Source organism: Gouania willdenowi, chromosome 7, assembly GCF_900634775.1.
Source record: "Gouania willdenowi chromosome 7, fGouWil2.1, whole genome shotgun sequence".
Classification (NCBI taxonomy): Eukaryota; Metazoa; Chordata; class Actinopteri; order Blenniiformes; family Gobiesocidae; genus Gouania; species Gouania willdenowi.
This window is the reverse complement of record NC_041050.1, coordinates 19,785,974-19,928,144: the sequence shown is the minus strand read 5'-3', so window position 1 is coordinate 19,928,144 and position 142,171 is coordinate 19,785,974. Positions and strand designations below refer to the sequence as shown.

General features: G+C 39.0%; 8 protein-coding genes across 16 annotated transcripts in view; 5 read left to right on the top strand and 3 right to left on the bottom strand.

Moving 5' to 3' along the window:
• Positions 1–1,275: 1,275 nt before the first annotated feature.
• LOC114466783 (tubulin alpha chain-like) lies at positions 1,276–9,168 on the bottom strand. Its single transcript, XM_028452510.1, has 4 exons — positions 9,127–9,168; positions 3,710–3,932; positions 2,333–2,481; positions 1,276–2,253 (listed from the first exon to the last, which is right to left on the bottom strand). The coding sequence occupies exons 1-4, from the start codon at positions 9,127–9,129 to the stop codon at positions 1,276–1,278; spliced, it is 1,353 nt and encodes a 450-aa protein (XP_028308311.1). The 5' UTR covers positions 9,130–9,168.
• Positions 9,169–14,347: 5,179 nt separating this feature from the next.
• On the top strand, positions 14,348–31,123 carry tpk2 (thiamin pyrophosphokinase 2). 2 transcript variants are annotated; one of them, XM_028453937.1, is made up of 9 exons: positions 14,348–14,482; positions 14,570–14,811; positions 16,679–16,742; positions 16,822–16,952; positions 17,042–17,160; positions 19,728–19,860; positions 19,930–20,026; positions 20,094–20,179; positions 29,611–31,123. In XM_028453937.1, exons 1-8 carry the CDS (start codon positions 14,413–14,415, stop codon positions 20,138–20,140), a joined length of 903 nt encoding a protein of 300 aa, XP_028309738.1. In that variant the 5' UTR covers positions 14,348–14,412; the 3' UTR covers positions 20,141–20,179; positions 29,611–31,123. The 2 variants fall into 2 exon arrangements, with proteins under 2 accessions (XP_028309738.1, XP_028309737.1); XM_028453936.1 differs by lacking the exon at positions 29,611–31,123 and having other exon boundaries at positions 20,094–22,456.
• Positions 31,124–32,975: 1,852 nt separating this feature from the next.
• On the top strand, positions 32,976–33,949 carry hsf5 (heat shock transcription factor family member 5). Its single transcript, XM_028453869.1, has one exon. The coding sequence runs from the start codon at positions 33,052–33,054 to the stop codon at positions 33,847–33,849; it is 798 nt and encodes a 265-aa protein (XP_028309670.1). The 5' UTR covers positions 32,976–33,051; the 3' UTR covers positions 33,850–33,949.
• Positions 33,950–41,278: 7,329 nt separating this feature from the next.
• On the top strand, positions 41,279–59,164 carry tpx2 (TPX2 microtubule nucleation factor). 4 transcript variants are annotated; one of them, XM_028453254.1, is made up of 16 exons: positions 41,279–41,407; positions 41,885–42,016; positions 45,463–45,582; positions 45,647–45,788; positions 45,883–45,945; positions 48,785–48,894; positions 49,143–49,288; positions 49,572–49,743; positions 49,809–49,947; positions 54,034–54,256; positions 54,335–54,430; positions 54,544–54,717; positions 54,790–54,936; positions 55,006–55,117; positions 55,418–55,584; positions 58,822–59,163. In XM_028453254.1, exons 2-16 carry the CDS (start codon positions 41,917–41,919, stop codon positions 58,930–58,932), a joined length of 2,022 nt encoding a protein of 673 aa, XP_028309055.1. In that variant the 5' UTR covers positions 41,279–41,407; positions 41,885–41,916; the 3' UTR covers positions 58,933–59,163. The 4 variants fall into 4 exon arrangements, with proteins under 4 accessions (XP_028309055.1, XP_028309054.1, XP_028309053.1 ...); XM_028453253.1 differs by having other exon boundaries at positions 45,665–45,788; positions 55,400–55,584; positions 58,822–59,161; XM_028453252.1 differs by having other exon boundaries at positions 55,400–55,584; positions 58,822–59,161.
• Positions 59,165–60,592: 1,428 nt separating this feature from the next.
• plod1a (procollagen-lysine, 2-oxoglutarate 5-dioxygenase 1a) lies at positions 60,593–105,219 on the bottom strand. Of its 3 annotated transcripts, XM_028453049.1 has the most exons (20): positions 104,954–105,219; positions 97,642–97,733; positions 97,031–97,164; positions 84,569–84,732; positions 83,247–83,359; positions 82,722–82,785; positions 78,099–78,196; positions 76,579–76,680; positions 76,294–76,425; positions 74,594–74,715; positions 72,310–72,414; positions 71,841–71,966; positions 71,235–71,376; positions 71,030–71,143; positions 69,659–69,724; positions 68,040–68,144; positions 67,557–67,703; positions 62,740–62,865; positions 62,413–62,538; positions 60,593–61,160 (listed from the first exon to the last, which is right to left on the bottom strand). In XM_028453049.1, exons 1-20 carry the CDS (start codon positions 105,033–105,035, stop codon positions 61,005–61,007), a joined length of 2,316 nt encoding a protein of 771 aa, XP_028308850.1. In that variant the 5' UTR covers positions 105,036–105,219; the 3' UTR covers positions 60,593–61,004. The 3 variants fall into 3 exon arrangements, with proteins under 3 accessions (XP_028308850.1, XP_028308852.1, XP_028308851.1); XM_028453051.1 differs by lacking the exon at positions 62,413–62,538; XM_028453050.1 differs by lacking the exon at positions 62,740–62,865 and having other exon boundaries at positions 104,954–105,217.
• A 5,508-nt stretch (positions 105,220–110,727) lies between these two features.
• Positions 110,728–117,976, top strand: kiaa2013 (KIAA2013 ortholog). Of its 2 annotated transcripts, none has more exons than XM_028453803.1 (3): positions 110,728–111,991; positions 114,599–115,452; positions 117,685–117,976. In XM_028453803.1, exons 1-3 carry the CDS (start codon positions 111,034–111,036, stop codon positions 117,733–117,735), a joined length of 1,863 nt encoding a protein of 620 aa, XP_028309604.1. In that variant the 5' UTR covers positions 110,728–111,033; the 3' UTR covers positions 117,736–117,976. The 2 variants fall into 2 exon arrangements, with proteins under 2 accessions (XP_028309604.1, XP_028309603.1); XM_028453802.1 differs by having other exon boundaries at positions 117,682–117,976.
• A 2,523-nt stretch (positions 117,977–120,499) lies between these two features.
• Positions 120,500–134,950, bottom strand: LOC114467654 (polyhomeotic-like protein 2). 2 transcript variants are annotated; one of them, XM_028454113.1, is made up of 8 exons: positions 134,856–134,950; positions 134,586–134,639; positions 131,868–132,030; positions 130,857–130,935; positions 129,491–129,602; positions 127,429–127,555; positions 126,956–127,199; positions 120,500–122,239 (listed from the first exon to the last, which is right to left on the bottom strand). In XM_028454113.1, exons 3-8 carry the CDS (start codon positions 132,003–132,005, stop codon positions 122,085–122,087), a joined length of 855 nt encoding a protein of 284 aa, XP_028309914.1. In that variant the 5' UTR covers positions 132,006–132,030; positions 134,586–134,639; positions 134,856–134,950; the 3' UTR covers positions 120,500–122,084. The 2 variants fall into 2 exon arrangements, with proteins under 2 accessions (XP_028309914.1, XP_028309913.1); XM_028454112.1 differs by having other exon boundaries at positions 134,746–134,932.
• Positions 134,951–142,017: 7,067 nt separating this feature from the next.
• LOC114466684 (atrial natriuretic peptide receptor 1) overlaps positions 142,018–142,171 on the top strand; it is an 11,354-nt gene continuing 11,200 nt past the window's right edge. The window contains exon 1 of the mRNA XM_028452321.1: positions 142,018–142,171. This exon is cut by the window's right edge and continues 11 nt beyond it. Within this exon, the coding sequence (XP_028308122.1) occupies positions 142,018–142,171 (154 nt within the window).

Genomic DNA, 142,171 nt, shown 5'->3' with positions numbered 1-142,171 from the left:
AATCAAGTGCTGCATAGGGCAGGATTTGTGAAAAAAGATTGATTTTAAGTCTTTTAATGCTAATGCAGATGAAGAGTTGCCTTGAACAGGCTGTGTGATGCATTATGTACTGCAATTGGGGGTCTGAATTTCACACTCAGTCCTCTGAAAGTGACAGTTGCAGTAAACAGTCAAATGAACGGCAAGTAAATAAATAACAGCGTCACAACATCAGCTACACTGCAATGAAGCGTTCATGTGGCTTGGCTGATGGCTGCAGTTAGCCTAGCAGCCACTGTTACCATGGAGTCTCTTTTCTTGATCCTGCCCAATGCTCCTTGAAATCAGCGGGCGCGCACTGTAGCTGTTCCCACTCAACATTCTTGAAGCCAAAATACGGCGCTTATGGGCTTCCATCTAGCAAATTTGATGTCATTTGGAGCCAGAGTCTGCACAGTAGGGTCCGGCGGGTGGAGCCCTGGTGACACCCCGCGCCCAATAGCGTACTGCCCTGATGACTTACGCAGCCCAGCTACGCCAAGAACGTAAGTATCTTCCCGGCTGGAAATGCTACCAACGGCTTGTTCAGATCATAGAGGTTAGTACAAAACCACGGTATATTTCAACTCAAATATCAAGTTAAACGGCGTCTCAGCTATTCACAAAGAGAACTACGCAAGATCTGCGACTGTCAATCATTGTCATATATAACTCATTTAAAACCACCTTCACAAAAAATTAGCGCTTGAACACAATGTAGGGTGATAAAAAATAATGATCACAGCAGAGTTTAGGTTTGGAGAAAAATTAAGTGATGAGTATTTTAACTTTACAGTTTGACCCGCATCCCATCTGTTATCATTGAGGAGGCGAGGTTTATGACCTATACTGCAGCCAGTCAGCAGGAGGCGCTCTAAAAATAAAAGCGTCACTTCACCGGGCAGCTTTTTTTTACTGTCTACACTTGAAATACATAATTGTAGAAGTAACAACTATCCTGTTAGAACTTTTCCTGAAGTATTCCATTAAATTTTTGTGTAAGCCTATTCATTACTGGGCTATTTATTTTTTAAACTCATTAAACATTTTTCATCCAGAATTGACTCAATTAAGGATCAAATGTAAATATTTACAACAAGCAATTACTTGAGTAACCACCAGAGGATGCTGTAAATGATTACAAGCTGATCTGAAATTCCAGGACTTTATTATTTTTATTACATCGCTGCAGAGCAAACTGTTACTGGAAATGCTGTAAAGATGATGAACTTGGAATGTGCAGTTACATTAGGATGCTTAGTATTCTTCTCCTTCCTCATCATCATCGCCTGCACTGTCGGTGCCAACTTCTTCATAATCTTTCTCCAAGGCAGCCATGTCCTCTCTGGCCTCCGAAAACTCTCCCTCCTCCATTCCCTCTCCCACGTACCAGTGGACAAAGGCTCTCTTGGCGTACATGAGGTCAAACTTGTGGTCCAGTCTGGCCCAGGCCTCTGCGATGGCGGTGGTGTTGCTCAGCATGCACACAGCCCTCTGCACTTTGGCCAGGTCTCCTCCAGGAACCACAGTGGGAGGCTGGTAGTTGATGCCCACCTTGAAGCCTGTGGGGCACCAGTCTACAAACTGGATGGTGCGTTTGGTCTTGATGGCTGCGATGGCAGTGTTGACGTCTTTTGGTACCACATCACCTCGATACAGCAGACAGCAAGCCATGTATTTACCATGGCGAGGATCACACTTCACCATCTGATTGGCTGGCTCAAAGCAGGCATTGGTGATGTCAGCCACAGACAGCTGCTCATGGTAGGCTTTCTCAGCAGAGATGACCGGAGCATAGGTGGCCAGAGGGAAGTGGATACGAGGGTAAGGCACCAAGTTGGTCTGAAACTCTGTCAGATCAACATTCAGAGCGCCATCAAAGCGAAGAGAGGCTGTGATGGAGGACACGATCTGACCAATGAGCCTGTTCAGGTTAGTGTAGGTCGGTCTCTCGATGTCCAGGTTCCTGCGGCAGATGTCATAGATGGCCTCGTTGTCCACCATGAAGGCACAGTCAGAGTGCTCCAGGGTGGTGTGGGTGGTCAGGATGGAGTTGTAAGGCTCAACTACAGCAGTGGAAACCTGTGGTGCTGGGTAAATAGCAAACTCAAGCTTGGACTTTTTACCATAGTCAACAGAGAGTCTCTCCATCAGCAAGGAGGTGAAACCAGAGCCAGTGCCTCCACCAAAGGAGTGGAAGATTAGAAATCCCTGCAGGCCAGTGCACTGATCCGCCTGTAAAGATTAAAACCAGAGTTTTAAAGGTAGAATTGAAAACCATACACAAAGCTGGCCAAATAAAACCAGCTCACACCAGTTTCCGAGTCCTGTCCATGACCATATCAATGAGCTCCTTCCCAACGGTGTAGTGCCCACGGGCATAGTTGTTGGCAGCATCTTCCTTTCCTGTAATCAGCTGCTCAGGATGAAACAGCTGACGGTACGTTCCTGAACGAACCTCATCTGGAAAAGGTGAAAATGATCTACTATTGAACAAAAATTGTAAAATCATGAATAGTTAAATATATAACATGCAATATCTAAAGATAAGCAAATCACAAAGCATTTTAGAATACATATAATAAAACTAGAAGCGTGCTAATACATCGATTAATAGATTAATCGCGATTCAACACGTGACGATTTGATAATGATTCATAAAAGTTTAAAATCGATTGTTTTTCAAAATAACTAAATGATAGGAACACAACCGCTGTTCAAGTCACGCATGCCGCCCGGACATCTGAAGGAATGGACCAGGTGCAGGAGGAGATAGCAGCAGCGAAATCTTTAGCTACAATTACTGAGCAGGAGATTTCTTTATCCGGATTAAAAACCAGCATTTTAAAGAATCTAGTGCTGTATCCTAGATTTCCATTCATGGCCCCAGTGTCTTCTTATGGGCGCATTTCCTCCACGGCGATGCGCCACGACCAACTCTGGGTTGGCCTGGAAAGGTGGCTCATGGGACACAGACACAGCAGAGCACACCTAATTTGGAATACGTTGACCAGCTCCTTTTCTTACACAGTTTAAAATCCTGAGCATGATGATAGCAATGGTGATAGCGACTGGGTAATGATGTCGAGTCCCTGGCAGGATTTGATAAATAATCATTGGGTTATTTTATCAATCCACCTTTTATTTAAAAACCCCAATTCCACAAGAGAGCTGATATTGTAGTTTTATGTTTATAAAGCTGTTTTGATTGTGCAGAGCAAAATATTCAGTTTCTTGTGGGACTTATACAGCTCTTGAAGTATTTATTTTTACTGAATAAGGTTGCTTTAGTGTCAGCTGTATAAGATAATATTTGAGTTATTTTCATATTGTTATATACAGTATATACTGTATACATATTTTTTTGTGATTTGACAAATAAAGATAATGGTGATACATCTGTTTGGTTACTTTAATAAATGATAGACTTATATACCTTGTTTAAAAGTATAATATTGAAAAATAAACCCTGAATGAGGGGGGATGAGTCGAAAATTGTGACAATCGTTAATATAATAATAATAATCGTGTGTTAATCAAATCGTAGCACCCTGAATCATAATCGAATTGAGAGGTTCCTTAGATTGCACACCCCTAATAGAAACCTTAACGCCGTCAGAAATACAGTATATAGTGAAAAAAGTGCATTTGGATCAATCTTTCAAGTTAGATGAACATTGAAATAACTGACCGATGACAGTAGGCTCCAGGTCAACAAAAATGGCTCTGGGCACATGTTTTCCTGATCCAGTCTCACTGAAAAACGTGTTGAAGGAGTCGTCTCCACCCCCGACAGTTTTGTCAGAGGGCATTTGTCCATCGGGCTGGATCCCATGTTCCAGGCAATACAATTCCCAGCAGGCATTGCCCATTTGGACTCCGGCCTGGCCAACATGCATAGAAATACACTCACGCTAAAGAAAAAAAGAAAAGAGAAAACTTAGTGACATTTCTTAGTCATAAAGGCATTTGGTTCTTTTTAAGTAAAAGCTGTTAACATTAATCAATATGTACATCACACACCTCATGTAAGCACAAGGGAATTAGAACAAGTACAATACATGTGTTCAAGTGTCTCACTATATAAATGTTTACTTTAAAGTTTAAAAGTTCTCATCACGTCTCCAATTACAGCCCATTTTATAGTTTTAGAGTAGACGTACTATGTGGTTACAAGTCTCCTCCCTTTCCTAATCCCCACCTTCTTTCTGCCCCTGCATTCAGAGATGTCTCTTTCTCCCTCACTTTTCTTCCCACTTCTTACCACATCTCTCAAAGCAAAAACTCCCAACGACTAGTCCCAAAACATATATTACATACATACATTTAAAGATCTTAAATAACATTTATCAATCTGGTGAACTGCAGAGCGTGAGATTTAACTTTGAACAGTGGTGTCCCGATCCAGTATTGATATCGGATATCGGTCCGATATCAGCCAGAAAACAAATATCGAATTTAATCGGACTGCATCGAAAATCTCTGATTTATATTATATCATATTTATTAAATTCTAGAATACTGTAGATATTATGTTAAAGGTTAAATTTTATGTAACCAATTGGTTAATAATAAATAGATCAGTTTTTCTCATACCTACTGTTGTTGACTATTGTTCACTGAGTAATATCACTTGAAATATTTCCTACAACACCACACATGCATGTGATTTGTTCCTCCAGACTACGTTGCGTATGGTTCAGGAAGCAGGCTTGTAATCAGAGGGTCACCGGTTCAAATCCAATCTGGACTATTACTGTTGGATGTTGAGCAAGTCCCTTAACCTTAACTGCTTGAGTTGTACATTGCTTTGGTTGAAAAGAGTCTGCTAAAAGAAAATGTCATCTTACAAACTCAATATCTGTCCTCTGACCTAGACTGCCCCAGAACAGAGTTGTGTTCTTTGATAGCTCATTGCTCTTAGCATGGAAAGTAGTTTTTCAGTGTTTAAGCTTTAAATATCCATGGTTGAGGCCTTAAAGTCGAAGGGGTCTTGTTTACTAATGTTACGACCGACACTAAAGCTCCGAAGCCTGTGTCAAACAAAGGCGGCGTGTCCAGATGAAGCCTGCCTCGAGGCCTGTACCGGTGGTCAGAGTATCAGGTGACAAACAAAAGAAGTCCTGTTTTCTGAAATCACATGACTGCCATCAGTGACGTGCCGTGACCACTAGGGTTGGGTAGGCACGTTGCAAATCGAGACCACCAATGACAATTTCATATGTTTCTGCTGGCAAATGTTAATTCAATTCAAATCAACTTTATTTGTATAAAGCAATTTACAACAAAGTCATCTCAATGTGCAATTCATAATAAGAAAGAAAAAACCCAACAAGATCCACATGAACAAGCATTTAGCTATCTAACAAAATCAACATTGTAAAACACCATTAAAGAAACATAAACAATTATTTAATATAGCCTCCATACTCTCCCAGCAAGATATATCTCATGACACGGCAGCGCATCCGTTGTTTGTGTTGGAAACACAGAAACATGGAGAAAAAGACAACAACTACTCAGAACAGCCTCAGTGAGGAGCATCCACAAAGCCAATCCTTCCTTTTGGAAAGTACCAACGATGTTCTGACCTTACCTTTGCTGAAGCTCTGGTAACTCAGGTGTTGGTCTCCCATCTTTTAAAAGCTGTGGTTTTCCCTCAAAAAAAAGTTTCTCTATCATCTCTAGCGCTGTCATCCTGACTGTAGTGTTATCCCGCCCACTAGCTAGAGAACGTAGCAGCAGCGGTCACATGATATCAATTCACTAATGTACTGTGAACTTACGTATAGCATTTAGCATAGCGCGGCTACGTCCAAAGGCAGCGTAGAGAACTGCTTTTAAATGGTTGTCATCTTGGGGACCTGACTGCGCATGCACAAACAAGTAAAAACATGCAATGGGAACAGAGGCAGAGCAACAACGTGCCTTTGGGAGGGGGCGTGGCCTCCCTTTGCCTTACAGCGGAGTGAGACTGCAGCCATTCCAGGAAATAGAGCTGTTTAGTAATTTGGGCTATGAAACGCACAAAATGCAGACACTTTCAAACTTATAGGTACTATAGGCTATTGGAAATGGAAAAATCAAAAAATTATAATTATATTATAATTAAAACAAATAATCAAAATATAAAATCATCCTTGGGTAGGCACTGCCTACTTTGCCTGCCATGCTATGTGATCCGATTCTATAATGTCAATCTGCTGAGTCATAAGAATCCATATAACCAGCCACAATATAAAACATTTTAAAGCAGAACTAAGTAACTTGCGCTTAGCGCTCCCCCTAAAGGTTCCTTTTGGTTATGTCAATGTCGTAAAAACTCTGCACACCCCCCGACGCCTGCCCCACCAAGATGGTAGCAACCGATCACTGAAGAATCCTAATACAACAGTGACACTAAGGGTGCTTTCACACATAAAGTCTGATGTAACCATGTGAACAGTATGAGGAAGAGAGACAAGTAAAATAAATGAATGAATGTGGGGTTAATACGGAAGGGAGTGTGGAAGTGTGTGTGATGTGTGTGTTTGTGTGCTGACAATGGATGGATAGATAGATGGATGGATATTTGTGTGTGTGCGTGCCTGTTGCGCAATCACACACACTATGATGACAGTGTGAATGATTGCTGTGTGTTGCTGCTGAGCTGTCACTGCATGGAGTTGCTCCAAGACAAAGTTCTTCCCTGTCTTTTTTTTTGCTGGCTCCGCCATGATATAAGTTTGAGAAAAGTGAATTTGTAGACAACCGTGTGCAGCCATGGTGCTGGTCATAATCTAGCATTAGTTTGTATTGGGCTGCCGCAAAGCTGTACGTCTTGCCACTGGGTTAGAGGCAGGAAAGTTGCAAGTGTTTTCTGGCCAGAGACAGCAGGGGAGGCTGAAAGACCCCCCAATCACCCCATAAACACTTGTATTACCCTCACAGGGACTACGAGAAGGATTTACTAAGGTGAAAAAGTTACTTCGTTCTGCTTTAATATATCACAACTGACCAACATATACCATCAATATTACTTTATCAATATACCAGAATCAGGATAGATTAAGGTTTTCATCTGGGGCTTCATCACACCATCACTGGCCTTGTTATTAGTGATGTTATGAAATGTGCCGAGGCTACAAAGCGTGTGTCGAGTAATGGAGGTTTCCACAAAGCGTGCATCGAGGCTTGCTTCATTTGGGGGAGGAGCCAAAATAATGACAAACAAAGCTTTGCTGGCGGCTGTACCACGTGACTGCTTCTGGAAGTGGTTCAGAGTTTGTCGGTTGTTTGACAGCAACACAGACGCCTCAGCAGATAAATATAAATATGGGCAGAAAATTAGCAGGTATGGTTACAGATTTTCAATATTAATATTCAATTAAGAGAAAACATGTACAGTGATTGTAAAGGGTGTGTTTCACGTTTATTATACCCTTTTAAATTATTATTTTAAAAAATGAAAAATTGGGGGGTGCCCCTCCAATGGCCCCCCATGGTTTCACACATGCACAGAGCTGGTTAGGAACGGCCCTGGTTGCCAGTGTGAGTACACCCTTATACTATAGTGGCGGTTAGTTCAGAGTTTTGTTAGTTATGGAGGTAAGCATTAAACGAGAGATGACTTTACTGTATGTCTGCAGTGTTATTTCCTTTTTTTTTTATCAACACTGTTATTTCTGAATAAAATCTCCCATCTTCTATACATTGTTGTCCAAGTTACACATGCCTATTCAGCGACTTCTTCCTAGTTCCTTCCTTAAGGTGAGGAAAATAACATTACTCAACATGTTATCATTTAAAAGACTTGAGGCCTAGCGTTTAGAGAACAGAAATGGAGGGGCTGGTTTCAAATTCCATTCAAACCAAATTTACACACAGAATACATTGAAAAATATTTTTATTACATGCATGTGATTATTTATATAAAAGACGTCTTCTCAACGTTGCTTCAACGTTGACTTGCTCAGTGGGAGCTCAGCATTTACATTAGGTCTTAAAAAGATTGCAGAGCATAGCAAATGTTAATGAAGTACACCTGGATATATACTTAGTGATTGTGAATAATACTGAATAATGATTTGTAATAAAACAGAAGCACATATGTGACTGTGTGTGGGTTTGCAATGCTGTTTAAATTTCATATGAGAAGTGAAACCTATTTTGAATGTCATATAGACGTGGTCCAGACCAACCGACGTGATATGGACATGATCTGGAGGTCCGTGGACGTTGAATGTTTAGTGCATCATCTGATCTAGACCCCATCACTTCCACTGACAGAATAAAGCTCAGAGTCAATATGGGACGCACTTATTCATTGAAGTGTATATTAAATGACTATTTAATTATTTTGTTCTGTAAGCCTTGAGTTTTTTTCTCCATAGTTATAATTTCTAGGAGGAGATGTTTTTCATTGTCTCAATTATTATATAATATGTTTCAGGCACAGATTGTTATAATGCATAATAAAGGTGATTGACATGAGTCACCACTAATTTTAGATTGTTTTTAAGTCTTGGTCTTAAGTCTTAAGACGAGTCATATTTGATACAAATCCACAACTATTAGATATAAATTCAGATTGATACACCTTTCAGTCATTAATAAAGGTCATATATCTAGGTTATTGTCTCATCCTCCTTTTTTTCTGTCCACAGCATAGTGTTATATTTAGTTTCTAAAAATGTGTTTATGGCTGATTTAACTTCCTAAAGTGCACTTATTTTTGCCTTATTTCAAAGTCATTAAAATGTAGGCTATGTTTTACTGATGACAGAAAATAAAAACAATGATATAGCCATTTAACTCTGCTAAAAAGCTTGTATTTGGCGTGATTTGTAAAGTATTTAACATGTATAAGAAAAAAAAAATGCTGGTTTAACTATTCAAGATAAGATAAGGGGATGCAGAAATGGTGATGAAAATAGACAGGAATGTTAATTTATGCACAAATTCGCTTCTCACAGTTTACACACGAGGCCTATTTTCGCAATAGTTTGTCATTTTAAAAAAAAAAAATTTTTTTTTTTGGAAACCACTGATCTAATCTATCTACTCATTAAAAAAATGAAAAGGCTGAGAGGGAAAACAGGGAATTTCATCAGTTAAGCGGATACTCACCATTTTATCTGCTTGTCCTTTGACTGACGTTGAAGACCCAGACACAGGACAAGTGTTGGGGGAGAGGGAGCGCCAGGGTTTATATAGGCGCGCATGTGCAGGGGGCGGAGTCAGTGGACAACAGTAGCTCAGTGATGGAGGGAGGGGCAGTTCAAAATGAGACGGTAGTTTTTTTTTTTTTTTTTTCATTTTAAATTTAGAAATTAAATATAGAAATAAAATGTAAAATTGATACCATCATTTATCTATTAATAAACAAATTTATCATGAACATTTATTTTGTGTAACAGGTTTTTACTGTATTTGTCCTGACTTCTCCCGGACCCCCTGGGTTTCGATTGAACCCTGGTTATGGGCTTGGAACTGCAAAAAACTGTATGAACTCAAAGATTAAAGGTTTAAATTGATGCTATAAGTATGACTTTTGGCTCAAAGTGAAGTAATGTAATTTACCTATGTAGTTATAATCATGCCAAAACCTCACAAATACACAAAATATATTTTACTCATGCCCAACCATTCACAAATTGAGAACATCATTCATAAACTAATGCATTGTTTTGCAAAATAGAAATACATCAATAAAACAAATATGTCATATCTCAGAAACAAATACAGAATGTTTTACACATGCCAAGAAACATTTCTTAGATTTTAAAAAGACTTGTTTGTACAAAACTAAAACATATTGTGTTTGTTTGATAAGTACGTTTCTTATTAGAAAAACAAAATGCATTAGTTTGTGAATATGTTTTGTATTTGCAAATCACACTTCGTTTGTGAGGTTTTGGCATGATATTAACGCCAACTTTACCAACATATTCCTCATGAGCAACTGTTTGAGCGCAGGCCCTGCAGCAAGGTAGAAGCAAGACGACAAGATTGAAGTTTAAATTCAATCTTTTTTTTTAAAAGACTTTAAAGAGAAATTTCAACCTCCAAGACAGCAACTAACACATCTTTTGACGTTATTGCAGCTAATCTTTTGACATGTTTCTCTACCTGTTTTCAAGCTCTGTCCATATAATAATCCAAGTATTTGTTTCGTTTTTTACAGTTTCGTTAAATTTATGCTTTTTTTTAATTTATTGAAAATGCTGTGTGTTGCAGCAAGTTTGTTTTTGATGTTCTAAGCCCATTTTCTGTCCAAGATATTGATTTCTCCTTTTATATGTATATAGCACAGTTGGTTAGAACATGGTCACAATAATCACAGTTAAAACCGAATATCTCATGTCTGCAATGTATTCAGAAGAAGCAATAGTGCTGTTGATTTCAAATAACATTTTTGGCTGCATGTAAATCCATGGCTGTTTTTTAATATGCATGTGCTGCTGGAGGATCTTTGCATAGAAGGATAGTCATACTGAGTGTCACATGCATGTGCACCCACAGGCTTTCCAACACAGCATGTCTTGTGTCTTCACTAGATTTATAAATGAACAAAATGAAAAACAAACGCTTTTTCTCACGGAGTCACAGTTGAATGGCGTAGAAGAACGGATATAGGAGCCCTTGTATGAAAATCACATGCTTTGTGTGCGGATATCATAACGGATTTGTTGTTTACTTTCAGGATTAGTTATCATCAACCTTTCCATTGATCAGTAGATAATACATTTGTATGTATGCAATGTATCTATGATGGGAGGTCAATATTCCCCTCCTATAGCCTCATCGATGCTGTCGGTGCCAACTTATTAATCATTTTTCTCCAAGGCAGCCATGTCCACTCTGGCCTCTCAGAATTTTCCCTCCTCCATTCCAGGCCTTGGCGATAAAGTTCTCATTGACAATTTGTTCTTGAAACTTTCATGTCCTCCATGTTATAAAATACAAACTTGAACGGTTCCAGAGTTACACAAACCGCAGGTAACTCCATCCTTGAGGCCAAGCGGTGTTTGTTTTCCTCAACTCATCATGCAGCTTTACTTCAGGCCCCCACAACCCTTTGGAAAAAAGAACAAGTATTTAATATGACACATTTTTGACACACTTTATTATTTGTCTCAGCCACAGACAGACATCCTAGACCAAGCGACGCCATCTTTTGTTGGTGTTAGCAGCAGAGGCAGGAGAGCTTGTAAGCGGTTTGGGTTTGGTCCAGAATCCATCAGTGAGATGTTAGTCAGGTATGAACCCAGCACATCTCTCAGATCTATGGACACAGGTCAGATAGTGGAGCCCAGAGTTCCCAGCAAACATAATGACATGCTTCTAGTTGTAGTTGTTATGCTGCAAAGAAGTGGAACAAACTGCCAGCAGAGCTGAAGTCAGGGTTGGGGTCAATTATGATTATAATTGTATAATTAATTACAATTATGGCGTAATTATATTTGAACTTGAACAAATATGTTGCTGTTGTAATCGTGACTGAAATGTAATTGAGTTTACATACATGCTGATTGATCCTAGTCCAACTTTTAACATTTTAGTAAAATTGTTTTAATTTTGCGGACCGGTATTTTGTTGGAAAATGTCAGAGTGAACGCCCTCGAAGGGTTGAACACCGGCTATTGAATTAGCTGAGACATACTATTTGGCGTCATTTGGGCCATTATGCATCACCAACTGTCACTGTTGGTCCCGCCCCTCCTATAAAAGATGGCAGGAAGGTTTTCTCCAATCCCAGCCCTCAGTGAGCATTGAATGACAGTTCCATGCTGTGCTGCAGTAATGTTTGTGAGTCTCTGTTTCTATAAAGAGCATATTTTGGTCTAATCAAAGGCTTCATCAAGCTATGTGTGTATTCCCTTCTGTCTCTGCGTGTGCGCTTTTCGGCAACGCCGAAAAGCTAGTCCATGCTTTTGTTACCTCTCGACTGGATTATTGTAATTCTCTTTTAGCAGGCTGCCCGAGCAAGTCGCTTAAGACACTTCAGCTGGTTCAAAATGCTGCAGCACGTGTACTGACTAAAACTAGGAGAAGAGATCACATTACTCCTGTATTAGCCTCTCTGCATTGGCTTCCCATAAAATATAGAATAGAATTCAAGATTCTTCTTCTCACTTATAAAGCCCTAAATGGACAGGCACCAGTCTATCTCAAGGAGCTTGTAGTGCCATACAATCCCCCCAGAACACTACGCTCTCAAAATGCTGGACTACTCGTTGTTCCATTTGTCTCTAAAAGTAGTATAGGAGGAAGAGCTTTCAGTTATCAGGCCCCACTTCTCTGGAGCCATCTACCAACCACGGTTCGGGGGGCAGACACCCTCTCTACCTTTAAGGTTCGGCTCAAAACATTCCTCTTTGGTAAAGCTTTTAGTTAGGAACCAGCTCATAGCTCATAGTTAAGATGCAATAGGCATAGACTGCCGGGGGAGTCTGGCATGCTCGGTTGGAGAGAGGTTGGAGAGGGCGTTAAGAGAGAGGTCATTTAGGTTAGAGAGGGACCGGAGAGGGTCCCATTCCTCTCTCTAACACTCCCTCTATGTCTGCTTCTTCCCTTGTGTGTTTGCTCCTGTACTCCTTCTGGCTTTTGTCTTGCAGGTCCGTGGGATCCTCAGTGTGGAGTTACAGAGTCTCAACAACTCTGTCTCCACCCTTTCCTCTGCACACACCCAACACAGCATAACGTGGATGGCTGTTCATCATAGGAATGGGATCCACACAAGGTTCCTGCTGCTTAACAGAAGGTTTTCCTTGCCGCCATGATGAATTCATGTTGGGTGTGGGATACATATGTATGTGTATATACGTATATATGCATATGTGTGTATCCATAAAATGAAGAGTCCGTCCTTAAGACTGCTCTACTGTAAAGTGTCTTGAGATACCATTGGTTATGATTTGGCGCTATACAAATAAAGATTGATTGATTGATTGAACGTGTGGGTACTTTTTGTCACTGTGTGTGTGTGCGACTGTTCACCTTCCTGGTTTATGTGTTTGTGAGGTGGTGTTCCGGGGCTCATGGGTGGAGGGCAGGGGTTGTTTGTCCACGAGTGCTATAGTGTCTGTAGGGCTGTGTGTGCATGGGTGAGCTTCACATCAGGATTGTGTGTGCCTGTGATTGTAGTGGTTGAGCACAGCTGTCACTGCAGCGCTGTGTGCCTCCTGACTGGGCGTGTCTTAGCTGCTCCTAACACCCATAATCATTATTGAATTTATTGAATTGTTCTATGTCTGAATTATCCCAAACGATCTGGAAAATCAAACTGAATCGTGAATTAAATCACATCTGGCCCTTGTGAAACAAATCAAATTGATTTTAAAAATCTGAATCGATACCTATCTCTAGCTGTGTAGCCTACCCCAACACGTTTAGGAAATTTAATAGAAGACCAACAGAGAAATTAAGAACAATGTATTTAATCTTTCTTGTACTCACTAAAATGAAAGAAACACTTCATGAACAAAAATCATCCAAATTACTCAGAATATATGTTTTAAGATCAACATCATCTGCTGCTTCTGTGTGACTGACCTGAGACAACAGTCCTTATAATCTTCTCATACAGTAAAAGAAAACCATTTGATTTGGATTTTCAGAAAAGTATTAAAGACAATATCTCTTCATTAGCTGGTCATAGCTTAAAAAATATGATAACTTTTGGACTCTTGTTGCAGAATAAAAATGATGAATTGGCAGTATTGTAATTCTATGCTTGGGCACTATTTTTATTCATAGGAATTTAGATTTTTTTAGTCAATCCCCAACTTTCAATATACTGTATATATTTTTCAAACATTGAAATTGTATTGCAACTCACTAAAAATGATGAAAATGACTCAAGCACAGAACTCTACACAATCTTTGAAACATTCCAAAGTAGTTAGTCCCATTTAAACACGCTTTTTAGTGAACCAAGTTTAGTGTAACTTCTGTTTTTTTCCTCCCAATGTTATATGAAACTTAAGTTGCACATTGAAATATTTTGTAGATAGTCAAAATGCTTTTATTCCTTCTTTGCTAGCTTTGTTTGTTTGTTTATAATTTAAATGCAATAAAGTCCCTCATGCTTGTATTTTTTTATTAATTAGAAATGCATTTAAAATGGGAACATGTGCCATGGTTGCCGTTTTTCAATTTCAATCAAGTATAAAAAATGTTAATGGACAACATCATGAGATTAAACTCTTTACTCAGGCAATCATTACTAGGCAAATGTACATTCATATCCAGTCCACTCGGCTTATCCGTATTATATTGTCTATGGGTAGGGGGCGCTAATGCACCAGAGCAGGCTGCCAAATATAGGTCAGTAGAAGAAGAAAACCTGAGCGGAAGTGACTCTCACTTTTAAATTCACTTTTGCTACAGTTTCATACACCTGTGTTTAAAATGTCCAGCTGTTCGTGGTCAGAAAAGGTCCTGCAGCTCCTCCGCAGAATGAATAACTTTCATTCACCGGGTCAGACTCGCTATTTTCGGGCTTAATGAGCGGTGGGGTGGGAGAATGTATGAAGCTGCTTTGTCAGTAACACTGTGTCCACCACAGGCTCCAGCCGCACTCGCTGTCTCAGGTTCGAGATCGACGGAGCGCAGGTTGGATGGATTCCTCCCCACGTAGCGTCTCTGTTGAACCGCTATTCTACAGTGTTCAGTGAACCGCGCAATGGCGCCGTGTCGCTGCTTCCCAGGCTGGACTCGTACAGCACGCGCTCCGAGGCTGTGGACGCAGTTCTGCAGAACCTCCGCCAGGAGGAGCCTCTGGGCTGCCTCAGGGGATGGAGGGACGAGGTGAGGCTCATTCTCTTACTTTAATCCAGGGGTTCTCAACTAGTCTTACCCTGGGACCCACATTTTTCCACTGCCATTAAATCGTGACCCACGTTTTTAAAAAATAGCTGTTGAAAACACATTCTCTTTTTTTAAAACATAAATTTATATATTTTCCTGTGCAACATGCACTTCACAGCATGCCTGTCAAAAGAAAACATTTTTTTCAAAATAAAAGTCAAGGCCAACATGAGAGACTTTAAGTATTTATTTGTTTTTGACCAGCTGTTCGCGACCCACTTTTGGGTCCCGGCCCACCAGTTGAGAATCACTGCTTTAATCAATCCCATCCTAAAGCAACTGTTGATACCCTTAATTTAACCTGAGTGTGAGCAAATCATAAACAGGAAGCAGGCTGAAGAACAGGTGTCCATTTATCTATAGTTGTTTGTTGTACTAGATACACTGATGGTTAGACCAGTGATCACCAACATGGTGCCAGCGGGCCCCAAGTAGCCCGAATGGACCACGGAAGGGGCCCTCAGGAGCTTTAGTCACCAGTGACTCATGAACTGTATCTAAAGTCTGATTTACTTTCCAGGATTCGAACTCACAAAGATACAGTTAATATAAATGACATATGTGGTTAGTGCATAGTAAAGTTAAGGCCGTGGCCATTCATACGGAAACGTATGAATGGACTGCCAGTCTATTCATACGCAGCGCCACTCATTGACCAGATTAGATGACGTGATTTGTGCACCTCGTGACTTAAAATTCCATCAGTTTTATTTGAGCTCATATTTATTTTTAGCTACCCCGCTAACTCTTTTATTTTAGCCCTAACCATTTTATTTTTGAGAAAACACTGCATGTGTTTCTCTTCTATAACTAACTCTGTCGCTGCGCTGTAGCAGAGATCTGCTGCTGCTATAGCTAACGGGACTGTTTCCACACTCTTAAAGAGACAGTGTACTGAATGTGATTTACTTTAAAAACTACTTTCAGCAAATCAGAGCTGCCCTGAAAAAAGCAACACTACATAATTTAATCATATTTCAGCCTTAATGAAGGAAACAGTCAAAAGTGATACAAAATGTTGATATTGTGCTGCTAGTTATTAATAAAAGGATATTCATGGCATTTTTCTCCACTCATTTTGACCCTTTATTGTTTTTTTGTAAAACTATTGAAAAAATAAATAAATAAATGGAGTTCATATCACCTATTGCCATTTTGAGGAAAAATATAGAGATATGAATATTGGTCCATATCACCCAGGCCTAATGTAACCAAAGCAGTAATGTTTTATCTTGTAAAGAATATGATTGTTTAATCTGTGTGAAATGAGGCGTTCAAACACTGCTTGAAGTAGGATTTTATTAACATGAGTGTGTTACCTCAATAACAAATAGAAATCACTCGACTGATATGCTGCCTTTTGTAGCAAGTGTTGCTAATGCTAATGCTACACCACTTTAGTTAAACAAAGTAAAAAGACTGTGACTAAAATTATTTGTCAGCCTGTTTGTTTGATGTTAATTGTACTAAGAACCGGTTTGATGAATTGCTGATGTACGAATAAAAAAAAAAAAAAAAGATAATTACCTTGTCCTAAATTATCTTTTATTCCTTTTTTCCATTTAGGGCAATGATTTTAAGTAGGTGATTTGGTTTGTTTTATTGGTAAATAACTTTAAAATAGTCTAAATGTTTTGAATGGAAAAAAAATCGTGATTTCACAAAGAAAAAATCGTGATATGATATTTTTCCCATATTGCCCACCCCTAGTAGTCCTGAATCCATTTGAACTGGCCTAAACCTAAATAAAGATAATCTAACATTTGGAGCCAAAGAACATGCTATTTGATGTGTACTTTTCTTCCAGAGGTACAGTGTGATGCCAAAGTATTCTGACCCTCCACTGATGTCGATGGAAAGAGCAGCAACAAGTAAGTACCCAGCAGCAGTTCACTACTGTCACACCATGCTCTACTGTACAGTGTGAGCCACTTTGTTACTAAACTACAGGTCTGTTTGGTGTGAGGCGATACGGTGTCCACATCAATGGCTACACTGTCAGTGATAGTGGGGAAATGAGCATGTGGCTGGCACGACGCTCCAACACAAAGCAGACATACCCAGGACTGTTGGACAATGTGGTGAGTGCAGAGAAAATGCATCAATGCATCAGATTAATGACTTATTGGAGATTTCCACGAATGAGGGAGGACGTTGAATGTTTGCACAGGCAGCAGGGGGTCTGGCTGCAGGTGTTGGTATTAAACACACACTGGTCAAAGAGTGTGAGGAGGAGGCATGTATCCCAGCAGCCATTGCTGAGAAAGCCTGTCCCGTAGCAACAGTAAGGTAAGCTTTATTCAATTGTTTCTCGAAGTAAGAAAGAGTAATATCCTTTAATTTATCCATTTCATTCACCCACATGATCAAAGATAAGGAGAGGCAGGGTAAACCCTAACTACTGCATCTAAAATAAGCTCTGACCTAAAGGGCAGTGTGAAGCAAAGATGCTAGCAGGACTTTGTAAAGGTATTTTTGTGAAAATGTGGGTTAAGTTAAAACCACAAGGTGGGTGCAGGGCATCACATCCAATCAGCTGTTCCTACCCACTAAACAAGTCAGATTTACCTGTTATCCATTAAGTTAGTGTTCCACAAATCCACACTGGACTGGGCTACTCTGAGTGTGAGTGTCGGGTAATAGTGCACCAATTTAAAATACATGCTGGTAGGGCTGAATGATTTTACAAAATAATCTAATTAAGATTTTTTTTTTTTTCCTCAAAATTGCAATTGCGATTTAATATGTGATTATTATTAAGGGCTTCTTATCATGCATTTTTCAATGAACACAAGCAATGAATCAATCTGTTTCATAATAAACAATTTCAGATGTATCCAAACTTTAAATAAATATGAAATGTACATTTTAAAGCACAGATTTCAACAATAAAGCAAACAAATCTGTGGCTTTACCTCTTCAACATATTTAACTAACTTCACATTTCATGAAACATGTGGACTGCACTTATTAAACACTCTGAACTTAACAGGACAGTACAAGACAGGATAAGAAAAAATAAATAAAAATTGCAGCCTTTGCGATTAGAAAATCGCGTTTTATGATATCGCGATATTATCACAAATGCAATTAATCGTTCAGCCCTACATGCTGGTAAGCTAATGTATTCTTGGGTGAAACCGACAACCCAAAATAAAAAAAAAACTAAGTCCAAAAACCGAAACACAGAAATAAATGATCATGCCAATTATTAGTACAGTAGCATTGCATTTATGGCTGTGAATGTGTACAACCTCACTAAAATCAAGGCATTGCATTTGCCTTGCAATTTCAAATATATACATAGATATTTAGCATTCCAACAATGCACATCATAAAATAAAATACTGAATAAAATGTTTAACTTGACCCCATTTGGTACATTAAATATGATTGTGCAGGCCTATAACTGACTGGGCTGTGGAAGGAGAGCCAAATACAATATGTTTTCATAAAAGCACAAAATGCATTTAAGTCCTTGTTTAAGAGCAGCTTCTCACCTCTATCCCACTGTCAGCACCCGTTCTCTTTTCCTGCTCTGCATGGTTCTCCTGTGCCGTGCGCATCACTAAACAGGTTCTCTGCATCCTTCATGGCGTTGATCATTTCATGAGCGCCCTGCTTTGTTCCCACATAAATTTAATGATTTTTATAACGCGAAACAAGTACAGTCGCAATGAAGTGCAGAGGATTCGAATAGATCTCGGTAAAATGTGTCGACATTGTTGACGTGACGCAGAAACATAAATGGCCGTGAGAGTGAACTTTTCATTGTTTTAACTCCACGGACACGTTGGCCACTATACAGACAAACGCTTGCTGTCTGCAGTGTTTACTGCTTCATCACAAAATCCTCTTTCGGCCAGTTGGTTTTGGTTTCACTTTTTGGCTATTTCTGGCTAAAAACTTTTGGTGGTCGAATTTCCGGTGCATCACTAATAAAAAGGTCATGTTCTTGTTGTTTGTGAAATATATAAGCACAGTAAAGGACAAGCTATACCTGTCTGTCATTGTTCGATCTCGTCTGATCTTGAAAGCTAGGCGGGCCTGGTCAGTACTTTAATGGGAGACCGCTGAGAATTCCAGGTGCCACAGTGGGGTCGCTCTACTGGCATCTGTTCTTAGGCAAGACACTCTGAATGTGGTGTCTGTGTGAGTGTTTGTGGTAGTCGGAGAGGCCAATGGCACAGCATGGTTGCCTCGCTTCAGTCAGTGTGGCCCATGGCAGCTGTGGCTACAATATTAGCTTACCACCACTATGTGTGGAATTACAAAATAATGCAACATAATGGGCTTTGAATGGCACTATATAAATTCAATACATTATTATTATTAGATACAGTAATTAAAGCTAAGGTCTTATTGTTGGCAATAGTTCAAATGACCAGTGTGTTGAAGATAGGTCGACTAATTTTTATTCTAGCCTTTACCGACTGTTTTTCTCCTTGTGAAAATATTAAACTTACAAGGTTTCAAAGTCATCTTCGTGTCTGAATGACATGGGGCTTGTGAGAAGTTCATTTGAGAAGTAAAACTAATGGAGTCAATTGGCTTGTTTTGAATATTTTAAATTGTATTGAATTACATTGGAAATATGTCTATTTTAATGTTTTAATTTCTTTTCTTTTTTTTTTGTGAAAAATGAACATCTCTTTAATCGACATGTTTTAGTTGACTCAATTTAAACTATAAAATCACAAAAAAAAATCTATTCAAATAATTTTTTCATGGGATTTAATAAACAATGATGAAGTGTGAGAAGGTCATTCTGTTCTGCAGGGCAATTAATTTATTACCCTACAATAAAAAGGTTATTGAATTATTCTCCAGTTTTTAATATTATTTTAATTTTACAGTTACACTTATGAGGATCAAGATGGGGTGTTTCCAGAGTGCCAGTTTGTGTTTGATTTAGAACTTCCTTTAGAGTTTCGGCCAAGAGTAGGTGATGGAGAGGTGCAGGATTTTTACCTGCTGCCCATAGAAAAGGTCAGTGTTGCTCGTATTTTGAGAGGTGACTTTAGACCACTGTTGTGATCACTTGTTTTGTAATTTCAGGTCACAGAGCTTTTGGCCACTGATGACTTTAAGCCCAACTGTGCCATGGTGGTCCTAGACTTCCTCATCAGACACTCACTCATTGATCCTGACACAGGTTTGACATTTTGACATCATTCATTTCAGTAAGAGGCCAGGTACTGACAAACTGCTTTCCCTTTCAGAGCCCTTTTATCAGGACTTCATAACGGGGCTCCATCAGACGCTGTAGAGGGAGGCTGAGGACTGAAACTGCTCAGGAATTGAGTTGGTGTTCTTTAAGTGCCTTACAGCAACCGCTGAGCACTGCACGCCCTGCAACATGAGCCTCTGAAAAAGACTGAAGCCAAACTTATGGTTGAGGATGAAAGACCTCAACCACTGCCTGACATAAAAATGTATTATTGGGCTGCCCAAATAAGAGCAATAGTGACCCGGATCATTCGTGATCCAGAAACAATGTGGGTCTCTCTGGAGGAGGAGTCAGTACCAGGAATATCACTATCCAGTCTCCCATTTATTGGTTTAGAGCATAAGTGTCAAACTCTGGCTTGCAGTGTAATTATATTTGGCCCGCAAGGCATTCCCAAATGACTACTAGAGCTGGCCCGCCAGTATTATAGACAAATCCAGCAAAACCAGGAAGTGTACAGCGCATTCACCGCTAATACTACAAATACCATAATGCTCTGCTGTTGTTTTGGCGCATAAATCAGGACAGGACCCAGAAAAGAAGTAGGACGTCCAAACGCTCAACTACAAATGGACAGTAGTCATAGCGATTTCACGCTACAACTTTCACCGTGAAATAAAGCTACTGTGGGATAAACTTGTGGGAATAACAATAGATGGTGCGCCAGCAATGTGCGGTAAAAAGAGTGGACTGGTGGGCAGGGTTTGGGAGAAGATGCGGAAAGAAAATTGTGCAGGTGAGCTAACTGTCATACATCAGGAATCACTGTGTGGCAATGCCCTAAAGATGGAACATGTTATGACCACAGTAACACAAGTAGTTAACTTTATAAGAGCCAAAGGTCTGAATCACTGCCAGTTTAAGTCTTTTCTGGAGGAATGTCGTTCGGAATATGCAGACGTGAGATGGTTAAGCCGAGGAAAAGTACTGAACAGATGTTTCGAGCTGCACGAGGAAATATGTCAGTTTCTGGAAAGCTAAGGGAAGGACACAGCAGTGCTCCGGGGGCAAAAGTTTCTGTGTGAGCTGGCCTTTCTGTGTGACATCTCGAGCCATCTCGATGCGCTGAACCTGCAGCTTCAGGGGCGGGGGCGCATCATCACAGACATGTACGCTGCAGTGAGGGCTTTTAAAACTGAACTGTGCCTGTGGGAGAATCAGATGCTGCAAGAAATCCTTGGCCATTTTCCCTGCTGCCAAGCCAGAAAAACACAGATCTCTACCGCTGTGTTCCCATGCGCACAGTTTACTGAAAAACTCATTGTACTTGGCGCTGAATTTAGCCGGCGATTTGCCGACTTTGATGTCCAGAAATGTAGGTTTGAATTGCTCAGTAATCCCTTTGCAGTTAATGTGGAAAACGCACACCAACCAACCTACAAATGGAGCTGATTGAACTCCAGTGTAATGACACACTGAAGTCAAAGTATGATGCTGTGGGCACCGCACAGTTTCCACAGTTCATCCCTGACACAATGCCTCAGCTCCGCACCCAAGCTGCTTAGATGCTCTCCATGTTTGGCAGCACTTATCTATGTGAGCAACTTTCTCCTCGATGAAGATGACCAAAACATCTCACTGGAGACGTCTGACTGATGAACACTTTCACTCGATACTGAGGATTTCCTCAGCTCAGAGCCTGAGCCCAGACATTGATGAACTAGCATCCAAGAAGAGATACCAGGTATCTGGCAAGGACACATCAGATTAGATCAGTGTGTAGCAAACTGAGCAATAATTAACTTTTGCTTTATGCACTTTTTCTTGCTACTCCAAGGCATGGGCTTGAATGGTTGATTGATTTATTATTGTTGTTTTATTTTTGAAATTGTTAGCCTGTGGAAAAAGTTTATTTTGATATTTAAATCTGAAGGCTGCAAATAGGAAAGAGGCATGCAATTTTTATTTAAATTTAATTTAATAAATCAATGCCATTGATGTGTTTTTTTTTATTTATTTGAAATTCGATTTTGCATGGCTGCATTATTGTATTGATTATATTGTAAAGTAATAAGTGTTGCCCATTCCATATTCAATGTTAAAACAAAACATGTTTGGGACCATATTAAAAGGTTCCTTTGTTCAATGTTGGCCCGTGACTTTGTTCAAGTTTTAAATTTTGGCCCACTGTGTATTTGAGTTTGACACCCCTGGTTTAGAGAGACAGAAAAAAAATGAAGATTGAGAATGTATGGGTTAAACACACTCTAGAAGTCTGGAACCAGGTACTAAAACAATCAAGAGGAATGGTTGCCCTCTCGCTTGCCATGTCCATAAGTAGGAATATTGTGTTTCTTCATCTCGAGCAGACGGGGGCTTTGATAGGTGGGCTGAGAATAAACTTATCACTGTGAACCAGCTGTTTGAGGGAAATGTAGTGAAAACATTTGTTCAACTAAGATTCAACTTCAACCTACACTCAGACCACTATAGATATTTACAAATAAGGACTCATTTAACAAAATATAAGGACTGAGATCAGCTCGGAAGAAAACCAACAAACATAGAAAAACATTTTATTGATCTAATTGAAAACAATGGTGTAATGAAAAAACAAGTGTCTTTAGTTTATCACAAACTGTTGATGGATGTATCTGATAATACACAACATATAAAATGGGAAATGGAACTCAATGTGGTATTGGATGATGATACTTTGGGAAATGTTTGCTCTGGTTGTCATAAGATCAATTTTAGGCCCTGTTTTATTTAATCAATATATGCTCCCTCTTGGCGATGTCATCAGGAGGCACAGACTGAACTTCCACAGTTATGCTGACGATACACAGCTGTACATCTGTGTCTCTTGATGACACCAGTCCAATGGATGCTCTTTTTAACTGTGTTTTAGAAATAAAATTCTGGATGGCAGAAAACTTTCTCTGGCTCAGTCAAGACAAAACTTTAGTTTTAGTTCTTGTCTTGAAGCCCAGAGAGAGAAACTTAAACTTCAATTAGCATCTTTGATTCTCTCCACACAAGTTAAAAACCTGGGCGTTATTTTATACTCTGAGCTCACTTTTATTCCTCACTATAAAAATATAACAAAATTTGGTTTTTATCATTTGTAGAACATAGCCAGAGTCCGCCCCATTTTCACTTCAGGTAAAAGGGGGTTAAAAAGTTTCCATCTTTTAAGATTTTCTGGGGGAATAATGATTAAAATTAAAACAAAGAGCCACATGTTGAGTATCACTGACTTAAAGTCATGACTCCACCTGTCCCCCAATGACCCCCATTTCTCTCTACGGACCCCTGATTGGGTGGTGACTGCGTAGATACACTGATGTCAGCCAGATTTGGGCATAGCAGCTTTGTGTACATTTAGAACTGCATGGAAAAACATAAATTGGTCGCCGTGGAAACCATTTGTTGACAGTTCCACAAAGGCTGCTTCTTTTTCATTGTTCTGCTTCCGCTTTTATCTAGTCATTCTACAGAACAGACAAACTCTAAAAACAACACAACCTTTTGAAGCCAACATTTCTACCGAATTTTATACAGAAACAGTGTAAGGAAAATGGAATCATCTGCTCCTCAATGGTCTTTTCAAGACTTTATCGAGACAAACACATTCCCAGCCAAATTGTGGAATATGGTGAATGACCCGGCCAACAATACTATTTTCTGGGACAGCAGGGGTGAGGTAGTCATCATTAACCAGTCCCTCTTAGAGAAGGCGGTCCTCTCCCAAGAATGTGAGATCTCAGACGCATACTTCAAATCCTTCCACCGAAGACTCAACCTGTATGGCTTCAAGAAGATTCGGTTAAAGGCCATTAAGGGGGATTGTAAATACTTCCACAACCCCAATTTCAAAAGGGAACACCCAGAACTTCTTCACAAGATGACAAAGAAACCAGTCAAAAACAGGGTCATTGCTGTGACCAACCAGAAGAAGACTCAACAGCTTCCAGACCAAAATCAACATGGTGGTGAAGGCAGTAATACTACCTGTTCATCAGATCAACCTGCTGTTCACTATCAGCTTGGGCAGTATTTACCTGATGTTCACCAACAGCACCTTGAGTATTCCACTGAGTTGTTTTCTCACACTGGTTGTTATCAGTCAACACAGTGTTTGATCCCGTCTGGATTGGAGGAATCCACCCAGGTTCTGACCCCAGAAGAAACCTCGGAGTTGAAGCTTGATGATTCAGACATGGAATTATTGTTAAAAATTGCAAATGAGATGATGCAAGATTACTCTGCCATCAACTGCCCAGTCCAGGTTACTGATGAGGTTGGAAAACCTGAACTGTCAGAGGACAATGTTTCACCCCGGGAGGTGAGGTCATTGTGCCCAGCACATGATTGAGCCCTTAGGTTCATTTAACATGTTTTTTTGTTACATATATATATATATATATATATATATATATATATATATATATATATTATGAGAGGAGGTAATTGAATAAAGTGGACATATACTATCATAAAGTGGACATATACTATCATTACTGGTATTTTTTTATTTATTTATTTTTTTAAATATGTGAAAAAAAGTGGTATAATTTTTTCATGTATGACATTACTGTAGAAAAAAACAAACAAAAACTTGAATAGTTCAAAAATGGACGCCATTTTTCTCAGGACTTGTGCCCTTCTAAAAAATCAGAATGATCAAATACATCACATTAAAAAGTTGTTTGAAAATGTATCAATATCTAAAACTTGCAAAGTGTGATTAAATTATTAATTATAAAATTTGAATGATTTTATAGTTATGCTTAATTTAATGTGACAGTGTGCTCCTCCGGATCCTACAACATTTTTCCAATTGATCAGTGTGAACTACTGCAGTGTCGTCTGTGGCATAGACAAATGTCAGTGAGTCATGAGTAACTATGCAGGCTGATGCTTGGATTCACAAAGCCCTTTTTTCCCTCACTTTCACGGTTCAAACAACATTTTAAAAAGGCTTCACTTTTATGAGGTTTTTTGATGTTCTATCGGGTTCTTCTTGTTATACTCAATTATTAGAGTTTTAAATACAGTTTTGTATCTTTATGTGAACAAACTGGGAGGGATGATTGTCTCAAAGATGTTGTTTTATATTGGACGTAATGGCGCCTTTGGCAGCAACTTTTCTCCAACATGTTTTGCATATTGGATACCTGTCCGCTCATACTGCATCCTGGTCTTTTTTAGGATATCCAAAATAGTCCCACATTAATTTTCTTCTCTTTTACAATTTCACCTTTTTTGATGCAACATTTTTTCCCTAATGGCCATTGATTTTAACAAAATAGATGCAGATTGTGATAGAATACTCAGTGAAACGAAGTGGTTCCGATTGATACTTCTTTCGCTGTTTCTGTCTTTAAAGCTGATATCCGGAGTTTCTGAGAAATCTTTGTTTATGTATGATTCTTTTGAAATGTGAAAAATACCTAACTAATCTTTTACTATGTTCTACTGCCGGTGGTCATTCATATACATTATTGTATAGAAGTCCCTTCTTCGTCATATGGACCCCTATACAAATGGAAATGATCGCCAGGTGCTCCCAGCCAATAGGCTTTGACTTCCTGTTTTTGAGACTGTCAATCAAAGTGAATGCGTAACTGTGCGCGGAAACAAGGCCACGCGTCACAACAGCAAACATTTTGGCTCTTACCTGACCCATAGACCTATATCAATGCGACCCGATACAATCTTGAGAGGCAGGGGAAGGAAGTGAAACTGTTTAGGGCGGACATCGACGTTTTTCAGAAATTCCGGATAGCAGCTTTAAGATAAGTGAAGAGCCTATTTTTTTGTCACAAGCATGATATTGGATTTTTAACTCATTTGGCAGATAACTGATGTCTATACCGATATTTTCTTCCCTCTCATCTAATTGCAGAGATCATCTGGCTTCTGTAGTGGAATTAACAAACAGTCTTTATCATGTTGGCCCGCTGGTAAATGCCAAGGCTAAGCTGACAATAATGTAACATCAGACATCATTACGTGTGCAAAATATGAAAAATACTTATACTTATTTTTTCTTGACAATTGTTTTTAAATGTCTGTGACATTAACTATTGGTGCTTTATACCAAACATGTTATTGTCCAGATGTGGTTGTTATGAATATAAAGCACAAATATTATGATATTTTCATCACATCATTCGTCACTTTCGACTGATGTCTAAATGTAATTTATCATAATGAAAAATAAAATTGGACTTATTACACTCCCTTTTAAGCATTTGGTGTCTACTTTCACATTATCAGAAAAACTTGTATTTATCCTTATGAAAATCTTTGTACCATACTGTAAATAATATATCTTACCTGTTATCCACATTTTTGTTATTTTAATGAATTTTCCCTCTTTCCGTAGCATGTCATAACCTTTCTCTGTATCGAAGAAAACTGCCGCACCTGTTTCTTTATTGGCTTGTGCCTTTCTAATATCAGCTTTTATAGCATAGTATCCAGCATGCTCCTTCCTGTTCTGAAACCAGAAAAGGTGTTTTCAACAATAACTCTTTTGACTCCAAGTAAAAACGTATTATTTCAACTATCATTTTCTCCATGACTTTGCATAATTGTAATGTTAACGCTATTGGACTGTGATTTGTAGCTATTGTTGGATGTTCTTGTGGCTTTTTGACAGGGACATTGAATGCAAGTTTCCAACTATTTGGGCATTTACCTTGTGACTATTATATAACGCTAATGCGTTGCCATACCAGCCTGTCATTGCCCGATCTCTGAAGCTAAGCAGGTCTGGGCCTGGTTATATTTAAATCATACCACAAGACACGCATGTTCTCTTTGGCGTTTAACCAGTGTTGAAGGTGACTTTTACTGTTCCAATTATACTCTGTGACGATGTTTTTAATAGTGCTTTATAAATAAATTGGATTGGGTTAGTAGTTGGATGGGAGACCACTGAGAATTCCAGGTGCCACAGTGGGGGACAGTCGCTCCAGTGGTATCTGCCATTGTGTCCTTGGGCAAGGCACTTCACCCACATTGCCTATTATGAATATAGTGTCTGAGTGAGTGCTGGTGGTGGTCAGTGGGGCCAATGGCGCACTATGGCAGCCTCGCTTCCATCAGTCTGCCCCAGGGCAGCTGTGGCTACAATTGTAGCTTACCACCACTAAGTGTGGAGAGTGAAAGAATAATGCCTTAGTTCTCTAAAGAACTTTGAGTGTTTATGATAAAATGCTATATAAAATCCAATGCATTATTATTATTATCAATAATATTATTATTCTCAATGTATTGGCATTAAAATGTTTCACTATAGCATAACTGATTTTATTTCTCCCAGGAGAAGTGATTTTTGCCTATCTTATTGCTCTTTTAATTTCACTAATTGTGCACCAAACATTTAGAAAGTTGCCTGGTTTCTGCTGTTTTCTGTATGTTTCCAGTATTCTCTTTGTTTTATTCTTATCTGTCAGGTTTCCATTGGTATTAACTTTTGCTAATACTTTCACCATCATGTTGGCCTTGTCTTTATCGCTTATAGCTAATGTATCATCATTAAGAACTGTATAATCCCGATTGATTGAGTTATTGATCATTGTCCTAGGGAGGAGGGGGTGGAGGTTAGAGGTGATTTTGCTAACTCAAATATTGCTTGTTTTCCAAAAATGTGGACTACACCTATAATATATAAACGCCATTGAACTCAAGTAAGCAAACGGTAACTGGCTTTTCTTCGCCTAATTCCTGTCGGACTTGAGCTAGGTGGCAACTAATGCTCTTTCAAACAAACCATGGACATTTGTGACTTATTAACCATATCTACCAAAAGTCAAATGCCATCGATTTGCATCGTGTCCCATGCACTTTTCACCTGCCATAGAAATAAACTATGGTAGCTGCTTGAGGTTTCTTTTCTTCATCTCCTTCTGTGCTCACCACTGGTGCTGCTAGATATGAAGAAGCATTTAGGGGCCCACCAATCCTAATCCCCATCCTGATGTCACATGCTACTGAAACTGAATTTTATTAATTTCTCTCAGAAGTGTTGCAGCTTCCAACCACCATGAAGATACATAGGAAATGTAATTGTTACAGCACCAACAATTGTTTATTTTATGTCATAAATATCCTTTGTAGAAAATAATTACTGTACATTTGGACTAAAAACTTACACAGAATGGGGGCAAATCAAACCAAACATAATTAATGTGGAAACTTAAGCATTTTAAGCGATCCAAATTGTTTTTTAGCACTAGCACATTGGGTTGGTATTTCTACCTTACACCAAGAGATCCCAAGAGGACCTTAAACTTTTTTTGTGTACAGTTGCATGTTCTCCCCTTGCTTGCATGAGTTTTTGATCTGTGAAGTTGACGCATGTAATATGGGGTAAACATCAGGAGCTGCACTCTGACTGAATAGTCAATGCAAAGTTAGTTTTAATGAGAACAGATGCTCCTATAGATAATCCTCAAGCTGATTAGTTGTAGGTGGGATGACCAGGCTCAGAAGCAAACTAGAAAGATTTTGAGTCCAAAACAGGTAATGTTATGGCTCTGTTTATCATCATTATGCTATACTAAGAATTGAGGCTTGTGTTGAGAAAGTTGCTAGATGTTACATGCTCTTTTCTAGTATTTGATGTAAAATAGTCAGTCTCTCAGACAATACCCAAGGTTTGCAGGTTTAAACATAGCTCTTAGAATGATACCAAACGATTGGTAAAAAAAACATAATTGGGCACTTCTTCTCACAGTGAATAACTGTCTGGGTTTTAACAGTGTAGTCACTCTCCTAAGACTAGTTCGAAATCTTTACTCAGTAGCTTCCATGTTGTCATAGGTCTTGAAACGAGAGGCGAATGAATCAAGAAGTCAAGTGTTTCTTATTCTGTCCTTTGTGATTTGGTTTCAGTGTCATTATTTTATATTCATACATCAGATGTTTTTTGTCCATTTCTTTAATAAAGGGTTGGGATTTTGTCCTCTGGAATTCAAACCCTCAGTTTACTGGTATATAAAGTTCCATTGTGACCACCTGATGGTAATTTATATGAAAAGTTAGATGAATGTGATATGTCACTGCAAATTTGCAGTTGCCCTCATTTGGAGACATGATTTGTGCTCTGGTTGAATGATGAAGTCCAGTCAAAGCATGATGTAGGAAGGAAAAGTGGCCAGCAACTAACTGGGAAAGTTCCACAGCTTAAACTTTATACAGATAGAGAAAAGTTCCACCCTGATGAGAGGAAAGGAGGGGGTCAGATGCCCCCCAACAGTGGAGACGTTGACGAATGATGAAGAGGTGGATGTATTGAGGAAGGCTGGCGCCACTGATATCTGTCTTCGATAGTGTGTGTGCGTCAGTTGGTGTGTGTATGTGTAAGTGTTGATGTAAATGTGAGTGTATGTGTGTGTGTCTGCATGTGAGCCCGTCTTTGGCCTTGAAGGTCAGGCTGGTGTCTTATCTGTGTGCTAACATGACTCAGCTGTTCAAAAGTACAAAGAGTAATGGGGCTCCATCAGACGCTGTAGAGGGAGGCTGAGGACTGAAACTGCTCAGGAATTGAGTTGGTGTTCTTTAAGTGCCTTACAGCAACCGCTGAGCACTGCACGCCCTGCAACATGAGCCTCTGAAAAAGACTGAAGCCAAACTTATGGTTGAGGATGAAAGACCTCAACCACTGCCTGACATAAAAATGTATTATTGGGCTGCCCAAATAAGAGCAATAGTGACCCGGATCATTCGTGATCCAGAAACAATGTGGGTCTCTCTGGAGGAGGAGTCAGTACCAGGAATATCACTATCCAGTCTCCCATTTATTGGTTTAGAGCATAAGTGTCAAACTCTGGCTTGCAGTGTAATTATATTTGGCCCGCAAGGCATTCCCAAATGACTACTAGAGCTGGCCCGCCAGTATTATAGACAAATCCAGCAAAACCAGGAAGTGTACAGCGCATTCACCGCTAATACTACAAATACCATAATGCTCTGCTGTTGTTTTGGCGCATAAATCAGGACAGGACCCAGAAAAGAAGTAGGACGTCCAAACGCTCAACTACAAATGGACAGTAGTCATAGCGATTTCACGCTACAACTTTCACCGTGAAATAAAGCTACTGTGGGATAAACTTGTGGGAATAACAATAGATGGTGCGCCAGCAATGTGCGGTAAAAAGAGTGGACTGGTGGGCAGGGTTTGGGAGAAGATGCGGAAAGAAAATTGTGCAGGTGAGCTAACTGTCATACATCAGGAATCACTGTGTGGCAATGCCCTAAAGATGGAACATGTTATGACCACAGTAACACAAGTAGTTAACTTTATAAGAGCCAAAGGTCTGAATCACTGCCAGTTTAAGTCTTTTCTGGAGGAATGTCGTTCGGAATATGCAGACGTGAGATGGTTAAGCCGAGGAAAAGTACTGAACAGATGTTTCGAGCTGCACGAGGAAATATGTCAGTTTCTGGAAAGCTAAGGGAAGGACACAGCAGTGCTCCGGGGGCAAAAGTTTCTGTGTGAGCTGGCCTTTCTGTGTGACATCTCGAGCCATCTCGATGCGCTGAACCTGCAGCTTCAGGGGCGGGGGCGCATCATCACAGACATGTACGCTGCAGTGAGGGCTTTTAAAACTGAACTGTGCCTGTGGGAGAATCAGATGCTGCAAGAAATCCTTGGCCATTTTCCCTGCTGCCAAGCCAGAAAAACACAGATCTCTACCGCTGTGTTCCCATGCGCACAGTTTACTGAAAAACTCATTGTACTTGGCGCTGAATTTAGCCGGCGATTTGCCGACTTTGATGTCCAGAAATGTAGGTTTGAATTGCTCAGTAATCCCTTTGCAGTTAATGTGGAAAACGCACACCAACCAACCTACAAATGGAGCTGATTGAACTCCAGTGTAATGACACACTGAAGTCAAAGTATGATGCTGTGGGCACCGCACAGTTTCCACAGTTCATCCCTGACACAATGCCTCAGCTCCGCACCCAAGCTGCTTAGATGCTCTCCATGTTTGGCAGCACTTATCTATGTGAGCAACTTTCTCCTCGATGAAGATGACCAAAACATCTCACTGGAGACGTCTGACTGATGAACACTTTCACTCGATACTGAGGATTTCCTCAGCTCATAGCCTGAGCCCAGACATTGATGAACTAGCATCCAAGAAGAGATACCAGGTATCTGGCAAGGACACATCAGATTAGATCAGTGTGTAGCAAACTGAGCAATAATTAACTTTTGCTTTATGCACTTTTTCTTGCTACTCCAAGGCATGGGCTTGAATGGTTGATTGATTTATTATTGTTGTTTTATTTTTGCAATTGTTAGCCTGTGGAAAAAGTTTATTTTGATATTTAAATCTGAAGGCTGCAAATAGGAAAGAGGCATGCAATTTTTATTTAAATTTAATTTAATAAATCAATGCCATTGATGTGTTTTTTTTATTTATTTGAAATTCGATTTTGCATGGCTGCATTATTGTATTGATTATATTGTAAAGTAATAAGTGTTGCCCATTCCATATTCAATGTTAAAACAAAACATGTTTGGGACCATATTAAAAGGTTCATTTGTTCAATGTTGGCCCGCGACTTTGTTCAAGTTTTAAATTTTGGCCCACTGTGTATTTGAGTTTGACACCCCTGGTTTAGAGAGACAGAAAAAAAATGAAGATTGAGAATGTATGGGTTAAACACACTCTAGAAGTCTGGAACCAGGTACTAAAACAATCAAGAGGAATGGTTGCCCTCTCGCTTGCCATGTCCATAAGTAGGAATATTGTGTTTCTTCATCTCGAGCAGACGGGGGCTTTGATAGGTGGGCTGAGAATAAACTTATCACTGTGAACCAGCTGTTTGAGGGAAATGTAGTGAAAACATTTGTTCAGCTAAGATTCAACTTCAACCTACACTCAGACCACTATAGATATTTACAAATAAGGACTCATTTAACAAAATATAAGGACTGAGATCAGCTCGGAAGAAAACCAACAAACATAGAAAAACATTTTATTGATCTAATTGAAAACAATGGTGTAATGAAAAAACAAGTGTCTTTAGTTTATCACAAACTGTTGATGGATGTATCTGATAATACACAACATATAAAATGGGAAATGGAACTCAATGTGGTATTGGATGATGATACTTTGGGAAATGTTTGCTCTGGTTGTCATAAGATCAATTTTAGGCCCTGTTTTATTTAATCAATATATGCTCCCTCTTGGCGATGTCATCAGGAGGCACAGACTGAACTTCCACAGTTATGCTGACGATACACAGCTGTACATCTGTGTCTCTTGATGACACCAGTCCAATGGATGCTCTTTTTAACTGTGTTTTAGAAATAAAATTCTGGATGGCAGAAAACTTTCTCTGGCTCAGTCAAGACAAAACTTTAGTTTTAGTTCTTGTCTTGAAGCCCAGAGAGAGAAACTTAAACTTCAATTAGCATCTTTGATTCTCTCCACACAAGTTAAAAACCTGGGCGTTATTTTATACTCTGAGCTCACTTTTATTCCTCACTATAAAAATATAACAAAATTTGGTTTTTATCATTTGTAGAACATAGCCAGAGTCCGCCCCATTTTCACTTCAGGTAAAAGGGGGTTAAAAAGTTTCCATCTTTTAAGATTTTCTGGGGGAATAATGATTAAAATTAAAACAAAGAGCCACATGTTGAGTATCACTGACTTAAAGTCATGACTCCACCTGTCCCCCAATGACCCCCATTTCTCTCTACGGACCCCTGATTGGGTGGTGACTGCGTAGATACACTGATGTCAGCCAGATTTGGGCATAGCAGCTTTGTGTACATTTAGAACTGCATGGAAAAACATAAATTGGTCGCCGTGGAAACCATTTGTTGACAGTTCCACAAAGGCTGCTTCTTTTTCATTGTTCTACTTCCGCTTTTATCTAGTCATTCTACAGAACAGACAAACTCTAAAAACAACACAACCTTTTGAAGCCAACATTTCTACCGAATTTTATACAGAAACAGTGTAAGGAAAATGGAATCATCTGCTCCTCAATGGTCTTTTCAAGACTTTATCGAGACAAACACATTCCCAGCCAAATTGTGGAATATGGTGAATGACCCGGCCAACAATACTATTTTCTGGGACAGCAGGGGTGAGGTAGTCATCATTAACCAGTCCCTCTTAGAGAAGGCGGTCCTCTCCCAAGAATGTGAGATCTCAGACGCATACTTCAAATCCTTCCACCGAAGACTCAACCTGTATGGCTTCAAGAAGATTCGGTTAAAGGCCATTAAGGGGGATTGTAAATACTTCCACAACCCCAATTTCAAAAGGGAACACCCAGAACTTCTTCACAAGATGACAAAGAAACCAGTCAAAAACAGGGTCATTGCTGTGACCAACCAGAAGAAGACTCAACAGCTTCCAGACCAAAATCAACATGGTGGTGAAGGCAGTAATACTACCTGTTCATCAGATCAACCTGCTGTTCACTATCAGCTTGGGCAGTATTTACCTGATGTTCACCAACAGCACCTTGAGTATTCCACTGAGTTGTTTTCTCACACTGGTTGTTATCAGTCAACACAGTGTTTGATCCCGTCTGGATTGGAGGAATCCACCCAGGTTCTGACCCCAGAAGAAACCTCGGAGTTGAAGCTTGATGATTCAGACATGGAATTATTGTTAAAAATTGCAAATGAGATGATGCAAGATTACTCTGCCATCAACTGCCCAGTCCAGGTTACTGATGAGGTTGGAAAACCTGAACTGTCAGAGGACAATGTTTCACCCCGGGAGGTGAGGTCATTGTGCCCAGCACATGATTGAGCCCTTAGGTTCATTTAACATGTTTTTTTGTTACATATATATATATATATATATATATATATATATATATATATATTATGAGAGGAGGTAATTGAATAAAGTGGACATATACTATCATTACTGGTATTTTTTTATTTATTTTTTTTTTTAAATATGTGAAAAAAAGTGGTATAATTTTTTCATGTATGACATTACTGTAGAAAAAAACAAACAAAAACTTGAATAGTTCAAAAATGGACGCCATTTTTCTCAGGACTTGTGCCCTTCTAAAAAATCAGAATGATCAAATACATCACATTAAAAAGTTGTTTGAAAATGTATCAATATCTAAAACTTGCAAAGTGCGATTAAATTATTAATTATAAAATTTGAATGATTTTATAGTTATGCTTAATTTAATGTGACAGTGTGCTCCTCCGGATCCTACAACATTTTTCCAATTGATCAGTGTGAACTACTGCAGTGTCGTCTGTGGCATAGACAAATGTCAGTGAGTCATGAGTAACTATGCAGGCTGATGCTTGGATTCACAAAGCCCTTTTTTCCCTCACTTTCACGGTTCAAACAACATTTTAAAAAGGCTTCACTTTTATGAGGTTTTTTGATGTTCTATCGGGTTCTTCTTGTTATACTCAATTATTAGAGTTTTAAATACAGTTTTGTATCTTTATGTGAACAAACTGGGAGGGATGATTGTCTCAAAGATGTTGTTTTATATTGGACGTAATGGCGCCTTTGGCAGCAACTTTTCTCCAACATGTTTTGCATATTGGATACCTGTCCGCTCATACTGCATCCTGGTCTTTTTTAGGATATCCAAAATAGTCCCACATTAATTTTCTTCTCTTTTACAATTTCACCTTTTTTGATGCAACATTTTTTCCCTAATGGCCATTGATTTTAACAAAATAGATGCAGATTGTGATAGAATACTCAGTGAAACGAAGTGGTTCCGATTGATACTTCTTTCGCTGTTTCTGTCTTTAAAGCTGATATCCGGAGTTTCTGAGAAATCTTTGTTTATGTATGATTCTTTTGAAATGTGAAAAATACCTAACTAATCTTTTACTATGTTCTACTGCCGGTGGTCATTCATATACATTATTGTATAGAAGTCCCTTCTTCGTCATATGGACCCCTATACAAATGGAAATGATCGCCAGGTGCTCCCAGCCAATAGGCTTTGACTTCCTGTTTTTGAGACTGTCAATCAAAGTGAATGCGTAACTGTGCGCGGAAACAAGGCCACGCGTCACAACAGCAAACATTTTGGCTCTTACCTGACCCATAGACCTATATCAATGCGACCCGATACAATCTTGAGAGGCAGGGGAAGGAAGTGAAACTGTTTAGGGCGGACATCGACGTTTTTCAGAAATTCCGGATAGCAGCTTTAAGATAAGTGAAGAGCCTATTTTTTTGTCACAAGCATGATATTGGATTTTTAACTCATTTGGCAGATAACTGATGTCTATACCGATATTTTCTTCCCTCTCATCTAATTGCAGAGATCATCTGGCTTCTGTAGTGGAATTAACAAACAGTCTTTATCATGTTGGCCCGCTGGTAAATGCCAAGGCTAAGCTGACAATGATGTAACATCAGACATCATTACGTGTGCAAAATATGAAAAATACTTATACTTATTTTTTCTTGACAATTGTTTTTAAATGTCTGTGACATTAACTATTGGTGCTTTATACCAAACATGTTATTGTCCAGATGTGGTTGTTATGAATATAAAGCACAAATATTATGATATTTTCATCACATCATTCGTCACTTTCGACTGATGTCTAAATGTAATTTATCATAATGAAAAATAAAATTGGACTTATTACACTCCCTTTTAAGCATTTGGTGTCTACTTTCACATTATCAGAAAAACTTGTATTTATCCTTATGAAAATCTTTGTACCATACTGTAAATAATATATCTTACCTGTTATCCACATTTTTGTTATTTTAATGAATTTTCCCTCTTTCCGTAGCATGTCATAACCTTTCTCTGTATCGAAGAAAACTGCCGCACCTGTTTCTTTATTGGCTTGTGCCTTTCTAATATCAGCTTTTATAGCATAGTATCCAGCATGCTCCTTCCTGTTCTGAAACCAGAAAAGGTGTTTTCAACAATAACTCTTTTGACTCCAAGTAAAAACGTATTATTTCAACTATCATTTTCTCCATGACTTTGCATAATTGTAATGTTAACGCTATTGGACTGTGATTTGTAGCTATTGTTGGATGTTCTTGTGGCTTTTTGACAGGGACATTGAATGCAAGTTTCCAACTATTTGGGCATTTACCTTGTGACTATTATATAACGCTAATGCGTTGCCATACCAGCCTGTCATTGCCCGATCTCTGAAGCTAAGCAGGTCTGGGCCTGGTTATATTTAAATCATACCACAAGACACGCATGTTCTCTTTGGCGTTTAACCAGTGTTGAAGGTGACTTTTACTGTTCCAATTATACTCTGTGACGATGTTTTTAATAGTGCTTTATAAATAAATTGGATTGGGTTAGTAGTTGGATGGGAGACCACTGAGAATTCCAGGTGCCACAGTGGGGGACAGTCGCTCCAGTGGTATCTGCCATTGTGTCCTTGGGCAAGGCACTTCACCCACATTGCCTATTATGAATATAGTGTCTGAGTGAGTGCTGGTGGTGGTCAGTGGGGCCAATGGCGCACTATGGCAGCCTCGCTTCCATCAGTCTGCCCCAGGGCAGCTGTGGCTACAATTGTAGCTTACCACCACTAAGTGTGGAGAGTGAAAGAATAATGCCTTAGTTCTCTAAAGAACTTTGAGTGTTTATGATAAAATGCTATATAAAATCCAATGCATTATTATTATTATCAATAATATTATTATTCTCAATGTATTGGCATTAAAATGTTTCACTATAGCATAACTGATTTTATTTCTCCCAGGAGAAGTGATTTTTGCCTATCTTATTGCTCTTTTAATTTCACTAATTGTGCACCAAACATTTAGAAAGTTGCCTGGTTTCTGCTGTTTTCTGTATGTTTCCAGTATTCTCTTTGTTTTATTCTTATCTGTCAGGTTTCCATTGGTATTAACTTTTGCTAATACTTTCACCATCATGTTGGCCTTGTCTTTATCGCTTATAGCTAATGTATCATCATTAAGAACTGTATAATCCCGATTGATTGAGTTATTGATCATTGTCCTAGGGAGGAGGGGGTGGAGGTTAGAGGTGATTTTGCTAACTCAAATATTGCTTGTTTCCAAAATGTGGACTACACCTATAATATATAAACGCCATTGAACTCAAGTAAGCAAACGGTAACTGGCTTTTCTTCGCCTAATTCCTGTCGGACTTGAGCTAGGTGGCAACTAATGCTCTCTCAAACAAACCATGGACATTTGTGACTTATTAACCATATCTACCAAAAGTCAAATGCCATCGATTTGCATCGTGTCCCATGCACTTTTCACCTGCCATAGAAATAAACTATGGTAGCTGCTTGAGGTTTCTTTTCTTCATCTCCTTCTGTGCTCACCACTGGTGCTGCTAGATATGAAGAAGCATTTAGGGGCCCACCAATCCTAATCCCCATCCTGATGTCACATGCTACTGAAACTGAATTTTATTAATTTCTCTCAGAAGTGTTGCAGCTTCCAACCACCATGAAGATACATAGGAAATGTAATTGTTACAGCACCAACAATTGTTTATTTTATGTCATAAATATCCTTTGTAGAAAATAATTACTGTACATTTGGACTAAAAACTTACACAGAATGGGGGCAAATCAAACCAAACATAATTAATGTGGAAACTTAAGCATTTTAAGCGATCCAAATTGTTTTTTAGCACTAGCACATTGGGTTGGTATTTCTACCTTACACCAAGAGATCCCAAGAGGACCTTAAACTTTTTTTGTGTACAGTTGCATGTTCTCCCCTTGCTTGCATGAGTTTTTGATCTGTGAAGTTGACGCATGTAATATGGGGTAAACATCAGGAGCTGCACTCTGACTGAATAGTCAATGCAAAGTTAGTTTTAATGAGAACAGATGCTCCTATAGATAATCCTCAAGCTGATTAGTTGTAGGTGGGATGACCAGGCTCAGAAGCAAACTAGAAAGATTTTGAGTCCAAAACAGGTAATGTTATGGCTCTGTTTATCATCATTATGCTATACTAAGAATTGAGGCTTGTGTTGAGAAAGTTGCTAGATGTTACATGCTCTTTTCTAGTATTTGATGTAAAATAGTCAGTCTCTCAGACAATACCCAAGGTTTGCAGGTTTAAACATAGCTCTTAGAATGATACCAAACGATTGGTAAAAAAAACATAATTGGGCACTTCTTCTCACAGTGAATAACTGTCTGGGTTTTAACAGTGTAGTCACTCTCCTAAGACTAGTTCGAAATCTTTACTCAGTAGCTTCCATGTTGTCATAGGTCTTGAAACGAGAGGCGAATGAATCAAGAAGTCAAGTGTTTCTTATTCTGTCCTTTGTGATTTGGTTTCAGTGTCATTATTTTATATTCATACATCAGATGTTTTTTGTCCATTTCTTTAATAAAGGGTTGGGATTTTGTCCTCTGGAATTCAAACCCTCAGTTTACTGGTATATAAAGTTCCATTGTGACCACCTGATGGTAATTTATATGAAAAGTTAGATGAATGTGATATGTCACTGCAAATTTGCGGTTGCCCTCATTTGGAGACATGATTTGTGCTCTGGTTGAATGATGAAGTCCAGTCAAAGCATGATGTAGGAAGGAAAAGTGGCCAGCAACTAACTGGGAAAGTTCCACAGCTTAAACTTTATACAGATAGAGAAAAGTTCCACCCTGATGAGAGGAAAGGAGGGGGTCAGATGCCCCCCAACAGTGGAGACGTTGACGAATGATGAAGAGGTGGATGTATTGAGGAAGGCTGGCGCCACTGATATCTGTCTTCGATAGTGTGTGTGCGTCAGTTGGTGTGTGTGTGTGTGTATGTGTAAGTGTTGATGTAAATGTGAGTGTATGTGTGTGTGTCTGCATGTGAGCCCGTCTTTGGCCTTGAAGGTCAGGCTGGTGTCTTATCTGTGTGCTAACATGACTCAGCTGTTCAAAAGTACAAAGAGTAATGCAGTCATCGTGTATTAACACATGACAAATTGTACACATGAACACACATTTGATGATATGATGATTAATATAACAATTGCCTTAACAAAAGTTAGATGAATGTGATAAAGAGAGGCAAATTAGACTAATTTTACTGTTCTATTATTTTTTTATTGAAAGGACATCAGGGATATTTGTAATTTGGAAAATATTTCTAATACAAACATTAAAGGTTTATAGTATTAATCTCCTTTTGTAGCATCTGCATTTAAAAAGAAAAAAAATAATCTCATGAATGTCTTTGGCATACAGTGTTGTATTGCCTATTAAGTAAAACCAGGAGGTTAATTATGCAATATAAAAATGGGTTTGGATTTTGTTTTCATATATTTGTATAAAATTGATCCAAATATAATTTCATATATTCATTGTTAATGACTGTAAACTTCTATCAAACTAAATGGACATAGAAAGTAAATAAAGAAACCTGATCAAATAGCTTCCAGCTGTGAAGAACATTTTAACGCCAGGATTCAAGAGCCAATTCAAGAATTTCTACAAGCATTTGATGGCAGGGTGGATGAATGAGTGGATAGAAGGATACAAGTTTTCTTAATGAAGCATCTGAGGAACTGCGTTTGAAATGATCTCATGGTGTGAACAAATAGTGTCTGGCTTTCAAACATTTAGGTCCACATGTTCTGTTCTCAAACAAAGAAATGTGTGTGGGAAGGCCATTCCCCAGACTTTAAGAATACAGTAAAGGTTGAAACTACTGTTTCACACCTTCTGTGGTCTATAGTATAATATCATTTCTGATATATCAGTCACTGGTAGAGAAAGCCTAAAGAATATCCAAATATTTACGGTAAATACAACTCTGTCAGTTTTTTCTCATGGACAAAGTCCAAGAGTTCAAATGCAGTCATCCTGTAAAGCTTAGAAAGCAAATGGATAGTGTGAAACTATGGGCCAATTTGGAATTTGTATGTGTTCTGCATTAAAATAATGAATCAAATAAATGTAATGTTGCAATAATACAGTAATTGATGCCTACTGATATGCCTCTGGTACTCCAGAAAGACGTAATTGCCACTGTGCGTTATATAACCCACTATTTGAAACAATTTGTCTCTGTAATCAAATAGACTACTGTTGTCTTCTAAGTATCTTAACAACCCTGCAAAGACATGCCTTCATAAAGACATTGACTGCAGTTGATATTTTTGCAACCAGGACAATGAAACTGCTATTCACTTGTTTTGAAAATGACCGTGTACAGTGATTTTTTTTTCTTCTCTCTCTTGTGCATATGAATGTTTTGTTAGGTTTCTACAATGTTTGCAATTCCAAAAAGAAAGAATACTACATAATTAACCTGTTGATTGCCATAGCAAAATTCCTTATTCATAAATGTAAATTTACTTCCAAAAGAACAGCATTTAAACTATTTCTATTAGAGTTACAGTACACAAAATTCCTTTGGCCTTCATTAAACCCCAAAGCTGTAAAAATGACTGCCTACTTATATTTATTTAACTGTTTCATCTGAAATATGTATTTATTGATTCCTGTATTTTGTACTTCTGGCATTTTTCCCATTTCTTTGTATATTTATTTCATATTTCTGTATAATGTTTGTATTTGTCTGTTACTGAAATTCAATAAAAAGTGACATAAAAATAAATAAAAAGCCAGTCTCCTCCTTGGTTGAGTCAGGAAGGGCATCAGACGTATTTTACGCATGAAAGCACACACCCAGAAAGGCACAAACGGACTTACTTGTTATATTTTTCCATTCCTTTGCTTATAGCCTAGCTACGTCTCTCTTTTGATATCAGTGAATGTAGAAATGAACAACCACCGAGTGTTTTAGCCAGCGGCCGACAGCCCCGAAATTCTTTCTAGCTCCTACACAGCACCACTCTTACTTTGAAAACAGCAACTTCCGGTTGTAACATGAAGAAAACTTTTTGATTGTCTTCTCGCACTTTTTTTTTGTTTTTTGTTTGTTTGTTTGTTTTGTTTTTAGAAACAAAAAAATTAAAATAAGCCGGTTTAAAAGTTTTGTTTATCCTTTCTCTATCCCGATAAAGAAAAATGCCTTGAATACTAATTTAAATTTTAGAATTCAAAAATAAAAATCCAATAATTATTCCTTTTTTGTTTTTAATATTGCATTTTGAACAAAACATACAATGACCAAAACATACACTGTCCTGAACGAAACAGCTTCATTTTTTTAAAGCTAGATATAGAACCCTAGTGTTAAAAATTCCATGTTTTGTTCTTAAAAAAAAAAAAAAAAAAAAAAAGTTGACTTCCTGTTTCCTGTGACCATGTGGTAAAATTGACCAATTCTTCGCGAGCTGTTGAGCTATTGGCTCGTTCAAATCGGAAACGGTTCAAAAGCCAACGTAAGGCTTTGCGCGGTGCTGGTTTGTCTGGTTTTAGAGGCTGTCGGCTCGGTAAGTGTGTAACAACTAATAGTGTACACGAATTACTCTCGGTATATCCTTAATTGTGTTTTTAAGGTATGTCTGTTAGTATAGCGTCGTTTACCGTGTTTTAGTTTGAGTTCGTTGACTTTAGCTTTGGTTCTTACAGCTAGTTTATGCACAGGATGTGGGAACCTTCTTTGTTGTTTTTGTGTCATGGCATCAATGAAGGCAAACCGCTCTCTGAAAGCATACGATTCAGGAAAACAACCCCTGCTTCACGTAGAGAACGAGTGTTAACATTTAGGCTTGTGGAAGTGTTTCCTGCCAGTTCATTTCCAACCGATGTTAATAATCATACTGTGGCTAAAGCTGTGTTATAAGTACACAAACTGCAATATAGTTTTAATCAATATAACACTTCACTCGTGTGAAAACGTTCTTTGATTTATATTGTATTGATATTAATACGATTATATTTTCCTTAACTTCTCTATCTGTGTTCAGTGACTTCTCTTGTAGGTTCCTGTGTTGCGATCATGGCCGAAATCGACTCAGATCGCTATGAGTTTGATGCCCCGTCTCATGTTGTTGATTTCAAAGAGCTGGAAAGCACACAGAACGACGACAGATGGTTTGGTGAGTTTCTATTATAAATAAAGTAGCTAAAATTGATGTGTCTAATCATTCATAATTCTTTAGTCAGTGTATTGATTAGCAAAATATGAGTTAGATTAAGGTCTACGTGATTTCTCTATTGTTGGGGTTTTCTGTAAATAATTTTAAAGCATTAGTTTGAACACGCGTGGCAATAATTTATTAGTGACACAAACGCCACATTGCTTCATATTTTTATTATAATTTATGTGTACCGTTCAGGTTTTTAAGGGATCACTCCATTTTAAAGAAAACTTTAGACACAGATCAAACAATGCAAGATAAATAAATGGTAAAATATAGAACTTGTAAAATGCATGAAATGGAGGGGGAAAAAAACAGCTATAAACTAGGTAAAAGCCTGAGTCATGACTAGTAGAGACAAGGAGATTTTAACATTTGTGATGACATTGACTTTGCTGCAGTTTCTTCATTTCTTTGACAATTTTTTTTAAATTGTTATTTTCAGAGTATTACAGTGCATACATACATACATACACTTCACATCTGTATTTGTTGCTGTACATCTTGCTCGTAAAATAGCCACAAGATTGATCCTTTTTAAACACAAGACCTCAAAACTCGTTGTTTTTTTTTGTTTTTTGTTTTTAAATTGTTGTTGTTTTTTCCCAAAACAAGGATGTAGAAAAACTAAAAACAATTAAAAAAAAAAAATAGAATTAAATAAAAAAAATTATCCAGAGTTCTACACTTTTCTAGGGAGGCATTCTGATTAGGGGTGCCCTCTCTGATATTGATATCAGCCAGAAAACTAATATTGGATTTTATTGGACTGCATCTACAATTTCTGATATATAGTATATTTATTCAATTTTAGAATACTGTAGATATTATGTTGAAAGGTTAAAATGTAAGTAACCGATTGGTTAATAATAAATGGGTCAGTTTGTCTCATACCTACTGTTGCTGACTATTGTTCTCTGTTTGAGTAACATCACTTGATCAACCTTTTTCTAACATTCCACACTACAAAATAAGACACAAAAGTATGTATGATTTGTGCTGATATTGCATCAGATCAATATCGGTCAATACGCAAGGCTGCAATATCGGATATTGTATCAAAAGTGAAAAAGTTGACTAGGGACTAGGGATGGGAGATATAAACTAAAAAAAATGATCCCGATAATTTCTGGTATTTATCACGATAACGATAAACATCACCATAAATAAAAACTATAAATTAATAAAACAATTCCCGACTTAAAGTGTAAACAGGTTCCTTACAAACACAAATACATGTGAATACATCAACACTAGACACATTAAAAAGGCTACAATAGCTGCTGACTCAAAAGAGTTCATGAGCTAATATTTTATGTAATATATTAGTGCATGTGGGTCACTTAGTGTTATTGTATGTAATTAATTTATTTCCTCACTTAAAATTAAAATATTTTCTTTCAAAACCACATGAAAAGCACAAATTGCATTAGGGTTTTTACTGCTGCTGAATCTTGTTTCATTAATCTGAAAATGAGTTACATAAAGTTTGGTGTAATAATCTCAATAGTTACATTAGTCTAATGGGACCAGCTTTGTCTTGTGGACACGTGAAATATGATCAAAGAATAGTGACATTACTTTTTATGCTGACATTTATTTCACACAACGCGTGACATGTTTAGCTTTTATCCTTCCATACAGGTGTTAAATCTGACCATAAACAAACTGATGGCTCTCTGTGGCTTTATGACAGTCAGACGTGTTCTTTTTACTTGGTCTATTATTCCTTATATGGAATGGTTAGCATTAGCTTTTAGCCCAGTCTGTGTGTCGATGGGTTAGCTTAGCATAGTTAGCTTTAGTTGAGTTTCCAGTTGATAATTGTTGCTACAGGTTCATCTCTGTACCTGTGTTTGTGGGAACTTTGGGTGGATCTGATTGAGGAACTTGGATAGGTTCACTTTGTTAAATAGTTGTCTGGTCTTAACCAAGTAGCGGTCCATAATGTATCGCAGCACGGCAGCTTCAGGTAGCTGTGACGAGCACCGGCGTCTGTGTGTGTGAGGGCGGGAGCGTGAACGGCAGTGCGAAGCTGCCGTAAACGGCGCTCCGCTCCACCGAATATTAAGTTGTTGACAACAAACTTGTGGGCAATTTTGGCCTCTGAAACAAGGTTTTTAAGGGCATTCTTGGCTAAATTGAGGGGCAAATGGCCAGTGGCCCTCGCTAATTTCCGACATGGGCATTTATTGTTTCTATCGTGGAATGACATATTCTTACCGGTGAGAATGTTTTTGAAGATATATCGTGAGCGGCGATATATCGCACATTTTTAATCGGGACATCTCTAATTCTGATAGTTTTATGGTGTCGTCTTGCGACACAACAGGCAAGCGCACTGTTTTCTATATCTAATGACAGAGACAACCTGTATTTCTTGTCTGTCAGTCCTATTCCCACTATTTTTCATCGTATTTGTAAAGGAAACCCATTTTGTCCACATCCTTGTAAATTAAGTGAACAAGTCTTTTTTTTTTTTTTTTTTCCTTCATTTAATTTCTTTGCCAAATTCTAAAGCAGCTTCATGTTGGTTGGTTTGAACTCAGGCTTTGTATCATCAGTAGTCTCATGATTTGATTTCGACTATCATGCCAGCAATTCGATTCCACAATGCAAAATGTCGTTTCATCCTCCATTTCATACATTGCTGCACGTGGTTACTTTTTTGTCAGTGAATACAAGCAGTCAGATCAGTATGATCTGCCTTCTTATTCAGAAAGTGCTTCAAATTTAATAGCAAATGTCTTCATTGCATTGTAAATCAAAATAAGCTTCCTAGGTCACATGTCCCTGTATTGGTGTGAATTTCTATCCTCAAATCAATGTATCTCTTCTGCAGTTTGAGCTGCTGCTTCTAGTGTAGTGTTTGTACTGAAAAGGCACTGAGTTGATCACAGCAGATAATACCAGCAGTCTGATGGTGCCAAGCTCCAGCTTTTCTTCAGGCAAGTCATTAGGCCGGGGTACGTCCTGGACAGGGTGCTAGGCAGCAGATAAATATAAAATTAAAAAAAAAAAATGGAATTTAGATTGATTTTATAGGGCCCTAACTTTTGTTTCTCTACCTCTGTTAAAACAAATTTCCTGCAGTCCTTCAAACAAGCCATTCTTAATCTTGTGTGTGTATAAGACATGGTAGAATTCAAAGTTATGTTCATGTTTGAAGAGTAGTACTTTTTGAGTGCCACTTTAAAATTACTCTGATTGACATCACAAGAAGAGATTGCCTGAAAGGGTTATTCACAGAGAAAAGCGGTCTTGAGCATTGTTGGAAGAGTGTATTGTATAATAATTTAAGTACATATTAAAATATATATAACTATATAAGGTATTTGTATCTTTAAACTTTTTGTTTCCTAATATAAATAGCATGCAACCAAAGACATTTTTTTATTTATTAGAAAAACAGGCTGAGGGAGCAGCATGCCCCCTGATCACACCTCAAAAACCCAATGGCTTCACAGTGAGTGAGAAACCTGAGGAAATTGCACCATGTCAAAATCCAACGGCTGGAAATGCAGGTATGTTTTTTCTGCTTATATATTTACAGTATCTGTATTACAGTAGTGTTTGACATAATGTCAGTGTCTGATCAAATTCAAGGCTCCAGCATGCCTGCAAGTCCACCTTCAAACATTGTCACATCGTGGGGTGGGGAAAAGTCTGGTAAACAGGGTGCTCGGCCAAAACGGAGGACTGTCAATCAACTCCCTGTGCAACCACGCAGGTATTGTCTGTTTTTTTCTGTGTAAGGTTGTGGAATTATAATAAAAATGATGAGACTGAGTATAAGATTTTAACTGGGTTTTTCTCCCCCTCAGGGTTTCTAAACGTAAAACCGTGATCGATGCACCATCTGCTCCACCTTTAAAAAAGCAAAAAGAGTGAGTAATAAGTGCCTCTGATTTACCATTTCAAAATGTCCACATTTCCATTTCAGTTTACTGCATTTGTTTTGGTTTCCAGTTCATTGTCTTTCTCTAATGAGTTATTACACTTCCCTAGAATCGTACCAAACATGCTTAATATGGTTATTTGAACTATTTTTTAAATAAATTTAATATTTCTATGCTTCAGGTGTGCACTAGGAGTGTGACAATATCTCAATACGACGATATTTTGCAATGTTTCGTCTAGCGAGATGTTATCGGTGCCAAACATCGATTTATTTTAATTCCTTTTACACAAATTAAGTATTGGGCGCTATAAAATCCACGTTAATGGAATCGTGGACGAAATCAAATGGACAGAATCAACATGAAATGTGTCACCGTGAGAAGGAACTTTTTTTTTTTTGGTTATATATATATATATATATATATATGGGGAATACATGTTACTGGGGAGCGCTTATTAGGCGCGCCACCCTCCTCCTCCCGTCTTGGCTGCATTAAACAGGGCCTAAACCACCTGAATCCGAATGGAAACTGCCAAAAAAACTACGCAAATCATCACTGACTCCTAAATACAGAGCCCACCAGTGCCTGCTTAACTTTAATGTGCCTCTGAAACTCCATCCGTTTCTCGTGTAGAACAGCAGCGCTCTGTGCAGCTTCACCTGCTCAGTGTGTTAACATCTCATCAGAGTTATAGAAGATCCGTGGGAAAAGTTGCATGTTGTTGTGGATGAGACCATCATTGCCAGGGTAATGTACTGACTAAAATGTTTATTTTCATATGCAGTGAAATTTTCCAGTTTTCATAAAACAGGTGAATTCTGCTTATTAAGCAGCACTGATAAGTGTCCATGTTTACGGAGAAGTTGATAATACTAGCACTGAAAGGAGTATTTTCTGCATTCATTTTGTTTTTAATGATTTAAAGATAATTTGCACAAACATCACACACCAATATTTTGGTAAAGCATTATTTTATATCAGTCTTCCCTTAAAGACTTAAACATGACACAAGGACATGTGACTAGTTGTGGTCAGTGCGTGTTAAGAAGAGCCACTGTGCAGTATACACTTTGTTTTACTTGCCTGTCATTCATGTGAAATTGACTGACAACGTTTTGTAATTCCTGTGAAATGGATTCAATGCAGTAGGTAGATTCTCAATTTCCCAAGTGACAGATATCGTGATTGCGTGATCACGGATTAAATTTCCCGCGTTATATTGATTATCGCTGTATCGTGATATCGTTATTGCGGGCAAAAATTATCGTGGTATATCGTATTGTGAGGTACCTGGCGATGCCCAGCCCTAGTGTGCACTGATAGACATTAAGCCACCTGTTTCTATACAGAAATATTGTGAAAATGTGTCAAATTTCAAAAATTTATAACCGAGGTATGAATTTCTGAAATTACAATTATGAGTTTTATCCAGAAATGGTAAATCCATCCAGTTCCCCTCTAAATTTTAATGGAATCTTCCTTGGTGGAAGTTCCAAAATGATTCCATTTTAGGAAGTGAATTCTGTGATGTCTTTTCTGTACCATTAGGGTTGGTCACCAAGATCCGGTTCCTAATATCTAATTTTGATTAATTTTTTTTCCTAGATATCCGCACTAGTTTGTTTCTGCGGTTTGTAGTACTCTGCCTGGCTTGCTCTGTTTGTTTACGTGAGGTTTGTATAAAGGTGTTCACACTGAACGGGATTGTTGCGACTTCAGTCACCTCAATATAGTGGCGCTTTTTGTCACTTCATCGCTCCAGTGATGCGATGTCCAGGGAACAGAATCAGTGTGTGTGTCTGCTGAGCTGCTGACAGGAGAGAGAGCGCGCTGATCACTTTTCTCCGGCCGTATCATAGACGGTGCCGCTTTTACGGTTTAAATTATCAATTTATGGAATTACCAAAGAATGAGTTCACCCAGAATATAGGCTTATTCAAGAAGGCAACAGCTTTAATTTTGCCTCGGTAAATTGAGGAAGTGTAGTACAGCCCTCCGCTGCAGCCGTCTCTCTGTAGCGGGAGGGAGGGGCTGCTGCCTCGGCTCTACAGACGGTAACGGCCTGGGGATTTATTGCTTGAAGTCTCTTTAAAAAGTTAAAATTTTTCCATTTTGAGTGACTCGGTCGCACGGGACCTAGTTGCCAGAATCTTCCTGAACAAGAACTGTTGATTGATTTTTCACATGACTGCTCCAGGGTTTGATTTTGTTTCACATCTATCTGGGCTGTAGCTTTTTGTTTTTTAGACTGCTGCCAACTTGTTTGTAGTTTTATTTCAGCAAGTTACAGTTTTACAGAAACAGTTGGGGACCTTTGTAATTTAATACCCTAGCTACAGTACAGCAGCCAAATGAAACTGTACTAAGTGAATTAATAAAAATGACCTGTGTAAAGGCTTTTTCAAATGAAAAAATTCTCCTGTGACATCTGTGACCTGTTGACCTGCGCAACTCAAAGAATCGGAATCGAGAATAGTTTAGAACAGGATTCGAAATTGAAAATCGGATTCATTAAAATCCAAACAATGCCGCACCCTGTATACCATAGGTATCAGAGGCCCTAACAATGAGTTTTTCTGTTAATATTTATTATAATTTCTTTGGCACAATGTGTTAAATGTGTCACTAAATGTTTTAGATTATAAGCTTGTTTATTGTTGGATAATTGCAAATCTAGCCATACTCTACTTTTTTCTTGTTTTTGCTATTAAAATAAATGACTACACAGAGAAAACCCATGCACACTCTGCACGTGCTTATTGTGACACTCTTGGGTAAATTGTATAATTTTAAATACTTGTGGATTTTGATTTGGCTCCCTAAGGCCCTGCACATCTGAAGAAAAGGAACTTGAACGTATTAAAGTCCTCCAGGAAGAGGTGGCTCTGCATCGCAAGAAGAATGAAGCTAGCTACAAAATAGCTCTGGCTGGCAGTGAGTACATCCTAGATCTTTAAGTACCAAAAAACAAAGATTGACTAGAGAACAATATTTAAGTGTGAGTATAAACATGTACTGTAAAAGTTCTTGAATATTCACATCCATGCAACAACCCAAATATGCTGATCACGATCAAATAAAGGGCCTAAAGATGTGATGACCGCAACCAATGTAGCATTCCGAGTCATTTGAAGTGTTTGTATTTTCAAAGTAACCTTTGCAAAATCCTTGTCTCTCTCCAGATCCACCTCCAAAGAAAATGATCCTCTCAGCAACTGTACCTCAGGACTTTCATTTTAATACTGATAGCCGTGTTAAGGCTTCTTCATCTGCTACATCTCACAAAGTCGTAGACTTCATCAGTCAGCTCCGCAAACCTTCCTCCCCAGTAAGTAGTTTGTATGTACGAACTGCACATGTATGTGTATAAATAACATATACATGGCCAGAACACAACCGTCTACACGTCTGCAAGAACCTTGCAGTTAGTGCATGAGAGAATAGGGTACCTAAAGCTTAATGCATTTCCGCTCAAGCTTTCAGAGACTAAAGATTTTTGCTGTTTTTTAGAAACATGGTGGGAGACTTGGATATAACATTTTCATGTTTACAAAGTAACTTAATGGGATTACATTTAAACACTAAGACTGTGAAATTGTTTCTTTTTTCAGGCAAAGGCCAGGAAAGGTGCAACAGTGCCAAAACCGTTCAACTTGTCCCGAGGCATCAGACAAAAGGCAGATGAGTCGACTGCCTACGTGCCCATGGCTCAAAGGATAGAGCAGTTTCAGAAGCAAACCCCTGATCGTTATCATGTTCAGAGTCGCAAAGCTCATGATAGAGGTAAAGAAATATACAGTGTACATCAGCAATGTAGACTGTTCTCCTGAATGGTTATCTTTTGACAGGACCTTCTTCAATAAAACAAGATCATTTAAAGCTCACCCATCCTCATTCACCACAACTGATGACCCGTCAGAGAAGACGCACAGTCGCCATTAAAAGCTGTTCCGAGTTGGAGGCTGAAGAGCTGGAGAAACTTAAGAAGTGAGACCCTTTTTGACCCATTCTTTAATGCAGATCTTCTCGAGAGCAGTGATGTTTTGGGGCTGTTGCTAGGCAACACAGACTTTCAACTCCCTTCACAGATTTTCTATTGGGTTGAGGTCTGGAGACTGGCTAGGCCACTCCAGGACCTGGAAATGCTTTTTACAGAGCCACTCTTGTGTTTAGGATCATTGTCATGTTGAAAGATCAGCCACGTGTCATCTTCAATTCTCTCACTAATTGAAGGAGGTTTTTGACCAAAATCTTATGACACGTGACCCCATTCATCCTTTCCTTAATACGGAGCAGTCGTACTGTTGCCTTTGCAAAAAAGCAGCCCTAAAGCATTATGTTTCCACCCACATTTTACGCAGTCGGTATGGTGTTCTTGGGATGCAACTCAGCATTCTTCTCCCTCCAAACATGGCAAGTGGCCTTTATACCAAATAGTTCTATTTTGATCTCATCTGACAACATGACTTTCTTCCTATCCTCCTCTGGATCATCCAGATGTTCACTGGCAAACTTTAGACGGGCCTGGACATTTGCTGGCTTAAGCAAGGGGACCTTTGGGGCCTTGCATGGTTTTAATCCATGATGACATAGTGTTACTAATGGTAATCTTTGTTACTGTGGTCCCAGCTCTCTTCAGGTCATTGACCAGTTCCCCCCGTGTGAGATCTTGCATGGAGCTCCAAGACAGCCCCAAGATTGTCAGTGATCTTGTATTTCTTCCAATTTCTAAAAATGTCTTCAACCTTTGATCTCTTCTCACCAACGGTTTGCCTATTGTAGATTGACTGATCCCAGACTTGTGCAGGTTTCCAATTTTGTCTCTGGTGTCCTTGGACAGCCCTCTAGTTTTTGCCATGGTGGAGGTTGGAGTCTGTTTGAAGGTGTTTTTTTATACAGATAAGTTGAAACGGGTGCCATTAATACAGATAAGGAGTGGAGGATAGAAGAGCTTCTTAACTCATTCAGTGCCAGCCATTTTCAAAATTTCTACCCCCAGTGCCAGCCGTTTCAGAGCAATTGACTAATTTTTAAAGACCCATAGAATATTTTGTACTATGACAATCTGAATTCTGATACCAGATTCTGAAAGATTAAAGTCTCACAGTTGAATAGAGGCAAGTTTCACACAAATCGCCAGTTAGTGACAAAAAGCTGAGAAAAACGGCTTTTTAATGAAAAAACTTTAGTGACTTTGAAGCAATTTTTTTTGCTTTAGGGACACCTCAACATTGTTTCCTTATATAAAACAACACTGAGACCAGGTTTTGATGGCAAAATGTTTATACTTTGCTATCTGGGTCAGAGTTGAATGGATTTTTTTACTGTATTTTGGCCATCCTCCAAGTTGCTCCTCCCGTCAGCCTGCACAAACGCAACTTCCTCCTCCTCCCGGACATTCCGAGTGTCACCGCTCTCCCCGTTTTTTGATTGTTTTCTCTTATCGCCACACTCTCCAATACTTGACTGAGTTCCATACATGCTCTGGTCCAGTGTGAGCTGCTGGGAACTTCAGCATAAACTCTCGTAGCCACATTTTGTGTCTCGTAAACTCATTTCCTCTGCCTCTAAACTCTGTCCATCATGGATGATCTCTCATCCAAACATGTGCTGCTATCTGGTTCACAGTTGTGGTACTGTGAGCTGCTGGATACTTCACAATATCACTCCGTAGCACCATAATCTCCCTCGTCCCTGCTTCTCCCTCCTTAGCTAATGGTAGCGTCAGTGGCTAATCTCACATCCAAAGGTGTGCTGCTGCCACCTTCAGGGCACAGTTGGTTACTACATCACCCTACAGCTTAGCTATTGATGAGGGACCTCCGCCAGGGTGTATTCTAGTAATCCCCGGGAAAAAACGTAATTGACGTAAAAGTACGTCAATGGCACTGAACGTATGGATTTGAAATGACGTCAATGGCACTGAATGAGTTAAAGAAGAAGTAACAGGTTTGTGCGAGCCAGAATTCTTGTTTTAAGCAAGAATTTACATATAAATTCTTTCAAAATCATACAATGTAATTTCCTGGGGTTTTTTTCACAATCTGTCTCTCAGTTGAAGTGTACCTATGATGAAAATTACAGACCTCATCTTTTTAAGTGGGATAACTTGCACAATCGGTGGTTGACAAATACAAGTGGAATGAAATGGTATTTAGTGCCTCCTGAAAGATTTGTCTACTTTTAATAATATAAATCAGAATTTGGCAGTAAAGATGGGCAGATAATGGGTTTAGTTTTTTTCAGGGCTGATATTGATTATTAGAAGTCAGAGGTCGATAAAGTTACTTAAAAAGTAAAACTGAAAATGTTGGCATCTCTCCAGGACTTCGTTTAAATGCATTTGTGTTTGTTTTTCAAACAACTTTTCAGATTTGCAACACAAATGTTTGCTGTTGACATAAACGATTGCCAACTGCCCCTTTTCTTGTGATCATCTTCCGTGTATGTAAACGGCTGCTTTTTGTCGCACTAGTATTTTAACGCAAATTGAACTTTAAAATAAGACTATCGTCTTTTTCTGTATCACCTAAAATGCTTTTGATTTTGTTGACATTAACTTATACGAAAACCTTTTGTCCACGGCCCTTTATTCTGTGACTAGTAACTAGTGATTAATGTAAATTAAAAAATTGACAACAAAAATTTAAATCTGTTTGATCAACTGACGTGTACAAACCTGACGTAAAAGATGACACTGGTTGGCCGGAGAAGCTGGTTTATAACCTCAATGCTTTGTTTCCTTTTTAAACCAATGAAATATCTTAACTCAAATTTAAGATTTGTCTATCTTTCTGACTAAGTGACTTCACCCCGCCCTCTGGTGTAGTGGCAGAAACAATCTCTTAATATGCAATATTTACATTTCTTAAGAACATTTAAATTTTCAGTTTTGTGCCCTGACCGCCCTGTGAAATAACATTCTACCTGTAATGTATGTTAGCACTAGTGTTAAGGTTGAGGGTGGTACATGCAGGTTGCAAGTAATTTGTTCAAATATTCAGAAAATAAACAGCTTGTGAAAAACATGGTTCTGTAATGCCTTTGTTTTAACAGGCCATAGACATATTTTTTTTATTATACAAGAGTATTAATGCCTTTAAATGACTTAACACATTGTATCATTTTACAAAATCTATTACGGTATAACAAACAGAAGTTATTAAAGAAAACACAGGGTTCCTGCGGATCCTTAAAGTCTTAAGGCATTAAGTTCATGAATCTCGCCTGTTTTTTTTTTTTTTTGTTGTTGTTTTTTTTTAATGTATTTTACTGTCATTTTGTGTTTACTTTGAGAGCCGCAGTTGCACGTCTGCACTAGTCACTGGATAAAATGGACCCTAACCCTATGTGATTGATGTGGCATTTTTCCCCCAATTGTTTTAGCTGTGAAGTTGGTTTTAAATGTAATTTCAAATGCCAATAAAGAGGAAATTTAGTTTGACTAAAGCTGTAGGAACCCTGCAACAAATCCACTAAAATGAGACTAAAACTAATTTTCACTGACTACATTTTAATTATAAAACCAGAACAACTAAAATGTAATTTAACTAAATCCAGTCTTTGAGTGACTAAGACTAATATGTAATAAAAATAAATCTTGTCAATATTTACAATGTTAAAATACACTTTTTGATACATAGTGACTCTTGATAAATCACACAGGCCTACCCACAACCATCGTTCTGGTTAGTGTATTAAGAAGAAGAAAAACAAGATTTCTATTGTGCATCGTCATTTTGACAAAAAATATTGACATAGTCCACATTGCCCCGCCCTTCCTTTTACCAATATGTCAATCGCTAGCCCCCAAGCATCATTAGCTGAAGAAACATGGGTAGAAACACCAGGGAGAGAATTTCTGCTCTGTACAGTGTTGTCTGTTCCTTTAAATTGACATATTTTTGGGGGTAAATATTTTGTGCTCATTTACATACAAAACAAACTGACAGATTGGAATTTTAGATTTACAACTGTTTTATCACCTCCTTTACAATGGTGCCATCTAAAGAAGATGTTGTGGCCAGTTGTTTTCCTCTCGTCATTGTGATTACTTATTGATCTTTATTTTAGACACAAACTCAAGCCAGTGAAGCTGAACAAGAAGATTCTGATCAGTGCTGAGCCCCTTAAAAAGCCAGCTGCAAAGGATTTCACGGTTCCTGAAGCCTTTGAAATGGAGATTGAAAAAAGGCTCCAGGACAGACAGACCAGTAAGAGGGATCGGGAAGGGGAGGAGAAGCCCTACAACTTCAGGGCCAGGCCCGTCCCCAAAGAGGTCCTGGAAGGGGTCATTGTGAGTGTAATGTTCTCATAACAAACATTTGATGAGCATCTTGATCTATTGGCTTATTCTTGATTATCACTTCATCAGGGGCTTCCAGCAAAGAAAGTTGCACAGACTACTGTTCCAGAGTCACCAGCTTTCGCTCTCAAAAATAGAGTTCGTGTTGACCGCAAGGTAGAGGAGGTAAGGAGATGCTTTTTCCATTGCTGAATAAATCTGTGGTTCTACCTTTCACACATTGACATTCATTTAAATGAAATTAGATGTTTGTGCTAAGTTGTTTTTGTTTGGATTAGGCCAAACCTCCCTCACCAATCAAGGCCCTCCCAGCACCTCCTGTTCGCCCACCCTTGGAGATCCGGCCTGTAGAGAATCACCATATCGAAGTGTGTCCTTTCTCCTTCGAACAGAGAGAACGAGAGAAACTGGCCTTGAAAGAGAAGAGGCTGGAAGAGAAGCAGAATGAAGAGGTACAGTTTCATTCTATTAGCTATGCTGTAGGACACACCTGTGGCTGTGAATGAACATGGTCTTGTGTCCAGGTCCCACAGTTTAAAGCCCAACCGCTGCCAAACTTTAAAACTGTGGTGCTACCTGAAAAGAAGAAGCTGGAGCCCACCAAACCTGAACCCTTCAAACTGCTCATAGATGAGCGGGGAGCCATGAAGAGCAGCAACTGGGAACAGATGGTAATGCTGGTGGTTTTTATATTTCATTGTGTGGTGCTTTAGCGTCAACGCTCGCTGTGTTTCCTGCAGGTGAAAGAAGAGCAGAAACATCAAGAGGATGCAGCCATTTTCAAAGCAAGGCCCAACACGGTCACTCATAAAGTGCCTTTTCGTCCCATAAAGGACAACAGGCCTGCAGTGGGTGAGTTCCACATGTCACTTACCTTACCTGAAGCACTCTTCAGGTTTATGCAGTCAATAAGAAATGTTCTGCAACTTGGGTGTTTATGTTGTGATATATCTGGTAGTGATGGTAAACGTGACTGAAGTTAACACAAATAATATTGATATCATTCACCTCGCAGCCAGTAAAAAAACTGTCAAAGTCCTGCTGTGTTATGTTTCTTTACTACCAGATATGTCCAGCTTTATGTAACTAACTATTGTCTGTTTTCCCAAATGTCATCTATCGATGTTTGAGAAGGCATGAATTCTTCCACAGCTGTGGAGCCATTTGAGCTGGCAACAGAGCGACGTGCTCGTGAGTGGCAGGAGTTTGAGCAAATGGCCTGTGAGAAGGAGGCGTTGAGGCTGCGCAGAGAAGCAGAGCGGAAATGGGAGGAGGAGCAGGCTGAGAAGGAGGAGATCGCCAGGCTGCGCCAAGAACAGGTAAACTGTTGGAACATGGATATTTAATCACACACACATAACTGCAACTCTACAGATTTTCATGAAATGTGATGCTCCACAATGGGAATTTATTTATTTTCTGAACTCAACGCTCAAACACACAATTTATGGTTTTATAATCTTTACTTTTCATTGCACAAATGGAACAGAATTGGATGCAATCCTGGTGCAAACAGAATAAATTAATATTGGAGGGCTTTTTTTTTTTTTTTTTTCTAAGGAACATTTACGAGGCAATTTGTGGATCTGGTTGAGCACAGAGCGAAGGATAAGCAGACACTGCGTATAACTAATAATGTACATATACAGTGGGGCAAAAAAGTATTTAGTCAGCCACCAATTGTGCACGTTATCCCACTTAAAAAAAAATGAGAGGCCTGTAATTTTCATCATACCTCGACCATGAGACAAAATGAGAAGAAATAAAATCAGAAACTCACGTAGGATTTTTAATGAGTAAGTAATTTATTTATAAAGTGCTTTTTGCAAATAAAATCACAAATTGCTGTACAGAGCTGTGGTGAAAATACAAGTACAACATCAAAATAGAATAATAAAACATGGGTGCATATACAACATAAATGGAAAATAAAAAAGTGTCCACACAGTTAAGCTCCCGGAGAGACTGGTGCAGGTTATTCCAGAGTCTGGAGGCCACAGTCTGGAACGCCAGGTCTCCTCGGGTTTTAAATTTCATTTTTTGCATCTTTAGGAGACCCTGGTCTGAGGACCGCAGGCTTTGCCCTGAAGTGTAGGGGCACAACAAGTCCGTGATATATTGAGGGGCCTGACCATGTAATGCTCGGAACATAAGAACTAAGATTTTGTATTCTATTTAAAACTTAACTGGAAGCCAGTGCGGAGCAGAAAGAATGGGGGTGATGTGGGATGTTCTGGGAGCACCAGTTAAAAGTCTGGCAGCAGCGTTCTGAACGATCTGGAGTCTGTTAAGGGTCGACTTTTTAAAACAAGTAAAAACAGAATTACAATAGTCAATGCGTGATGATATAAATGTGTGTATGACCAGTTCCAGAGCCGATTTTGATAACAGACATTGACAGATAAAAACAACCCCAAGGTTTCTGAGGCTGGTTTTAACAGATGAGCCCAGATCACCAAGGGAGTTTTTAATCAGAGGGATGTTTTTATCAGGAGCAATGATCAGAGTTTCTGTTTTGTTTGAATTTATCTGGAGATAATTTGATGACAACCAGTTTTTGATACAGCATATACAATCTAAGAACACAGATAAAAAGTGAAACTCTGAGTCTTTAAAGGAGCAGTACAACTAGATATCGTCAGCATAAAAATAATAAAACACATTTTTAAAACCACGGATCAACTGACCAAGAGGCATCAGATACAATAAAAACAAAACGGGCCCCAGAACAGAGCCCTGGGCTACTCCACATGACAGGTTGGACATATTAGACATCGCATCACTAGAAACCTTCAGAAGAGCAGTTTCAGTGGAGTAGATTGGCCTAAAGCCAGATTGATATAAAAATCATGCTGTTCCATGTCCAGGCCAGCTGGATTTATTTGCAAATTAGGGTGGGAAAATAAGTATTTGGGCTGTAACAAAAGTTCATCTCAATACTTTGTAATGTACCCTTTGTTGGCAATGACAGGTCAAATGTTTTTTGCAAGTCTTCACAAGGTTTTCACACACTGTTGCCGGTATTTTGGCCCATTCCTCCATGCAGATCTCCTCTAGAGCTGTGATGTTTTGGGGCTGTCGCTAGGCGACACGGACTTTCAACTCCCTCCAAAAATTTTCTATGGGGTTGAGATCTGGAGACTGGCCAGGCCACTCCAGGACCTTGAAATTCTTCTTACGAAGCCACTCCTTTGTTGCCCGGGCGATGTGTTTGGGATCATTGTCGTGCTGAAAGACCCAGCCACGTTTCATCTTCATTGCCCTTGCTGATGGAAGGAGGTTTTCACTCAAAATCTCACGATACATGGCCCCATTCATTATTTCCTTTACATGGATCAGTCGTCCTGGTCCCTTTGCAGAGAAACATCCCCAAAAGCATGATGTTCCAACCCCCATGCTTTACAGTAGGTATGGTGTTCTTACTCCTCCAAACACGACAAGTTGAGTTTTTACCAAAAAGTTGTATTTTGGTTTCATCTGACCATATGACATTCACCCAATCCTGTTCTGGATCATCCAAATGCTCTCGAGTAAACTTCAGATGGGCCCAGACATATACTGGCTTAAGCAGGAGGACACGTCTGGCACTGCAGGATTTGAGTCCCTGGCGGCGTAGTGTGTTACTGATGGTAGCCTTTGTTACTTTGGTCCCAGCTCTCTGCAGGTCATTCACTAGGTCCCCTCGTGTGGTTCTAGGATTTTTGCTCACCGTTCTTGTGATCATTTTGACCCCACGGGGTGAGCCCCAGATCGAGAGAGATTATTAGTGGTCTTGTATGTCTTCCATTTTCTAATAATTGCTCCCACAGTTGATTTCTTCACACCAAGCTGCTTACCTATTGCAGATTCAGTCTTCCCAGCCTGGTGCAGGTCTACAATTTTGTTTCTGGTATCCTTTGACAGCTCTTTGGTCTTGGTCATAGTGGAGCTTGGAGTGTGACTGTTTGAACTTGTTATCAGTATAAAAGACACCTGTCCACAACCTCAAACAGGTGCCATTAATACAGGTACCCAGTGGAGGACAGAGGAGCCTCTTAAAGAAGAAGTTACAGGTCTGTGAGAGCCAGAAATTTGTAGGTGATCAAATACTTATTTTACCAAGGGATTTACCATTTAATTCATTAAAAAACCTACAATGTGATTTCCTGGATTTTCTTTTTCTCATTTTGTCTCATAGTTGAGGTATACATACAGTATGATAAAAAGATGAGGCCTGTAATTTTCAAGTGGGAGTACACTCTTAAAAAAAAAAAAAAAAAAATTATAAATGTACCTTATTTAAAATAGTTTGAGCAAATTTGGGTTTCAGTTGAGTGTGTAGGTAACTGCATTTTCTTTCGGCCCCTCAGCTTTAGATTTCTCGTACATCAACTCAAGATGTTAAATACTTATTTAAATCTACAGCATCACCGAAAAAAGAAAGTTTTATCAATTTAGACTTTATTTAGCTTAGAAGATTGTCATGATGCATATTTGTGCTGAAATAATAAATGTAGCCTTTGTCAGTAAATGCATGGCTTTGCTTCTACAATTTATTGATCTATTGTGTCCAACAGGTCCACAAGGCTCAGCCAATCAGACACTATAAACCAGTGGCAGTGAAGAAAAGTGAAGTTCCTCCCACTGTTCCAGAGTCGCCAAACTTCTCTGATCGTTTCCGTTGTTGATCTGACAACACTCTGAAGATTATTTTTAAATGTTTTATGCTTTTCAGTCTGTTTTTATCTATCTTCTCCTTCCCAACAGCTGTGTGAGTCAAGAAGGAACTTCCTCTAATAGCATGTTTTATTTCTATGCTTAGTTTAAAGTTAACATTGTTCATTTTCTAACATGTTTTTATGACTTATCTGAAGTAAAGGTTATATTACACTGTGGAGCATTTATCTCGTCTTTTTCTCTCATTTTCAGTTTGAATCATTCAGGATATAAATACAGATAGGATGCCAACAAAGCTGAAATCTAATCATTGGCACTTTCCTGAAAATGTTGTTTTAGTCCATGCCCGTCTTTGCTTTTATTTGCAGGTCTGGAGTTTGTTCCTTCTTTAGGAGCCATTTTTTTTCTAATCTCACCTGGATTAAAGTCCTTCTGGAGCTGGAATGAAAAATGCCTTCTCAATGAAGACAATAGTGTGCATAAGATTCTATACAGTAAAAATTATATTTATTTCTTGCAACATAGTAAACCAGCATGTTGGCAGTTAAATACATTTTCCCCACACAAATAAAATCTATATTTTCTTCCAGAATAGTGTTTTAGTTTTCTCCCCAAAGAACCAGGAAAGTTAATGGTCTGTTATTGCACAATGTGATTTATTTTTAGGTTAACAACTGGTTTAATCATAATTATTAATCAATAATCCTCTGTAAGGAATAACAATTCATTATTTTCTTTTAAACTATAGGGAGCCATTGCAAAAGAGCCACATGAGGCTCCAGTGCCGCAGGTTGCAGACCCCTGTACTAAGAGAACACAGTAGGTTGTAAAGGAGGGCAGAAATGTTGCTTGTATCCCCTGGAGCGTTTTTATCTCCTACACCAGTTTAATACTTTAGGGTTCATTAATCCTGGAAGATTTAAACCGCTTGCTTATCAGGGAGTTCAGTTTGAACACTATCGTGTATGTAATGCCTGTATCATGATGTCATTTGTTGTTAGGGAAGTCCCGATACAACTTTTTCACTTCCAATACAATACAGATATTGTAGCCTTGAGTATTGATCAGATGCGATATAACAAGAATATATCATATCTTTTTTAGTGTGGAATGTTAGGAAAAGCTTAATGAAGTGATAAAACTCAAAGAATAGTCATCAACAGTAGGTATGAGAAAAACTGACCCATTTATCATGAACCAATTTACAGTGTTTATCCGTCATATCTACAATTAAATAGATATAGAATTATATATATCGGAGAATTTAGATGCAGTCCGATAATATCCAATATTCGTTTCATGGCTGATATCAGATCAGGACACCGTCTTTATTTGTGGTAGTTGGGCTGCTTAGAAATTTACTTTGGAATAATAAATTAGTTTCTTCAATTGCAGCTAATGATTTAAGTGGAAAAATCCTAAATTAAAAGGTTTTCTTGTGATTAATGTGAACATTTGCCCATCTCATAATAAAGCTGTGTTCGTTTACATAAAACCAGATTCACACTAGGTTCAGTATGGCTACAGGGGAACAAAAACCCAATCCTACTGCATTATTTAGAATAGGTTAAAAATAAATAACTAAAAGGTGATGGAAAACAATCACTTGATGTAGCCAGTTAAGTATGTGTTGTTGATGGATAGTCAATGGGTGGATCTTTGACGATCATACACTTTTACTGGTTTATTTTCTTCAAATCACATTTACAGCCAGAGTTACAACTGTGAGCATGCAACACTTTCATAACCTTAGCAATCAGTAAAAAACGGTCTCTTATTCCAATATGAAATTTTAAAATACGTAGTTTCAAGTCTGAGTGTACACAAATAGACAAAAACAATAAATATTACTGACTTTGGAGTGTTTCTAATTGGGAAAGAAACCGCTTTGAAGATGTTAAGCATCGGTTATCAGCTCAATGAAGTCAAACCAAGGAATAGAAAACTTAACCATGCTGATAATCTCTAAAGTATCAGAGCAAACAGGAGCAGTATATGTTTGTAGGTGTGGACATCTCTCTGAGAATGTGTTCCACGCGTGTCCTGTCGGGTTTGGTTGAGCATTGAACATTTCATCTTTGACTCATGGATCCACGAAGGACACAGCAATGTATCGAACCCCAGCAGTGGTTGGCAGGCCTTCGTGGTAATGTGTCAGACGTCCCGGGTGCATGAGAGCCCAGCCCTTACGAGGAGCCTGAATGGAGCAGTTGTACCGGAGAAACCTGCATCCGCCCCCCTGTAGTCACAAAGTACATTTCATTGGCTTTGACATCAAAACGCTGTTACATCACTTCATGATCAAACTCCTAGAGCTGTTCAGAATGCTTGTTTTTGTGTTTTACTAGGATCCATGATATGAGCAAAATGCAGCATTTACTAGTGTTTCACATTCTGGACTTGAATCTGTTCTTACCACACAAACACAAGTTATATCTACAAACACTGATGCATGTGAAGTGATATCTTTCCATCCAGACTTACATGACAAACATTTAGATTTAATACAAAGTAATCACATATTGTACATATTAGAACATTTAATGTGCTTGGATTTCCTTATATTTTGGCTTTTTAAGTTGTAAGCTCTTCGTTGCATCCTGCATCTGACATATTGAATGTAAATCAGTCACATTGATCAACTTGAGGATTTATCAGGAAATCCAAACGCAGTTGAGATGCAGGAAAATATGAAATGCAACAACAACAAAAAACCATGAATGCTCACTTTAGCCTCTTGATTTCATGCAATGAAAACATACTGTGAAAATGCAGAGATGACACAGAGGAAACGTCTAAAACACTGTGAAATGAATGTAAAGCCACATGCTGGTAGTAGGACCGACTGCACTCCAGAGATTAGAGTTGGGATTCAGCCTCATGCCGTTTATACAGTCGGAAAAGTCGTGTTTATGTCATAGTTTTTGTTCTTTACATTCAGTTTGAAACTCTTAAAGCTCATACAGACAAAGTTCAAATTAAAAAGAAAGGTGATTGTAAAAAAATTTGGTCTTGTCTTTCCAAAAATGTTGTATATCAATCTAGTGAACAACCATCATGCATGGTGAACTCCATGTATTGTCCCATCCCTATTAGAGAGGGTGGCTCAAAACCTCATGAGTCCATTATTTCTGAATAGTTTACATGTTCTCACTGTGTGCATTTACTGATTTTCTTTCACAATCTGAAAATATCCTTAAATAGACCTAAAAAAATATAAGCTATTAGAATTAGATTGTAATACTGACTTTTTAAATTAAATGAGTATGTCTATATTATATATCGAAATAAATTCAACAACCAGAGTTACAGCAAAGAAAATAATCTGTTAGACACAAATATCTCTACTTCTTGTGTGTAATCTACTGTATAAATCCAGTTCTGTACGTCCTGTGAGAACTGAGACGAAGGCCACTAAACATGGCCGTAGATCAGCGTGTCCATGCAAACGTCTACTAATGAGACTAACTATGTGCAGTGCTAGCACTCACCTCGTAGTCAAGGCCACCTTCATTGAGAGCAAGGTTTATAGTGAATGTGGAGGCATCGTGGTGTGGCCTCAAAGAGGGCTGCTCATCTGGCTTATACCTAACTACAAAGGCCAAATCAAACTGAGCCTGAAAACACACAGACAGAAAAAAGTCATGCAAGCGTTCTGACACACGCGCTCCCGCTGCCTTCGCTCCTGCTCCACGCACACAAGCATCAGCCAAGCTCTCCCTCTGCCATTCACTTTGATGGATGGAAAAGAGAAGCAGAGAAGAAGAGCAGTGCATGTCACCTGCATCGTCACCATCGTCATCACCTTTCTCATTTACCTGGTAGTCAACGTCTTTCCTGTTGAGAGCTATGTTAATAGTGAATGTGGAGGCGTCGTGGTGAGGGACGAGCAGTGGCTGCTCGTCAGGTTTGTACTTTACCACAAAGTTCAAAGGAGTGGAACACTGATGAGAGAGCACATGTTGGTCAGCACGCACGCACACACGCACGCACACACAGAGTCCATAGATTCACTCTGAAATCCAGAGGTTGTATTTCAATGACTGACTCGTGTGTCAGTCAGCCACCTGATGAGAAAATCACATTTTCATTCTCGTTATCTGTGTGTGTTTTCGTGTGTGTACTTCCTCCCACTGCCTTAAATACAGTATGTATGATGGGTTGACTGGTGGTTTGGCCTGTGATAGTTGCCAGGCACACACACACAATAGTGATGACATCTTAGTAAACAACAGGTGTGACATATATTTTACAGATCTTACAGATACAAACAGCAGTAACTGTTCTAAGTAAAGTCAAACAACTCGTGTTGGCGTGATTACCTGCACACGTCACAGCTGGTGTTTCTATAATCAGACTAGAGACGTGTACCATTAGGGAGGATAAACATACCCAGTGTTACTCTCAGTTACCTGGCTGCACATGTCAAAACACCCCAAGTCTAATAAAAAAAAAAAAAAAGAAAAGGTAATGCAGCCATGTACGAGTTTGGTAAAACATGAGAAATATATAATTCATATATTTCATATATTCAGTCATAGTCATTCCCAACAGACAAAAGTTTTATGAATCACATTATGTGATCATGACAGTGTTTTTCAACCCTGTGGATGCCCAGAATGTGTAGAAAATGATTTTTTAAAAAAAGGCTGATAAAAATTATTTTTTTGTCATTTTTTTAGATTATTATTCTTTTTCAAATTAAAACACCACATGCATCTCAAAAAACTGCATTCTATACTTTCACTTACTCAATTATAAATCTAGTTCAAGAAAATACAGTATAGAAAATAGTCATTAAATAGAAATGATATTTTTTATTTATTTTTAAATTATTCTTTTTCATAATTTTACTTTTACTTCCTCAAATATAAAGTTTTGGAAAAAAATACAGCAGAAAAATGTAATGAATAAATAATAATCAAATAAAAAATAATATTTAAAAGTTAATAATAAAAAAATAAAAAAAACTGTATAAAAATATCTGAGCTGTCGCATCTCGTCACTGTAGTCCTGCTCAGAAAACTGTATCACAAATATGAGTTAAAAGTAACTTGCGATCACCAGAAATTTGTGATATCAAAACCACTGGGAACCACTGGATTACAATCCAGTCTGTGATTATAAACCTGGGCAGTCGATGGTTTCGTGTTTACATAACGCATCATGAAATGAACACTTTCTCGAACCAATTGGCTCGAGTGTTATAATGAGGCTTCATCTCACCATCACTAACAAACATGACAATAAAGGACCTGTTTTTGTTGACATGTTTACAATACATGGGGCAGTATTTGTGCACACTGCAGAAAACGTGAGGTATTTCTTTTTTTCATATTCGGCCAATAATAGAAAACTCAACGCCAGGGACCCCCAATTCACACAGTAGTACTGTATTTGGATGATACTGTGTTGTTAGAATGTTTCAAATGTTGCACAATATTAATTATGTTTCAAAAGTATATTTAGAGAGCTATTTCTTTTTTAATATATACTCTTTAATATATACTTTCCTTTATTCCCAGCTTGTCTTCTAGTGTTTCTGTTTTAGGGATGAGTCCTGTGCTATTAAGCATGATATTTTTGTGAGCATTTCAGCGTCTGCTTTGTAGTATTTTCTCCTCAGAATAAATAGTGCCCCAAACTGTCTCCATGTACCCCCAACAGCATGGCTTTGATATTCATCATTATGCTCCATCAAAGCCAGTCACTCTAATTGGAAAGTTTAAAAAAAAGGTGGAAAATATTAAGAAACAGCCTATAATAATGCTTTAAATTTACTGAACAATATATAAATGCATCACTAAAATGAGCCGTCACTATGTAAGGACAGCTTTACATCAAACTAGTAGTTTGTGTAAAAAAATAGGCTCATTGAGTCCCGCCTGCTGCTCCTGCAGCCTTTGGCAGATTGCCAGAATGCACCGCGACCAGGCAAAAAGAGCCAGGATTGTGTTTGATGGACTGTCTGACAGCTGTTGCTCACAGGCCCCGCCCCTTTCCGGGGCTGGAGCACCGTCTTTTTTACACTGTATGGCCTGGAGGAGTAGAAGATTATTTTTCTGCTTGAAAGGTAATTACTGCTGCTTGATTTACATTATGTTTGATTTGTAATTGTTACTCTGTTGTGCATGTGCTGTTTGTGTGTGCGCAGCAGCCTCCGTGTGGGCTGCTGTAAGTGACACAGTTGCTGCTGCTGAGATGTGCGCACATTAAGAGAGAGAAGCGCTGAAGTAATATGTTTTTTAACAGAGCATGTTATATTACTGTGATGTTGCTGTCTGGTTAACGTTAGCTTGTTAGCTCCTCTGAGGGATTGACTTTGGAAAGTTTGGAGGCAGGACAAGAGAGCAGTGGGAGGGAGGGATCTGAGAGTCGCGGACTGCATCTTTAATATTGTTGTTGAGTGTATAATGAACATGATTAAACCCTCAACCTAAAAGTAGGACTCACTTCTACAGAAGAATGCACCTCTTATACTTCAGGTAACCCTGTTTAGTCATGAACAGTATGTATGGGATTACAGTGGTTTTCAAAATAGGGGGGGTTTCCCTGATGCCCATTTCCCTAAAGCAGCTCCTGTTTACAGGAGTTTGATGGTACTTTCACTGCGAGAAAATGTAGAAACATACTGTAGCTTGCTCACAGGTATGTAATACCTGTGTATTACTCTATAGCAGAGATTCCAAACCAGGGTGTGCGTACACTTTAGAAGTCATGAAAACATGATATATTTGTTATTCATTCTCACATTATACATTTTTCTTAAAGAAATCATTGCTGCCTTTTCAAGAAAAATAAAAAAAGGTAAGTGTATTGTACAACCTACACTTAGTCTTATGCACATTAAATACCAGTGGTTTCCAGACTGGGGTTGTGTCCACTAGGGGGACGTGACATTGTGAGAAAGGGGTAAGGGTGGGGGTATGCGGCACTGGAATGGCTTGCCTGAACAATGAGCATGCAAAATTAAAAAAAAAAAAAAATATATCTATATATATATATCTATATATATATATATATATATATATATATTATCCATCCATCCATTTTCAGACCCTCTGTTGTATTTCAGGGTCATGTGCGGGATTATATTATTAATCTTCTTAAATATGTAATTGCACATTTTATGTTATTTTTACAGGTTTTGAAGAAGAATGGTAACAATTTGTACCTTTTTCAATAAAGGCTACATTTTTTACCTACTTTGTTGAAATATTCCTCACTCTTAAGAAAGGGGCCCAACAGCAAAAATTTGGAATCCACTGAACGAGCACAACTCTTAAAAAAAGAGAAGCCTTAACAACAAAACTTAATTAAAACCTGGAAAAATAACACAAGAGGCTATGAACATTTGCTCTCATCAGAGTGGTTTAAAGGAGCATAGGACAGGACCTGGAAATCAGACTCCATAGTGACACCACGGTGATTAGTGTAACTGCAGCCATCAGCCAAGCCACAATGGGAGCGCGCTTCAACTGATTGTTTTTCACGAAGCTGATACTGTGGATAAAGGATGGATACCCGACCGAACGGTGATGGGACCCAACGGCACCGGACGGGATCAGGTTCAAACAGATATTTAGAAGTGACGTTCGGGTTCGGTCACATAGTGTCGTTTGCGCTCAGCATTCTTCCTTTCCTGCTGCAGGAGCCACAGCTGATGTAGAAGGATGAAGAATGCAACTTTATCTGTAACAGTAAGAGCTGTGATTCATGGTGGAGGGAGAATGGAGCAGAGGACAATTATAATGGAATACACTGTTGAAACATTCCTTTTTCTGCACAACAACATAGATTATCTTTGATAGATGGATTATGTAAATAGATCCAATGGGTCTCTTGTGTCTTTGTGCTTCACTTTCGCTTGTGACCTGTGTGCTGATCTGATGTTGACATTAACAGTTGTTTGTTAATAAAATCACTGCTTACCACAAACAAGCGTAAATATGTCGTTTCTTTGAAAAAAGAATAAGTTTTTACTGTCGAGTCAGACTCGGACGAGAAAATGCAGCCCGATCCGCACTCGAGCTGTGACACGGTTATTTATTTACTCGCCGTTCATGTGACTGTTTACTGCAAGACTTGTGCACATGCCTCTGCGTACATCTGTAGAACCAAACAGTAGTTTAGTCCACCGTGCTAGTTTTCTTTCAGTCTCCAAGACGTCTTCTTCTCATTCTTCTTTATTTCCGGTAGTGGGACGCCTTTCCAAGCCGTCGAAAACGCGCACCATGGTCATTTGACGTCACCATCAGCGTCATTTCATTCCACGTCTGCAGAACTGGACGCTAAATTCACACCCTGACCAGCAGTACAAAATGTAGCACACAATCTGTTCAAGACAATAGGTAGAAATGTATGTGGACTCATTCTCTTTGGTTTAGAATGCTTCATCACTCATTAGCATTAAAAAAAAACTTAACATGAATGTTTATTTTTTCTCAAATCCTGCCCTATGCTCCTTTAAATAGAACTTGCTGTGACCAGATAACAACTTAGAACTCACACATGAGTGTTTCCATGGTCAGACAGAAAGAGTGGAGGGAGAAGAAGACAAACTACTACAGAAGAACACAGTTACTTTGTTTATAACATGAGACTTTTTTTAATAGAAGATGAGCAGAGGGCTTACCTTGGTGTAGTAACCAGGGTACATCTTCTCTGTTATCGGTGCGACGTACTCCACAAGGAACTTTTGCCATTCCTTTTCATAGTTGATTTGATTCATGTGGATGTCAATGGTGGGAACGTTCTCGTAGCCACCTTGGATTCTTTTGTCCTAATAAAGAAGAGAAAACATGACTCAAGCACTGCTGTGCAAGTGTCGGACTTGGCTACATTAAAAAATTCTCCCCAGTGCATTAATTAAAGCGGATGATTAGAACCAGTAACAAAAACACATCTGAGTAGCACATTTGTGATTAAAAAAAGTAATATTTATCTGAGGAAGGCTTAGGAAAAGTGGAAGTGCTTGGTTAATGATGTAGACATACAGTATGTCCTTTGTTTTTCTTAATAACATTATGTCTTATCTATGCTGAGCACATGGGCCGACCATGCATTGTTTCAGAATAAACCCACCCAACCCAATGCATGAATGAATGTGGTAACATACAGTGTTGGCCCCTCCAGACCATTCCCCAAAGTTCTCCATTTCTTCAACAATGTGGTTACATGCAACATCGGAAAAAAGTGGGAACCAGTAAACGTCAGGACAGGGCTGGAGGAGAGAAGAAGAGAGGTAAATTAATTATTAGTAAATCACATCACAACTAAGCAGCCTGAGACTGTTGGTTTAATATGTATTTTTTAAATTAATATCACTAATGTTAAGATCATTCCTATGTCTAAAGTTTGTTTTGAACTTGACTGTAAACACTCAATTTGTCAGAAAGGTTTCACACATTGCATTATGGGATGTGGACTTGAGTCCCGTAGACAGATGTATAGAAGTGCTTTAACTTCATTCTTATCACTGTTTTGTGCATTTCTTTGCCAGACAAGAAGGACCGTGATTAGATTTGTTCTAGTTTCTTCCTGGGATTTCACCTCACGCCGTGAGACATTCAATTTTGCCGCAACTTTCAAGCCGTAAAAACACCAGAAACGTGTTGGGAAATCACTTTTGTGACACTTGGGTGCAAACACCAGGAATCTCTTAAAGAATGAAGTAAAAAAAAAAAAACAGGCTGCATCCGAATAGTCCCTCCTATCTCCTTTCCTATCCACCTTTCCTTAACCCTGTGGAAAACGTCACAGGGTTAAGGAGAGGAGTAAGGAAAAGGCCATCACATTTCTTTTGACAATCAGACACACTTCCACTAGGTGACGTAATAATCTGACGGCCGCGAAGGTTAGTGATGTCTGCCGTGGTGAAAAAACTACGAATTTCCAAAAATTGACTCCTAAAGGCGCATTTATAACACTTTCCGCTGATATAATCTAAAAAAAAAATCACACGGTTTGAATGTAAATCAAAGGAAAAGAGGCTACCAGACTACGAGGAACAAAAGTGAAACCAAAAGAACGTCACATTGAAAATGGTTGCTCGCACTCACCTTCCACTCACAAATATTTATGTTGAATAAATGTGAGTAAAAATGTCTCTGATCCCTCTTCATTGAACCACAGAATGTCTGTTTTATGCCAGTTATAATATAATAATATGTCTTACATATAATAAGATATGGGTTTTAGATTATTCATTTAAAGTGGTTCAAGGCATATTATTGCATTGGTACGGTCATCGTGAGTTTCCGTAAACGGTCGGGTGTGCATTTCCCTTTAAATGTTGTCGCTGCAAGGAATTGTGGGTCAGCATTATCTCGTATCTTTTGGCAAAGGATGCATCAGTGTTTTCTCGGCTAAAAAAGCTAAAAAAAAAAAGGAAGTATTGAGCCTCTTTTCCTGAGCTTAAAGAGAACTCGGACACTCTTTATCACGGCCACCACTTAAACACTTCCGGGAGTGAAGGAACAGTGGATAGGAAAGGAGATAGGAGGGAATATTCGGACACAGCCATACTCTCTGAATTCATCTACTGGACTCCACATCCCACATTGCAACGTACAAAACTTTTCTGATAATGTAAATTAAAGTGGCAATTTTAACTTTTAACATCTTTTTGAGCAAATCATATGCGATTATTTGATCTACTGTATGGTAATTAAAAAAATGAACGTCCCTATCAGCTTTAAATGAATGAATCCAAGGTGTGCTGGTGCTCAGACTTACGGTTTCAATCAGCTTGTTCTTCATGATTAGGGTGTAGTTCTCATGAATGTAACGCTCCTGCCAGTCCTGGAAGAATCAAACATTACACAGTCAAACAGATCACACAGATGCACAAGAAAGACATTATTAATTCTTTAAGGATTAAAGACGACATATTTTACCATCACCCACCGGCCTGTCCTAAATTTTACACTTATGTTCTGCATATCGCATGTCATCGGCCCCCAATCAAATCATCAATATTAGGCTTTAAAGACATCTGAAGAATACTTTATGCAGTGAACATGAATTTGACTATTAACATCGATGTTTAGAACTGCTTGATCCAAATGATTAAACAAAGCACTTCGTCCCACCATATTGATGCCTAAAACAATGACTGTAGCCCCTCTAACTGACACTTGGGATATCCCTTAAAGCTGCAATTTGTAACTTTTTTTTTTTGGCACCATTTGGTCAAAAATCCATAATCATCTTTGAGCATATTTTAGTCAAAGTGTTCTGAGTGGACAGTGAAGCTATTCTCCGTCTCCTGCGCTCTATAAATGAGGGTTATAAATCCAGGAGCGTGACGCTGGATGTCAGCCAATCAGAGATCTTTCTACAGGTCGACGGGCGTTCAGGTACCCTTGGTAGTAAAAGTATAGCTTATTCAAGGTAAACTAATTCTATAGTCTGGAAGCGGAGTGATGGTTGTCAGTCCACTCAGAGCGGTAGTCAGCAGTGATCACAGCCGCCTCTGTGTGCTCTCTGGGGTACAAGCTAATGGCAGCAGCTGCGTTGCTCCGGACAGTTACGTGCGTTCATGTTAGAGTCTCTAAAACACCAGAAAAATCACCAATAACACAAGATAAAGTCCATACATTTGTCACTAGTCTATATTGAGAAAAAAGTCACTAAGAGTTCAGAAACAATACCAGTAAGGGAGGTTCAGTTTTGGTTCCGGTTTCAAAACAGACCGAAGAGAGGATTAAACAAACTGCAGCTTTAAAGACCAAATTAAAATCCTAAAACCCAGTGACTTAAACCTTTGAAATAGAAAAAATTAACTGTTTACCATTGTGAGTAAACAACCACATAGTGGAGCCACTTAATAATAATCTCATTCATGATAAAACTAGTTATCAATAGAATTATCAGTAGACTACAGGGGGGGAACAACGGTAGCACTGGTCACCATAAATTATTCCTTGGTCACACACATATAAAAGAGAATGAGTTATTCCGTCTCCTGTGTGGGCAATGCTCTCCGTCCGGTGGCTGGCCACCCCTAGATAAATAATCTGGCTCTGCCACTTGTCACCTATAAAGGGCTACAACTGTTTGTAACCACAGTAAACTGAATCAGCAGATTCTATAAGGCAGTCCTACCACTGGGTTTTCAAAGATCTGCCACAGGTCATTGTGCAGATGTGTGGTCTGGTAGTTTTCTGTTGACAGGATGCGGCCAAAGGTGTGCTGGTTAGTGACATACATGAAGATACCCTGGGAAGAGAATCACAGTTTAAACAATATTATCATGGGCCTAATTTCCATCTATATGTGTAAGACCTGACATGCTTAATGATTTACTCACCTTTCTGCGCACATTGTGGCAGAACGCCATGTCAGGGTCTAAGATTTTGGAGGTAAAGAGGTCAAACTCCTGTAGCTCTGACCTTAGGAGGCTGGCCTTTACCAGGTACACATTGGATACATATGGAACATTCCACACACCCCTGAAAACCAACACACTCTTTAAGAAATTTGCATACCACAAGCAGCTACCATAAGGAGAGGGATTGTACATTCCTAAAAAGAGAGAATAGCAGCTCTTTGAGAGGTGGGACTTTATTTTTTCTAAAAGAAGAAAATGTTCTCCAAAAATAGCCAAAGTTTTCTGAGAGGACTGCTACTAAAACAAACTCCTAGTCATCCCTTCTTTTAATGTAAAACAGTTGCTTGTTTTACTGTTTCTACTGTAAGCATCTGACTAATTCCATCACTCTGTTCTTGTTTCACCGTTACTCATGAAGAGGAGAATCTTTTGCATTATGTGTTTAGGCAAACCTACAGAAAAACACAGAAGTAGTGCTAAAGAGGAGGGAAAAGAAACGATGCAAGAGGTGCAACCCTATGTTAGTTGGTTTTATTGTAAGGTTTTGAGGTGTGTGTGGTTTCAGGTTCCAGTTCAGCCACTTACACTCTCCGCTCCTGAACTATGTCCACATAGTCCTCAGACCTGGCGTAGTATCCATCTGCACTGAGAGCTCCCCAGAAGTTACTCCACAGTCGACCAATTCGAGTTATCATGGGTGCTACAATTGGACTGGAAGTCAAAAAGAGACGTGTTATTATTTCTCCTTTTGTTGCTGTTTGTACTATTCATAATAGAAAAACTAAAAGATTAAAATGAGCTGGTTCTACAGTGTAGAAATGTGTGAGGAGCCCATGATAAGTATTTAGTTGGTTTAATGACAACTTCACAACGCGGCTGTATCCGTGGAACTACTTGCGAGGGAAGATAAACAAACAGGTGGAGCATGCGCACTGCCAACAAGTATGGCAACTGAGAGGACACATATTAATCATTGTGACAGAATGATCTACATACAGAAATGGAAACACATCTGTGCAAAGCAGAGTGTTACAAGTGGAGAAAATGTACTTACAGGTTATATTCTATGAGGATTTTCAGTATGTCTTCATTCTTTATGACCACTTCAATGTCCAAGCTGAACAGGTAGTCACAGTCTTCATTGTTCCGACACATGTCACTGAGAAGAAGGAAAGATACATTATACACTATTACCCACACAAACAGGCAGGCACACACACACACACATGCATTTATATCAACTTTTAGTCTTCAAATAAATATGATATGCCTTTATATGGCCATCGTCGTTTTGGAGATTTCAGTCAATCAGCGCTCGCATGTCATGCTGACGTCACGTCAGGGCTACTCTTCCATTGGACAGGTAAGTATTTGTTATGCTTCAGGAGGATATGGGAGGGGGAGGAGGTGGAGCTTAGAGGAGGTCCTGCTAGCTCAAATCAGGCTAGCTGCTAGCTTTCCAATATTGCGGACCACACCTTTAACCAAACCTGTCACTGTTTTGTAAGCCAAAGTAAGGTTTTTGAATTTGATTTGAGCTACCACTGGAAGCCAGTAGAGAGAAAGTAACAGCACAGCGGGGTGACATGTGCTGTTTTGGGCTGGTTAAAGACCAGACGTGCTGCTGCATTCTGGAACATTTGCAGAGGGTTAAATGTGTGGAGGGCTGCCTGAAGGGAGTTGCGGTAGTTAATGTGAGATCACAAGGGCCTGTACCAGAAACTGTGTGGCCTGTTGTGTCAGGTAGAGTCTGATCCTTCTGATGTTATATAGGACATATCAACAAAACTGAGAAATTCAGCCACATGAACCTTAAAGGTCAACGGGTCATCAATGATAACACCCAGATTTCTGGCAGAGTTTGCGTGCACAAGTAGATTGGATTCAAGCCAGGCACTGACCTGTGGTTGAACTGAGGGACAAGCTTAAAAGACATTAAGCTCAGTCTTGGACAGATTTAGTTGATGGTGTTTTTCCTCTAGTCATGTGGAAATATTAGCCACAGATGCTGATATCCGAGCTGAGACCTGTGTCTCATCAGGTGGAAAAGACAAGAAAAGCTGAGTGTCATCGGCATAGCAGTGTTAGCGGAGCCATGGGAGTGGATCACTGCACCAAGTGAGGTGGTGTATAAGCAAAAGAGTTGGAATGGAGCATTAAAATCCAATTGGACAGTAGGCTTGTTTATGTGCAAAAGCCATTCATGAGGTCATTTGTATTGACCATTCATTGTAGAATGTGGATGTGTAGGTTGGCACCGGCAGACCCTGACAAACAGGAATAAGTGGGTCTGAAAATGGACGGATGGATGGATGGATGGATGGATGGATGGATGTGTAGGGGGCAAATATGAAGTTATTTCACCTGTGCAAAGTTTAGGGTGAACTGTGCTTTATAAAGTGAATAAAGGGATTTATTTTCATAAATCAGATTATTTTTTTGGCGAAGCACATTTTCACTCTTCTAGTACGGATCCCATGCATTGCTTTATAAATGAAGCCACAGGAAACTACAAATCGGACTTTGAAACTAGCGGTGCATGGCACGGCATTTGGATGCCACTATCAACCATTTTACTGCAGATGCCACGCATGCCTTTCAGCTAAAAAGGAAGGCACCCAAAAAAGTCCACGCTACCATAGGAACCATTAGATGCCTTTGGCATCATAAAATCAATTTGAGTTACGTGACTTTGTTGGATAATCACTCCATCAGTTTGTCAACATGCAGGCATTTAAAGTGCTTTTTATTGCATTTGTAGCTTCTAAATCGCTTCTCATTCCCACGAGTAAAGTTTACACAGTTATAGTCATTTCAGCTGTCTTTGTCATTTGACCTGAGTATCCCTTAAATCTGTTTCAGAAGGGTCAAGTTAGTAGCATGCATCAAGCAGAGAAAATGTCTGAGATTGCTCCTAAAATTGGTTTAAGAGGACAACAGTACAAAGTGGAAGGACAATGGGAAACATCATCTTTGAGAAAGGAACGTGGTTGGATTTGTAAATGTATAGTTTTCAAAGTATTTTATGCAATCAGCCATATTTATTTACACATTCACGCTCACATCCACACCTAAATGTTGACAGAGCTGTTATTCAAGAATGTAATGCGATTGAGAGTGATGTAGAGTTCAGTGTCGGACACACAGACACTGAATCAAACCCTAACAGCTTAATCTGAAGATGATTCCTGTATCACCCCCACGAGCCTGAGCGCAGGAGTAAGTTGGTATAAAAAACAGGTGAATAAATTTAAACTGAAACTGCATTACAGAAATAAATCTTATTTGTTTTCCCATTAAGTTGTTTTTCACACAGACCTTCATTGCACTGTACTTACAAATACAGGTTGTAAGCGGCTGCCTTGTCCATTTCTTCATCAGGTCCGATGGACTTGACATTCTGATAAAGGCTTCCATGTTTATCCAGGAAGGTGCTGACATGAGGTTCATGATGAGCTTCCTGAAGGATAGAAACACAAATAGGTTTACTGTCTGATGTATCTCAGAAGGCCCCGGAAACATAGGAAACTATTTACTGGAAGACATTTTTTTTTCTCTCCAAATTTGAGATCAAAAACTTCAATCTTATTTTTCTCTCTTTAATTTTAAACTTCATGCAAAATTTGACTGGAAGCCAATGAAGAGTTGATAAAATGGGGGTAATGTGGGCTGTTCTGGGTGCATCGGTTAAAAGTCTGTTAATTTAGAGTAGATGTTGAAACAAGCAAAGACAGAATTACAATAATCAATGCGAGACGATATGAACGCGTGGATGATCATTTCGAGATCCGATTCTGACAACAAATTTCTCACTTTAGAGATAATTCTCAGGTGATAAAAACAGTTATTGGTCAGTTGACGACAGTGACCCCTCAAAGACATTGACTGATCAAACACAACCTCAAGGTTTCTGAGGCTGGTTTTCACTGATGAGCCCAGAGCACCAAGGGCATTCTTAATCATGGGGATCTTTTTATCGGGAGCGATTATCAGAGTTTCCGTTTTGTTAGAACTTATTTGAAGATATACAATGAATGAACTCACATAAAAAGTGAAACTCTGAGTCACTGAAGGAGCAATATCATCTGCATAGAAATGATAAGACACATTTTCAAAACGACGGATCAACCGACCAAGAGGCACCAGGTACAATAAAAACAAAACAGGCCCCAGAACAGAGCCCTGGGCTACACCACATGACAGGTTGTACACATTAGACATTACATCATTGATAGCAACATTAAAAGTTATTCAATTTATATATGAAGTAAACCACTGGAGCACAGCCCCAGAAAACCCCATCTCAAATTTGAGTTGATCAATCAGTATATCGTGATCTACAGTATCAAAGGCAGATGTCAGATCGAGTAAAACCAAAACTGTGTATTGACCAGAGTCAGCAGCCAACATCACGTCACTGGAAACTTTCACAAGAGCAGTTTCAGTGGAGTAGATTTCCCTAAAACCAGATTGATATTTATCATAAAAATCATGCTGTTCCAAAAATGAGATGAGCTGTTCAGCCACCACTTTTTCCATGATTTTTGACATGAAGGGAAGTTTTGATATGGGCCGGTACTTTATAGGCTCCACCGGATCAAGATGAGGCTTTTTAAGAAAGAGATTCACCACAGCATGTTGAAAGAAGCTGGAGACCGAGCCAGATTGAAGTGAAAGGTTGATCAATTTTACCACCCATGGACCGACAACATCAATCTAGCCCATTAAAACCTGAACAAGTACCCCCCAAAAAAAAAACACACAAGCACGGGGAGAACATGCAAACCCCACACAGAAGGCACAGAACGGACCCAAGTGGCCACCCCAGGGCTTGAACCGCAAAGCAAATTTATCTATGGATACAAATAAAGTCACTTGAACCTAAACCTGATCTTGCTGGCTTTGAGGCGTATGTGGTAACCACCACTATGCCACCGTGCACCCCTATATCAAACACCATCAAATTAAATTTTAATAAAATGTATTTTGCACAGGAGTGTGTTGATGTTATTCTTTTCATTCGATAGCATTTGTTTACCTGGTTGTAAATGAATAAGTTCAGCCTGTTCTTTGGGTACTTCAGCGTTAGCAAGCGTTCAAAGAACACAGTGACAAAGGGAGTCGGCTGTTGGATGAAGATCCCAATCATCACTAGGGGGTATTCAGGTTCCTGTTGGAGCAAAAATAACACCACTTTAGATTCAATAATATCTTCCTCCATTAACTATAGGCTTAGATTCCAACTTGGTCTTTCTTTCTTGATGATGTGATTGTCAACTTGATTCGACCATGTTGTCAAGAGAAAAGTGTATTACAAACTGACCTTAAGAGCTGAGAGTGAACGAAGATTCTCATGACACACTGTGCATCCGGTCTCAAAGGTCCATGTGTTGGGGATGTAGTTACCAAGGTAGTTGATCTGGAGCTGGAAATAAATTGTACAGCAGGACAACACTAGTGAGGAGATAATAACATCACTGTAAGTAGAAAATAGATTACCATCAGTGCGTTTGCATGCACACAACTATCGACCGATGCTCCCAAATCAATTATGAGCCTCTAGTCATGTCTGATTATACAGACTGTCACTCTGATGAACGCTAAACAGTGAAAGAGTGTCAGACCTGTTGCTGTGAAATAACCCTGGAACTAAACTGTCACTGTGAATGTACATATACGTATATTATTTAATTTATTATTTAATTTAAATGTTCATCTATGCACACTCTGCAATATAAATACTGGAAAATAAACTTCCTCATGTTTACTTCATCATCCTTTTGCACGACTCACCACTGCACTATTATCCTATTATATTATCCATATTAGTCTTTAATTACTGTTTATAATTTTAGTAGATTGTTATTAATGTTTACATTGTTCAGAGAGAGCACAGTCCACTTTAGTCAAATTCCTTGTGTGTTAAACATACATGGTCAATAAAGATGATTCTGATTCTGATGAAGGAGAGAAAACCCAACTCCTGACAATCTCTGTCTGACTCCGCCTCAATAGGTGGCGCAGTATTGAAGTGCGTATTGAAGTAGTAGTAGAGGAAGATAACAATTAATGAAAATCTCTTCTTCTTTTCCATGTTTTCCTCCCATCATTGTAATATTCAGATGTTCAATTCCTTTAACTGTAGCAGCATGAAATTAGTTTCCTCATTCATTCAAAAGTCCTTCTTCTGCTTCTCACCCACCATCAATCTCCTTCTTCTCCTGTTGGACAGTCGTGCGAGAAAAAGTGGTTCTTGTGCAGAACGCCTTGTCTGATTCCAATCATTATGTGCGTATATGCACTAATAGCTCAACTGCGTGAGTGTGTTAATCGATAATTGAATTCTAGCCTATTGTTTACATGGATTTAAAAATCCACTTATATCAGACTACGCCATTTCTTACCTTTATATATTTATTACCATACCGCTTTATTTACATTTTATAAATTAATTTATAAACTTTTTTTTTTTTTTTTTAAATAAATGTATAATCTCTTTTGTACTCCAATAAAAACTTGCACCTGTGGACTCTGCAATCTGTGGTGTGTAGGTTGGATTGAGAGAATTGTGAATAAAGAGGTTGACTGATTTCATAGTATAGACTGGGCATGTCTTAACTGCTACAGGAGCAACGCCTATAATCAAGGCATTTTTTGAATTTCAAGCCTAGACGCACGTCAGGTCTTAGTTCATCTTTAAATAGTTAGCTCAGGCTAAACAGCCCATTGCTAAACATTAAGCTACCAGTTTGGGTTTAGCACAAAATAGAAATAAACAAGATGCTAAGTGTCATGACACTGTCGCTAACACATAACCCTAAGCTTTGGCTGTAAAGTCAGTACCTTTGTAGGTCCATTGCCATGGATGATGACAGGTAGGGTATCATAAAGCACGTTTCGGGCTCGCACCCGTCCTTCCTCAAACTTCAGCACCACTTCATCTGGAATCACACACACACACACACACACACTGCAGCTTAGCATAGCTATGTGAATGAACTACATGCTGTTATTTTAATAAATTATGAGAACTCCTGTTCAGGTTTAGGGATTTTATTGTGTTGTTTTAGTTTCCTGTTTCTTTTAAATGTCTTTCCACTCTGTCTGTCTGTCTGTTTGTTTGTTTGTCTGTGTGTGTGTGTGTGTGTGGGGGGGGGGGGGGGGGGTTCTTCTGGTCTGCCCAGCTTTCCTTAGAGCTCCTCCCTAGCTCTGCCCTGACTCCGCCCTCTATACCCCATTCCCAGGTGTTGCTAATAACTACTAATCTTTCTTTGCATAGCAGAGCTAGTGGTTGCTAAACTTGGCATGTCTTTGCTGCCTGTGCACTTTCCATGTTGTTTTGTTTTATACTTGTCATTTGGTACCATTTATTGATTTGTATGAATGATAAATTTATCTTTATAATATTTTTTGTGTTATTGTGTTTTGGTTTATTTGCCACATCCCTGCTCCTGAGTTCCTCCAATAATTTTTTGCGTCAAATAAACGTTGTTTATGGATCAACTAGGGCTGCTCAATTAATTGAAATTTGATTACAATTTCAATTATTACACTCAACGATTACAAAAATAACATAATCCAGAAAAAATGATTATAAAAAAAAAAGTGTTTTATTTATTCGCTAAATAAAACAAACACTATTTCGGATATCTACAAAAAATAAGGCTTGGCACACCTGTTATTAATACTAACTTTGAGTTGTTTAATCCACGCACATGCAAGCTCCTCCCCTCTGCCCCGCCCCTCTCAAAGCTAAAGCTAGCCTACAGGCTAACATGAGGAAAGTTGTTGCTAGTGGTCTTGAAACATGGCAGAAGAAACGCAGCAAAAACACTTGGTAAACAAGTGGCAAGTCAAATTCTCTTCTATGGGAACACTTTGGGTTTGATGATGAAGACCTAGAGCAAAAACACATCACGTGCAACAAGTGTTTTGTTTTGTGCAAAAGTGAACATACTTGTTTTTAGTGTTTGAAGGATTTTATTTATGTTTAAAGAATATATTTTATGTTTTTTTTGTACAAAAAATAAATAACTTTTTCGTTGACAAATAATCGTGATTTCAAATGTGACTAAAATAATTGTGATTATTAATTGTTCTATAATCGAGCAGCCCTAGGATCAACTCAACCACACCAACCGTACTTTAACAAAGCATCACAATTGATGAGAATAACTAATAAGAAATGTAAGATATAAAGACTAAAGCTTTTTCCTAGCTCTAAAATGCACAGCGTGTGAATCATTACTTCCACCCTGGATATGCTGGGTTAAGCTTCAGCACTTCACAACTGGAATACATGAGACACTGTAAGATTATGTTGTAGTGTGGCAATCAGGACAGAGGAGGGATGAAACCAAACAACATCAATCTGTGTCCAAAAAAAATCAAACACTTTTGTACAATAAAATCTATATAGAGTAACTAAGCACATGTTTAACTATTTGAATCAAATTAAAAACATTTTTGTGGCTATAAACCTTTCAATTGTGTGCGTATTTGTTCAAAAGAATTGTGAGTTTAGTTGAGCTTGTTAAACTTGTCATGACAACCACTGATCATGTATTGAGATTACATTTCTAAATCCCATATTAAACCTTAACGAACATTCATTCATGCCTCTGGATTCTGCTGTCAAACACACATCCATCCCACAGGCAAGTGACAAATTACCTCGTTGGAGTTTGTGCAAAAGAAGCAGGAATGAACAGATTTTAGTACAAGTCTAAACCTGCAGTGATTCCTCAAAAGACAGTTGTTAAAAAAAGAGCAGAAAGAGCCCCCTGTGCGGAATAGCCTCTACGGTCTGTACATGACTTGCCTTTAGTAACTCAATCTGCCTTTGGAGGAGGTGTAAAGGATCTTGGAGGATGTTTCATTTTGCAGAATATACGTAGATCACAGAAAAGCCACAAAACTAAAGTCATTTAAAATGGCAACGTTCTGGCTTTAAGAAACACTAGAAGAAACCAAGAAAATAAATTGTGGTCTTTTTTTCCCTCTGCTTGATCTAAAAAATTGTTATTGACCACCACATTGTTTTTCTTCATTTCTTTTAGTGTGTCTCTTTTAAATTAGAGAGTAATTAGATTAAAGCTGTACACTTCAATGTTTAACAAACATCATTCCCTTATTGACATCATTACCTGTATTGACAAGTGATGTATCTGAACTTTTAACCTACATTTCACATGATACAGGTAGGTACCCAGTTTCAGAGTGTAGAAAACCCCATTTGTATTAGTTCAACCACTTAAAGATATTGCATTAGCACTGAGAGACATGAAATGCTACGCTCTCTTTGTTACCATGATGCTACGTTTCATTATAGGAGAACACCTGAAATATAAAGAACATTTATATCACAGAGCTTCAATGACCACCGCCTCTGTCGCACGTTACTAACATGTTGTTAAATATATTCCAGTTATGAAATAACTCTTTTTATCTCCTTTGAGCTGCTTTATTTGAAGGATATTTTTTAGATATGTATGTCTGAGCTCAAACTAAAAGTTTTCAACCACAGGTTCTGTTTTATTAAAGTTTTAAATTTGTAAATTAATTATGAACTTTTTTTATGACATCAGATTGAGGCTAATTTTTCAATAAAAGTGTTTTAGTTGGTATTAATTTCATGAGCAACTCGAGTTGCTAGACCGACTGAAAATATATCTGAGTAACAGCACAATGAAGTTTTATTTTCAGTGCTACAAATCATGGGGTTTGTTTTTTGATTTCACAAAGTTGCGTGTCTCCACAATGTTTGCATGTCACTGAGTACGCCACCACCGGGGTCAAGGAAACAGGCTTGTAATCGGAGGGTCATTGGTTCAAATCCAACCTGGGCCATCACTGTGGGATGTTGAGCAAGTCCCTTAACCCTAACTGTTCGTGCTGTACGTCACTTTGGATAAAAACCTCTTGGGATGGGAATTGATAATTTTTTTTTTAGTGAAAACAACTTTGTTTAATCTCATTATCAATGACACACACACAAATTTTTTTTTTTTTTAAACAAATTTTTTAACAAATTAGACGACCAGATTACCACGAGGTCTCCTTTCCACCCTCAGCCAGAAGCTCATTAGGAGTCACACACACTGCTCTGGTCACATGACCACACCACCGCGTGTTGGTAAGAGAGGAGGGGATGAAACCACCACAGACACTCACTGACCAGCAGCGTCCCATCACTGAGCAGATACACTGCAATCTTTGGCGTTTGTGCTAGTCACACTCACACACATGCACACACACACAGGAAGAACAGAGTTTGTTAACGGAGTTCTTCAGCTGAGGGAAGATCTACGACGGTGTTCAGACACAGCAAAGCCAGCGTTGGTTACCTAGCAACAGACTGTTTACAAGGCCTAATAACTGAATCAGTGGAAGGATGGATTTCAGGCTCTAGGAAAGCGTGTCATTAGAGAGAGAAGCTGATCTCATTTCTGCACCACGTGAAGAACCCAGACCTGATTTTTTTTCTCTACGATTCTGTGCAACAAAAACCAAAGGCTGAAATAAACTGGAAAAATCAATAACTGGATGAAATATATTATGCATGTCTGATCAACCGCTGAGTCACACTAACAGGTGTTTACCTTTAATGTGTCGCCTGCTTTCCTCACGACTGAAATGTAAGACTTCTGCTTTAAAGTTCCATTAGCCCAGTTTTATAATAATGGAAAGAATAAGGGTTTACTTCATGGAGATTGGCCCACTTCTTTATACGGACACAAATGTATCCTGCTCCATTTGTAATCTGATTACTTTTTCAGTTTTATGTCGCTGTGTGTATAAGGAAAAACTATGTAAGTAATATCTTCACACGAATTAGTGAGGACAGCATCAAACTGGTTATTGTTAGTTATATTGAGGTAAAAATGTTGAACAAAGTGGATTTGACCTGTTTGCTGCATGTCTGAACACCTGACAGGGAACTCCAGTGAGAGAACAGCAAAAACATCCAGAAATGCTCGGAACGAAATTTAGCAATTCCGATTCCATTATCAATACTGCTTATCGATTCGATTCTCATTGGATGAGGGAATGAAATACTACAAATGGATTTGTTTGCTTTAACTCTTTATTATAATACCTTTGTTTCTTTAATTTCCTGCAGGGATATCAGCTCTTCTTTAGTCCACCAGGTATAGACTGGATAATAATATATACAAAAGCACGATATAAAATTGATGAATTATTATTATTATTATTATTATTATTATTATTATTATTATTACAACATTTTGGCTACAAACATTTGAGAATATTTACAGTGCTCCTTTTGAACGTGAACAACTTCATTGAAAACTAATTCAGACATAAAACAAATAATTATTCTGTAAAAAAGGGACCTAAGCGTTCATTGTCTATGTAGCCAATTCAGAACTGTGTTCATGTAGCATTCTGGATGATTTTTTGTATAAATGCAGTCAAAAAAGTGGAAAAAACATTTTCACTCACCCAGAGCACCGTGAAGGTTCTGGAACAATCTGCACTTGGTGTCCAAAGTAATATTTATAGATTTCTAAAACAAGAAAACATTAATAAAGGGTGCTTGTTACTAACAGAAAACTAGACACATATGGATTAAACACTTAAGGCTAAGGAAACAAACTTGCTTTAGGAAACTCAAATGCTGGCATTTAGCTCACATAGTACATTCAGGCTTGAAAACAAATCAGATTTTTAAAGTAACTTATTAAGATGTAACAAGTCCTTACTTTCTTTTTCTTTTTCTCATTACACAATGTCCGATCTACTCTGTTGTTCTTTGGTTAATGTTATGCTGTTGACACACATGTTTCAAATTAAAAGCCTGCTGAGAACAGGAGCTTTGTGTCCCACTGAGCTACTGGAAGGTCTTTAAAGTGAAACAAATCGTTACCAGACTTTGTTTTCTGAAATATACTGTAGATGAAAACTGTCCATCAAAAAACATCCATATATATTTGTACAACGACATGAAGAGAAACAAAGACTTCTCACTCTTTTGTCTGAATCAATGTAAGTTCTGGTGAAGAAGAGCTGGTCACTTGTGTTGTCCTCTCCTGTCCAGTCAGCAACCATCTTTTTGATGTTTGGAAGATAACCAATGAATCCTGCAGACAGCGATGCCATCAGGAGCAACATTAGACAGGGCTGACTAAACAGTTTCAGAGTGAGAGCTGAGTGGTAGTTGGCAGCAGCTTTCTCACTGTTAGTCAGCTTTTAAAATTGTTGATAGTTTAAAATTTCCACATAAATATTTTTTAAATATTTTTGCATGTTTATTGTGTGTTTACTGTGTTGCAAGTTGTGACAAAACTGCAACTAATAACCATTAAGGATCCAGGCCATGCCTTTTCCTCCCTCTAGAGGGCAGTGTTAGGCACATACATACATTTATATTGTTTTGACTTTTCTGCAAATCATTGAATCAAGATCAACATGATTAAAAAGTTTGGTTATAAGAAAAACTTCAATTATTTGTACTGGAATTTCATTTATTCTCTATTGGTATTATCTCAGATAAATGGCCAGATAAAGTACTTTAACATGTGCCAGAGGCGAGTGTCCCAATACTTTTGGCCGCATTGCCACCCTGTCACACAGTGGGGGAAAGTCTTTCATCTTTCATCACTGACGAGTACAACCAAGTTGAGTTTTTAATGGTTCAGCCCAGGGCTAACTGAGGTCCTGGTGATCCTCTGAAGTAAAAACAAGTGTGTGCCATGTCAGCGTCTTGCAAGTAGTTTACATGTGTGAATGGCAGCCTCACAAAGAAGGTTCTAAAACGTATGTATGGGAGTCTTTGATATATCGCCCTGATTTCATGTTTGAATCACGGCACACAATCAAATCAAAACTGGAGTTGAAAAATTATTTTAGCTGTAAAATCAAGACTTTAAAAGGAACTCAACCCAAATGACAAAGACTATTATACTGTATGTAAACATTACTAGTAAGAATAAGAGGCGATTTAGAAGATAATTAACCACATGCTTGTGGAGGTCGATATGTTTGGCAAACTGTGACAAAATGATTACTTGAGGAAGTGTGACATTCATGGAAACATGTCATGCATTGCCATGGTATTTTTAAATAAAATGGTTTCTACAGTGTTTACAATGTAAAGGACAAAAAGTTGAGTTTACCTTAAAAAAACTTAGATCAATAAGATTGGACAAACATAAGTTAATCAAGTCTAGTTGATCTAAGTAAACATTGGTGCGAAACCATCTCACACATAGACAGGGGTTAAGCTCTATACAATCAGTAGCATGAGTCAAAGAACAATGAAATGGATCACAGTACAGGAATGAACGTACCCCCTGAACCAAGGAACCGGTTCCCCTCCTTTACATAGGGATGTTTGTCCTCCAAATGTCTGTCGGGCCAGATCAGACTCTCAGAGGAAAACACCACCTTGTGTTTGGCCTGCTGGAACTTCTTGAGCAGCTCTTTGGGCCCAGAGGCGAAAACCACATCGTAACTGCATCAAACAGGGGTTGCAATAAAAACCTTTAGTGACTCAGCAGTGTGTGAAGCCAGTGGCACAATTAAAACAAATGAAAAGCTTGCTTTAAGATCATGCCAGCTCTGCTGCATGGTTAAGTTGTCTGTGGTTATGGAAACTGGCAGAAAAGTAGCTGTTCACTCTATTTGGTGTTTGGTGTATTTCATCAATGTGTGCTTAAAAGAAGCAGCCGTACAGGTTAAAGGAGACATATCACGCATTTAAATCCTTCCTTTTTACATATAAATCATACAGTTGTGGTCTATATAAAGCGGAACTGCAATGCTTGGGTCTGAATTCCTCATTATTATAGCTCCACAGGCCCCTTTTCTACCCCTTTTCTGATGTGCTTCTGAGAGCAACTTGTTTTGGTGCGGTCTCTTTAAATGCAAATGAGACACTTTATACCCCGCCCCCTCTCCAGGTTGCAGAGGTGACACTCGGTTCAACTCCACCCTGTTTGGCCATTTTTGTAGTTTGATAGAAGAGATACAATTGTCGAGCGGCGCAGAAAATGTTTATTCACACGTTATTTACAAAATGTCAACAACGGAAGACTTGTCCATCCAGCCTTACATGTTTGAGCCAGAGTCGGACCCAGCGGAGCGAGATGAAAATGAAGATGATGAACCTGCAGAACCCTAACAAGTGAGCTAACACAAGCACCGAGCTAACGCTAGTGTCAAGCTAACGTCACGAAATGCATTTTAATACAGTCTTTTCAAAGACAAAAACAGAAAAATGAAATGACTAATGAAAACTTTAGACTTAAACTAAATCACGTAGGCCATATCATCAAGGATCTAAAACGAGCACACAGCGCGAACATATGAAGACGGTGCAACTGCTAATGCTAACAAAACAATGACAGGGACGTCTTATCATCACACTTTTTAGCGTTATTTACAGCTTACCGAAGTGCTCTGTTCATCGTCTCCAAAGATAGAAGGAATAGACCCCTTTCGGCAAATCCTTCTTTATACTGGTGAAGCAGTCATCCTTGAAGTGCTTCGCGCACACAAAAATGACCTTACCCACAGATGTGGATACATTTCCATAAAAAATAAAACTCAACCAGGCACTTTGAAAAGGTTCTGATGCTGGGAGACGGTGTAATGAAGCGTGTGGGTTACTACATCCAACAACCGAACATTTTGACTTATTCTCTCGTAACTTCGGCATCCTGGAGCTTGGACTACAAAATAAAAGCGAGAAATAAAAATGGCGGATTGCTCGAAGTGTTGGACCTGGAGTCGATGTCCTAATTTGGCAGTTCCACTGCAAATACTGTGACGTTATTGTTCAAAAAACGTAATAGAGAATCGAAAAATCAAAACAGATTGAAAAATATGACCAAAGCAGAATATAAAGATATCAACGGAGCACCTGAAAAGACTAATTTGAACTTTTCTGTACTTCTAAACACTAAATATACAACAAAATGCAGGGCTAAAAAAGTGGATTTAGCATGATGTGTCCCCTTTAAAGCCTGGTTTACCCAAGCCATCTCTGATCCTGCTGGCTTTTCCCATTTCAGAACTCTGAGGCCCACATAGTGTAGGCCTCATACTTATAAATCAACGAGTATTTGCTTGAAAAATTGTCACTCAAAAGTTTGTTTCGATCTCCACTGTAAACACTCTCTTATTGATATTGTCAAAAATGTTTCACGCATTGTATTGTGGGATGTGGAGTCCCAGAGACGGATGCATAGATTGTTTTTTAATTTAATTTTTACTGTAATTTCTTGTGTTTCTTCACCAGACAAGAATGACAGTGACACCATTTGTGTTCTAGTTTGTTCCTGATATTTTACGTGATATCGACTCACGCAGTGAGGCATTCAATTTCGGCTGGATTCAGATATTTTCGCGTAAGACCAGAAAAAAACACTGGCCACGGTTACAAGATGTTTTTTATTTCGGAATTAGTTATTCCGAATTAAATTATTCGGAATTAAAGCATTCTGCTTCGTGTTTACATGGAAATAGCAATTCCGAATAGAGGTTTACATGGAAAATGGGTTTATTTGGCTTTATTCCGCTTTCGGTCTGGGGGTTGGGAAGCATTCTGATTGGACAGGGGGCAAATGTGACATATTCATGTCTATAGGTGAAAAAAACACAACAAACCTTTTCTTTTCAGCTACAACATAGAAGACCACATGAGAACTTTTCACTTTATTTTGATTGTAGTTTTGAAGCAGCATCTCAACAAAAACACAAGGTTTCGCTTTGCTCCACGTCGCGGAAAAGAGATAGAGCAGCGGAGAAAGGAGATAGAAGTCCGTACTTTGGTCATTCAAAGACAACGGTTAGTGCGACAGCTGCTCTACCTCCACTATGCAGGACAATGAGTGAAAAATGAACTTTATAATAATCCGCGCATCATTAGTGAAGCTCTGGTGCTTCATGCCCCGATGAAGCTGTTCCATTTGCCAAGGTCCATGTGTGTAATAAGTCTGTGTGTCCATGTGAATGTCTGCATATTTACCCTTCTGTCCATCCACTCTTTTCATTATATCCATGTCTTTTAAGGCTCTTATTGAATAAATAGTCTCAGCTCGTGATTTACAGGAGGATCTAACACTGGAACAGTGGCACAGAGCATGTAAGGTAACCCAGACAGGGACGAGTAATACTCGCATAAAACTCCTACAATACAACTGGCTGATGAGGGTGTATCTCACTCCAGAAAAATTGAATACATTTAATATGAATATCCCAGACACTTGCGATAGGTGTGGTGTAGATAGGGGCACTATCTTTCACTATGGCAGTGTTGGGAAGAGGTTAGATTACATGTGCAGGACATCCTCTTAATCAGATTAGAGCTAGATCCCAAACTCTTTCTACTGGGCCTCTACCCAGCTGCTCATAATATAAAACGTCATGAAATAATTTTTTTAAATATATGTTTTTTACAAGCTAAGAGGACAATAGCTCTAACATGGAAAAGTACGAGTAGGCCAGGTATTGCAAAGTGGTTTAGGGAATTATCTTCCTGTCTGCCTTTGGAAAAAAATTCCTACATCCTTAAGAACAAACAGGAGACATTTCAAAAAGTGTGGGGTCGATTTATCCATTACATTAAAAACAAAGACTTATCTCATCTGTTGAACGAACATGGAATAGAATAAAAGCACGCTCTGCTAAACTCTTCCCCCATTCTTGGGTCACTGGATGTTACTGCAAAGAAACTTGTATGGACTCATCCATCCATCCATTTTCAGACCCACTTATTCCTGTTTGACAGGGTCGCGGGGGTCTGCCGGTGCCAATCCTTTCGTGTATTTACTTTTTTGGTCCCATTGTGTCTGCACAGTTATAGTGACTATATTTGCATAAAGGGGAAAAAACCTAATGTAGGGTTTTAATATTTCTGTTTCATTGAAAAGTCCCCGTCCTACACATTGTCTTACTTGAATCTTTGTTGGACTTGTGTTTTTTTTATATACTTGGAAAATTCAATAAAGATATTGTTTTAAAAAATAGTCTCAGGTGGATGGCCGTCTTGGACTATGTCGTCATCAGCGCATCATTGTGGCAAGTCGGGCATGTGCAGAGTGACCGGAATTAACCGTAAGCGGAATTATGTGTTTAAAAGAAAGAGGAATTATTTAATTTGGAATAAACAGAACAGAACAGAATAAACCAGTTTAATTTGGAATTAAATTTGCATTAAGAATTAAGTGTTTACAAGGTCAGTTTAAAAAAGATTTCACTTTTATTCTGCTTTAAAGAGGAATTAAAGCTCCCATGTAAACGTGGCTATTGTTTTGCCGCAACATTCCGTCCTTGAAAACACAAGAAGTGTGTTGGGAAATCACTTTGGCAGCGTAGTTCTGTCAAAGTCAACAAGAAAGTGGATGAGATCAAAACAAACTTTCAAGCGGCAATTTAAACCTTCTACATTTTGATCCAGCAAATGATCTTTATTGATCCACAAGGACTAAAATAAGATAATATATTAATTAATATATATTTATCTGGTTAAAAAAATACCATCTCCAGCAGCTTTAAATAACTATAACAACAGATTTTAAGATTTTAAACTCATTAGGGGGTATTTCATAAAGGAGGTTCAACAAACTCTGAGTCTATCCATAAACTCTGAGTTAACATACCTTGTGATGGGAAACTCTGAGTATCCAGTTCAATTACAGCTTGCATGAAGTGGGTCAATCAACTCTTGAGTATGTAAATCTTGAGTTATTCACGTGCACGAGCGCAATAAAAAGCCATCTTCAATGGAGCAAAAATGAGCTACCATGGCAACGAGCCGGATGAGAGCGACTTATTTCACCCTGATGGAGCTAGAAGTTCTCCTGCAGCTGTGTGGGTAATATGAGCCTATTCTAAGAGGAAAAAAAGTAGACAGAAAAAGTAACATTGTTGCAGCTGCCAAGGAGGAGATTGCTGCTCAAGTCCAGCTCTGTCCAGCTCCGGTGGAATTAGCGAAAATATCCGATTAAATTACGTGTCCACCTCACGAAACGTCACATGCATGTGTGGGAATAGCTCTATAATGAGTCTGACTGACTATTTTTCCAAAATGTCTGACTCGAAGACCAAATCCAGGAGAAGAAACCCTGGGGGGAAAAATGCTAATGGCGAGGCGGAGCCTGACGAAGCTGGTGACGTGGAAGCTACTGCCACCAATGCTGAGGCCAGGAGCGAAGTGGATCAGAACATTCTATTAGCTTTGTGCAAGATAACGGATAATATCACCAAGTCATTTGATGCCAGAATTGCTATCCATGATCAGACATCCCAATTACAACAGCTGGGAGCCCATGTCAATGATGCGGAAGCCCGGATCTCAAGTGTCGAGGATACGACAGATTCCCTGCATGCTACTGTGAAAAAGTCAGCGACATGGCCGATCATATGGATGACTTGGAGAATAGTAACCGTAGATGTAACATCCGCTTGCTTGGTGTACCAGAGGGCACCGAGGCCAAAGATCCGGTTACTTTCTTTGAGACGTGGCTCCCTTCCTATCTCAAGCTCACAACTAAGACTGGAAAGATTAGGTTGGATAGCACTCACCGCTCCCTCGCTACCAGGAACCCAGGTCCTGATCGGCGCCCCAGACCCATCATCATTAAGTTTCATAACTTCACTGATAAACCACGAGTGATGGCTGCGACAGAGCCAGACCAACCCGCTGACTGGATCCGCGTCTCCTTTTTCAACGACTACTCAGCTGCACTGGTCAAGAAGTGCAAAGCCTTCGACGCTGTGAAGAAAAGCCTGAGAAGCAAGAATGTCGAGTACGCGCTCATGTATCCCGCTACCCTAAAGTTGACCATCAACGACATGAAGAAGAGGTTTGATTGCCCAGAGGAGGCTGCAGCATACGTGGATTCCTTGCCGTAGACTACTACGCGCAGTGGACTCATCATTTTTTCAAAGATTTGCCAGTTTGTGCCTTTTGAAGCCTGTGAGTATCAATTACAAACATTAGTGACAGTCTTAAGGTACTCTTTCCCCTATTATTATTATTTTCAGGACGTTAATTGTTAGCCAAGTGAAAATGTTCCACACCGGGTGCTTGGCAGTGTTTAACTTTATGAATAGGCGTGAGTTAAACGCTGGTTGCTGTGCCATGCACAAAAGGATTTATCCCTACATGTTCAGTAGGGTTGTTGCCAAGTTTTTTTTCTTTATGTTACGTTACTACACAGCTCATTTTTTTCCTCTCATTGTTTTGTCTTCACATTGCTCTTGTTTCATTTGGAGTGTGGTGGATCTTTTGCCTATACACTACGAGAATAAAACAACTAATGAGTAAGTTATGGTTATGTACCTGGAATGTGAGGTGCGTCCACAATCCCATTAAATGGAGGAAAATATTTATGTGTCTTCAGAAAGATGCCATAGATATAGCTTTGTTACAGGAGACACATCTTGATGACAAGCAGCATTTGAAATTACAACAAGGGTAATTCAGCCAAGTGTTTTTTTTACAACAAGAAGCAGGGGAAAAGCAAGAAAAAAATGCCTTTTAAAGTGTCTGACTGTGTTAAAGATCATTGGAGCCATTATGTTATAATTAAAGGAACTTTGCAAGGTCAAAATATAGTGATAATGATAGTATAAGTCCCACCTGCTCATCCAGTCACCTTTCTTACAAAATTATTTATGGACCTAGCTCCACTGATTTTTAATTCTACAGTTATCATTGGTGGGGATTTCAACATGATATTAAATTCATTCATTGATAGATTTCCGCCCAGTGCCACAGCCTCCTCTCCTGGAGCCAATGTGCTCTATGCTATATGTGATGAGTTTGGGTTGATTGATGTATTCATCCATCAGATAAACAATATACATTATTCTCTGCCAAACTAGAATTGATTTTTTCTTTCTCCCATTTACCGATTTCTATTCAGTTTCATCATGCAAAATTTCCAGCATAATCATTTCTGACCATGCAAGAGTAATTATGGATATCAACCCTAGATCCTCACTGCAACAGTGACTGGAGACTTAATACTATTATTCTTAAAGATGAGAATTTTAAAACCCATTTTTGTACTGAATTTAGGGCATTTCTATCAATTAATACTCCATCAGCCAAAAATGCTTCCATTTTATGGGAAACTTGCAAAGCATATGCCAGGGGACTAATTATCTCATATTCTGCAACAAAGACGCGCCAGAGACAGGAGAAACAAAAATCCTTAGCAAGTGAATTGATGGACAAGGAAAAAGTCTACGTTATTTCTCCCTCAACACCGCTGTGGGATGAAATCACCACACTTAGATCAGCTCTCAATTGCCTATTTACTAGGGACGTAGAGAAAAAAATTAAATACGCTAAACAGAGATTTTACAACCACGGAAAATGTATACGATATTATGTTAAAAAGCAGGCAGAATCTCTAATTATTGCAGCTGTGTCTGATGGGAAGGGCCACAAAGTATAAAAGAATAAATTGTATAAATGGCTGTTTTAAGAACTTTTACAAGCAATTATATTCTTCTGATCAAGCTACAGGGGCGGAGAACTTAAAGAACAATTTCTTTGTGCAATTTGAATTGCCAAATTTGTTGGAAGAGCAGAAGGCTGCCCTTAACAGTCCCATGACTAAAATGGAAGTGAATAAAGCTATTAAATCTTTACCGGGGCCTTGCCTCCATAGTGAACCGACACTGTAGTATATGCACTATTTGTTCATGCAGAGGTGTACTCCGCTCTTGTGATTCGGCGAATCGGCGAGCCTGTTATATCACCTCCTATCACTGATCTGACGTGTTTGTGACACAATGCGACACAGCGGTTGGAGAAAACAAATGATTATCACATTAAATCCACTTTTGCTGTAGCTGGAAGAGGAATGGAGGAGGAGAAAGTGACTGAGAAGCTTAACACTCTGCTGGAAACAATAAGTGTGTAGAGAGCAAACATAACATCGCTTTGCTGATCACTGATCACTAAGGATGTAACGATTAATCGTAAGGCAGTTAAAAATCGATTCATAGGTATCGCGGTTGATATCGATTTTCTGAAAATTGAATCGTAGTACTTTTTTTAAACAGCAGAGGGCACTATACATTTATCCTTCTCTTGTCCAAATGCCGAGGCGGCGGGCGGAATCTGCTACTACTTTATTTCTGGCCGCCTTCTACTATTAAACATGTTAATAAATGATTCCTTACCCCTTTAGCACCGAAAGAATATCTGTAATATTACGTGAATGTCTGTAAAAGTCACGTTTTTCTATTAGCTCTGTCTGCTAGCATAGCATCTCTTTTTCACTGCACAGAATATCTGCATGCCAACCGACCACTGGGTTACCAGCGGCCTCTGCTGATCCAAACAAATGTCTGACGTAAATACAGTGCAATGACTGTTTTTTTTTTTTTTTAAAGTCCAATTGTTAAAGCACAAAATACATTTTCAGTTGCACTTTTAAAAAGAAATAGAACTATTATGCTGTTTTGCATTGTTTATTATAGAACCAGAATTTAAATTAATTGACTTCTTCTTCATTTGTATTATTCCTTTATTTATTTCATTCAAGATTTATTTTTAGTTAAATTGCATTGTTTTGAATAGTTTGTCAAGGGAGTCTTTTGACAATGAAAAATAAAAGGAAAATAGTACAGTATTTTCTAGTTTTTTCCCCAAGAAAGAATAAAGGAATATTTTTCAATCATCATTTGTCTACAGTCCCATTTTGTAAAATAAATCATGAGAGAATCGTATCGTGAACCCAGTATCGTGAATCGAATCGTATCGGGAGTTGAGTTAATTGTTACATCCCTACTGATCACCCTGTAAAAGAGCAAGACATGAAGTGAGTGAGCGTCTATAGACACGCCCACTCATGAATATGCATAAGCAGGCTCCAAAACGGCCTGATTTCAGAACTGTTCAGAAAGTGACTTTTTAAGAGCACTAAAACTCTGGAAAACAGGCGAGTTTGGGAAAATAAACCTCAAATACTATGTTTTTGGGTCAAAAATTGCATATGTCCCCTTTAAAGAAGGGGAAGTGTCCTGAATCTTGTGCATCTTATAGGCCTACAGCACTATATAGAAAGTTGCTTTCCAAAATTTTAGCCTCTCATTTAAAAAAATCTCTTACCATTATTAATAAAAGCGGATCAGACAGGTTTTATAAAGGGCCGGGGTTCGTCAGCCAATGTTAGATGCCTGCTAAATGCAATTCCAGCTTTTAAACAAAATTCTCTTAACAGTCTGGTGCTTTCTCTAGATGCGGAGAAAGCGTTTGACTGAATTTGCTTTACACATAGGGTAAATTTGGTCTGGGTAAAAATTTTATAAAATGATGAAAATAATATACAATGGACCGAAGGCAGCGGTTTTGACCCATGGATTCCGGTCTGAAAATTTCACTAGTCAGAGAGGGGTAATGCAGGGCTGTCCTCCGTCTTCCCTCCTCTTTGCTTTGGCCATTGAGCCTCTTGCTGAGGTCATCAGGACAGCACCTAGAATAAGCAGTTTACAAAATGGACATTTGTGTCATAAAATAACCTTGTACACAGACGATGACTGATTCTTTTGACTGACCCAGAAACGTCAGTAACGTCTCTTATAGATGTAATCAACAGTATTAGTTAAAAGTAATAAAGTAATAAACAACCCTGCCTTTCCCACGGGCTCTTCGGATCCTGGGTTTCAGCAGTGGTTTAGAAAAAAATTAAATTACTCATTGACCTTTTCTCAAACAATAGACTTATGTCATTCAAACAGCTTAATAACACTTACAACGTGACCAAACAAAATTTGTTTTCGCTTTCTGCAAATCAGAAATTTGTGTCATAAAATAACCTTGTACACAGACGATGTTCTTATTCTTTTGACTGACCCAGAAACGTCAGTAACGTCTCTTATAGATGTAATCAACAGTATTAGTTAAAAGTAATAAAGTAAATTTGGCCAAATCAGAGGCTATGCCTCTTGGTACTTTCTCAACAACACCAACTACGGTGCCACCCTTTCTTTTCAAATGGTCTCCCAAAGGGTTTGTGTATTTGGGTATATCTATTACTTCTTCTTTTGAATAGCTATACAAAGCCAATTTTGTGCCAATATCAAACTAAAAAGGATCTAGAACGCTGGGCCTCTCTCCCTATTTCTTGGTTAGGTCATATATCTCTGGTTAAAATGAATGTATTACCCAAGCTTTTATACCCTATTCAAATGGTTCCGGTTCTATTCTCTAAAAGGGAGTTAAAGGATATAAATGGATGGCTCAGCTCCTTTAATTGGAATAAGCGTCGACCTAGGGTTAAGACGGCAGTATTACATTTACCAAGTTCAAAAGGTGGCTTAGACATGCCCAATATTAAAATATACCAACTTTGAGCACATTTAAGATTTGTAAATGAATGGGTCAAAGGTAAAACTTCAATTTGAATGGCTGTTGAGGCGGCATTGTCGCAGTGCAGACTTCGTGATTTGTTACTTTTTTACTATCTTTAAAGAAATTGAAGTTTACCGTACAAATCCCATAACCATCAATACCCTAAAAGCATGGCGGCTTGTACGCCAGCTTGAGGGCAGATCAAATATAACATCCATGTTCACTCCAATAATAAACAACCCTGCCTTTCCCACGGCCTCTTCGGATCCTGGGTTTCGGCAGTGGTTTAGAAAAATATTAAATTACTCATTGACCTTTTCTCAAACAATAGACTTTTGTCATTCAAACAGCTTAATAACACTTACAACCTGACCAAACAAAATTTGTTTTTGCTTTCTGCAAATCAGACATTATATCACCCATAGTACAAACCTTAGTGATCACCCTGAAATATCAGCTGCTGAGAAAATGCTGTTTCAACAACAAAATTTTCTGTCACTATAGATGAAGAAACATGGGATTCTATCTGGTGTAATGCAAAAAAGATTTAAATTTTTACTCGGACAAGAGAAATGTAACTAAAAATGATGAGTACATATATCTCCTCACAGACGGCATCTCTTTAACCGCTCTCTCTCTCCTCTGTGTCTTAAGTGTAAAACTGAAACGGGAATACTGACTCATTGCCTCTGGTCTTGTCATAAACTTCAGCAATATTGGACTCAAATCCTACTTGAAACTCAAAGTATTTTTCATATTAATAAAGAGATGGACCCTATGTCTTTGATCCTTGGACTTTCATGCACACAAGTGAAAACATCAGCTGGACAAAAACTGTTCAATATTCTAACATTTGCTGCCAGGAAAAATGTCCTTTTACACTGGATCACTGAAAAAGTTCCATCTGTCGGCAGTTGCCCTAAAATAATTTCTGAAATGATCCCCTCAGAATACCTGACCAAAACCTGCCAAAACCACACCAGCATGGACCAGTTTTACACAGTGTGGCGCTCGTACTTGGACTATATTGGATCAGACCTTTCATCCATCCTTTTAAAAGGATTCCTGTACGTTTGAATTGTATTGGTAATTGCTGTATATATACTGTAAATCTCATCCACCACCTCCTATATTTTGTATATTCATTATATTCAGACCTGTTGTTTTGTTTGATGCCTGTTGTAGGCACTGTTTTGTTTTGTTTAATGAAAATCTAAAATTGCAATAAAAAGAATGAAAATACATGCAGTAACTCAAACACTCAACAGGTAACCAGATTTAAGATCCTATCAAACATGGATAAATAACTGGTTAAAAATGTTATGTTAATTTAGGGTCAATCCAACAGCAGAATAACGCACTTGGCAGCAGCTAAACATATAATATAAAAACATCATTCAGAACAGTATTGCATATTTAGTTTATCATCTCACCACATTTCGAATTTTATTTTATTTTTTAAATTGTCGTCTCATATTGAAGTCATTTCCTTTAAATTGACATATAATTTAAAAAAAAAGTGATTGAAAGCCATACGACTGCGTTTTAATGCAGAGCAACCTTTCTGATTGCTCTGCATCCAGTGCCTTTCCCTAAATGCTCTGCATCCCCAATGATTGCAAAAAATATATAAAGCAGCACACGTGTAACGATGTGAGCTCACGTCCTGCAGTGTGTAATGTTACAAATGTGTGGTCAGATGGAGTGTCAAGGTAAACTGTAAAGTGTTCCTTGAGAAGTGGTAGCATTCCCAAAGAAATGCTTCAGGAAAACAAAGAATATACAGTCTTGGACGGAAACACCTCTCACATCGTAGAGCATCTCTACTCATTTGCGCCTCAACATCATCGGATTTGGAATGAACGGACGAGCAATGACTGACTGATGTTTAGGTGGGCGGAGCCAGGTAGAAACCCAGTGGTGTCTTACACAAAATCTGCCAGCAAGCAGGTTCAGTTCAAGGAGAATGTTACCATTGTGACATACTAAAAGTATACTGTAGCTTACCTTGCTTTCTAGAACCAGAAACTCAGAGTTTCCCTTATTTGAGGCCGAACATACTCAGAGTTTGAACATAAGCTGTTTTCTGAAATACCCCCTGAACTCTAAAGACGGAGGAAATTATTTTCCACTGCTTTTTTTTTAACTGATATGGGTCAGGAAACTAAGACAAGAAATTAAACCTTAAGTTACATATCTCTTCTTGTTGTCTATACCTGCTTATCCTTAGTGTAAAGGGTCGCAGGGGATGCTGGAGCTTATCCCAGCAGACATACCCTGGAAAGGACACCAGTCTATCACGGGGCTAGACAAAACAAGTTAGGGGCCACCAGCGGAGCTTGAGAACCCACAACCCTTGCACGGAGAGGCAGCAATACTCACCAGTGGGCCACAGAATGATCCTTAATACTAAAGTACATTTTGAAATTGTTACCTGTCAATAAACAGAATGATGAGGTCCTCAGTCTTCATCTGCTCCAGAGCTGCTTTAAGAAGGCGCACCTTTTGACCTCCTCCTGGAGCTGACATGTAATCACCTCCCTTCCATTCTTCGCCTGCACCAAGAACCTTCCAACAGTGACATTCATTTTAGTTTCTCACTTGTTCAAGAAATATAAATACACCAATCAGTCAAATTAATTTGACCACTTTCTTGATACTGTTCTGTGTAACTCCCTCTTTCATGGTATGACACAAACTTTTAATTTCCCTGGATCCACTGAGTCAAACTTGTAAACACTGCATTGACACTGTGGCTGGTTTGAATGAACACTAGCCACTGCAAACCAACCAGTGCTACAATGAGGAATTCACTTATCCTAGATATCTCATAACCAGACATTCGGAATCCAGATCAACTGTACTATGAAACTGTTTTCAACAAGTTAATTTAACCCAGGCTTTTTCAATCTGCATCAGCGCACGCTCACATAAATGCTAAGATGTTTGCAGCATCTGACCAATCACAAAAATGGAGAAACTGTGCAAAGCATCCTATGTTAACATGAAGGAACAGTAAAAGTACTTTAACTGAGGTGTCGTTACCTCCACGGTGTAGTTGAAGTGTTTAGCCGACCTCATGAAACGCCTGAAGCCATCAGTCTCTTTGGTTGCAACAGTCACAACTAGAAGTTTCTCTGCAAGACATGAAATTACACTGTTATTCAGGAAAGTAAGTGTGGAAAAAACATAATAACATTTCATCATTTCACAACATGAATTTAACTTGAACACCCTAATTAGTATTAACAAATGTACTGTAAGTATAGATACAATATACAATATTGGAAAGAATATTTAGTTAAAAAAACTTCAAACCAAATTAAAAAATAATAAACAAATCTGAGTGACAAATAGAACTGAACATGCACGTGTGCCTTTTACAGCCCATTCAGCATCTGATAACTGATAATAAGTGTGTTGGCAAAGAGCATGATCAACTGGTTATGCACTTGGCGTAATAGTGATAGTAGCATTTATGCTGCTGCTTAATGGCCTTGATGATGTGCTGACAAATTTCAGCATTGACCCTGGTTTGATAAAAAGTCCAGACACATAAAATCCCTCATACAAGCAGATTAAGTTCCCAAGACATTCAATGAATGTTATTCAGGACGACTGAATAGTTTTTTCTTCTTCTCCAGTCTAAACAGAGACTGGAGACATAGATTCATATCCTGTTTAATGAGGAATCGTTCAAGTGATTCTTTCCACAAAGTTTTATTTCAACAACACACGGTGAAGCACAAGCTTCCACTATTTTGTCTTTCTTTTTCTCATGCTCACTCCTGACTCGGGATGTCTTTTGGAAGACATGTTGACACTTCATGTTCTGCAGCTCTACAAACTCTCCTCTGATTGGTCAGACGTCAACTACTGTCAATCATTGCAGAGATGCATTACAGCTCTCTTATCTCCTTCCGAGAACCGATTGTCCTGTACTGCACCTCCCAGTAGCGTGGGTGTGCATCCATTGAGCATATGCGCAAATGCGTCCCCTCGCACAAAATGTGGCCCCATAGGAGATGAGGCCCTACACCACATACAGCACATTTTGCCTTAAAGGAGAGTCGGCACCGCTGCTCACGATGCTCCATATTATAGGTTCCAAAAGTGGGGTACGGGTACCCCCAGGGGTACGCAATTGTCATGGGGATGCGTTGATAAAAATTTAAACCAGTGTGACACTATTAGTAAATGGAATATAAATGGAGAAGCAGTCAGGAGCCTCTGTGCATTGCAACAAATGACACATTTACCTATGTAGACTGCCCTCTTGTGGTGACAGAGAAACAATCTTGTCAAAAAAAGCACAACTATGATGAGAGCTACATTGCTTTGCACTAGCCAAATGTGCTGATAGACCTTAACGCCCTCTGCCACCACATACTTGTGTGAAAGTGGATTTTCAAACATGGCAAACATGGAAACAAAGTACATAATAAGATGAGAATGATTAAAGACTAAGACTCTCAAATTCAGCCAAACATTGCAGAGTTCTGTGCATCCTCTCAACCTCACCCTTCTCATTAAAGTTGTAGCAGGTTTTATTTCAGTTTCAGGGTGATGAATACATTATATTACTGTGATTTGTTCAATCAACTAATGTTTTGTAGAATGTATTATAGATTTGTATATTGTTTCACTAAAAATGCAAGTATGCCAAATAATTAAAGTATTTTTTTTTTTATTTTTATTTAGTTCATTTCCGACATGGTTACATTCACTTTTTTTTTACATTTTTTTGTACATGCCGAAAAAGGAGACGAGAGAAGCAGTTTGCTTATCTAGGTCCCGTCCCCTGTTTTGTACATCGAAAATTTACATGGGTTTACATGTCTCTCTGGTCAAACATTCTTAGGTTGTTCTGAACAGTCCTTTTTTCTGTAGGATTTATTCTCATCTGTAGTCAGTGTTGTCTTTTTTTTATATATATATATTCCTCCTCCTCTCTATCGTTGTTTGTGTTGGCCTTGTTCCCTGCCAGATGTTGTTTGCATTCCTCCAGTTCAAGAAAAGTTAATCTTCTTTCGAAGTTGTTTGAAAGGTTTTTCCCTTTTCATCCATGACGTCACCACTCGGGAATGTCTCTTTTGGACACACAAGTTTGCAGCTTGTTTTGTCTCTAAATCAAGGTTATTCCAGCTGTTGTTAGTTCTATTGGCAGTGTTGTATTTTCCACTGTTATATTTAACCCTTTCTTGTATAAACACATTGCTATGTCTTAGTTCATAAGCAAGGTAGTAATGTAATCCTTAATCACCCCACCACCTAGCAATTGAAATGAATAAATGACAGACCTTTTTTACTCTTGGTTTCCACATTGAATTCAGTGTCAGTAATAATCACAATCTGAGTTTTGTTTCCAGTGTTTATATAGATTTGGGTCCATGTCCGTGATTACCATCAGTAATGTTGTTTAAGTGGATCCTTCGTATTTTCCCGTCTTCCATCGTTTTGATGAATATTGGTTTTCCATTCTCTTCTCCCAGTGGTGTGATATAAATCCTGCAGTTTTTCGTCCACATCTTTAGAATCTTTCCTCCTTTTTTTATTTGGCGTGCCTTCCATGCAATGCTTGCGTTTTGTTTTGTCAAGTTTTCATTAATAAATACCTTCGTTTCATTTAGTTTTTTGCCTTGCTTCAGTAGTTCTTTAAATTTCACATTCATGAAGGTTATTTTTACAGCTCTGTTATCATTTCTCTTTGGCAGGAGATGGCAGGAGTTGATGTTGTCAGGGTTCAGGACAATGTCCTTCGACTCCAAGTAGTCAATGACCAGTTGTTTAATCGATTTCGTTTCTTCGTCACTCGCGTAACTCCTGGGTATTATCTTTAGGCCTGTGATGATGACATCTTTCTCTCTTTCCTTTTGTTCCAGCTCTTCAACCCTCGCGTTCAACAGTTTTAGCTCTTCAGCGTTCCTCTCATTCTGCTGTTTCAGTACCATTGCTTCACTTTGAAGGTTTTCCAGTGATTTTTCCAGCGTCTTTTCCAACGACTTTATCTCGGCAGATAGACCGTCTTTGAGGTTTCGTAGACCCTCGCGTATCATCTCCTTGACCTCTTCCAAACCCGGATCAGGTTCTGGAGGGCCTCCATGCGGCTTCTTAACCATTTTTCTTTTCGTCTTGGACCCAATTTTTCAGGCTGTTCAGCTGTAGCCAAGGTCGTGTTATCGGAGCGAGTGAAAACACGTCTGCTCTCTCCAAAAGACCAGTGTTAAATCTGAATAAAATATTTTCTTGTGTCTGTACAGATTATTATTATTTTTATTATATATCATTCTTTAACTGGATAGGTAAGATTCAGGGACAAATTTCACTGTAGGGCTGTGACTTTACATTATTATGTTTTTAAGTGTGCAGGAGGAGGGGGTACATAGCTTCAGATTAAATGTCTGAAAAGTTTGGGAACCACTGCTCTATATGAATGAAGCACTCCCAGCGTATGTGCGTACACAAATCTTTGTTCTCAGTAACATTGCTGTGGTCAGATGCAGCCAGAGGTGAAAGTAATAGATTACAAGTACTCATGTTACTGTAAATGAGTTGCTTTTATGGGTACTTGTACTTTTTGAGTACATTTCTGAAGCTGTAATTTTGCTTGTACTTAAGTACATTTAAAAAAAATTTTAAAAAGTAAAGTAATTAGTTATATTTCTACAAAAGACTGTTATTGAGTAAATCATGTTTCTGTTTTAAAATAATCAACGGACATTGTGAAACTACAAAAAAATTAAATGACCAGACAACAATCAAATGCATCACATCATAGCCAACCAATTATGGAGGTAGATTTGTGTCTTTACTATTCAATCCAAAAAAAATTAAATAAATAAATAAATAATCCTTTCAATAAAAAAAGTTTAATTCAATCAAAAATGAATATTTTCATTCAAAGAAAAAAGTGTTCAAATGGAAAAAAAAATAAATATTTGAGACCCAAATAATTGCATTTGAACACTTTTTTTTGTTTTTTTTGATTGAATAATAAAGACACAAATCTACCTCCATAACCAATCAAAATAAACGTACTGCAAGTAATGCCTCAGTTTTAGAGTTCATAAATATAGTTATACTTAGGGCCTGAGAATTCTTTTTTTTTTTTTACTTTGAATTGAATTTATTGGTGATATTTTATTTTATTTTTTAAGGATTGTACATTTTGAAAAACCTTTTATGTAATACAAATGCCTTTGTGCAAAATAAATGAAGTTCTAATTGTGCAAGATTTGTTCTCTTCCTTTTTAAGTTTATACATGACATATTTCCTGTATGCAAGGGAACCGTGGACAGCATTATTACCAAAAATAAATGTAGGGGGGTGAAAGTAACTAGTCACTTTTAGGAGTGTTGAAAAAAATCGATTCAGCGATATATCGCAATATTACGTTGCGCGATTCTTGGATCAATGCATCCATATCAATTTTTTTTTTTATCTAATTGTTTTTTTTTACCTTTACTTACCCAGGAAAGTCTTTTCCACTGAAGGAAACATTGTAACTGCACAAAGAAGTGCTGAAACCTGGGCATGTTGACCAGCTTGTGTTTTTTCAATAAAATCTAAAAAAAAAGTACTTAAGTTCTGCATTTATTTGTTGTTCTAGGCATAAACCTCAGTTATAAATCTGTGAAGGGGTTTGGTCCAGAATACATCAGTGACATGTTAGTCAGGTATGAACCCAGCAGGTCTCTCAGATCTATGGACACAGGTCAGATAGTGGAGCCCAGAGCTCACAGTAAACATGGTGATGCTGTGTTTAGTTGTTATGCTGCAAAGAAGTGGAACAAACTGCCAGCAGAGCTGAAGTCAGCATCTAATGTGAACATTTTTAAATCAAAGTTAAAGGCACTTTTTTTCTCTACTGCATATGATTGAGAGAGAGATTGTTGGTCATGTTGTTGATGTAATGTGTTTGTTGATGATTTTACTGATGATTTTAATTGATTTACTGATGATTTTAAATGTTCTTATTGATTTTAAACAATTCAATGTTTTATCATGTAAAGCACATTGAGTTGCCTTGAGTATGAAATGCGCTATACAAATAAATTTGCCTTGCCTTGCCTTAAGTTGCACTAAAGTCATGTTATACTAAAGTCAAAGTTGGTTTAAAAACAACAGGCAGATTGTATGTTATTTTTTTTATTTTAAGTTGTTGGCACATGGCATGTTAAAGTCATACCTGTCAAGTATCCCACTTTGGCTGGGAAACTCCCATATTTTACCCCTCTTTCCCGCCATCTTCCCGTATTACTATTTTCCCGTAAATATCCCGTATTTTCATGTAATAATAATGAAAAGATGCCTCACTAAACTGAACGCCGTCACTAGCCTCGTGAGAACTGCCACCTGAAATGAACAGTTCTTGCGATATTAGTGCTGACAGGGCAACAAACCCAGAATCAACACAGAAAAGAGATGATGAATGAAGACGTTCCAGCGAAAAAAAACAAAGAACTGTTGTAAATATGTTGTAAAATGTAACAGAGAGTTTATCTTCCTAAAGACCATCAGGATGTGACACATTTACACGTTCTGTTAGATTAATAACTGAGATTTTAACGTCTCCCACAGCGGAAGGAACCACGTGAGTCACCATGAAAAATCAGCCAATCACAAGCACCACAAATATACACTGCTTTAAAAACTGTTAAATAATGTAAAGTCTGTAATAAATGTGTTTAATAAGTCATTAGTGAATACCAGAGAACCACGAGTGAGCATGAGAAATTATAATAAAATAGATAATGAAAATAAAATGTTAATGTCTAACTTAAAGACAAGCAACGTGAAATTAACAGTAAATATGCAACTTGTTGACTTGTATATGAACTGTAAGTATATTAAATAAACACACGTGCTTCATATACACATTTATGTTTTTATTTAGGCTGTTTTATAATTTAGGAATTAGGGCTGGGTGATATATCGAGATTTGAGATGTATCGAGTTTTCTATTTTGGTGATATAGAAAACTATAATATTTCATATATATATCATAGCTTATTATGTACATAAAATACTAGTTTTAGGAGTCGCTGCTTTTACTTCTCAGAACAACATGTAAAGCTCAGTTAGATGGATTAATGAGTGCACATGTTGTGTAGCTGTTTGTTAATAAATGTCCCTGTGTGGCATTTTGCATCAGCAAATTTAACCCAGAATTGTTTTTCTGGTCAGACTTTATTTGATAAAATTATCTAGATTTATATCATATATCAACATTTTGAGAAAATATATTGAGTTTTGGTCCATATTGCCCAGCCCTAGTAGGAATGTTCACAGCATTTCAATGTTAATAAAGGTCGACCTATCAGATTCTAATCACATAATTGTATTTAGTAAGTGGTTGACAAGTGGCTATTTTAGATTCCTTGTACACCTATATTAAAATATAAGGGATACTGGAGCTTGGTTTGGCAGGTGGGACGGCTCGTAGTGGGCGCCAGAAAATTTGCCTTATTTTCAAATCCAAAACTTGACAGGTATGGTTAAAGCCAATGTTTTGAGTGTAAAATATGCCAATTAAATATATTTCATACATAATGTTCTAGTGAAGGTGTACAAATTTACAGATTAGTTGCTTCTTAAGTAATTTTTAATTTTTTTCTCAAATCGCAATAATGGCCTTATACTTTAATATCGGGATATGTCGTATCGTATCGTGACTTATGTATCGGGATACGAATCGTATCATCTGATGCCAGGCAATACACACCCCTCGTAACTTTTATGTTACTTTATGTTTATGAAGTAGATAAATTGTCTCAATGTATCTCCTGCCATGTATTGATCGTCCCTGGTTGGGATGGGAGTCACTGGTTTAGAAGAAACCCATCAGTGATTTGTTTCCCCTCCAAAATGATAGTAATGTATGACGTGTGTGTTGCTCATTGATAAAGTGGGCATGGTGGCTTTGGTTGGGGGTGTGGGGGTGTTGGTTAGCACTAGCAGCCTGTGATGATGGCCGTCCGTCCACGTCAGCGGCATGAATGTCTCCCACCGTCTGTGTAATGTGGTCAGAAGTGTCGCTGTTCGTTGTTTATCTAACGTGGCTTCAGTTTAAGGACGAACCATCAAAGTCTGAAGTTGAAACACTGTGAGGAGAACTTTACTAAAGTATCCTAGCGCTCAGTCTGACTCACTATGCTGACTTTTTAGAAAGTTTCCGAGTTATTTTAATCGGGAAAAACACTAAAAGTTATGATAAACACGACCTCTACTCCATAAACATGCATTTATGGAGCGCTTTCTGTTGTCAGCTCATACCGAGCTCAGAGCGTCCTGCCCGGCTACATGAGAGCCTCATCCCGCCACTAGTGTCCAACTGTATTAGTTGATCTCACTTACCGCTGGGTATAAGCTGCTCCTCACCGTCAGTAACAGAAGTGCAGAGAAAAATAATAGAAAGTAGCACAGGAACAAAATTCATTTTAAGTTCTGGTCCGATCCCAAAGCTGAAGGAGAGCTGAAATCCTGGCCCTTTATATTCTTAAACGCTCTTCTCTGCAGCTTTACAGCGTTCATGTACGTTTGTAAAGAACGTAAAGCTTCCAGTGGTCTGACTGCAGAGTGAATGTGAACCACGGGCTCTGCATTCACTGCACCCACCTCTGCTATGGGTGGGACCTCATTCTGTGGGAACTGGGACCTGGTCCAGCGCACGTAGCCTAACTGGTAGTGGATATTACATCTGTCAATGCATGAACTTTATTTTGAGTGGCAAAAGTAAAATGAAGTATTAAATGAAAACAACATTTGAATGCAGCACAACAAAAAATACCTGAATATTCAGCATTATAAGTCACACTTGCCTCCTACTTAAAGCTGCAGTATGTAAGTTTTTTTTGGCATTATTTGGTCAAAAATCCATAATAATCTTTGGGCATATTGTAATCCAAAGTGTTCTGAGTGGACAGTGAATCTGTTCTCCTTCTCCTGGCTCTGTAAATGAAGTTTAGAAATCCAGGAGCATGACACTGGATGTCAGCTAATCAGAGATCTTTCTACAAACACGTGCGCTCCATGAGCTGTTTTGGGCGTTTCTATTGGCTGCTCGAGTAAAGTCAGGCGCATTCATGTATCAAATAGTACGAGTGTAATGACGGACGTTCCAGCAGAAGTCTCCATCGCGGCATTAGGCACAACAGTTACTCGGGAGAAATGGACCGCTTTGCGTCCTCGCAGATCTCGTCATTGCGGAGGGTCCACCGCACACACTGGTGTCAGACGGAGAGTGATAACAGATGGGATAAATTCCGTGCAAACCTAAGAGAAGCTTATTTAAAGGTAGGAAAGGTGATTTTCAAAAGCTAGCATGATTTTGAAAGTAGCCTCACTGATGGCTCCGCCTTTACCCCCCTCGCCCCTCCCCTCTGTGCTCTGTCTCACTCACTTGCATGCGCACAGCTGCTGCAGAAGCAGACCTCAGCTCATCGCTTGTATTGTGTAGAAACTTCGTTGACTCATGTCTCATTCAGCAGTAAGTAAACAGCCGGTGGCTCCTGTCCTGGCGGATCTGCGTCGGGGTAGTTGGTGTGCTGGCTGGGGGCGCCGGGCCCCGTGGGTGCCGTGTCTGGGCGGGGGCGCCCCGGGGGTGGGTCTCTGGGTTCGGCGTCTTGGGGTGCGCCCGCCCACCGTCTGCCCGGGGACGGGCTGCGGCTTGGCGAGGTGCCGCGCCGCCTTGGGCGGGGTGGGGCTGTTGGCTGGGGCCTGCTGTCCTCCGGGCTGTGCTGGCGTCGGGGGTGTCTCATGTCGGCGCGGGGGTGATTGCGGGTGGTCTCCGTGGGTGGGGGGGGCTCTGCTGGCGGCATTGATGTGGGGTTGCGGTGCCTGGCTGGGGGAGCATGGGTTCGCCTACCTATCGGTCCGTGGCTGGCGGGGTGACCCTGCTTGGGTGGTTGGTGGCGTCCTCTCTCGTCGGGGGGGCCGGGGCCGCCCACCTGTGGAGGGTGCTATGTCGTGGTGTCGTGCGGACCTGTGCTGGCCCTGGTGTGGGAGCTGGCCTCTCTCCTGCGCGGTCGCCGCCTGCTTTGTCGGGGCGTGCCGCTCTGGGCCGGCTGGCGGCGGGGGTCGCCTCCTGGACTGCTGGGGGATGTGGCTGGTGCCTGGCTCCGCCTGGGGGGGGGGGGGGTCCCGCCGTGCTCCGTTTGGCCGCCGCGGTTCGGGGGGGTGCCGCGGGGGGTCTCCGGCTGTGCTGCTCGGGGCGTCTCTGGGGCCCGAGGTGCCGTGTGCCCGTCTGCGCCGTCTGCCCTCTCCGGTGGCCCGCCGTGCGGACGGGCCGGGCTCCTACCAGACAGGCCTCCTACATGGACACTTCACATCACTCACTCCCAGCTGGTCTGGCTCACCCACTTGTTGCACCACACTCACATACCCAACCCTTGGGGGGCTGGATGGTGGGGCTGGGGGTGGAGGGGGCCGCCGCCTGCGCTACTAAGTAGTGGCGCGGGGGCGGCACTCCCACCTCTGGCTGCCCTACTGATCCCTCCAATTTTAATTACACCTCAACACACCACCCCCCGGAGGGTGGGACCACCACTTTCACCCTCCGGAGCTATTGCACCACATACACATATATACACATAGGCTGGATGGGGAGCACCGCTCCCCTCCATCCACCCTTTTTTAATAGCACTTCATACATTCACTAAACACCCGCCGGCTGCCCGTTCCGCACAGCTCTGGCCGTCTGCTGGGCGGGGGCCTTGGCTCCTCTGCTGGGGTCTCGGGCGGGGGGCTCTCTGGGCCCTTCCCTCGGGGGGTTGGGTGCTTGGGTGTGGGTGGGTGGGGGGGGCTGGATGCTGGCAGGGGGCCTTGGGGTTGGGGGTTGGGGTCGGTGGGGGGATGCGCTGGGTGCTCGGCTGCTTGGGGCTTCCTCGGATGTGTGTGTGGGGGGCGGTGGCTGCCTCTCGGCCTGGAATCTTGGGGGCATCTGGGGGGTTGCTCAGCCGCGGGGGGGTTGCCTGGGGCTCCCTGGGCTCCGCTCTTTCTGCTGGCCTGGCTGCATCTGCGGGCCCAGGGCAGTTCCTGGGCTTGCAGTAGCGTTTTTTTTTTTTTCTTTTGCACATATGCTATTCATCTATTCTTCCCCACCTTTTCTATTTCCTGTCTTGAGTCTCTCCTCTCTGCTCCCTTTCCCCTCCCCTTCCCCCTCCCCCTCCACTTAGGTGTAACACTGCTCTCCCTTTTTATATCCTCCCTATAATAAAAGATTTCTTACCCTTCCTTGGGGAGGGCTGGTGATGGTCACAATTAAGCAATAAAATAAATCAAAAATATGCATTGCTGTCTCATAATGATTGCACTTCCTGTGGTGTTGACCTTTGACAGCATGTGCAGACAAGATAAAAAAAAAAAAAAAGCAGTAAGTAAACAATAAACTTTACCATCATCTATGTTAAAAAACGTGACCAAAAACTCTGTTTTAACTCTGTCAGCGGTGATGCGCTTTCAGTGTGAGCTCGTGCATGCGACAAGCAGGGAGACAGGGAGACATGATTGGTTAAAAAAACGGTTCTTTTTTCCATTGGTCGAAGTTATTACAGATTTACAGCTGCTACATTTGACAGATTTTCTTCATTCCTTTTTCAGAGCACATAAGATCTTAATTTCTGTCAGGACATGAAGACAATTTCAACCAAAAACTTAAAAAGTGTATCTGGAGAAAATCGCCTACTCTAGCTTTAAGGTGAATTCATTTTAAAGTCTGGATGTGGAGTGATGGTCGTCACTCTGCCCTGAGTGACAGACAGCTGAGTCACAGTCGATTGTGTGCGCTTGTGGCAGGGGACAAGCTGACAGCAGCAGCCGCTGCTCAGGCAGTAACTACAGTGATGCGTACAATTCATGTCAGAGTCTCTAAAACACCAGAAAAATCTTAAATAACATAAGATAAAGTTCATACATTTGTCACTAGTCTCTATGGAGAAAAATGCTGCTAAGTGCGTTCATAAAAGACACTGGTAAGGGAGGCTAAGTTTTGCTTTTGGTTTCAAAACGGAGCAGAGAGAGGATTTTACATACTGCAGCTTTAAGGAAGTGACTTGAAATGCCACCTGATGTCGGAGCTCCCTCTGGGTAAAGTTGAAAATGAGTGATTGGGGTCGGAAAGATGAAACATTTTTCCTATTTAGGATCACTACATCAAAGCAATCATAGTTTTGTCACTAATATGTCTGCATCTGCATATATTTCAGGATGTTGTGCTTCCCTCCAAACAAACAGAATGTGTAAACATAACTGTGGGGGTTCACACATTGTTTACTTAATCAAGAAATGAGTGCACCATGTTGTTTGGATGTACAGCAGTGGCTCTCAAACTTTTTTTGGCTCAAGTACCCCCATTCTCTTATTTCTAAATCCAAGTACCCCCTTTTTCTGACGACAACATTTTGCTTAGAAAACTATTTAAAAACAACTATAGAGCATAAGGATGGAATGAACGAGTGATAACACACATAAAGAATGTCATTTTATAAATAAGTGGAAAGAAAAAGTATATATATATATAAATATATATAAATATATATATATACAGTGTATATATATATATACAGTAGGGGATGCTGGAGAGAGAGAGAGAGAGAGTGTGTAGGCCATTGCGTACCCCTAGGGTTACACGTACCCCCATTTGAGAAACACTGCCATACAGGATAGGATTTGATTGGTCGGATGGGGTTCGTTGGCTCAAATAACTTTTTGAGATATAGTTTTCATAACAAAGTAAACCATTTATCTTGTAGAGTAATATTTGACTCTAAGCCTGAATTTGAATAACCACCATAAAGCTAAATTACGTATGCCAGTACAACTGGTAGAACATTGCTAAAATAAAAGGTTTCTTGTCCAAACTAGATGCAGGAAAACTTTTTGTGGATTAATTTTTTTTCACTGAAGGTTAGATTCAAACCAGTAAGTGTGTTTGTAGGTTTGAAAAAACATTCAAATCACACTCTTTCTGCAGAGAATAGACTTAAACATATTACTTTTATTCTACAAAAGACTTTGAACAAAAATATGTCCATGACATGTTTGTATCATATAAAGCATCTCAAACCCTCTTGTCTTTAGGGTTTAATGACCTCACTATTGAAACAAACTTCCTAAGTGTTTGAGGTCTGTACGACAGCAATTTTCCTGTTTATCATTATTTTATTGTTTGTTACTCAGAATTATTTTATGAAACGGTTTTAATCGCTATTTTTAATTTCATGAATTAATTTAAACAGATTAATGTCTTCTTTTTCTATGATTTCCGTTTGATTTGGTTTTATACGCCTCTGTAAAGCTCTATGATTTGCCCCGTGCATAGATGGTGTTCTGCAAATGAACCTGTCTTAGAAATAATAAAAAATGAACATTTATAGAGATAAGTAAAGTTTTTAGAGCTGTGTGTGAAATGGGCATTGTGAGTCATCATCTCCGTTTTCTGCCTCTGCCTAAAAGTGGGATATGGGTCACCCTCCACGTGTCTGTTTACGACATCATTTATTTCCATCAGCTGTTGCTGAAATATACTCACCTTACACCCTCAAAACTTAAAATAAAGTCAGAAAAAACACTTTACCCCAGACATAGACATATATCATGTGTATCAGAGCCGTTTAGAGAGAGAGTTGCGACATCTCCGTTCACGCCAATGGAATCTTTTTAGTCTATTTACAGTAATGGCTGTTCATGGAGCTTCACAATAGTTCCAGGAAGTGAGCAGTTTTGTACGGCAAAATGTTTGAATAATCACATTGGATATTATTATTATTATTATTATTATTATTAGTAGTAGTAGTAGTAGTAGTAGTAGTAGTAGTAGTAGTAGTAGTAGTAGTAGTAGTAGTAGCAGTATTATTATTATTATTATTATTATTATAATAATATATATTATATATACACATACATATGACGGTGTACTATATAAATATTGTAAATCAATGAAGTATTATTATTAACTACAAATTACCAAAAATCCCGGTTATGTCACTTGGAATCAATGAATTTGAATTGACTTCCGGGAACTATTTGAGTCTACATGAATGTGACGTCAAGCTCGAGCTTCCGTTGTCGTAACTCTCTCTCTCTAAACGGCGCTGATGTTATTTGTCTATGCTCCACCCTGATCACCTGATTTCACAACATGTTTTACGACATTTCCTCATGGTTGTTTGACGTTCTGCTTTACAACAACCGAGCTCTTCCAGACAGCAGCTGTTACAGATGTTTATTAGGATAGGCCTGTTTGTCTCTGTCTGAGCTCAAACTACTGGAAAGTGATGTGACATGTGACAGGCACGTCTACAGACAGTAATGAAGCGCAGCGGCGTCCGTGAGCGTTTCCTGCCTTCTGTCAGTGTGTTAGCCTGCTAGCTAAGCTCGCCGAGGCAGAGGAGAGACGATCCGGTTTGTCCGCTTCCAGCCCGGCCACCGGTGCTTCCATGGGACTACAGCAGCGGCTGAAGGGGTTCCCCGGCTTGTTGTCCAGCAGCTGGGCCAGAAGGCTTCTGATCGGTCTGCTGCTGCTGCTCATCTTCTACTGGTACCTGGGTCCAGATACACGGTGGAGGCTCCTAGGCGGCTCTGCTAAACTCGGCGGAGCCGCGGGGCAGTGCCTGCAGGCGGAGATCCATCGATGGAGGTCTGTGGTGGAGCGGGGGGAGGCTGTGTACAGCACAGACCAGGAGGAACTGGACACTCCGTTTGTGACGGGGAACGGGCATGTGCTGATAGACATAGACTCCAACAGGCTGTGGGTGGCGTCCTCCACACAGCCTGGATCAGCTCCGGTGCATCAGACTGAGTACTCTCCCCGGATTAGCGTCAACCTGGAGGGGAAGCAGGCGGAGGTTCAAGCCCGTATGTTGTGGTTCCGGAAAGGGTCCGTGCTGTCGGTGCGCTGTGTAGCTCCCACCGACCCACAGTCTGCCCGGGACTGTGTCACCGTCAGAGAGGAGTTCATCGCCCACAGGAGCAGAGCAAACCTCTACCTGCAGCGGATCTACATCCGCAACCCGTCTGACAGGACCGCTGTCCTGCAGATCTCCTCTGGGAGCCTTTCCTTTGGAAGCAAGTTCTCCTCCAGCGTGGAGAAGATGGAGGACAAAGAGGTGGTGCTGTCCTCTGGCAGGGTGCAGGTGGAGAACAACCGCATGGTGCTGGTTGTAGTGGTCACCAAAAAACTCAGCAGCCGCATCCAGGTCCCTGCAAAGTCTGACTACTCAGACAGCATCCTCTCCGTGGTGTGGACCTCTGACCCCATTGACTCTTCCAAGCTGGAAGAAACCTTCAGCACCCTCAGAGATGGAGCTAAGATGGAGTTAGGGGAGCTCCTCAGGGCCAATGTGGACGAACTGGTTCTAGATCACCAGCAGGCCTGGATGGACCTCTTCATTTCAGGTGAGCACTGGCAGCAGGAACTGGTCCTGGGTTTTAATAACGTTCAGGGAACTTTTGAATGTTTTATTCTTTGTATTAGATCTATTAGGGTATTTTCCTCCACCGTGGTGCTGTGGAACACTATAGAGTGGGAACTCTGGGTACCTCACGATATGATACGCGATACAAAGCTCACAATAACGATTATCTCACGATATGACAATACTGCAATTATCGATATATCGGTCAGAAATCAATCTTCGATAATCTATGACATAAGTTTAAAAAAAAAATTAAGTGAAAAAATACAATTTTTATTTTATGTCTCTGAAAGACAATAAATTGAAAAAGTGTTCTATGAACAGTGACACTATTTTAGTGCAACATTTCTGTAAATAATCAGAATCAGAATTCCTTTATTAATTCCAGGGGGAAATTGCTTATGTTACAGCCAAAAAAAATAAATAAAATAAAATCACAAATAAAAAAATAAAAACATTAACAAATACTAAAGAAAGAAAAAACAATAAATAAGTGTATAATTAAGTAAAAGACTGCTAAAATTAGGGATCAGATACACACATTACAGTAGTAGAAAATAAAGTAGAATAGATAATACAAATATTAATAATAATAATAATAATAATAATAATACAAATGTACAAATTGTATACAAATATGATACATATAATTACAAAAATAATACCCACAAATGTGACCTTTTTGCATTAGAAAAAAATCAATTCATGCTAATAAAGTTCAGCCAGAAACCCCAATCCCACATATATTTTCTGTAAATTACTGACTTGTCAATAAATAAGTGCTGATTTTTTTATTTAATTAGTTGGTCCTGCCCAGATATGACAGATTCTCCTGGTCTGAATGCAGCTTCTCTCATTGTATGTCACTCCTCATTCAGGAACTCCATACCTTGGCCTTCTAGTCACTCACTTGTTGATCCACTGGTTTGTTCAATTTCATCTGACAAGACAAGTGCTATTGGCAAGGAATTCAGAATGTGGGATGGGCGATATAGACTAAAAAAAATCTATCCCAATAATGTCTGGTATTTATCACGGTAATGATAAAAATGACGATGAATAAAAACTATAAATAAATAAAGCAATTTCCAACTTAAAGCATAAACAGGTTCCTTACAAACACAAATACATTTAAACATCAACACTAGACACATTAAAGAGTTAGCATTAAAGAGTAAGCTGCTAACTCAAAGACCTTATGGGCTGATATTTCATGGAATATATTAATACATGTGGATTTCTCTGTTAGTGTTATTGTATGTAATTAATTTCTTTCCTCAGTTAAAATGAAATTATTTTCTTTAAAAAAAAAAAAAAGTACATGAAAAGCAAAAATAACTCCATTAGTGTTTTTACTGCTGCTGAATGTTTATTTTACATCTTATAATGAGTTACATGAAGTTATGGTTGATAAATATCTCTCAGAATTCCTTTAATTAAACTAGATCAGGCTGATGATTCAATCATTCAGGATATTTTAGTGTAATAATCACAATAGTTACATTACTGTCTAATCAGACCAGCTTTGTCTCGTGAACACGTGAAATATAATTAAAAAAATATTGCGTTTCACAAATTGGGACGAATGAATAGTGACATTAGTATTTATGCTAACATTTATTACACACGACGTGTGACATGTTTAGCTTTTATTCTTCCATACAAGTGTTAAATCTGACCATAAACAAATCAGTGGCTCTCTGTGGTTTGATGACAGTCAGACATGTTCTTTTTACTTGGTTTATTCCTTATATGGAGTGGTTAGCATTAGCTCTTAGCCTAGTCGGTGGGTTAGCTTAGCTTCGTTAGCTTCAGTTGAGTTTCCAGTTCATAATTGTAGCTGAGGTACATCTGTTACCGTGTTTGTGGGAACTTTGGGTGGATTTGGTGAAGGAACTTGGACTGGTTCCCTGTGCTGGGTGTCTGGTTTTAACCAAGTAGCGGTCCATGATGCATCGCTGGTACGCCATGATGAGCACTGCCACGTGTGTGAGGGGCGGGAGCGGCTGTGGCGCACACCGCGGAGGCTTTGCGGCGGTACTCCCGTGAACAACGCTCCTTTCCAGAGCATAAAAAATATAATTATTAATTTGGGGGCAATTTTGGCCGTGGAAAAAGGTTTTTAGGAGCGTTCTTGGCTAAATTGATAGACAAATGGCCCGTGGCCCTCACTAATTTTTGACCTGGGCATTTATCGTTTCTATCGTCGGATAAATGTTTTTGACGATATATCGTGAATGATAACATATGATATTGCACATTGTTAGTCTGCAGTAAACCTTGTTTCCCTGTTGGATAAGTGAGTAGAGAATTGAAAGTTAAAGTTAGGTCTACTTTTTTCTTTTCTTTTTTTTTAATCTTTTTAGTAAAGTTAAAAGGAGAGATTAATTTTGTTATCTTTGCTAAGAAATACTCCTATTTTCCCCAGGAATGATTGAGTCCAAGCAATTATTTATGCCAACAGAATACCAGAACCCAATAACATGTCAAAGTTAACCAGCCTTTTAACTAGAGGTGTGAATCAAATCATTTTTAAGAGACTATTTAATTTCAAATCTTACACATTTTGAAACTTTCTTTCACGCAGGTGTTGAAATGAGGAAGATTACTGACTCTCACACGCCGTCGAGCAGCACCGTGAACACCACCCTCTACTACATCCTGTCATCCTTCAAGGCCCCTCTCCTGGACAGAAAACTAAACACAGACGATCGCGCTCGACTCGAGTCGAGCCTCAACTACGCAGACCATTGCTTCAGTGGCCACGCCACCATGCATGCAGAGAACCTGTGGCCTGAGAGGGTGATCAGCACTGCTCAGATCCTGCAGCTGGTCACACTGTGGACTCTGACTCTGCAGAAGAGGGGCTGCAAGGTGCTGGTGGGAGCCGGGGCCCACGGAGCAATGCAGGGCATGGTGCTCAGCTTTGGTGGGCTTCAGTTCACAGAGAACCACCTTCAGTTCCAGGCTGACCCTGACGTGCTGCACAACAGCTACTCGTTGAGAGGGATCCACTATAACCAGGACCTGATCAACCTGGCAGTGCTGCTGGACGTGGATGGGAAGCCTTTTCTGCACGTGTCGGTGAAGCAGCAGGAGAAGCCGGTGAAGCTGTACGCCTGTGAGGCCGGCTGCCTCAACGAGCCTGTGGAGCTCACCTCTGAGTTCAAAGGTCACACTTTTCCTGTCATGGTCACACAACCTATCACACCACTGCTTTACATCTCCACAGACCTGCAGCACCTGCAGGACCTAGGGCACACGTTGCACCTCAAGGCCATTCTGGCTCACGAGGAGCACATGGCCAACCGGTACCCAGGGCTACCTTTCCTCTTCTGGTTCAGCGTGGCCTCGCTCATAACCTTGTTTCACCTTTTCCTCTTCAAGCTCATATACAACGAGTACTGTGGCCCTGGAGCTAAGCCACTCTTCAGGAGCAAGGTATAAATATCCAAAACAATAACAACCTGATCTGATCTGCTCTTCTCCGTGGTGTTTTTTCTTGTGTGTTTAGTGGCAAAGATCTCTTTCTTTTGATTGGGCCGTCAGTTTTTAAACCTTTTCCCCCTTATTCACATGGTACTTGAATGATTAGAGGCTTGGAATTCCTTAAACGCCCTACTTTCCTTCCACAGTGTCATGTTTATTCAGCTGATAATGTTTTAGCACCAGTTGTTCAATTTAGGAACCCAACTCAGTTCTGATTAGATGTTAGCCACACCTCCTGTTTGACTGCACTTCATGCCAAATGTGGAATGTAAAGAATCTGTCGGTTGCAGTAAAAGAAACCCCTGCCATTAGTTTCATCTCTGTTGAAAATAGTCTCAGAATAACAAAACTTATTTTAATTGGTAAATATTCAAAGGCAAACACCTTAAATGTATTCATTGTAACCTGTTCTCAGGCTTGTTTCACATGCTGTTAATGTGTTTGCTTTACTCTGTGGTAACACACGTTGGGAGAGGTTTCCACGACAACGCACAAACAAGGTTGTGCCACAGATGTTTGTATGCACAGACAGATGTTTGCATCTCTACAGTAAAACATTGTCTTTTAGCCTGAAATATGTTTTAGACTGGTTTGCTTCACCACTGTGTGTAAACCTTCAACCTGTTGGAGGCTCAACACAAACTAAACCAGAGTTGGTTTGGAAACAAAGGCTGAATAAACAGCTCTAATGGACCGTTTCTGAACACTGATGTATTCAGTTATTTATTTAAGTCTAAAGCTGCTGTTGAATAAATAATTCCCCTTATTAAAGCCTCGTTTGACAATATAGAGAGAGCTTAGTTAGAGGATCCATGATGTCTTCTCTTTTCTAGTCTTCCATCGGGTTTGATTAAAAATACCCTGATACATTTCTTCACTTTGTTCATGTCCTCTCCACCACGTGCCAAGCCCCCATAATCCCTAGCTTTAAATCTGGTCCAGACAGTGCTTGTGTTACCACATAGTAACAGCCTATGCTAATCAGCTAACGATCAGCTCTTTGCTCTTTGATATTGATTTGTGTTTGTAGTGCTGTCGAAATAAGAATTCACATTGCACCTTTACAATTGTTGACATGTGAATTACACCAATTACACTTTCAAATTGCAAAAACAGGGACTGTACCATGAAAAGGACATTTTTTCAACCCAGTTATGACTATGGGGAAAGTGTTAGTCTGCACTCAATATCTTTCCATTGGAGTCTGAAACAGGCTGATATTTACTGAATGTGCTGAGATGACATCACAGCAAATTAGTTGAAAGCTAACAAAACATTAGTCCCACAGGTACTGGATTGAGCCTGTTGATCAGATCAGAGTCAGAACCTCGACCGGCTCAGCTTCACTCAAACCTTTGACCACAAATGCAGATTTTAGATAAATAGTTTTAGTTTAATGAATTTCTGTGACAGTTTCTCTCAAAACTGCAAAAGAAACGAGGGAAACCCCTAATGGCAGATATAAGTCGGTCACTTCTTCTACCTTCCATCCTTTATGCTCGCCCTTGTATGAAAAGCAGGATACATCCTGGACAGTTCTGAACTTAAACTCAAAGGTGAAATTGTTTCACTGAGGAGTTTTCTTACAGTGCTCCTTGTTTGAAAACTAAACCGGTTTTTCAATCTTTAATTTTCTTGCCCTCTGCCGTCATAAGTTATCACTATTTTAATGTTTTGTGTTGAAATGTCTAGATCACACACATATTGTTAAACATGCTTTACGAGGTGTTAGGTCCACAGCCTGTCATAGTTTTCATCGTTGAGTGAGAATTTGACCCTTTTTTTTTTTAGTCTGTCTTCCAAATCAAAGAGAAATCCATCCTGTGGATGCAACAAAAAGCCAAGTGGAATTAAATCTGACTAAAATCCAGATGAATTATTTGCTGAAGACTGAAGTTTGTGTTTGTGTGTTTGGACTGTGGAGGAACCTGCAGGCTAAATGTCAGCAAAGACAATCCCTACACTCAGACTGTTTTTCTGCTCCCCCTTTTCCCCCTCTGCGACTTAATGTTTTTTTTTTTTGTTTTTTTTTTTTTTTTTAATTGAATCACTTGAATAAATTAAGTCTTTGGTGAGATGGCTTTGGTTGTTCTTCACTGTCTCTGCTCTTCTTCTCCCTTCCTCCTGGGTGACGGTGTGAATGGGTTGGTTGCCATTCTAAATCTTTCCCTCTGAATCCAGCAGGTCACCAACAAATATGAGGATGACTCCCATGACACTCCGGATGCTGTTTGAACTCTGCGTTATTAGTGGTTCATCTCGAGATTAAAGCAGGTATCGGCACAAACGTACTTGTGCCACCTGCCTGATGTGTGCAGGAAACGTCTGCTCTGCAACATCGTCGACCAAAAAGGCAAACATTTAAAAACAAATGTCCCCATGAGCTACATATTCCAAATAAAGGTTTTGTAAAGTTAATCTAAATTTGTGATTTGAAATAATTTAAAAAAAAAAAAGTTTAATAACTATTTAAACTTCAAACGGAACAAACCAACTCAAATATGTGTAAGTGTTGGTTAACTATCCAAACTGTTCATCAGGATTGGTTTTGGACATAAATTCTCAAAGATCTCCAACAACCACCAATTGTAGTGTGTATCTCACACTGGACGACAGAAAATCAAGATATTCGGCAGCATAACATCAAAAGTGTAGCACGCCACTCTGGAAGTGATAAAGAAAGTCCCTAAACTATGGGTTTACAACCATCATAAAAAGGGACAATTGTGTGCCTTTAAGAGACATCAGTGGTGCTACTGAGAATATATATTCAAAAACAAATGTCTACAAGATAGAAAATAAAAATGGAAGCTCAAATTTATCTGGAGACTCAGCTGTAATAAGGTTTGCAGCAGATCAATAGTCATGAATCTCTGCTTTGGGTGAGTGAAATCTGTTTGTAGATGGGTTTTAAAGTGTAACGGTCCAATGTTTGTGCTCATAAAGATGGAGATCTTAGTCTCAACATGTTTGTAGTGGTGAACCACACTGGAGTTAACGTCTTAAGCAGCATTTATGCAGTTAGAAATGGCTTTAAATCTAAAGAAAGACTAGAAGGCATCAGTCACACTGTGCTGTCGTCACAGTAGGTTCACTGACCTCTTCTGATCCACTGTGTGATAAACGAGTCCACTGGGAACATTGATGCTGACTGAGGTGAGATCCTCTGTAAGGCTGATGTCCCTGATGTGGGTTTTTCTGCTCTGGCTGCTCAACGATGCAGTGCTTTCCTTTAAACGCTATTTCTCAACTGAAAAGAGAAAGCCTTAATTTAAACTATGCTGTATTTGCATGTTCTCCCTGATTGTGTGTTATGTGTTTTTTTTTCTTTTTTTTTTCCCACCTTTAAGTTGAGCATAGATGTGCATGCATGTGTGATTGGGTGATGAATCAGTGTGGTTAAACTCCAGTATTCCACTATTAATATGATAAGCAGATACAAAATGTGGATTCATTGAAGCCTCAGAGATTTATTTTGTCAGCAGCACAAACTTGTGCTGCTTACAGAAGTTACTACATTTTTAAAGATTTCTTTATTTCTAAAGTCCTTTGTGTGAAGTGGAAGGAATTATGGGTAGGTGTGTTAGTACTCTGTGTGATATAAATATCTTGTAAGGGGTGCAAATGTAATACTGGAAGGTTTAAAATGTTGATATTTATTGTGTTTATGGGTTTGATCAGGTGTTATTCTATTACCGTACTTATTGAATGTGTTGAAGAAATTGACATAAAAGCTAATTTATTGAACCTTTAATGGATTGTGGTTCATAATTTGTCAGCCTGTAATGTGAAGCAAAAACTTTGGAAAGAATAAATCACTGTATTGCTGTGAAGTTGTCTGTTTTTTCAAGGGGTTGGAGCAGTAATGATACAAGAGCAGAGGTTGAACTCATGTATGCAGTGCATATACGTCATAAATATATGAAACTTGTGTTTTCTGTAAAGTAATTTACGATTGCTACATTGTAGGACAGACAATAAACCCTAACCTTGAGTATGGCTGTCTAGAGTATATCTGCAAATGTAAATGATAATTAAAATGACTCCAAAGATGCATTAATGACTCATCAGAACGTTACAACTGAACTCAGGATATCTAAGAACATAGTAAAGTGGCATATAGAATCAGAACATTCATTTACTCGTGAATAATCATAAAGGAACAACTGGTGGTATTCTCTTGTCATTGGCCATAATATTATGATAGCTTTGAAAATACACAATTTAGTCTGTGAGAATTAAAAATGTTTTCTCAAATAGGCGTTTTTGGAATTATATATTTTAAAATTATTTTATTTTACAGCTGCATATTTACACCAGCTGTATTTTATTGCCTCCCTTAGAACTGACCATTCTAAGTTAAATGTATTAGTCCAGTACACTTTTAAAACAAAAACCTTGGGAATTAATTTTTGACAGACTTTATAAGTTCAAGTATTTAAAAACTAAGAGCTTTGCTCAGCACTGTTTTTTAGTGGTTAGTTACCAATTTACCACTTCCCGCTACAAAGCAGGCCCAAGGTCTGATTCCTACATCTCAGCAGCATTTATAATGAAATCAACATAGAAATACATTCAATAATTGTTTAAATACCTGTTTACTGCTGCACTGGACAGATAAGAGGATTCAAGTGATTCTTCTTAGTAACATTAATCACATAACAAAGAAAAAGGCTACTCGTCATGACAAAAATGGCAAATTAGAGATATAAGGTTGATTGTAAGGCCTACAACAGGGGGTCACATATGGCTCTATTTGTTCCCAAGTCCGATTAGAAAAATCCTATTGGTCAGTAATCAGAAAAAAACGACAGCCTGGTTTATAACATCTACATTATGTTTGCACACAGAACTGGGGGCGACTTGATGGTTGATGGTGTTATTGGTAGAACCTTCACACCAAAGTGTATCACTAAGGCATCGACCTACACGCAATGATCACTTTTTTATGCAACACAACGAACCAATCCCCAGGCAGCAACTCATTGATTCTAGGCCTGGAGACAAGATGAAGAAAAAAGGCACAACTATTTATTTTCAAAACAAAGCTATTTATTCAAAGGCAGCACGGTCTTTCCTTGTCATCAGCAAAGGTTGGCAGCACGTCTCACTCTGAGTTTTTTTAGTCTAGTTTCAAACTGACGTCTTGTTTGCAGAGATCAACTTTAGTTGGCAAAATCTTAATTTCAGGGTTTATCAAAATGAGGTCAAAGCAGTGGTGTAGGGGTCTATTGGGCCATCCAGCCGTCCAATATGTAACTGAGAATTTAAAAACAGATGCTTTCTTAACTGTCTGGACAATCATGTTTTTACCATAAACACACATGTAACTGATGGTTTTTAATTTGGCTGCACTTTAGGAGACACATTGTTGACAATGTATTGTCATGTTCTGAAAAATATTAATCATGTGGTTGCTGTATTAGAAAGTTTGAGAAACACTGTTTAATCTGAAACATGCATTAACAGAGGAAATCTAGTGCTTTAGGACTCCCTGGTCATAAAGCATCATACGTTTTAAACTTTGTACTTTATGAAAAGCTACAGTTAGAATGTTTCTGCTACTTTGAATGTGTTTATCAAAGTCTTCCTCCACTTTCTACAATCTTCCTGTGAAGTGTCAGAGCTGCAATGTGCTGCCATTTGCTTTGCTCCCAATTAATTAAATGTGACACAATGCATTTACACATGTTGTAGCTTTTACCCTTTCATTTCCTTGAACTAACATTTGAGCCCCTGCTACAGAAACACAAGGGGAAAACAGACCATGACTGAAATAGTACAAACACATACTATCTGTCTGACCAAACAGATAGAATAATGAACACAAAAAACAACAATCCTGAAATTGACCAACATGTTGAACACATGTAACAAGCAATGTCTACATTCTTTAGATCTGTGCAGTAGAAATACACACTGAAACATTTGTGACCTTACCTTATAATGCGGTCTAGCAAAGGTTCTCAACTTGTGGGTGGCACACATTATTTTAGCCGTCGCAGGCATTTGCCTGGACAAAATAAATTAAGAAAAAAGTAGAAAAAAACTGTGCTTTTGTTCTGAAGGGGATGCATTTATGTAACTGAGTACTGGGTTGTAAAATGCTGAGGTTACTTCTGTGTTAAGTATGTTGTGTATCGTTAAGAAAATGCACTTCATTTAAAGCAATTCTTTTTTCAGCAACAACACTGTTACACATTTTTGGTTGCATTTAAGTCTTTTTCTTTCTTCTGCCCTACCGTGATTTTATAGATTATCTCAGGTTATGGAGAGTCCTGAAAGCCTGAACTGACAAGTTTGGAACCACTGCAGTATAGTAACACACAATGAAATGAACAATCCTCTTAAACATCATTTCCATAACATTCCTCCCTAAAAAAAGAAAGTGGTGATGTTTTCCTGAAGTCACAGCAGTGTCAAATTTAAAGGGATTTTAGCACCTCGTCTTCAAGGTCAGCAGGCCATGACCAACTTCAACCTGAACTCAACACAAGAAGGCAATGAAGGTAGTCCTGAAAGCATCCTGTTGGTCCATTAACAGCAGGCCTGTCTTTGACAGTAGTGAGTGTTTTTGAGATGAGCTACGAGTCTTTGAGCAAACTAATCTGAGCAAAAATCTTGAGTGCAGGGCCCAGTTTGATGTTCATGGCTCCCATGAGGTGGTCCTCCTTCAGCAGCAGTAGGGCCTGGCCATCGATCTCCTGAGAGCGAAACTCTTCCGCAATTTCTAAACAACCTGCAACCACAAACCGTAACACTTATTTCGGATTTTCTAGAGAAAAACAAAAAAGACCAGCATGTGTTTGTAGAAGTTCAACCAAGGTGGGAAAAAGGAGTTTCGCATCTTTCTAGGTCGAAAAGCAACCACGTCGTTCTTTCATAAGCAAGAAAAAACAAGAAAAAAACATAATATACACTGAACAAAAATATAAACGCAACACTTTTGTTTTTTCTACCATTATCCATGAGCGGAACTCAAAGATCTAAAACATTTTCTATAAACACAAAAGTCCTATTTAAATATTGTTCACAAATCTGTCTAAAACTGTGGTAGTGAGCACTTCTCCTTTGCAGAGATAATCCATCCCACCTCACAGGTGTGGCATATCAAGATGCTGATTAGACAGCATGATTATTGCACAGGTGTGCCTTAGGCTGGCCACAATAAAAGGCCACTCTAAAAATGTTCAGTTTGTTCACACAACACAATGCCACAGATGTTGCAAGTTCCGATGGTTAGAGTTAGCATGCAGGAACGTCCAGCTGTTGCCTGTGAACTGAATGTTCATTTCTCTACCATAAGCCATCTCCAAAGGCGTTTCAGAGAATTTGGCAGTACATCAAACCGGCCTCACAACCATAGACCACGTGTAACCACACCAGCCCAGGACCTCCACATCCAGCATGTTCACCTCCATGAATGCCTGAGACCAGCCACCCGGAGAGCTGCTGCAACAAGCGATTTGCATAACTGCACAAACTGTCAGAGACTGTCTCAGGGAAGCTCATCTGCATGCTCCTCGTCCTCAACGGGGTCTCGACCTGACTGCAGTTCGTTGTCGTAACTGACTTGAGTGGGAAAATGCTCACATTCGATGGCATCTGGCACATTAGACAGTTCTCTTCACTGATGAATTCTGGTTTTCACTGTTCAGAGCAGATGGCAGACAGCGTGTGGCATCGTGTGGGTGATGTCAACGTTGTGGATGGAGGGGCCAATGGTGGGGTTATGGTATGGGCAGGCGTACGTTACATAGGTGCATTTTATTATTATTTTTTTCACTTTTTATTTTTGTTAACAATTTAAACATCTTGTTCACAATTCACCACAGTATGAAGTACAGTACAACAGACTACAGAGCACCAACAAATGTAAATTTCATGCAACAGGTATATTATATATATATATACACCTACAAGATAACCTTATTGTAAAGAAAACAATAATTAAGAAAGAAAGGAAGAGAAAGAAAAGATAACAAAATTAGAAAAAAAAAATAGGGAGGGAGGGGGGAGGATCTCTTCATTGAATGAGCAGTTTTATCATGTGACTCCATCTTTTATTAAAAATATGTATTTTGGAGCCTCAGAGAGTAGATTATCTGCTCCATCGTATAAATATCACAGGTGATAGGTAGGTGATTACACCTTCATCCAGTTGATAGTGATGCATTTATGTGCTGCAGTCACAGAGATTTACCATAAATACTCTGCACTTCCCACTATACCTACTGGTTTTAGTCCAAGATGGATGCATTTTATTGATGACATTTTGAATGCACAGAGATACCGTGACAAGATCCTGAGGCCCATTGTTGTGCCATTCATCCGTGACCATCACCTCATGTTGCAGCATGATAATGCACGGCCTCATGTTGAAAGAATCTGTACACAATTCCTGTTTGGGATGCTCTGGATCGGCGTACAGTATATAACAGCGTGTTCCAGTTCCTGCCAATATCCAGCAACTTGGTACAGCGATTGAAGAGGAGAGGACCAACATTCCACAATCAACAACCTGATCAACTCTATGCCAATGAGATGTTGCACACCTACGTAACTACTAACTGGTTTTCACAAAGTAAAAACATCACTAATAAAAAATTGCATCCACACCCACTTCCATGGCTCATTATGATCCAGTCAAAATACAAAGAATACTATTTATAAAATGTAGCGCTGGTAATTTTATATCGATGTTCATATAAACAAACAAAAATAAGTAGAATGTTGATTTCTGCAAAGAAAGGCTGGACTGAGGTGATCACTTTCTAAACACAAGAGCTACAGCTCAGCCATAGACCAGTTTGGAAGAGTCTGGGTCCTGAGTTTGGGCCTATGCAGACGATTTTGACAAAAAACCTAATTGCATTTTTTCTGACAGATATTGCGATTGTGATTCAATTCACAATTTATAAAAATATTTTATACATTTAAATGTATATGCGTTTTATTTTTTTTTCCAAATTCTGTGTTTTCCACATTAATTTTTTTATTCCATTTTTTTAGAAATATTAATCAATTTTTTCAGAAAATATTAGTTTTTAACTCCTGTGAGGAAACAAAATAAACACTAATAAATAAAAAACCCATAATTAAACAAAAATGTATATCCAAAATAGAGTGAGATATAATTAAAAATATAAGTTGTACTGTGAGGAAACAAAATAAATACTAAAAAAAAAAACAAAAATGTATGTCAAAAATAAAAATGTAATTTAAAATAATGAGTAAGATACAATTAAGAGTTAGATATAAGTTGTACTGACATGGATTCTTCTGACTGCTCATTTTTAATTATTCATGTCATATAAAGATGTTTGAGAGCAGCATTAATGTCACCCGAATTCCTCTCAGGGATCAATGGTTTACTGAATCTGATCAGGTTTATTGATGAAGTTTTGAACAACTTAGTTTTAATTAACCTCAATTAAATTATCCTGATGACATCATTCCAGACCGTAATGATTAAACAAAAATAAATGGACACGAGGATGCATCAGTTATTTCACCACTAGGGGCCAGAATATTTTCAAGTATCAGAAGATGTTGAAGATGTTTCAGACTCTACAATCCCTGGCATTGATGGTCTCGTCCACAAAAACAGAAGAACTTTATCCACAGATCTTCTGTAGCTCTGATGAGATGTTGTTTAAACACTGAGCAGGTAAAACTGTTTAAAGCTGATCATGTTTTCATGGAACGCTGCTGCACTACTCGAGAAATGGACGGAGCTTCACAGACAGTAAAGTTAAGTGGGCACTGGTTGGCCCTGTATTTAGGAGTCAGTGATAATTTGCATAGTTTTTTTTAATCAATTTAGACAGTGTTTTGGGTGGTTTAGGTGGTGTTTGAAGTGGCCAGGATGGGGGGGGGGGGGGGGCGCACTTAATAAGCAGTCCCCAGAAACATTTCCCCATAAAAAACTTCCTTTTCCTCACTGTGACGGCATTTCATCCTGATTCTGACCATTTCTGTGTTCAACAGTAGATTTCGTTGTCATTGGTCGATTCCGCAATTCCGTTAACGTGGATTTTATAGGGCCCTAGTGTCGTTGTTAGCGCACTAACTGCAGACTCGCTGCAGCGCATACAAGAGTGTGTCCTGTAACCATCACTGGAAGGCGGTTCTCTGCAATTCTGATTGGTGAACATATACAGTATATCACTCAAATGATGGAGAGGGAAGAAAAAACCTCAGCATCTGAGGTTAGGTTATTGCAGTAGTGAAAACCTCAATATCGATGGGATTAATCGTTCAGCTTTACTGTAAAGGCTAATTGTTCTGCTGCCATTACAGAGTCTCAGCTACCTTAAGGCTGGGATACACTGTGCGATGTTTTCAATCGTTGCACTCAGCTCCAGCTCAAACTGTGCGACTCAGACGCAGAGCCAGAATGTGCGCAGCTCACGATGCACATTCTCACACTGTACGGTCCGACACTCTGATACGATCTGACTGCTCACACTGTACATTCATACACGACACGTCGGGGTCTTGTTTCCGGAAATGGAACGTACAAATCAGAAGAAGAAGAAGAGCACTGAAGCGTCACCATTAAAACAGATGAAGAAGGAAAACCCGGAAGTGGGGAGACACTCGCAAATCTCAGCAAAAAGAGCTTTAAAAAGGAAAAGATGGTGACGTGATGGACCAGGAGCTGGCTGGACAGACGTGGGCATGACAGTCCGTCAATTTTACAGCGGTCCTACGGTGTTCGCGCATGCACAGTATGAGCGTTTACGGTAAGCCGGTCCGTGGCACTGCTTTAACTGTGCGATACCCTCACGAGGAGCGACTGGATTTCAAACATGTTTGAAATCCTTACGACCTACGATTGCTGATCAGGAGCTGGTCGTGAGGTGTTAATCGCTTCTCGTGACCCCATGTATTCTACACGATGCACGACACACGATCTAGCAGAGACTCGCACGATCCCACAAAATAGTCGCACGAGTCAAAAGTCAGCTCAAAATGGGCCAAAAATCGCACAGTGTATGTCTGCCTTTACCTGTCCCCACACTTTGTTTATTAAACGTGGAACTCTAACTTTAATGTTTGTAGAAGATTCAAACCCAGGGAAAAAGTGTATGTTTTTCCCAAATTACATGGAATACTTCAAGAGTTTTGTGCTTCTGAGTACTACTTTCTAATTGTATTACTACCAATAAAATATATACAGTACATACTGTAGTTACTGACAGAGTAAGTTGAGTACATTTGTAGGCCACACAAGGCTCAGTAAGGTTATAATGGGGCATTTGGTTTGTTTTTGTTAAATAGTGTGCAGAAAGAAGATAATAGTAAACAACAGATTCTAAGCTGCTGCTTTTATCAGCAGTCACATCATATGTTGCAGTGAGAATATGTTACAAACTAAGTCCTGGTCTTTATCAAACACTCTACATGAATGAAGGGAAATGGAAAACATGGAAGATGAAGGCAGCCCCACCTGGCAGAGAGGAGATGAATTCATAAACCTCATCTATGTTCCACTGGCCCGGGTCACTGTGCAGAAAGCTGTGGAGCGCAACCTCAGGACCTCGCACTGCAGACATCCGGGGGGACGTAGGTTTGTTGTAGCCAGCCAGGTCCGAACATTGACTGGACTCTCCAGGTGAAGGGTGGACAGAGTGACCAATAGACAACGCAGTGGCAGCTGTAGCAGATGCAGGCCTCTGGACTGAAGGAGTCGTCTGAGAAAATCCCAACATCATTTTATTAACAAAAGCTCCATTTGTCATCCTAGTGTTAAGCCATTCTACCACCCTTCATAACTTCAATTTCATAATAATCATGTAATCATTATTGTTAAAAAAATAAAATAATTAAACAGCACTCCTCTGTAATTTGATTACAATCTGTTTACTGCAGAACTTTTACGGATTTAGAATGATAAAATAAAAAAAACAAACTCTGCCTTACTTTCTTTTTCATTTCTAAACTGTTGTTTCTGTGGCTTCCATTCAGAGCTTTTTGTTTCTTCAGGTTCTCCAGGGTGGTTTTACGGTTTGGAAAAAGTCCCATTCTCTTTGTGCATCCCACATTGTAGCTGAAAGGAGATTAAATGGTGATCAAAAATAATAGAACTGTCCAATATCATACATCTAAACTGTAAGTTATACCTGTTATAAAAACATATGACTAGTTTGTTTGTTTAGATTCTCCTAATACATGCCAAAAGCTCAAACATCTTCTACCATAGCTTTGAGTGCTGACCAGGGTTGGAGTCAAATATAATTGTAATTGCGTAATTTATAATTAATTACAATGGTGGTGGAATTATATTTGTAATTTAAAAAATATGTTGCTGTTATAATCGTAATTAAATAGTAATTGAGTTTACATAATTGACTTTGTAATTGCCATGAAAACGCTAAACGAGGGAACCATGTTACAGTTCTATGGACAGTTCTACACGTATGTAGTTTCATATCACATTTTACCATTTAAAAAAAAACATCAACCGAGTGGTATACTGACACAAAAGGCTCAGATAACCACACAAAAAATATCAAAACCTATATTTTCATTGATTAGGAAGCCTAACAAGGTAACCAATAGATAGGAGAAATTTGTTTTTAGTGTATTTTACAGCTGATTAGTTATCATAAGAGATGCTAACAGAAGGTTAACTTTTATTAGATTATTTATTTTGGGCTCAGTAATTGTGATTAATTGTAATTAGGGATGTCCTGATACAACTTCACTTCCGATACGATACCGATATTGCAGCCTTACGAATCATACATACTTTTATTACTTATTTTGTAGTGTGGAATGTTAAAAAAAGGCTTGATTATTAAAAAAAACAGACCCATTTATTATAAACCAATGAATTACATATAATTAACCTTTTAGAATAAAACTATTTTATAACTGAATAAAATAAATTTAAAAAATAAAATAGAAGATATTGCAAAAATAAATCCAAAAAACAATATATATTATATCGGAGATTTTAGATGCAGTCCCATAAAATCCGATATTCGTTTTCTGGCTGATATCGGAACGATTTCCAATATCAGTATTGGATCGGGACACCCTTAATTGTAATTAAACTTTAGTAATTGAGAACGTAATTGTAATTGACTTTTTCAGGATAAAAAATAACTGTAATTGTAATTGTAAAAAACACATTTTCCACTCTCTTTCTCTCTCACATAACTACCCCCTGTAATGCCATCACGTACCCCCATTTGAGAAACACTGTTTTAGAGAACCTCAAAGAAAAGGCAAAACAAACCCCCCAGAAACGTCATTAATAATAAGAATTCAAAATAACCCATAATGCCACAACCTGCGCTAGTGCGCTACATAAACACAGATGATGCCGCTGTCAGCACTCAGAGCCATCATGTCATGTCATGTAAATTACTGGTAAGGATATATAATGTGTGAAGTTATGAAAATATACACGCAGATAAAAACTGACCATGTGAACATTATGAGGAAACAGAAATGAGTGAAAAAAAAATGCATGATGTGGGAGTAATACGGAAGGGAGTAAGAAAATGTTTGTGACGTATATTTGTGTATGTGCTACCTGTTGGAGTGCTTGGTTGTGAGTGTGTGTGTGCCTCTCACTGCAGCGACAGTGTGTTTGTGTGTGTGTGTGAGATTGCTGCACCGCCGCTGCTGTCCAGTCACTGATGGAGTTGCTCCGTTCCAATTGTGCTTCAATGTAAAGTCCTATAATTGGTCCTGGTTGCTTTCTCACATGATTAAAAACCGCACCATGCTTTGCTTGAGCCGAACCGAGACCTGCATTTTTCAGAGAACCAGAGTTCGCTTGTTTGCTCCACACCAGAGTTTCAGTGACCTTTCCTATATCGCAAAAAGAGTATCCAAGGAAGCCAAGCATGGTGCGGAGCCAAGAGGCATGTGTGAAAACACCCTTTAAAGCTTGTTTGTAAATGTGTCCAAAATCACAACCAACACCAGCCATTCTGAGTTGTTGTGACTGGAGTAAAGTGCAGCGTCTCACCGTTTGGCACACAGTGTTGAACAGAACCTCTTAGAACTTTTGAAGACGTATGCAAAATCCACCTTTCCACAAAGCTCACAGGTCAACATGGGTTCATGCTGGGCCTTGATCTCTGAGGAGAACACACACACACACACACGCACACGCACACGCACACACACACACACACAGAGCGCTGGATGTTACACAAACACTGCACTTACCTACAGTAAACGACCATTCATATCCACCATACCTTTATTCCATGTTCTTAAAAGCTGAAGACCTAACTTTAAAGTTTAAAGTTGGGATGTTTCCTTTGGAAATCATTTTGCTTCCATCAACACTGTTAATCAGTTTGCAATATGACCAATATTTTTTGCTAAGAGGAACTTTTTAAAAGGGACATATTATGAAAAATCCACTTTTGCAGTTTTTTTGTACACATGAGGTAACTTGAGTGTCCACTGGCACAATCCATCCAGTCCTTTGTTTGTGGTCTGTGTCAGTCAAACAACACAGAGAAAAGTGAGAAATGAGTGAGTTGAGGAAGGGACACACCCCCAAAACAGCTGTTTTATACATGGTATTAAACCTTTTCTGTTGCTTGATTAATGTTATGATTTGACCAAACACCAGCATAGATATGTCATTTAGACCACAGGGAACTGTTAAAATAAAAGGTGAAAAATTGGTATAATATGTCCCCTTTAACGCCTGCAGTGTAGACATAGAGACAGTATGACTCCGGTATTAGAATAAAGAAGCTACATATTGTTATGGCAATTTTTATATTCATCATAATATCGTCAAATGTGTGTTCATGTGTACAATTTGTCATGTTTTAATACATGATGACTCCATTATTCTTCGCACTTTTGAACAGCTGAATCATGTTAGATTAAACAGTACAGATCGTATTGTACTCAGTGCAACACAGAGTCTCTGCTGAAGGCCATACACACAAACACACACACTATCAAGGATAGATAAGAGTGGCGCCCAATCTTCCTCATAATATACACGTCTTCATCATCCTCAAATGTTTCCACTGTTGGGCATCTGACTCCCTCTTTCTCCTCACCTCAGGGTGGAACCTTTTATGTTATCTGTATAAAAGCTAAAGCTGTGAAACTGTTAGTTAGAGTGGGTCTTGCCTTTTTGCTCTGCCACAAGCCTTTTGCCTTTCATTCTTTCAGGATGGAAGCTTCTTTTTTACTCCTTTTTTTATTTAATTTTATAATAAATCTTTTTTATAAAATCATCAATGCCTCGCCTGGACTCCATCATTCAACCAGAGCAATAAATCATGCCTCCAAATGAGGTCAACCGCAAATTTGCCGTGACAATATTTAGGTCTAGCAGTTCAGAAAGTGACTGAATTTACCCTTTGGAGAAAAAATGTCCATCTTTGAGTCTACTGTGTGTCTCCTGAGACTTTCTATTGAGAAGGACGGACGCTCTACCTGTAGAAAAAAAAGATGATAATTTTGTAGGACAATTTTATTCATATATTTTGGCAAAGATAAACATGACAAATGTATCATTATTAGATGGACTTAGGGCTGGGGGATTCTGCCTAAAAAAAAATTAATAAATAAATCTGATTTTTTTTCAAAAAAAATTTGATTTTCGATTCGATTTTCAATTTTTTTTTATGCACTTAAAAATTACTGCAGACATCAGATATATTATCAAAAGTGCAACTTTATTGCTGTGATTGTCATTCAACAATTTCAAGCTTTAACCCAGGTTTAAGCAAAAGTGCAACAGCAACTTCACAGCAGCTTAAATTTTCTGATAAAGAAATCAGATAACTACATATTCTATAACATAAAACATGACAATTAAAAAAATAATAAACTCTTCCCTTAGCATCTCAGCATAGTGCAAATAAAAAATTAAACATGCCTGTGGCACACATTAACAAATGTAAACAAAGAGGCGGCTGGCTCACATCGGAACGCAAAAAAAGTCCGAAAAAACTGTGGTGGGAAAAAAGAAAAATATTTAAAAATTATTATTATTTTTATTTATTTATTTTAAACTCCAATTAGCAAAATAAAAATCGTTTTTATCTACAAATTCGATTAATCGATTAAATCAATTTTTTGCCCAGCCCTAGTTGGACTAAAGGTGGAGTTGCTGCAACAGTTATGCAACAAGACAGAATCAATGTAATTACAGCATCGTAAACAGATGGTTCAAAGAATTCCTCACCAAACGTTAAATACATTCTTCAACGAAATATCAAGACTAACAAGAACATTTAAATTAATCTATCACATACATCTATTATATTTGTCTGTAAGTGTATTGTGTAGTTGTAAATCAGGTTCAGATTTATGCTGTGTGTGCATTGAAACCATTAACACACATGAAGGATTTTAGGACTCACAGGGAAAGGCTTGGCACCCTCCTGGATAACAAAGCCTTCAATGAGGTGGGTGAGAATGTTGGACTTGACTAGTGCCTTGGCTGGTTTGCTTTCTCCATTGTGTTGGCTACTGGTAGAGGTCCCGTTCCCAGAGGTCATGGCTGGAGCACAGGCCACCCCTGCCCTGTCAACACAAGTAGCACCAGAAGACCAGGAGGAATCTGTGATTCTCACACCAGGGTGTCAAAAGTGACAAAATCCTCCAAATGCAACCTCGGGTGGGTTTTCCACATTATCAAAACATAGCTTTCACACTTATCTCGAACTCAAACATTAGTATACAATATGATTAATAAAGGCTTTTTAATGCTGTTTGTAAAATGAACCCAAGTTCTAAAGCCAGCCTTCTATTGTACTTTATCTGACCTGTGCAGCATATATTTGACATACAGGTAGTGTGTCAAATATAATGTATGTATATAATAAAATAGAATATAAGTGTATCCATATTAAATACTGAAAAGGAGAGATTATATTTAAAGGGATCAATATTTTTAGCAAAGCAGATTATTTAAAAATAATATTGCACCTGAGACACTGACAATAACATCATATGTTGTATTTTTACATACAATGTGACTCTGAACGCTCTGTGTAATAACAATAAAGCTTTTTCTATTTCTATTTATTTTTCTTTTCTCCCAGAGTGGTATTATGTTACAAGTTCGATTTTATGAAAAATGAAGTGGTACTTCATTGAAGTGGTATCTTCATGTTTCTCCATGATTCAAACTACTGGTACAGGTGCAATAATTCACATCCATTATCTGTGCCATATTTATTTATCTCACCACCAGGTCAGTTTACATTATTATATAGTGTGTTAATGTTAATGTAGTGTAAATAGTGTGCTGAGTATTATAGTATTATATATTTATATCTATTTTCCCAATATTTCATGTAACTGTGTGTTATATGTCATTCCTCATTTTTGGAAAGCATCTTAATTTTATTGTATATGTTGTACAATGATAATAAAAAGCTTATATTATATCCTTCTTCCAGCAATAATGGCATGTTCATAGTAAACTTTAAATAGATTTATGACGAACTACTGAAGTAACATCATAAATGAGTGCCTGCACATTTAGTAGTAAGGTGTTTTTCTGACTGATCCAAACAATGTAAATAGGCTTTTATCTATTTATATTTGTGTTGTAGTGTGTGGTTGTTGTGTTGTAGTGTGTACGGTAGTTGTTGTGTTGTAGTGTGTATAGTGGTTGTGTTGCAGTGTGTACAGTGGTTGTTGTGTGTGGTTGTTGTGTTGTAGTGTGTACAGTGGTTGTTGTGTGTGGTTGTTGTGTTGTAGTGTGAACAGTGGTTGTTGTGTTGTAGTGTGAACAGTGGTTGTTGTGTTGTAGTGTGTATAGTGGTTGTGTTGTAGTGTGAACAGTGGTTGTTGTGTTGTGTGTACAGTAGTTGTTGTGTTGTAGTGTGTACAGTGGTTGTTGTGTTGTAGTGTGTACAGTGGTTGTTGTGTGTGGTTGTTGTGTTGTAGTGTGTACAGTGGTGGTTGTTGTGTTGTAGTGTGTACAGTGGTTGTTGTGTGTGGTTGTTGTGTTGTAGTGTGTACAGTGGTCGTTGTGTTGTAGTGTGTACAGTGGTTGCTGTGTGTGGTTGTTGTGTTGTAGTGTGTACAGTGGTTGTTGTGTTGTAGTGTGTACAGTGGTTGTTGTGTTGTAGTGTGTACAGTGGTTGTTGTGTTGTAGTGTGTATGGTAGTTGTTGTGTTGTAGTGTGTACAGTGGTTGTTGTGTTGTAGTGTGTACGGTGGTTGTTGTGTTGTAGTGTGTACAGTGGTTGTTGTGTTGTAGTGTGTACAGTGGTTGTTGTGTTGTAGTGTGTACAGTGGTTGCTGTGTTGTAGAGTGTACAGTGGTTGTTGTGTTGTAGTGTGTACAGTGGTTGTTGTGTGTGGTTGTTGTGTTGTAGTGTGTACAGTGGTTGTTGTGTGTGGTTGTTGTGTTGTAGTGTGTACAGTGGTTGTTGTGTTGTAGTGTGTACAGTGGTTGCTGTGTGTGGTTGTTGTGTTGTAGTGTGTACAGTGGTTGTTGTGTTGTAGTGTGTACAGTGGTTGTTGTGTTGTAGTGTGTACGGTAGTTGTTGTGTTGTAGTGTGTACAGTGGTTGTTGTGTTGTAGTGTGTACAGTGGTTGTTGTGTTGTAGTGTGTACAGTGGTTGTTGTGTTGTAGTGTGTACAGTGGTTGCTGTGTTGTAGTGTGTACAGTGGTTGTTGTGTTGTAGTGTGTACAGTGGTTGTTGTGTTGTAGTGTGTACAGTGGTTGTTGTGTTGTAGTGTGTACAGTGGTTGTTGTGTTGTAGTGTGTACAGTGGTTGTTGTGTAGCGGTGGCGTGGTTGCTCACAAAGAGCTCCGTTAGCCGCACCGACTGCAGCTTTAATGCAACACAAACGTTGGTTAGCTAGTTAGTGACCTGTTGTTAACTAGTATTTAGGGTCTCCATCCTAAAAAAAAAAAAAAAAAAAAAAACACAAAAAAAAACGCGGTAATATGCCAGTCCTAAACTAAATACGCTAAATGTTTTTATTGTGTAGCACAAACTTCCAGCAACTCATAAAACGATAGTTTGTTACATGGCTCTGCACTGGGCACTGTGTTTGGGTTCAGTGGGTCAGTAAACCCTCCGGTTCTCACGCACAAATATTGGTTCTGTTAGCTTACTTTGACCGTCCGCAGCCTCCTCAGGGTCGGTGGGACAACAGCCTCTCACTCCGCCTGTTGACAATAGAAGAGAAGGAAGAAAAGCTCTTTGTTCAGCAGCTCCAAACAGCGCGTACATGTAGTTACAGAGTAACGGCCAGCAGCCCGTCCAACACTTTACCACGAAACAACTCTTTCAGGGCTAAAGGAGTCACTGTTCACACCAGGACACGAGAAGAAAGAAACTTGTTCATATCACAGTATTTCATTGAACACCACGGGCAGCGCTACCTTGTGCGTGCGTGCGTGGGTGGGTGTTGTGTTCCGCTCAAATAGTTAAGTTACACGAAATGCATCCGGTCATGACCTTCAAAACAAACGTCTTGTTTGTACAGCTACGATACATTATTTCCCCCGTAGATTTAAAAAAAAAAAAAAAAAAAAAAAAAAAATTTAGTTTAGTTTAGTTTAGTCTTCTGCGACACAAACCTCTGAAATTGCGTTCATGCGCGCGTGCGTGCGTGCCAGTGTGTGTGTGTGTGTGTGTGTGTGTGTGCGTGTTTGTTTGTTCCCTAAAGTTTTTTAATGATTTAAATGCTGCCCCAAGTTTGCTTTTATTTGTATAACATAATAATAATAATAATAATAATAATAATAATAATAATAATAATAATAATAATAATAATAATAATGGCTTTATCACAAAAATCATACATTTTACAAATTTTATAGTATCGCCCATATGTGCGCTGATCTTGAAATAATTTTACATTTTGAAGCAACAATACACTGAAATACTAGACTTTACAGAACAGCATGCTATTGTAGATTCAACATGTAAGGTTAGAACATGATTATCATTTCTAATGATCGTTCATTCTTGTCCGTTGAATAAAACACAACACTTGATGTGTTAAGATCCCCTTTGTGATCAAAGTCATGGAATCCGAGCTCAGTCGGATAAAATTAACAATGTTTTTTTCAGGGAAAAAAAACATTTGAAATCTGCCAAATTCGATAGAAAAAACACAAATGGGTTAAATGATGGGTCGGGACCCAAATGTGGGTCACAGAGGCATTTCCAGTGGATCACTGGGTAAGCAAAGAAAATAATGTGCTTTTATACTCTGAAGAGGGTGTATAAAGGTTGGTCCCCAACTTTTCAGTATTTACCTTATTATAGGTTCATCAGAAGAAAAGTTAATTTGGCACATTTGAGAAAAAAACCCCGAAAAGTGAACATTCCCTCTCCAGTAACATCAGCCACGCTGTTTATAGCTGAACTTCATTTATTTTCTATGTACTTTACTTTGTTGAAAATGAGAGGAGATCTAAGCCTTTCATCTTTTAAATAGTTAAAGGTAACTTGTTTTTTGTATTCCTTTTATCACCGTTACTCAATAATATTGCTTAAACAGAATTAACATGGTAATGAAAATCTATCACATATTTACATCTACATTTACAAATCCCAAAAGGAAAATTACATTTGATTGATTGACAAATGACACAATTATTCTCAATGTAGGAGCAACGGCTGTACTTTGACCTCCTCCTGAAAGACAGATTTGGGCGATGTATATTTGGGATCTATTTAACGAAATGTCTCAACTACTTTTACCTTTTTTTCTCTGATAAGTATTTGTAATTTGCTTTTTAGTTTGTACTTTTCAGTGGAATTGTAAGAATGTATCTCACAATGAAATGAAGTATCAGCATTATTAACGTTGGACTCATCATGATCAAATTTAAGGTTGTGCTGCTGTTTGATTGTGAAAGTCTACTGAATGAAGAGGAGCAACACCTTGAGATACAAAAAAGATTCAACTAATCTAACTATAAGCACATGATTTTTCAATAGTCCTGTATTCCTTTCTTTGGTTGGGATCTATTCAAACGTATGTGCCATCAAAAGCTCTACAATGACCTGATGAGATAGAAAAAGCCTACGACCACCAGCTCACTGCAAGGTCCAAGAGATGGAGGCAATCATTTGGAAAGGTCAGTTGTGTGTTGTGCTACATTTCACAGGTCAAAATTATTTGGTTTGATATGTGAGGTTTTTCTCTACCTCCTTCCTGGATCTTTTAATGGACAGCTCCGAGGACAGATGTCAAGAGTGGTGTAATTTCAATGAGGTTTATTCCAGTTATAGTCATAATTAAAACACACACACAGGTGGCCCAAAGACGTGTATGTCTGTTTCTGTGTGGCTTGACCCCCCCTCGTACCCAGTGGAGTCTGGTACAACTGTATGTCTAACCATATATCACAGTGTAGTCTACCTCTCCTCTGCCGCTGACCTTGAGGTCATATGCACACTGTGTGAGTATTCAAACCAAAGCAACAGATTCTCAGGGCCGACGAGACAAACGTTAAAAAAATTCAGAAAAAAAAAAAGATCCATGGCTGATACGTGAGATCCATGGCTGTTTGAAACCGATAAAGTGGATTAGGTCATTTGACTTCCAGGCCCACAGTATGAGGCTGAGAAGGAGAGGGATCTGCACCAAGAAGTGAAGAACAACCTTCTGAATGAGGAATTGAGAAGGTGAAGAATTGGCAGAAAGAGGCACATCACAAGCTGATTATTGGAGGGTTCAAAGAGCTTCAAAAAAGCCCAGGTTTCTGGGAGAAGAAACTCAATGAGGTGCAAGAAGAAAGTCAGTGAACCAGCTGCTAACAGATGTTTCTAATAGGGGAGACCCGTCGGTTGTTTGTCATACTAATATCTATCCATTTTCAGACCTGCTTGTTCCTTTTTTTCAGGGTGGTGGGGGTTTGCTGGTGCCTATCTCCAGCTGAGGTTAGGCTAGGGTGGGTACACCCAGCACCAATCATTCATACTTTTTTACGCCCACTCCCAGCACCTATCATGTGGCTCCACCTGGTGACCGGAGCAGGTATCTTCATGCGGTTTATTTTATTATTTACAAATAAACAAATAATTTAAAAAATGATCTGTTACAACCAACAATTTGACTAGTTTTTCTTTTATTTAATTTTTGTACTTTTTTCATTTCATAAGGGTTTTTTTTTTTTAATTTTTGAAATACACTGACAGTTCCTAAATTAAGTCAAAAGCAGCAAAAATCACATATTTAAAATAGTATTGTGAAACTTATTTGTGAGCTTTTCAGATACTTATTACATATGTTTATAAACAAAAAAACAAAACAAAAATAATTGCTTGTTTTATGTGAGAATTAATCATAATGATTCGTATGCTTTGCTCAAGACTGAATTTCCACTTTTATACTTTTTTAGCACTTTTCTCGATGAGACTCAAAGCACGTAACCATTTTCCATTCACATCAGTGGTGGTAAGCTACATTGTAGCCACAGCTGTCCTGTATACTGACCGAAGAAAATCAACGTATAGGTTACCACCTTAACCATGTTTGGTGTTTGTTGTTAATTAGATTTGTTTACATTACCATATGGAATAGGCCGAGGCAATGTTAGTTTAAGTATCCGGAATAAGAAAAAAAAAAAAAAACACCTTTAGATGAGAATTGATCTAGACCGAAGTTCAAACTCACAACTCACGCAAACAGAACATTATATCTCAGCAGCACACGGTGATGTCCACTATCTGCCACTAGTATACAGAAAAGGACCTACAAATAAAAATTATATCAAAGTGTTGATTAACTGGGTAAGCATTTTAATATTTCTAGCTATAAAACTAAATCCTCCCCACTGTTTTTGCTTTATTTGCTTTTTAAAAAAAAAAAATTAGATGCTATCTCCTAATTATGAGATACTAAGTCATAATTATGAGATATGATAACAAACTATCTCATAATTGTGACTTAGATTTTTTTATTATTATTATTTTAATTTTTGTACTTTGATTTAATGGCGGGAATTAGCTTCCACATATGTTTATTTCAAATGCAATAATTCGTTATCATTATTACAATATTTTTCTAACCTCTTGTGGCTACAGGCTAGAGTTTTAAAAAAAAAAAAAAATTTTTTACCAATATAGAAATTTAACAAAATATTATGAAAATAAATAGTTCGTTTAAAAAAAAAAAAAAAACGTTTTAAATGTTAAATAATTGAGGTATTGTCGTATTTTATCGTGTGGATCACATCGGGAGCAGCTCTAATACACACAAGGAAAGGTAGAGCTTTCCTCAGTTTGACGGGCTGGAGAGGAGCAGCACTGGGAGCAGTGGGAGCACTGGGAACAGAGCAGCAGCAGCACCAGCAGCAGTAATCTCATGTCATCCCTGGTCTTGATGAAAAAACAGTGCGTTAAATCTGGGACTTTGTCCTCAGCTTCTCTTAAAGGAAGATTAATAAAGAAGAGGAAGGTAGCCCCCACTGTGCAGCAGGATGGGGACAATGACTGTCTGAGCAGGTGAGCAGAGCCAACATAATGCTTGGATTTACTTACGCTTCATTTATATATATTTACCAATCTGTCTATCATTAGTTACATCATAGTTCTCTTGTTTAATTAGGAGGGAAATCTTATTTAGCAGCACATTGTTGATTGGATAACCCTCCAGCTCTCATAGAGATCTTAGAACAGTGTTTGATATGTCCTGATTCATAGTAAAATCTCTAGAGCTATAAATAATCTTTCAAAGAGAAGAACATAAACAGGCTCTGTAATATCTAGATATCAAAATCAAATTTCTGAATAATTCAGTCAGCAATTGGTGGTTAATCTTCTCCTGGAGTTAACATTTTGAAAAATACAACAGCTTTAATATATGACAAAAATACAAAAATAAAAAAAGTTCCTGCTGGTAAATGATAATTAATGATCCCTGGAGGGTTTTATACATACTTACGCATGCATCGTTTTTCTTTTTTTCACTTTTCTATTTTGATGATTGAACAACAGACTTTTTTTGGCAACTGTGTACAGATTATGTATATATATTAAAAAAAAAAAAAAAACGCAACCATGCAGCTAAAAAGATGATGCTAACTTCTTGTGGAGATGCATGATGGGAATCCATCCATCTATCTTTTTCTGCTTATCCATGATCGGGTCAAGAGGCAGCATCCTGAGCAGGGCAGACCAGGCTTCCCCTTCCCTGGCCAATTCATCCAGCTCTTCCCTGGGCACCCCAAGGCGTTTCCAGACCAGCCGAGAGACATAGTCTCTCTAGCGTGTCCTGGGTCTTCTCCTGGGTGTCCTGCCAGTGGAAAGTACACTGAACACCTCACCAGAGAGGCGTCCTTCAGGCATCCTAATCAGGTGCCCGAGGCTGAGCCACCTCAAATGGTGCTTCTCAACGCAGAGGAACAGCGGCTCTACTCCGAGCCCCTCCTAGATGACTGAGCTTCTCATCTTATATCGAAGGGAGAGCCCAGCCACCCTAAACTGAGGAAGCTCTTTTCACCCACTTGTACCCGTGACCTTGTTCTTTTGGTCGCTACCCATAGCTCATGACAATAGGTGAAGGAAGGGATGAAGATTGACCTCATAAATCGAGAGCTGTGACAGATCTGTGCAGAGTCTCCATCATTCCAGAGTCCGCACTAATCTGCTTAGCGATACACCGCTCCATCCTTCCCTCACTCATGAACAAGACCCAGAGATACTTGAACTCCTCCACTTAGGGTAGGATCTCATCCCCAATGTGGAGAAGGCACTCCGGCCGAGGACCATGGAGTAAGATTTTGAGGTGCTGATTCTACCCAGGCCGCTTCACACCCAGGTGCAAACCCATCCTGTGAGAGACAGACAGATTGGATTCAAACAAGTGACACTCTGATTCCCAGCGCGCTTCCTTACCCTTTATGCGACCACCGCCCTTTACTATAAGAAAGACAATTGGTTCCTGTCAAAAGACAGTCATGTAACAGCACTGTCATTGACTAAATTTAGAACTTCACCACAAAAAGTCATTTGGTCTCTTCAAGAGAGAATAATAGCCTAAAGACAGCCAACCTTGCGATTAATCTCTTTTTTACACATCACTCTATCCCAGATTAAAATCTTAAATAATGCTAATATTAGCTTTCAAAATACAAAACATCAACAACATCCAGCAACTTATTGAAGACTGTTTAGCTAATAGAAGGGAATAGCTACACCCAGGACAAGTGTATATCAGCAAAAACGTGAGACAAGCAAACAAATTCTCAACATTCATTCCTATGACCGATGTAAAAATTGTATTTAACTAAATATGAAAAAAGTTTCACTGTGGGAGGAAGCTGAAGTACCCAGCATAAATCTTTGATATTCAGGAGAATATGCAAACTTCTTACAGTGGAACCATGTCAGAAGTACTTGAACCTTCCATGCTGTGAGACAGTGATGCTCATTATCATGTCACCTAGCATCCATCATATGGATTCAATGTTGACACATTTCGACTTGTATCAGAGAACTCACGTAATATATACAGTACACCTTTGCACAATTTGGCATAAAAAAACTTAATTTGTATAAAAAGTCATTGCTGTACACAATTGGAGAGCATCTGTGGTTATGTTTTTGTGTTGCAGGTGTTCCATATTTTTCCTGTCTGGCAAAAGTCGCTCTGTACGTAGGATCCTTATTGCCTGCGTGCTGTCTTTCCTGGCTCTGCTCGGCTCTGTGTCCGTGGACCTGAGTTCTAACTTTAACTTGCTGCATAGTACAGAGGCAGCCTACAATGAGTTGACTTCATGCCGGACTATAGGTCTTCTCCAACTTATCAGTGAGCTTCAACGGATGAGACATTTATTTACCAAAAACTTGAGCAATGACACACTGGAAATGTGTTATTCAGAGATGGTGTTACCTATATTTGATCATCTCTGTAGTAAAATGATGGGATACAGCAATGGCAATGGACTTCCTTGTAGTGTGGAAATGTCTGGGTTTCGCCAGGAGATGAAGGGCAGTATCCAAGGATTGCTCAATGCTTCATTCATCTGCAATAAAACAAGTGACCATGGAAATTCTTCCTTCCATCTGGTCATCCAAAAACTTTTAAATGCCTGGGGTAATGTGGAAGGTACTATGGCCAAAGTCACACAAAATTCACATTGGCGAGATGTTTTATCTGCAAAACTTCTAGTGACTTTCATTGAGCTCAATCATCAGTTGTTGGACTTTGGCTATATGTCAACTCTTGTTGGTTTCCAGTACAAGTGGACACATGTATTGAGTTACCTTGGCTTCGCCAGGGTTATGACAGACCGGCTAAACGATTGTTGGATGGAGAATGTTGAACCTAACAGAAATTCAAGCCTGGACGAATTCAAGCCTGACTCAAGCCAGTGGCAGATCTCTGAAGCAGGAGATGGATCTCTATCTGGAACTGAGAAAGGAATTCAAGCCCTGACAAACACTCAGAGGTGCCTTTTTGATCGTGCAGGATTAGCTCTTAAACTGGCCTCTAGAGCAATGTCATCAGGCCTTAGCATGAAAATATGTCTATTGAGCATTGCTTGCCTCATCTACCCAGTGGTAGTGTTATCTTTCAAGCAAATGACTGAGTGGATACAGAACTATGCCCAAAGTTTAAAGGAGAAAACGGAGGACCTCAAACACCAAAGGCAACTTGCTGAAGATCTGCTGCACCAAATGTTGCCCAAGACTGTTGCCAAGCAGCTGCGTCAGAGTAAGCATGTTGAGGCCGAAA

Coding starts and splice junctions, on each gene's coding strand:
- kiaa2013 (XM_028453802.1), top strand. CDS start 111,034: ATGGGACTACAGCAGCGGCTGAAGGGGTTCCCCGGCTTGTTGTCCAGC. Junction 111,992..114,598: donor GATGGACCTCTTCATTTCAG/GTGAGCACTGGC, acceptor TCTTTCACGCAG/GTGTTGAAATGAGGAAGATT. Junction 115,453..117,681: donor AGCCACTCTTCAGGAGCAAG/GTATAAATATCC, acceptor CTCTGAATCCAG/CAGGTCACCAACAAATATGA.
- LOC114467654 (XM_028454113.1), bottom strand. CDS start 132,005: ATGACCTCTGGGAACGGGACCTCTACCAGTAGCCAACACAATGGAGAA. Junction 130,936..131,867: donor AGGGTGCCAAGCCTTTCCCT/GTGAGTCCTAAA, acceptor TTTTTTCTACAG/GTAGAGCGTCCGTCCTTCTC. Junction 122,240..126,955: donor ATTCATCTCCTCTCTGCCAG/GTGGGGCTGCCT, acceptor TTGTGGTTGCAG/GTTGTTTAGAAATTGCGGAA.
- plod1a (XM_028453049.1), bottom strand. CDS start 105,035: ATGAATTTTGTTCCTGTGCTACTTTCTATTATTTTTCTCTGCACTTCT. Junction 71,377..71,840: donor ATAGTTCAGGAGCGGAGAGT/GTAAGTGGCTGA, acceptor GTTGGTTTTCAG/GGGTGTGTGGAATGTTCCAT. Junction 62,866..67,556: donor ACCCTGGTTACTACACCAAG/GTAAGCCCTCTG, acceptor CTCTCTCATCAG/TGTTCCACTCCTTTGAACTT.
- tpx2 (XM_028453252.1), top strand. CDS start 41,917: ATGGCCGAAATCGACTCAGATCGCTATGAGTTTGATGCCCCGTCTCAT. Junction 45,946..48,784: donor CCTTTAAAAAAGCAAAAAGA/GTGAGTAATAAG, acceptor TGGCTCCCTAAG/GCCCTGCACATCTGAAGAAA. Junction 48,895..49,142: donor CAAAATAGCTCTGGCTGGCA/GTGAGTACATCC, acceptor GTCTCTCTCCAG/ATCCACCTCCAAAGAAAATG.
- hsf5 (XM_028453869.1), top strand. CDS start 33,052: ATGGAATCATCTGCTCCTCAATGGTCTTTTCAAGACTTTATCGAGACA.
- LOC114466783 (XM_028452510.1), bottom strand. Junction 2,482..3,709: donor CCTGGAGCCTACTGTCATCG/GTCAGTTATTTC, acceptor CACCTTTTCCAG/ATGAGGTTCGTTCAGGAACG. Junction 2,254..2,332: donor TGGACAGGACTCGGAAACTG/GTGTGAGCTGGT, acceptor TAATCTTTACAG/GCGGATCAGTGCACTGGCCT.
- tpk2 (XM_028453937.1), top strand. CDS start 14,413: ATGTCCAGCTGTTCGTGGTCAGAAAAGGTCCTGCAGCTCCTCCGCAGA. Junction 16,743..16,821: donor GATGGAAAGAGCAGCAACAA/GTAAGTACCCAG, acceptor ACTAAACTACAG/GTCTGTTTGGTGTGAGGCGA. Junction 17,161..19,727: donor TGTCCCGTAGCAACAGTAAG/GTAAGCTTTATT, acceptor TTAATTTTACAG/TTACACTTATGAGGATCAAG.